The 143,294-nt window shown below is 37.3% G+C and overlaps 2 protein-coding genes across 2 annotated transcripts; both read left to right on the top strand.

The window, feature by feature from the left end:
- Positions 1–21,658: 21,658 nt before the first annotated feature.
- cntnap5a (contactin associated protein family member 5a) lies at positions 21,659–103,125 on the top strand (the record flags this gene model as incomplete). The annotated part of the gene is made up of 24 exons (XM_081367752.1): positions 21,659–21,740; positions 42,320–42,430; positions 43,647–43,840; positions 53,357–53,504; positions 63,766–63,969; positions 64,333–64,517; positions 66,773–66,916; positions 74,033–74,306; positions 76,312–76,455; positions 77,156–77,327; positions 84,613–84,719; positions 85,150–85,269; positions 87,324–87,524; positions 90,793–90,949; positions 91,972–92,099; positions 92,284–92,454; positions 94,902–95,120; positions 95,230–95,469; positions 97,048–97,272; positions 99,055–99,188; positions 99,394–99,478; positions 99,939–100,142; positions 100,829–100,903; positions 102,929–103,125. The coding sequence occupies 24 exons, from the start codon at positions 21,659–21,661 to the stop codon at positions 103,123–103,125; spliced, it is 3,921 nt and encodes a 1,306-aa protein (XP_081223878.1).
- Positions 103,126–107,632: 4,507 nt separating this feature from the next.
- Positions 107,633–108,566, top strand: tas2r203 (taste receptor, type 2, member 203; the record flags this gene model as incomplete). Its single annotated transcript, XM_081367358.1, is given in 2 exon segments — positions 107,633–108,102; positions 108,104–108,566. Coding segments are annotated over 2 exon segments (933 nt in total).
- Positions 108,567–143,294: the final 34,728 nt, after the last annotated feature.

Here is a 143,294-nt window from a genome sequence, read left to right as displayed (position 1 = left end):
ACTCTCAGCCTGCAAAGACCACGGAAGTCATGACCCGCTTTGAAGAGCTTTAAAACGCTGTCAGTTATTCATCTCTTTCCAAGGCTCTGGAATACCATTTACAACTGATTCTACTTACAGTATCCTATTTGTCTGCTACAGAAGTGCAACATAGCAGAGCAGAAGACTGACGTGTGAAAATTTGTAACCCGCACGAAATTGACGGGAAAGTTGACTGTCAAAATTTTATAGGCATTATAAAGGAAGTTCTGCAAAAACAGTGGATAGGAAAACTAATATGTATTTTAATTACGTTATCACTTAAACTAATAAAAGCAAACATTATAATTCCAGATTAACCGAGATAATGGTGCTTTGCAAAAAAAGGCTTTTAAATTGGTATCTAGTTTTGAAACTATACTTCACCAAAATTCAAACATTAAAACTGTTTAAAAACAAAACCCTGATGACTCATTCTCTCTCCTCAGTTGTTGAGGTTTGTCCTTGTTCTCTCTGCACATGTGGTTGCTGTTGCTTTTAATCATGAGGGAACTTGTTGTCCAGATGCTGCGTGGTGCACAGTGGTGATACTGCTGGAACTGTTCACTTTCTCCTCTCTATAGACTAAACCATTGAACTGATTTAAAGAAAATCAGTCAAGATAAGAAAAGCAGAAGAGCACAAACATGAGGGAATGTTCGGAACCAGGATTAACTGTTTGTTTGGTGCAACCAGGAACATTGTCCTTGGGCTTGTGGTATATAGCCGAGTATATGTGTGAGGGGAGGCCAATTATTAAATGTTTGTTACAGATTCAAGTGAATTCAAGTGAACTGCTGCTCTTTGTTTTAGTATTTAAGTCCTGTGTATTACAGCGGTCATTCACATCTGTTTGTCACAATATTGAATACTGAATTGTATTTATGAGATTTCAGACCTGTTACTTTGTGAGAATGTTTTTCAGATGTGTTTGCTTTCAGTGTTAATGGCAGGGCTAGCAGTGTAGAAATTACACACTTCCCCTTTTAGGCATTATCTGAAAATATAATGCATATAAATAAATAAAGTGTGTTAATTCTACAGTACTTCTCGAATTTAAAGCCATTAAATTAGGCAATGTGGTGATGTCCGCAGGCCTGTTTATAGGTTAAAGCCGAGTTCATTTGTAAGTAATTTCTTTACTTTTTATGAGACTGCATCAGATGATTGTTGTAGCTCATAGAAAATAAATGATGATAAACAAAATTTGCCTAATGGAAAGAATTTTGCAGCAAAAAAAAAAGAAAAAAGAAGAATTTAAGTGACAAACAAAACCATTTCAGTCTGCTAATATCAAACACAAATGAGACATCCGGATGCAGCACCCCACTGACCTCTCTATGTGGTCTGCATTATGAAGAATTAATTACTTTATATTCCACTATTTTGGGTAAACACTACTTTCACCGTAGAAGACATCACAAATGCCCCTGCATTTCTATGTGGTTGTGCGTAACAACAGGTAAACAAATTGATCGATTCATCTCCTAAAGGTCATTTTCCTCCATTTCCTCTTACGCAGAACTAAATATGGTAATTAACCAAAACATTAGCGCTGTCTTTCTGATGGCACGCTTTCAAATGTTACATCTCATTTTCCTGTGAATCTGAACAGACATATGAGGTATTACTGTGCTGAGCAAATGAGCAGTAATAGCACTGGAGACCCTCTCATCTGCTAATGGACTATCTCATGTATCCTAATGCTGCTATTATCCGAGTGTTGTATGATGCTCATACTGTTGAATTAGTCTGTTCTGTATGATGGCTTCCTTTGAAGTGTCATGGTGTTCAAAGATGGTTTATTGCTAGAGGAGATCTTTACTGCTATTGAAGTACTGACGTTAGCAAGGATATCACTGAAACTTTTTCATGCGTGTGAACTTTATAAATTGAGTTAATGTTTAGTGTCTTGGCATGTTCTCCTGTTTGTGGTAATTTATAACATACTGTTTCCCACTGTCACAGATGTTTGGTGACCAACAACATCTGTACTTTACACCAGCATGAGAAAATAGCAAAAAAAAAAAAAAAAAAAAATGAAAACAAAACCACTGAACATGCTGTGAACTCACAAGAGACAGCTCAGCCTTTGTTTTGCCCAAACTTCTCCCTGTGTTCCCTGTCATCAAGGCAGCAGGCAGATGTGTGCTGCAGCTGGGAGATGGTCCGGGGAGCCCCAGTACGTTTAGTGTTTCCAAGGGCCAACCTTAATCACAGCTGTTTCCATCCATACAGAGCAGAGAACACAGCAGAACTCTCACCTCACAGCGCTTAAATGGACACAAGAGAACAACCATTAGCAGTCTGCTGCATACAAATATAGACAATTAGGGCCAGTTCCCACAGAACACATTTTTGCTATTCACTAATTTGCACTTACATATAATCAGATAGGGTATGAAATATGCGTATTTGGTGTGCTGTCCGGGGAGAGGGCTCTGAGCTCGGAATTTGGCCTGAACCCATAGGCTACTCCCCCCAACCCTGGCTGGGATAGGAATAATCGAGAGTGAGGAGTTTGGGTGGAGGAGGGAGTTGGCTGAGGTGAGGTGATGCTTCCTCTCACATTGACTGATTAGATTATCTGAACGTGCTCCTCCCGAACGTATAATAAAATATAATTTAAAAATGCGAGATGCAGGTCAGTAGAACAGAAAAAGCGCAAGGTCTAGAGATGGGTTTTTTAAAAGTTGAGCTTCATGTGGGGCTGTTCACACAGAATGCACTTTTACATTCCACTACACTACTTTTCCATAGTTTTTGTATGTAAACATGTGCTAAATGGATGTGTTTGACCGTTGCACTCGTGTCTTTATCAGCGTCTCACACGTGTGACGTGCTACGTCCGAAATCGAATACATCCCTATTATATAGTATGTGAAAAACAGTTGGCAAACAGAGTACTATGTCCAAATGCATAGTATTAGAAAAAAAGTAGGTGAAAAGACCCCGGATGACTTAATACTTCCGGCGAGATTCTGAAGTGCGCATTCAATGGACACTTTACTATCCCATGAGGCCACAGGAGAGGATTTATTAATGGCAGTGAAGCGACGCAACAGTTGGTCACGTGACAGTAAAACATGGCGGATGTAGTACTCATAGACAGTATATAAACTGGACACAGCGACCCCATAGGTTTCAATGGAGAAAAGTAAAGCAAATTAGAAGCACTCATTTCCTGATGGCTGAGCGAACGTGGATGTGACGTGAGTAGCCAGTCTGTCTTCTAGTAGCTGTGCCAAGAGAAATCTGAATCATTCCCTTCCGAAACTTGCAGAGACGGAGAGCGTGAGTAGGAGCTGTCCATGAGCTAGGAGCAGGAGCAACTTTATGATTCTCTATGGGCTTCCCCCTTGACTTTATGCCTCCCCGTCCCCCCGATTGACTGCGAGCTTCTCCTCCTGTCTCTACGGTAATTTCCAGAGAGTCGCGTGGTTATGACGCAATCGTTAGCCTGTTTTTACAAAAACTGCTTCTATGGGGCCATAACATAAGATACAAGGTAATGGAGCATTTTATACATTGTCGTGTTTCTTTAGAAATAAATAATGGACAAATGGAGTCTTTAAACGCCTCAGATGTAAAGTTATTCACTGTCAAAGTGACGCCAAAATGAATGGGAGTCAATGGGATGCCAACAGCAGGTGAAGGCTTGATAGCCAATGGCGGCTTCCGGGGGTGGTACGGAAATCGAGAGCTCGATTACCCCCCTGGTAGTACTCTCTCTTTTTTTTGTTCCAATGACCTGCGTAATGCAAGTTTAACTGCAAAAACGAGGTTCTGTGTGAACCGACCTTTTACTAAGCTATTTGATTTAAATTTTGCTTGAGATAAATTGAAAGTGATAAATCTTTTCTATTTCACTGTGCTTCGTCTATTTTTATTTTTTTTTTACATCTAACAGTTCTGTCTTGTGTCTGTCTTTAAGATTTTTAAACTTAGTTGCACTAATGGTGAATATAACTGGACACTGATCCAACAGAGTATTTTAGATTCCAAGTAAAAATGTAATTGTAAGCATATTTACGCCTTGATTTTGTATTTGCATTTCCGCAGATGGTTGTTTTTGATTATGGAATGGGCCAAAAGGGAAGGGACTAGGATTGTGGGAGCATTGTAAGAGTGTGCATGTGTATGAATGTGAATGTCAATGTATCTAAATGTTTGTTATAGTCCTGTGTTGTATTTACTTTAATTATGATTTTCTATTATGATGTTGGTTTCTTTGTACTGTAAGGACCCCCTCGAAAATGAGTTGGTTCATCTCAAGGGGCTATCCTTGAAAATAAAGAATAAAGAATAATAGTAAATGCATATCATAAACCTTACTGTTGAGTCCGGTTTATTTTTAAATAAATAAATAAAACAAGATAATGGCGGTGACAGAGAGACATCTGGCGATTTTACCCCCTCTTAAATAACCTTTGCTTATTCACAAATTTCTCCCAGGGTGACTTGAAGCCTCAGGGCAGGAAAAAAGCATTTATATTCCATGCACAAGGACAGAGCAGCTTAACGGGCTGTTGTTTTGCCCAGGGGGGTGCATATGCCAAGACAAGACACTTCGAGCCCTAACAGTATGTGTTGTTCACATATTGCTAAATTAATGGTGAAATTCGTGCACTGCATTGTACAGTCACTCTGAGTGGGGTGACCTCACAAAGCAAGACAAAGTTAATTACAGGAACTCAGAGTTCAACCACCTCTACATTGATGCAGGGGCACCTTTGAGTTTTACTGTTTTCGTTGCTTTTCTGAAGTACTCAAGGTCAAGTAATGCTCATCAAAATCTTTTTTTTAAATTAAACTTCTGGATCTGGTAAAAAAATAACAAAAGCTCAATCCTGTGTGAATTCTTTGAGAAACGCTATATTTTCGACAGTAAAAAGACAATAAATGCATGACTAAGGTTTAAATTACAGGTTTTATTTGTCATTATGTATTAAATTGAAAGTAAAAAATCATTATGAATGCATAGTCGTTTTCGTATAATAGTAGACACCTCTAGTGAGTATCTGCATGTTTGATGCGCCCTGGTTGTTGTCCAGTCTCAGCAGTTTTAGTGATGATTGCCAGGCTCTTTGCCCCCTCCGGTTACAAGACTCCCTTTACAGCAGGATCAAACACGCTCAATTTATACCACACTTACCCTCAGAAATATATAACATGGTATTTAATGTGAAATCACATTTTATAACAGAAGTTGTTTCCCCTTCTTTCTACAGCCAACACAAGACTAAATGAATCGAGTGTGCATCTCTTATGTGAACAACGTCAATCATCTACATGTGAAACCTTCACAAAGCATGTGGGAAGTTAATTAGGTTTAATGAATCTTATACATGAACAGATGGGCTCAGACTGAATACCACAATTATCCAGTTTCTCATCTAATCCATCTATGGATTCTGTTGACAAGATGTCCATCATATCCCGCTTTGAGCTGTGGTAGGTCTGGAGCAAAGCCTGCGGTCTCTGGGTTTATTAATGACTCACTGAGGTGGGCTTTAGACAGGAACAGGAACAATAGGAAAAACAGACACAGTGAAAATGCAGAGAATAGCGTCTAGTGAGTAACCGATTATACTTAAAAATAGTCTGTCATCATTTACTTATGCCGTTCCAAACCTGTAAGACTTTCTCTTTTGCAGCACATAGTTACAGTGGACATTTTTTCAGTGTGGTCCAGAACAGCATTGGACCCCATTGACTTTCATTGTGTGGTCTAAAAAAAAAAAAAAAAACTGAGGCATTTTTTTAATGTTCTTTTGAGTTCCAAAGAAGAAAGTGAGTTGTACACGTTTGAGAACAAATTGGAGATGAGTGAATTTTCTTTTTTTTTTGGACAAACTAACCATTTCAAATGGGCTTTTTAGACTGAATTTATTTTGAACATAATACAACAATTTGGTGTTTAAAATGATATCTATTTGAATTTGAGTGTGTTGGTTTACACTTTAGCTGTCAATGAACCACAAATATCTGAGAATATCCTCTAAATTGGAAGAGTTCTGTGTTGGACAGCCATATTCAGAAAAGGACAAATGTAATGTCACAGAATATATTCATTTTCTTTGAAATAATAGGCTCAAGCTTAATCACTCCACACGCTGGAACACGTTTTGTTGCTTTAAAAGTGTCTAGTAGGACTGACAGCTCTGTTGAGAAAGGTGTCTGTGACTTATTGATCCTTCTGTGGCCTCTCAAAGTCATTCAGAGTCACTCTGCTCCAGGCCTGACAAGCCAAGCGAAGGATCGTGAAATTCTCTGTTAATTGAACTCTGTGGTCGGAAACAGAAGAGTGAAAGTGTTGTGGGAAGGTGGTCAGGGCTTTTATTTAGGAGATGAAACTTACGGAAGAGAAGGGCACGGTGTCCTTAAGCCACAGTTGTTGGAGCTGTTGAAGATACTGGGTAGTGAACTGGTACTTTATTATGTGATACTTTAAAAATGGAACATTTTAAAACCTTATAGGTTTCTTTATTTCTTTCCCTTTTGGTACTCTTTTTTTCCCAATTAATTCTTTTTGCCCTGCATTTGTTTGTTATGACATGTCACCTTGTATTTTATTTGGACTGAACTGCTGGTTATATTCTCTAATAAATCTTCCTTTTTCGATGCTGTTTTTCAAATGATTGCACTTTTCATAACATTATGGAGGACATCTTCAATATTTCAACAGGGTCGTATTTTTACAAATTAACAAGTAGTAAAAAAAACCTATCAAACAAACAAACAACAAAAAAGCAGTGGTAATGCTGTTGTAAACTGTAAATAATTCAAATTGCAAATAATAATAATAGGTGTTATATCAGTTTAGCACAATGTTTTGCTTGCCAAAAAATATTTGTGTAAAGGTTTCTTGACTTCAAAAATTTATATTAAGCATTCTTGCTTTTCTTTGCCATTAACGCAGCTGGAAAATAATTGAGCCTATACAATAACAAGTGAAATCTAACTAGTGTTATGTACTGTAAGTTATTTCTGTGCACTTGTATTATCCAGTGAATACTCACACCCTTGAACATACTACCAATTAAGCTAAAACTCAGCTCTTTTTCAGGGCACTTCAAAGGAAGGGCTATTTTCTCTAATGAATGAGCATCATTTTAATGGCAGTTGGTTGAGGTATTGATCAGAAACGGTGGTGATTACTGGAATGCTCTGGAACATCGGACATTATTTAATTTAATAAACCATTGATGCATTGCTCTAGTGAATAATTAATCCCCCTGTTTGGCCATGACTCACTGTGTATTCAGTCTTCTTCTGCCAAGGTACTTCTGTCTCTCTGCACAGAATCGCTATCATTTTCATTAGCGTCCTTTATTCAGAAGTTTGCTGTGGTACTGTTGCCAGTGTAGTCTGAGACTATATTAGATATAGTCACAATATAATGATCATTAATCAAATGTATTAATTAGTATAATATATTTTGTCAACAAGATTAATGATAATCATCCATCTGTGCTGGTGTGTATAGTTAAATATGATTTTAAAATCATATTTAATTACACACCAGCAATGCATTTTTTATGCCATTGGTTCATGGCCATTTCTTTTGCATAATTCCAATTCGAAAGTGCCTTATTTGTGGTACTTTGTTATATTTGAGTAAAACCTACAGTATATGTCACATGCTGACATTTAGCAACTAGGTCAATGCAAACTTCTGTATGACTATATGCAAGGAAATTGAGTTACATGAACATTACTGCAAATATATGCTCTAAGCAAGTGTATTTTTATGAAAACTCCTTTCAGAAAATCTGCCTTTGCATCTTAATCATTGCAAAGGGCAACAGAGTTCAGCTTGCATGAAAATAGATAATAAATGGTTTGAGTATATTTCTTCGGCCAGTAAAGAAGAAGAGCGATTCACTGAAAAGAAATGGCCTTTACCAGATTTCCTTTTAGCATAATGACAGTGAAAAAACCTGTGATCTTTCTCCTCACTTTGCATGGAAAGAGAATGCTGAACCCCATGACAACAGCCAATTGAACATCTACATTGGATATCAAACCTCTTTTTTCAATCTTAAATGATAAAAATTCTATTTCCTCAAGTTTAAGCATAATGAACACAAACACAGAGCTATGTACAATCTGCCCATTAAACAGCTCTAAACTTATGATTCTGTTCTTCTGGGATGGAAGTGTCAGATTCTTCACTTGGCTAGTAAAGACCGAAACCTGCTTACATCTGCACATTGTGCTCTAGACCGCTGAGACATTAGCCGCTGCCTCTGATATGAGAGCAGTCTGTGGATATTTAGTGTCTTTGGCAGGCACTTACATGTTTATGAGCTGTCCTGGGCTCTCAGCATTTTTTTTTTTTTGCCACCATGCAATAATGTCGCAACTTATTAATAAAGAATACAGTTTATTGATGCAAAGACTTTCATAAACGCTTTATTTTTCAACCACCAGTTCAATAGTTTTTAGGTATCAGAATTAGGTTTATTACCTGAGTGAAAAATGTAACTGAAAATAACTTCTGTCTGTTTTTGTACTGCACACATTAGTTTCATGTAAAGACATAATTAGAAGAAAGTCAATATTTTGTGCATAATATTAAATCATTATCCATATTGCTTCTACCATTGTTTTAAACATAATATGATCTGATCGTCTATCAAGACATTTTGGATAGTCTCAGGCATTCTCCGAACTTGTCTTCTGGTTTAAACCGCTCGTGAGTAAGACATTCAGTCGTGTATGGAAAACGCCCCCTGTGAGGATCAGTTATGTTAATGAAGGGATGTTGTGTAGAATCAAGACAAAAGGCCACCGACAAAATGGAAATAAATCCGGCTCTGGCTGGGTATTATGACAAATCTCCTGGGGAATGGGAGCCAACTGTGCAATACATCAGAGAAGAAGATTAGTGGAATGTTTCAAATTGGAATTCAATTGAAGATACCAAAACTCAGAATCTATCTCTCTTTTTCTTTTTGCCGTCTTTGAAACAGATGAGATGCCAAACAGTTGCAATGGGACCATCAAAGAAGCACTCAGATGATCTCTCATTGTCCTTGTGGGAAGGAATTTGACCATCAGTGGCCTTTCATCAACAATGAGAAATTCACTTTTCAAATGTGCCTTGTTTTATATTCCCGCATACAGTGCACAGTTTAGGCAGATTTGCATATGTAATATATGTAATCCTGCCTACATTTACTATTCTCAGGCTCTACATGTAGGCAGACAGCAGCTGAGTGTCTCTGCTGCATGTGTAACAGCACTAAATCAATAAAGTTGGTTCTTGTATGTGTGACTAGTATGTTATAAGCACTCACATCTTCTGGTGATTGACACTTGCCTTTTTAAAATGATAGCATGGAATCCAATGGCATTTGGTCAAATGTAGAATTTGCTTTGTTGGATATACATTAAACATTTGTTCCTCTGTCAAGGGTCGGTCACACTATACTTTCCGTTCTATTGACTTTTATTTATACGCATGTGAATGAGGGAGACAGATGCGAATTTCGGACTGTTCCACCAAAATTCAAGTTTGGTGAACTCTGCCAAGTGAATTTGTGTCACATGAAGATGTGTGACCAATAGAATATTACGTCAAGGTGAGACCTCTTAGCTGAATTAAAATAAAGCAAACTTTAAATCTGCAGACTCACCTATGTTCCTCGACAGTTTTCAGCATCCCTCCGCCACCCTGACTCCTTACACTTGGCTGGTTCCTATCAGAGCCAAGGGATAAAGGGGGGAGTATGTTCGGGCCAAAATATTGAACTCTGAGATCTCCCCCGGACAGCCCGCCAAATACATATACTCTTTACTCTATCTGATTATTTGTAAGTGTGAACACGTGAAACACGTTTTTTTTTTTTTTTTTTTTTTACTGGGGAGGAAGATTTGAGTTCTGAAAGTTACAGCATGTTTTCATAATACGCTGAACTCTTTTATCTCAATAGATCAAGGCAGATTTGATCCCTTATGATACGAGCCCTTTAGGAAACAAAATCCGCCAGTGTCATATTCACTGCTCTTGTCATGTAGCATGATAGGTCGTATTAGAGCTTTATTGACCATCTGTCAGTGCCGGCCTCAGATGTCACAGACTGTGTTTGCGTTTGACTGACAGCTCTTCTGTTGTGGTGCTTGTGTGACAGCGTCCTGTCCTAACACTCATCTGTGATCTGAGAATTAAAAAAGATCATGAACCCTCAAAATACTCCCCGAGATAAATGATAAAGGACAACATTGCTTTACGTAACAGTGCTGCAATTCAGACACTGGTCATCTGTCATTTTGATTCAAACACACATATACTGAGAAATGATTTGAGATTCTGTACTGCACATATTATAAGGTAAATATTGTTTGCATTAGGCATGGTGGTGGAGTTAGGTGGACATACTGACTTTAAGGACATTCCCTTATCAAGGTTATTTCATTATGCTGGAGATCACTCGAATTTGCATTGACAAATCAATCATGCAAAGTAAGTATGCGTCTCTGTTTTCATTGATGAAATGTAAGTATTGAATTTCCCTTTATAGACTAATACTTAAGTGCGATTTAAAGCCTTGTTTATTCCTAATGGATTCACTCTTGATTCATTGAAGGTGGTGATATTCTCCAAAACTACAGGGGGCAGTACAGAGAAAGTATGAGATCAACCTGTACTGTAAGTCGCAGTCGTTTGCAAAAGAGGCTCAAGTTTACATTTTAGCATCAAGATGTTCCCTTTAACATATTATATCGTATTAAGAAATGAGCTAGGATTTAAACACAAAATGCTATTAAAGTGCCTTTATTTTTACTTTGAATAAGAGCCGTACAAGAACCTGGATGATTCATTATAGAAAATGTAGTGGACATATACATGATTATATACATTTTCTTTCTATACAAGAAAAACCATAGAAGGCAACTACACAGTGTAGAGAAAACATGGTGCATCTATATACATTTGATTTATTTTAAATTGTTCAAATTAAACTTACGCCCTTGGCATTATGATGTCTTGAAACAATCTGCGCATTTCAGTAAAGATGAATCAACCTTGTCTAAAGCTAAAACTAGGCACTTCCTAATTAAAAAAATGCCCCTGCGAGCCCCAGAATTAAGTTACTGTTTATAAACATATGTGCAGAGTCATGCGGAAATATATGATAACATTGCTAATTGTTTGAGGGCATTTGTTTGCTTTAGCATAACGGCCTCACAGTTACAGCAATTAAAGATTACACATTTGTGTATGTCAGTAACAGCTTTTTCCCACTTGACTCATTTGAATACTATATTTGCACAACAATCCAATTATAACATTCGCTTTAAAACCATTTTTATTACCAGTTCTTATTTTACCTAATAATATAATATAAAGTTTGAAAAATTAAAGCTTTCTCAGGCAAAGATCTGACCTGAAAAAAAAAAAAAAACATTCCACATAAACATGACATCAATTTCAAGGATGAGATTCAAAGACTTTCAGAACTACAAATCGATAAAAGAATGAAACATAAAATAGACCTTGGACTTTATACTAATTCAGAAAATACCCAGATCTGATATGCTGTAAACACACAGAGGAAGCCAGAGAGAGTGTGTTTTTATTTAATTTTATTTTATCGAGGTTATAATGGAGCGATTCTGTTGTGCAAGTTCAGGCTTTGGTGGTGCTATTTTGAATCCCAGCTCTGTCATTGTGGACAGAAGCAATGAATATTAATTATATTTCCTCATCCAATGATCTGAGGAGGTTTGAAGCCTCCTTTAGACAGGACCATGCCTCGTGAGACATCGGTCAATGCGATCTACTGACCTACAGACTGTTTGTTCAATAGAAATTTACTTAGTGAAGTAATACAAGTAAATTTGATGAGTGCAGTGCTGAGCTAAACAAAAAGTGGCTGATAAGTTAGCCATAAACCCACTTCGCCATTCTTGGAGAGATGATTTGGTTTACAAATGCTAATGCGGTTATTAAAGGCAGAATGCAGTCATTCCCTTCCACAATTCCACATCTGGATGCACTTAAAAATCCACTCAACAGACTTAGAAAATATCAAGATGCTTAATGAAGTGGGTACTCATCAGAGTTTTTTAACAGGCAAATCTGTTGTAGTATTTATAGTGTGTACTGTAGCATATAGATTGAGCTCGGTGTTACCTCAACTTCAACTTTTAGAAATGAAACACGCTTAAAAACTCATTTTCATACATAACAATGTCCAACAGTGAAAACAGTATGCACCACTGGAGAATTCAGTGTCAAGATCACAAATCATCAGGATTTATTTATTTCTGGAATAAACCAAAGATGCAATAAAGACGTTTTATTTTTAAGATTAAAGAAGACATTTATTAATCTATATAAATTAATTGAATAAAAGCTCTAGACATTTGTAAAATGTGGGATTTATTAGAATTATTTATATTCTTCCAGGGATAAATAGCATAAATTATTGACTTTGTGATTAAAATATAGCTTTTGTTTTGTTTATTTATTGTTGTTATTTTATGTAACAAATGCAGACAGAAGTAATAATGGAATGTTTGGTATGCAACGAGCTTAGCTTTATTCACAGCAGCCATTTAGTGACATGCAGTTATAGTTAACAAAGCTCAATAATAGAGCAGCAACACCTACCGCTCTGATGTACGACACTTATACCCAAAGCACAATCACTATACAGTCAAATGGCTGTCAGCAACATGATTTATGTCTGCCATCATGTTGAGATAAGAGTTGTTTCACATTGCGCTTGCCACACTGACATTGTTCAGGTCTATAAAGTCTGAGTTTTCCCTCCAGCCTTCACTTATGTGGTTTCATTCCCAAAATGTCTCCAGGTACTTTATCCATTAGAGTCGCCCACAACATACACCTGATTCAGCAAATGTCTCCTGACGAACCCAGCTTGCGGCATTTTACGCTTCACATCCAGATCAGCTAATAGTGTCCAGAGAGGTGCTGTCAGGATATCTAAGCTGTTGCTCTCTTGGGGTTAAAATGAACTTTCAACTGGTATTTCTAACCAGCCTTTACAGCATCCTCTTGTTAACTCACTGTCCAGAAGAATAACACGAGTGCTACAGCGAGAGGTAAAATCAACATTATTCTGAGGGTCAGACCGAAATGCCATATTGTCACAGTTAAAACAAGGTATGTTAATGGTGCACTATGCTGGAGGATGGGAAATGCCCCACATGCCCTGTCAGTTATCCTGCCCTTTTCCCAAGTGGAAATGAAACCCAAGAACGAATTGTGATATTAATGGTGTTTGTGAATATGGATGTTGGTGGGCCCTCAAGCAAAAGACAAATTATGAAGTGCAGAGGGCATCTTGATTCATTTCTGGGCAAAATTGTGGCTAATGAGCAATGATCCTGATAAATGTATAATGATTGTTGTTAATGTAATTGTGAACTGTAATTACCCTGGCATTTTCCATGACATAGATCCATTTCACCAAATGAATGTAAAATTGTTCTGAAAAGGCAAACCCAAATTAGTTCATCTGAGTAGGGATTCAGAGAATTACCACTTTTTTGGCTCATTTGTGCTAAATTCTGAATAATTTTTGCACATTTTGAAGAATTAATATGTTTTTTTATTATTATGTACAGTATTTCTCTCTCTCAATATAATTGTGGTAATTAGATAAGAAATCATTCGCACAAGGCCTGTGAGACCCTGAGGGGGAAGTTCAATCATATTTATCATATTGCATATCCTGATTAAGAGGCGCTTGTGAACTGTGGGTTGTGGGAAGCAAGATAATTTTATAATACATCCTCCGGTCACACACAACAACAATACATTCTGCTGCTGCTGCTTCTGCTGTTTTGGATAACGGCAAATTTGTTTTTCAGTTAGGGCTTAATGGTTTAATAATCTCAAAAGAAACATGCACACTTTTGCAATTACGCAAGAAAGTGGCTGTCATTCATGATTTCATGTAGTCACATCTGACTGTAGTTAATACACCAGCAGCACCTTGCTAATCTTTCTCAGAGGAGAATGAAGTGTGAAAACACTAACACTGTGCTGGATGATGTCGCGGTTGCCTTTAGCGATGGTCTCATCCTCAGCATGGTAAAACTGATCCAATATATTTCTTTTCAGTTTTGCATATAAATAAAGCCATTTGTCACATTGCAGACACGGAGAGCCCTTCACGTTCAAAGGGGAGCCCTCTCTCTGAGGTGTTTAGATTTCCCATCTGGCTCTTCTGGGTGATGGCTGTGTACTGCAGGAACAGCTGGCGGCCCACCTGTCCCCCCGCACCCAGCTCAACTTCTGTGAGAGATGAAAATAGAGAAGTGAACAATGCTTTGACTTATAAAATGTTTTCCTATTTCATAATGTTTTTAAAACACTTGGAAGCCTTTCACAGATGTATGTGAGCAGGTGGCTGAAGAGATGGATGCTGCATTTAAGAATAGCATTTTGGTTTCGTTGAGTCATGCAAACAAAACAAGCATGCGTATTCAGATAATTCCACGTTTAGAAGTGTTCAAATTATTCCAGGGAGTTTGAAAAGAGCAAACCATTTTTACGTTTTGGCGGGTCTTGTGAGCAATCCTCCTCTCTTTAATGTAACAGTTCCATTAGATTAAATGAACTTAAATGAACGCCACTATTGTGTGCTGTTCGGAGATACGCAAAGCGTTCAATCGTGTTATTATTTACTATTAACTAGTAGTAACCCAGCAAACACAGAAACGATCCCCTATCGTTAGTATTTGGTTTCCGTTTGGTTATATTTTGAGAACCAAATAATAACGTTCTAGGAACATTCTCTAATGACATAATGACAGAATTACTCTAGTTCCATAATCACTGTGGGAATCATCATTTGGGAAACAAGTTCATGGAGTGCATAGGAGGACCAAAAGGGCCAAATTCACATGTGAGTATAATGTAAAACATTGTTAGTTAGTTGTGCTGTTGACCGATTACTGGCCTCACTGTGGTTGAATCAAAGCCGTAGTGATATTTGGAACAACAGCAATCTTTATTATGTGATGTTTTTGATATTGCTCAGTTATCGTATCATTTACTTTTCCTGCTGTGCAAGCAATGAAGAGCTTTAATTTCATCTAGAAACGTTATGGTACATTTGTCATTTAATGGCAGCATTAGTCAGTGCATATTAGCATGGGTCATTCTTTTCTAGAAATAATTACATCAGAAAATAAGCAATAAGACACAGTGATGATTGTGGTTTGTCAGGTTTCCATGGAGTTTTTCTTTTGTTGGTGAAGACAAAGATTGGATATTTTCTTTAATTTGAGGACAGCAGGAGGGAGAGAAAGACAACTCAAAGACATATCTTTTATTAGTTATTTTTGCAATGAGATAAGTGCAGGCAACTTTTTAAAGCTGCAGTCCATAGCTTTTTTGGGTTAAAGATTATCCAAAATATATATTTTTTTATTTTTGTTCATCTATCTGCTTGCCTTAGCTCGATTCAAAATGGTAAGCTTGTAATAATGTTTTTAATTCCAGTGGTACTGGTGGATTTCTGCGGGAAATTCGAGCATGTCTTTGCGTCATTATGTCACATCTGCACACATAAAGAAGGAGTCTCGGCTAGTAGGCTATGAGTGTGTGGATGTTGGAGGTGGAGATTTATAGCCTTTTCTCACAGCACTTGATATAATTAAACTTATCAATTTGATGGCGGATCCAGAAAGGTTCAAACGACAATCACCAGTGACAACTGGAGATTCACCCGTTGTAAAACGTGAAAGACTTCTGACTTCAGAGAAAAAAAGAGACTGCAACCGGGCCCATGCCAAAACAAGGACAAATATCGGAAGGGCATTAAATGTAGTCACGCAATGCTGATGTTGTTAACATTAACAATTTGAGAACAAAGTATAATTTGCACGGTTTGACGTGATATAAGTGATCGTTAGATTTAATCAGCACGATTTACTGTAATGCTTTTTTGCAACAAAAGTGGATGTTACTTAGTTGTTCAGATGACATTTTCCGGTGAAAATTCTTATGTTGGTCCATACTTCAAAAAAGTAAAATCTGTGATTGCGAATGACAGTATCCACACCATCAGAGCGGTGATTGACAGCCGCACATTCTCCTCAAAACATTGGATTCATCCGCGCTGTGCCATGCCGAGGCACAACGCACGTAAAGTTGATAATTCCGAGAATAACTGCAATTGCAGATTTCGAACAGAGATGGCGACAATGAGGAAAAACTGCGGACTGCAGCTTTAAATACTGATTTATGATTTTTGATGACAGAAAAGACAGAAAATGGGCTTGTAGACAAAAATATTAAAAGGGCCAATCTGGAGTTTTTCTTGCTTTCTTTTATTAATTACCATAGCATATGTTGCATGATTCAGTATATTCAGCGTATTCACCTTTAAATTAGTTCACCTTTAAATGTTACCACAGACATATAATTCACATATCCAAGTGAACTCTGCACCAGAAGTATCTCTGAAACCCCTGAGAATGCCACAATCTCCTGCCTGACCATTCATAATATTTAGTGTCAGCCTGTAACAAATGTGTCTCCGCTCTGAAATAGCAAATGCATTGTTTGAGCATTACTTCTTTCTCACCCTGACATCGGCCGTCTCGTGTGATGCTATCTGTCAGTAACTGCTATTACAGAAATGATGGGTGTCACTTGCGTTTCTATAAATCAAACTGATGAGTCCTTGCCTGAAATTTGCCAGTGAGAGTTTGATTTCTCTCCTATTTTTTTAACCTAGAGTCACAAGTGAAGAATGACTGGATTACGTTAGTCAACAAACTCATCCTCTCATAATGGATTCAGTTTGTTTATTATGAAGTGGGAATATATGTCCTTACACAGCGCCATATGGACTCCGATCTAGAGCACAAGAGCCTGAGGTGACTTGTAATGAAAGTAATTATAGGCAAAAGGTCTGTTTTTTTCCCATCATTACCACATGGAAATACAATTGCAGCACATCAAACACGATTATAAATCCAATACTACTACTACTACTACTACTACTACTACTAATAATAATAATAATAATAATAAATATGTAGTTAATAAATAACTATTTGATAAATGTATTGGCTTTGCCATAAATGCTTCATTGTTATTTTAGTAGTGAACATTTTATTTTATATTGTTCATGTTACATGTTACATGTACTTGCCATAGTAAATTATGCATAACTACATGCAACTAACCCTTAACCAAACCTTAACCCTATAGTAAGTACATGTAGTTAATTTAAAATGAATCAGTACTTAAATATATAATCACACTGTAAATGACACCTTACAATAAAGTGTAACCTTTTAGTATAATTTAGATAGTATTTATTACTAATTTGAATGAGCTTTTTTTATATTTTCAGATTTCATCTCAATTTTAGTTTTAGTAATTATGTTTATGAAATTATGAGTAATTATGATGTCTTTTTGACATTTGTATTACTTTTTTAAATATTTGTTTGTAGCTTTATTTTTTTTTTTAATAAAAATTTTAGTTATTATATATTTACTACTTAAATGTATTTATTTCAGTTAACTGCCAAGGGAAAATTTCAAATTTTTATTTAAGATTTTAAGTCTAAGTTTGTCATCTAATATGTATTTCTTATTTTATTTTTTCAGCTTTAATATTGATTTATTTATTTATTTTTTTTTAAATATAGTTTTAGTTAACAATATCAGCACTGGTCTGAATATGCTAAAATGTTTTATTCAGAATCCACACTGTGACTCATTTAAGCGGGAGAGAAAACTGAGTTGTGTGGGACTTTTCAGATCGTCGTGCCCAGAATAAATGTATCTAAATTTAGGTCCTCTATTGGAGGATATCTCAAGGATTGTTTTTCATAAAATCCACTATAGATTTATATAAAGATACCAAGTTTGATTAAAGACTTTGCAGTTTTTATTTTCACATTTCCTGTTAAATTTAAATTGAACAAAACAAATTCTAAGACCTGAAGCACTCTGTAACAAATGTTCACTCTTTAAAGGTAGATAGACACAGACAGCTGTCTCATGAAGGAAATCTACCCTTTGGAGTACTGTCGTTCCGAGCCTCACACATATCTGACTCAGTGCTGATAGGGCCAGTGAAGGTGAAGACTCTTCTGGAGAGGTGTGAGTAATGAAGCAGCTCGAATGAAGGAGACCAGAACAGACAAAATCCATCCCTCCCAACAGTTACAGGAGAATCTTCCCATTTGACTCCAGGTCTGCTTACAATAAGAACATTGTGGTCAGAGTTAAAAAAAAAAAAAAGTTTATGAATCAAATGTTAGATTTGGATATCAGTGAATGCTCAGGATGATCTAAGCGTAAAATGTATTCATTATATATTTTAGAGTTTGGTGCAGAGCAAAAACGTAAGCATTTAAATGCAATGATGCTGAGCCATAGTACACCAAACAAATCTATCAAACCAGAATCTCAACCTCTGAATTCTGTATTCCCAGGATGAAAGACCATATGGAAATTACCTAAGAGCTGAATTCGCACAGCATCATTGGACATTGGATAGGATTGGTATACAGCCTTAACCAGACATATTCTTCATTGGTGTGAGGTTGTATCTGTTTCTGAGTAGCGATGTAAGAGATCTTGAAATATTTAACATCCAGCAACCTTTGAGAATTTAGAATAAATAATACATTTTTCATGATTCTCAATCTTTAGGAAGGCGATGTTCAACCAGAATCGGATTTGTATGGGTGGAAGAAAGTGTCAAAAGCGGCCTTGTAATTTAAAGGCGATTCGGTACAGACTCATAACTTGACATCCAACAAGAAAAAGCTCAGGGTAAGACCTTAAGGGGGAGTCTATTGAGCTACTAGATAAATGAGAACTGAATGCATTTATGCAGATGGTGGAAATAGTGCCGTCAGTAGAAGGCAGGCACATGAATCATTTTTTTCCCCCATTATGCGCATTAATAAATAGTCCAGTGCAACTTCTACTACTAAAGCATTAAAGTGGTTTACACAGACTATTTTAAATATCAATTAAATAATGTATAATGATTCTATAATTGGACAGTCTATCAAACAATAACTTCAGCAATATATTCTCTAGAGACTCTTGTCACACTGAAAATCTAATTCCATCACAACCACTGGAGAAGAAAACAGGAACTAGCATGCACGGTTGAAAAGTCCTCACATGGAGATTAGAAATAGAGTGCGTAATTCTAGCATCTTTGTGGCATTGAGATCATGAATCTTTTTGCACTAATCAGACCACAAGCATATTTATTGCACACAATTGATGATCTACAAAGCATTCAGTATTGATCCATGTAATATGAAGTAGTGCAAATATAGAAAAAACTGTTACAGCTCATGAATAAGATCAATTCATTGCAAACTGCAAGCGTGGCCATGCATTTGTTTAAGCAAACCGTTTCATGAGCAATACGATCTATACGCATTATCTGACATATCACCATCCATGGTTTTCAGTTAATAAATAATTGATAAAGAGATATTGAAGTGCTGGCTTTGACTTCACTTCTTCCTTAATATTTAAATCTTTCGTATTTTGACCCACGGGAAACAGACATCTGAACTGAGAGGGTAAAACTTTAAATATTAATGTTATTGCTTCTTCATTCTGTCCCATGTGAAGCCTGTTTATACTCTCTTATGTAATAACATGCTTATCACTCTTCCCAGTGGGAGTCTTGACCGCAAGATTAAGCCACTGTTGCACAAACACACTTATCATCCAACTGTCCACACCAGTTTGAACCTCCATTGCAATGTCTGTCTCTATCTGTCTGTCTGTCTGTCTGTCTGTCTGTCTGTCTGTCTGTCTGTCTGTCTGTCTGTCTGTCTGTCTGTCTGTCTGTCTGTCTGTCTGTCTGTCTATCTATCTATCTATCTATCTATCTATCTATCTATCTATCTATCTATCTATCTATCTATCTATCTATCTATCTATCTATCTATCTATCTATCTATCTATCTATCTATCTATCTATCTATCTATCTATCTATCTATTGGTATTAGTTTGAATGCTTAAATATGCTGTAGAACAACAGCATCTGTTTACTGCACCGCTATATTTAGGGCAAGACTCTTTCACATCACCTGTGATGATTTAGTTTCCGTCACTGGGTTAGATTAAGGTTGTTTAACTCACCTGCTGTTGATCTGGCCAGTGATGCAGTCAGGATAATGTGAGCAGATGAGAATAACCCCCAAATGAAGATGAAAAGGCGACCAAAAATGAGATAATGAAGCCGGTTTTATTGAGTTTGGTTCTTGACTTTAAAAGCATCAGGTGCCAAACGAAAGCTTTTTATGTATTTTTTCATGGCGTTTGAACATAATTAATTGCTTTTCACTCCACTTCCTGTTTATTCTTTCCATGTGAATCATTTAGTCCTCACAAAGGGAAATGGAGGAGCAGTTGTCTGAGTCAGTAGGCAGGTGTTGTCATCCCATTTAAAGCCTATGGGTGTCACCAGCTGTCTAGTAAAGTAAGATGGATGAGATCCAAAAGTGTTTACAACCACCAGCCCAAGAATAAATAAATAAATAAATAAATAAATAAATAAATAAATAAATAAATAAATAAATAGTGCACATGACTAAATGGATAGGCTCACAGGATGGCAAACACTTTCGAAAATATGTTGAGCATCCATCTTTATTCACAATTTTGAGTGGTCAGTGGCACTGATGGCCATCTTCTTTACTGTATATTGTTAAGTTACATAGACTCTCCTTTCATGAATCTTCAGGTTTGACATTCATAATCTAATGATGAGTAATTTGGCCACTACTAATACTAATAGTCATTAGCATTAATAAATTATATTTTCACAAAAATGTCTTGATTTTTTTGAAAGGGTGGGAAATATTCAGAACTGTATTTAAATTGTTAAAATATCGAGCGCATAGCCTCCGGAAGTTTTTCTCGTGCTTTTATAGACCACCTGGAAAAAAGTCAACTGTAAAGCAATGGAACACTAACGAGGCTTAATGAACTCACTGGTTGTTGATGTCAATCGGAATTCAACCTGCTGGACAATCTAGCTTAAGCTGGTAGTTTGTGTTGAAACATCTGGTTTCTTGCTAAAATATTCTAAGTTAGTCATTAACTGGTGCTGGTCAACCGACTAATGACCCACTTGCACCAACTAAGTGGATTGGTTATCTTAGACCAGCTAGAAACCAGCTAGCATCTTCCTGAACATCTCCAGCAGGGAAAGCAGATGCGGAGCTGTCCATGGTGCTGAAAGCGTTCCGGCTCACAAATTCACTGATGAAATCACTATGCCCTGATGAATATGCCACATACACTTTTCCACATCGTTCGCCTCTATTTCTCCAAAACAAATTTATACGTCATATGGGACTGACTTATGATGCATTTGGAGCTCAACCAGTGTTTGTTTTGGAAAATGAGGGACGCGTGGTAGAAGAGGGAGCGCGATGTGTGTGTGCGCGTTAGAGGGATGACGATGACGGTGTTTGGGGAGCTGTGGGTGTCTTTAAGAGCTTCTTTCAGCTGCTCACTGGTGTCAGGATAGAGAGGCACGAGCCACTGAAATACTCACGAGAACAGAGAGACACGCATCGTATTGGAAATACGTTTATTTTCATACACATTTAGGATATACTGCCACCGGGAAACCTGGACAAGATGCAGTCGCCAAAGTCACAGGCTTTTGCTGTCAGTTTGACGCTGTTCTCCGTTCTCAGCTCGGCAATGTGCGCCAGTCACTGTAAGTACATGCAGTGCCGTTGAGCACTGTATCCCATTAAAAGTTGCTTTGGTTTGTGATTTTTTAAAAAAAATGCGTCTTTATTAGACCCAATGGTTACATACTGCTACTATACAATCGGAGATCCTTAAATTAATTAAATTATTGAAAGAATGCAGGGGATTTAAAGACTATTCCTGCAAATGTGAACTTTTACTGGATCTGGTGAACCTGTAACAATGTTAAATGACTGCATTCGCGTTTCACAATGCGACTTCTCATAAGCATCTGCCAAAAGATAGTGGAGCAGGTGTGAGACATTGTGCGTTTCAAATGTTATCACGGAAAATGAGGCGTATGCAGGTACCAAATAAAGTAGTTTAAAAAACCTACTACTAAACTGTCTAAATTAATATAAAGTACAGAGACCGCTTAAATGCTGTATATGCAATACCGGATGGGTTGTAACACTAATAAAGCACATTTGACATTTTGTGCATTCATTGATTGTGGCAAGTTCCCCATGCATTACCAGTAAACATTGTATATGAAGCATTTTCATTCACAGCAGCTAGGAACAAAATAACAAATCTAAAAATGAGAAAAAAAGCTCTAAAAACAACAGTTTTGTGTGCTTCCAGTTGAAGTACATTGAAAAGTGTTACAACCTCTCCCATTATTCTAGTTATAACATGTATATCAGATTAAACAAGATAACCTTCTGATCCAAATGATTCCAGTCCTGTCATGTAACATCCATTATGCAATGACATCCCAAAATTAAATTATATACCTAGCGTGAAATTATTCTTATGATGTGATTTCACTCCGTAGCTCATCTCTAATCAGTTAAATTTATGGTTTTACCTGTTCTTTGCTCTCCTCTATACTATTTCAGTGTTGTAGCTGAGTTATGTGCGCCAACCGGGATGATTTCCAGTGTCATCCCAACACACTTTATTTTATTTTCATTACTGTGAATGATCGCCATGTGTGTGAAGCTCGATGTGTTTAAAGCGTTCTCACAGTGCCTTCTCAGCTATAAATGCATGAATCAGGAGAGCACATTGTTCCCCTCATAGATCCACCTTTTCCTGTATTATTAAGATGAGAAACACTATGCTATCTGTAGATTTCACTAGGCAATGCTATCTGTCATTTCTATGTATTCAGAGTCCGCTTGCATCGTTACATGATATGAAACAAAAACTTCCTTAGTCATTCATGGCTCTGCTCAGCATGAGATGTGCTCTGTGGATCTGGATCAGATGAAGTGAATCCTTACTGAGGACATGCAAAAGGATATTCTCATATTTACCACAAGGGTACCAGAATAAAGCTGGAGATCCATCATGCCCTTGTCATCTGTGTCAGGTAACAGAGATAATGGTTGGTTCTGTCTCTCCCAGGAGCCCCTGGCTCGGTTCTCAAAGAGGGATAACAAGGGGATGTCCTTTCAGATCTGGTGTCCCTGGAAGAACAACTACATCCCTTTTACTGTGACCACTGGGACAGTGGATGGTCTCAACATGACACAAGATAAAAGCCTTGTTTCACCTGGCTAGGGCAAACTGAGGCAAGACCTTGAGGCTCAGTGTTTTTTTACATTGTCTGTGGACGTGATTGTAGTAAAAATATCCAGCATTTTTTTTTTACTTCAAAAAATGAATAGAAGTAGAGATAATGCAGAATAGTTGATCTAAGTAATTGAGAATTGTCTTCTGAGTGTGAGACTTGCAAACATGTTTTAATAGCATCTCTAGAACATACTGTATTCACTATTACTCCATTAATAAATAATGGTGCCTTTTTTTGCACTATAATAACCATTCTTGGTTCCACAAAGAAAAGTCCATATTTTTTATTATTTGTATGGCAAACATTTTCTAATTTATGGAACATTTTTCTGTTACAAAGAACATTTGTGCAGTGTGAAGGTTCTATACACTCTTAAAATAACAGGTCCATTTTGGGTTCCCCAAAGAACCTTCCAGTAAACACTGCTTTTCTTTGTGTGAAGAACTTTTTAATAATCTAAGGAACTGTTTTCCACTATAAAGAAGCTTTTGTGCAATGCAAAGATTCCATGATTGCTGAAGGTCCCTTATGGACACATTTAAATGCCAAACTTTTATTTAGTAAAAGGTTTTTCATGGAACTCTCACAAATAATTTATTTATTTTTAATGGAGAATTCTGGGTTAAATAGTATTAGACCCATACTATTTCTTTAAAGTTGCGATGAAATGGACGGAGTGACAGATGTTTTTTTTTTTTTTGCATATTGTGATGCACATCAGAACGTCAATGAAACGCATTATCAAAATTAAAGAAAAACAACAACAAAAAACAACTGGCGACCTGGTTGTATTCAAGTCTAATCAATGGAGGCAGATCTGAGAGCTTGTAGTCGATTTTAAGCAGGGTTGGCAGGTCTCTGCAACAAAAGTAGCCCAAAAATTGCTCAATGCGATTTTCTCCATCGGGCGACCAAATACTCCACTGAATTTGGCGTTGGAGCGCCGAAATAGTACTTAAATAGTACTGAAAGAGTACAGGTGGAAATCAACCTGCACATTTTTTATTTTATTTTTTGCGGCAACAACTTAAAAGTAGCCCAATTCCGCGGGAAAACCGCAGCCTTGGCAACACTGATTATAAAAAAAAAGGTTGGGATTCAAAAAGACTCAATGATTGGAGAAGTTCGACAAATGTCACCAGAGAGAAGTCTGTCGTTTGACCAGAAGAACAAGTTATGACATTTTGATCAAAAATCATGCATTAATAAATAGTTCACAATAAGATTAATGGCATACAGTACATTTAGAAAACAGTTGAATTTTCATGTAATTTCGACTTTAAGAGTGCTTGCTGTTGTTGTTAGAACAAGACTGTGAATAAATCATGCAGTGTTGTCAATCAACCCATCTATAACTGACAGAAGCTAAAAGTTGTCTAAATTCTCTCTTTGAAGTTTGACTCCAAGTTTGAAGAGCAAAATGTGTGCATTGACCCAAACAGGACACAGATATTTATTCAGCTTGAACGCATGTCAGAGTGCTGTTGTGGTGCAGGCGGATTGATTTAACATTCTAAATACAACTCCCCTCTCAGTGGGGGAGAGCCGAGTCTTGTCGGGCATTAGCATGATAGAGTCGTTTATTTCAACTTTCTTATGAGGTCAAACGCGGGAGGCTTTTTAAAGGGAGCTCTCCTGTGGAGCTGACCAGATTCCCTGTGGGCTTTGTAGGGGAGGGAAACTTTAGAGGATTTTCCTCCCCGTTTCCTGTATAATAGTTTGGCACTAGGGTTGTAAATGAGAAAGGACCTGTTCAGATTTTCTCTGAAATTTTGATGCACAACTAACTTGCTTCTGTTTTAACCTATGTAAAAAGATAATAAATTGCACTGACTCATCTTGGAAAGTCATACAAGAGACAATGGACAGAATGTCATTAAGATTATAGCACATAAATCACCTTGAAAGGGTAGAGGCGGCAAACAGCATTGACAGTGTTGTCCATATTGTAAACTTGACTTCATTCTCCATGCTGATTTATGCTGTGTGGGCGTCAGAGCATGAAAATATTGATTAATCAAGGCTTTATTCAGCCTAAATCACTGCATCCCCTGCTTCACATCTGTAAAAGGAGATACACCTATCAGAATGAGACAGATTTTGCTGAATTTCTGATGCTGACAAACTAGTTATGACATTTTTTTTTTTTTTTTTTTTTTTTGGTACTGCAGGTTAGTGGATGGTCAGCAGATATATTCTGCTCGCAATCTTATAAAGATACATTTTCAATTAACCCGTGCTTGTCCTGAAACGCTGACATTGACACACATGTGCTCTGTCTGCAATTATTGTAGCTTAGTATTTTTTCTGTGCCTACATCATAGAGTGGATAGTTGTAGACGGCCTTACTGTGGATCATGCATCTATAATCTATCTATGATCTGAGATATAGCTATACCCAGTGGGGCTGTGATTGTGGTCAACATATTAATCATTCAGCCAGTTAAATAAGAGTCGTTGTAAAGGCTGTCTGAATCACTCATGTGTTATGAATAGATGAACAACATTTTTTGGATCATGAATCTTTTCAGTCATTGTGGCTTTTTGGTACAAGAATGAATTGCTCTTGCAGATATTACAGATCATTTACAGTTACTAGCACACATATGGCTCTCCTTTTGTTCTCTGTGTGATAATCCATCACGCTGTTCCTATAACTTTCTTCCCTCAGTGTAAATGCACAAATAATATATAACGGATAGTTTCCCTGGAGTTCGACCAGAGCCTGTTCTCTTGTTCTTTTTAGAGTATGGCGAAATATTTCTCTTGAAATGTTTACAGGATTGGCATGTGTAAAATTTCTTCTAGGAAAGTTAATCAATATATTTAAAGAAATGTAAATCCAAGCTATAATAGAAAAAGAGGTTCAAATTGTTATTTTGTATTTTTATTCTTCTGTTTGGTTCTCTAAATTTAATTAAACTGAATTAACTGGCGCAATGCAGTGCAAAATATTACTTAAATGTAAAGCTTGAAATAGCTACTTTAATACGAAAGAAACTCTTTTAGAGCGATGCTTTGAAAACTGTCTGAATTGTCCGTTTGAGATGAGCACAAACAAGGAACTAGAACATGAATGTGGCCTCTCATTATATCTCGTTTGCCTTCATCTGATATCTTTTGATGATAGAATCTGGAAAATAATCAGTCCTAAATGAATGAGGCTTTTGCACTCAGGCTTTACGAGAGCTATTGGCAGGATGGCACTGTTGCTGGTCTAGTTTCATTTATTTGAAGATCATTGATGAGAAATGCACATTAAATGGTGGTTTGCAATGCTTTACATCTTGCGTTCTCTATTCTTTCATCCATTATTTGTCTCTAGTGAGCTCCGGGTATTAATCTATCTCAAATCTTCATACAGTCAGCACTCCGGTAAATGTTGTCGAATTATATCAGCCATGATAACGCATGCAATCAACCTTCCTTCAAGTGCATTCAGTATTCCTCTCCAATTAAAACATGAACATGCAGATAAGACATGTAGACATGAATATGTAACTTGTCAGAGTAACGTTAGATACTGTTTCATTTGCCTTTTCATTACAGTGCCTCGGTGTGTTTGCAGTACTAAGATGTTCACAGGAATAATAGAACAGAAATGTAACATTACAACAATGGCTCCATCTGAATGTTAATCCTGAAGTTTTCCTCTGAACATTTTAAAATCCCCCCAACATTTGGCTATTTTTTTTTTCCCTCAATCACATACCTTGAGATACCAGCTTTAAAAAGTAAAATTGGGTTTAATTGTGATACAGCTACATTTATGTTTTTATCCAAATCGGCTTACATTCAAGGACTATATATATTTTTTTTCTCAGTTCATGCATTCTTTGGGAATCAAATCCATGCTTTCTGTTTTTTTTCTCTTTATTTTAAAATGCAATTTATTCCTGTGATGACAGCTGAATTTTCAGCATCATTTCTCCAGTCTTCAGTGTCACATGATCCTTCAGAAATCATTCTAACATGCTAATTTGATGCTTAAGAAACATTTCTTATTATCAATGCTGAAAACAGCGATAATACAATATTTTTGGCATGATACATTGACATTACAATATTTTTTTTGTAACATTATTAGTGTATTTACTGTAACTTTTAATCAATTTAATGCATCCTTGCGGAATAGAAGCATTTTTTCTTTAAAACAATCTTACTGACCCCAAATGTTTAAACAGTATTGTATATAACTCTATTCACTTTTAAGTGATTGTATTGAAGTGTGGTATAAATAAGCGTGTTGCAACTCATTGTGGGCGTTTGAAGAGAGTAAGATACTGTTGTTTTAAACAGTATGCTTACGCAATGTCAAAAGTATTTAGCATATGCCACTTCAGTGTCTCTCTCTCTCTCTCTCTCTCTCTCTCTCTCTCTCTCTCTCTCTCTCTCTCTCTCTCTCTCTCTCTCTCTCTCTCTCTCTCTCTCTCTCTCTCTCTCTCTCTCTCTCTCTCTCTCTCTCTCTCTCTCTCTCTCTCTCTCTCTCTCTCTCTCTCTCTCTCTCTCTCTCTCTCTCTCTCTCTCTCTCTCTCTCCAAACGCCCAGTGGAATGATTTTCAAAAGACTTGTTTCACTCCATTTGTAAAGCTGAAGAACCTGATGAGAGTTATAAAAAAAACATTTTCACGAAGGGAAACACCACATCAAAGAACATTCTTCCCAGTGTTAAGATTACCAAAACATGTATCGTGTCCCATTCCAAATGATCTAACCTCTCCCTGTTAAAACTTTATTTCGTTCTAGAATCCAAAGTATGTCACACTGAAGAACTGTGATGTGGTAACATTGTCATGTTCTATAAAGGTATATAACAGAGATTGAAAGAAAGAACATCAGCAAAAGTAAAACTTACACCTTTGCTCCTTTATTTCCCCCGCCCCCCATAATGAACTAAATGCTAGCCAATCTTGTGACATTTCCATGAGCCAGCTGGGGGCAAAGCATGTGCCCCACCATCTGGGCTGATGGGATGGAAGCGGACACATGTGATATTCACCAGAAGCTCACAGGACAGTAACCTCAGGCATTCCCGCATACAGGTTAACGATGATCTAGCAATGCATGACGTCAAGACTCCCAATTTCAGACTAGGAATCAATAGCAGAAGAGGATTTAAGTCACTTAGCCAATGTGTGGCACCGTCTAAATAACCTTTGACTGAATTTGATATGTCTTTTAACTACTTTTTCCACATGTGTTCAATCTGGTATTGTGTGCCAAGGGGACATTTTTACTACCCATCATTCTTACAAAATATCATAGATATACAATCATGATCTCTGGTCTGGCGGTTCATGTCTTTTCCTCATGCTCCTTTGTATCTTTATTTTCTTCCTTGTGCTATGATGCTTGATGTTGCCTTCTAGCTGTTATTTTCATTCCTATAGGTTTTCATGCTCAGTGTTTATTGGAGAAAAGGCTGATCTTGCCATAAAAAAGGTCTGTGCTTCATAATAGAAGACCGGATTGCATTCTGCCATGTACCCTTGAGCTACTTGATCTTCCTGTGTTGCAAGCCTCCTCAATTCATTCATTTATCTTCAGAGCTTCTATAGAAGCATGTCAGTATACTCATTTAATCTCATATACCAAAACCATCAGCTCTGTAAAAAAAAAAAACATCTTTTAACTTCCAGTTCATCATGTTCTGCATTATAGCAAAGTTATAATTTCTAATCATCTTTTCTCTTTTAGATTTCAAACACAACACACCTACCTGAGGCATTTGATTTTATTCTGGCACAGACAGAGACGTGAGGCAGAAATGTTTTTGCTGGGAGACAGAAAGCAATTTGTTGGCATTATTAAGTCGGATCTCTTTGTAGAGCAATGTTTGTTTTGGTGAAGTGCAGGCTGCCTAATTAGGGACCGAGTGATGCCAATCTCCCGTACAGCTCCGTGCATGCAGAGGCCACCAAATAACAGCTGTTCAAAAGCTATTAGGAGGAAATGCTGACCAATAATGCTGAAAAATGATAGCTGGCAGAGTAGCCAAAACGAAACTCATCTCACAGGCGTGGAAAGTGGAAAAATGACAATAGACATTCATCATAATCAATTCACGTTACAAAAATATCATGCTTTAATTCGTTTAGCAATGTACTGCAGTATGTTCAGCGATGACAAAAAAATATGGGCAGGTGAGAGTCTAATTGAAGACATTTCATTTAGTAATGAATTGTTCTGAGATTATCACATTAAGGCCAGGCATATTCAGTCGTCATGCCCATTCAAATCAAGGGAATCAAGGTTTCGAATGCAACTTCCAAAAGAACAAAAATAAATATATATTTTTTTACATTTGATAATTATACGTTATGTTAATTATTTATGCCAAACATTTAACCTATGTGTATCTTGCAGGATGAGTTTTGCATGCAGGTGGTTGGGAGAATCCATCCAAAAATTTTACAAAATATTAATTTGTCAACACAACCAAAGAGTTTTAGCATTTAATGAGATGTATTTTATATCCATTTAATTTGTGCTATATATCCATATCCAGGTGCAGCGCGTTAAGGACTAGAGAAAGACCTTTGATTCACAATATGCATTTCCAAACACAGACATAAGGTGCAGTTTAGCCTTGCGGTGTCCAGTGCTAAGCTACACGTTGTTATATATATACACGCTATGTGTTGGAGACTGAATCGATGCAGGACTTATAATATTTGTAACATTATGTAATAGCATAATAATAGTAATAACTGAGTCTGAAAACATTGCAGAAATGATTACAGTGAAAACTTAGTGTATATAAAATAACAAGTTATTTTTATTTGGTTTTTTTTTTTCTGTTTTTTTTTTTTTTTTTTTTTTTTTTTTTATGCAACACAGAGTTATCAAAAAGCCAAATCTGCTGTTTTCCATAGATGAAAAGTTTAGTTTGTTATCAAAATTGGTCACACTTTAGTTTGAGGAAAACAGATTCACTATTAACTATGGCTTTTGCCTCAATGAACACCTAATTTACTGCTTATTAATAGTTTGTAAGGTAATTGTTGTAGTGGTTAAGTTTAGGCATCGGGTAGGATTAAGGGATGTAGAATAAGGTCATGCAGAATAAGGCATTAATATGTGCTTTATAAGTACTAATATACAGCCAATATGCTAGTATAATGCTAGCTAATAAGCAACTAGTTAATAGTGAGAATTGGTCCCCAAACTAATGTGTTACCTAAAAATGTACTATATTATATCAGGATTTGTACCCAACCCCCATGCACACTATAATATTACACTACTAGACTCTGATGTCTTTTAGGAAGATGTGTCAGAACTGTCACTGAAAAAGTGCATGAAGCTCCTGGGCATATTCCAGAAACCATTAGATGAAAAATTGCACTAAAGATGTTAAAAAAGCTTTTTGCAATATATTGTATTGCACTTAGGGGTTCTTCTTGTGTAAAATACTGGGTCTTGTCTGGCTGCCTTTAATTATGAGCAATGGTGCACTCAGGGTGTAACATGCTGTTTTACATCCTTAGCTTGAGTCTCATCAACAGCTTGGGTGATGTTAAAAATTAACTTGGCTAGGTTTCCTGCTGGGTGACCTTCTCTCGATCAGTTTAGCAGTTGTCTTGGCAATAAGGTCCCTATAGTGTTCTGGCAAATATGCACAGAATTAGCATGAACCTCTTTTATTTTAAGTGAAGGCAGCAGTATTGTCACTATCAAGGTTTTTCACATAATAAGCAATGCATTTTTTTTGCAGCTGTGTATTAAAGGGATGATTAAAGGAGATATAGAAAAAATCTCCAGAGCATAAATGGATAGTAGTTATCATTGACTTGTGAAAGAAGGGTTAATGTTTCATAGGCCTGGCTACAATTTCTACTTAAAGTCATTGGAGAGAATAACGTATGAAGGCATTGAGTAATGTTCCTATTAGGCTTCATGATGCATGTCTGTCACAAAAAAGTATTCCTGCCCAATCTGCATGGGAAGGTCAAGTTCTCATATGGTTTGTCTATGGAACAGTATTCTCATGCTTACTGCTGGGCCAGCAAATCCCTGGGTCGGTGTGCATGCAGAGCTACTGCTTTAGGACATAACTCACGTTTTCAAAAAGAGACCACACACACTCTAAACGGCAGTCCCCACACTACTTCTGAAAAGAAAAAGGGAAGAAAAAACAGTTTGGACCTTTTTTTTTAGATGGGCAATGCTGTTCTGTTTCTGGCACAAGCTTGCACAAGCTGTTACTGGAATAAGACAATGTATGTTGCTGGCACAGGCTGGTTACGCTGGCTATTGTTGCAGGTAGACTAACCTGTGTAGCCATGCCAAAACCAGCATGAATGTTGCCAAAACATAAGGCCATCTCAAGGCCTTCTCACTCCCAGACAGACAGAACCGAAAGACTGTTTTCATCCAATTAAAAAAATAATAATAACCTGACTGACCAATTGTCAGGGTTAGTTGCAGCAGAGATGAAACAGGATCTAAGTGCAGCAGTCTTTATTTAGAAATAAACTCAACTTCACAAAACAGAATCTCAGGACGAGGAGCAGAACAACCAACATAAACCAACGTAGAACTGACAACTGAACTGAACCAAACACAGGTGACAGGAATACAGACACACACAGGGAAACTGAACACATGCAGTGAAAACTAATCTAGAAACAGACACGGACAGAACAGATCAAAAACAAACTGTAAATTTGAACAAACGAACACAAACTGTGACACCAATGAGATATAAGTTTTGGCCAAATTTCCCAAGCCACTGTGGCTGCACAATTCACCTCACTGGTGACACTAAAGCTATTTTGCCGACACCAGCAATGCAGTCCCTTCCCTGGTCACTGCTAATAATAAATGCGCATATAAAATGTGCATAAAGATGTTCCTGCAATGATGCTCTTTTACTTGTATGATGCAATATATATATATATATATATATACACACACACACACACACACACACACACACACACACACACACACACACACACACTGATCTTTTGTTTAACCTGCGTTTCAGTGCTGAGACTGTGGGAAAAAAACACTGAGCTCAGAAAGTCTGTCAGTATGGCTTTTCCTTTCTCTAATCAGCTCACCTGCCAGCAGTGTAAGTCTCAGTTGTACGCTAGAGCTAAACAAGAATTTTGTCCTTTTTTTTTTTTACTGAATACTGTCTCACTTTATTTTTTTAAGCCTTACCATTGAGTGTTGACCTTTTGGCTACACTGAATGCTTACAAAGGTCAAAAGATTGTTACAGTTTGACGGAGACACTTTATGACATGCTGGCGAACACAAGTGTCCTCGTTAATCTGCTGACAATTGTGAATTATAATTAATGCAGCCAGCATCTGTTTGGGCTGCAGTCTGTGACAGTGGGAGTCAATGATGTTAAAGATGGATGGCTCGCTCTAGACGGATGCGGATAGAATCAGATTTAGTGGGCTTTCATTTCCCAGCAAGTGTAGGAGTGAGAAAGCATCTTATGCTTATCATTGAGAACATGATAATGCAATTACATTGATACTAAATACATATTATCACAAAGGGACTGTTTTTGACAATTCATCCTTTGCTAACACAAACACACTGATTGCAGAACAAAAACAAATGCCACTTGAGTTTAATGAAAATGGTCATCCTGTGGTGATTAGAAGAGAAATGATGAGAAATGAGAGCAGAGTTCAAGAGAGACCCTCTTGACCAGCTAACATGTAAATGAAGACCAGATCTAAGCACAAGTACTAGCTGAAAGGGACTGATTTGAATTACAGAGAGTGTAATTCACACATGAATTTACAATGTTTACATAAAAATTGGAAGTCGGTTTTAATTTAATTTTAGTTTCTCTGGTTTTCTCTAAAAACTTAACTGCATTTAGAAGTCAAAACCTTAGAGAAATCTGCCTATTTCCAGCAAAAAAAAAAAAAAAAAGCTTCCACCAAGCTGTGGCGTAGTGCTCCCCTCTCAGTCTTTCTATTGAACCAGTTTGTTTGTGAGTTTTTTTCAAATGAACAGATACACAAAAATGATTCAACTGATTTGACTCACTGTACTATCTTTAAAGTTTGACGGTGTAAATTGGGGTATTTTGTTTTATTTAGAAATGTGTCCCTTTATGATTAAAAAAAACAGCAAAAATACAGCTTTGATTAATTTATAAATTACACTACTGTTCAAAACCAAAATGCATGCTTTTATTCAGCAAATGCACATTAAACTGAACAAAAGTGACAGTTAAGACATTTACTGAAGAATTTTACAAAATATTTATTTTCAAATAAACAGTACTGGGTAGATTACTTACAAATTGTAGTCAGTTACTGATTCCAAATTACATGACAAAAATTTCAGTTTGTAATGTAATTTAGATTACAAATTTTAGGTAATGTATTCTGACTACTTTTAGATTCAACGTCTTTGAAGTCGACGGCTCTTCGGGGGACATCTTTTCAATGTGTGACAAAGACGTTGAAAAGACGTCTTTTGTACGTACATTTGCTCAGTGGGTTACTTTTTAGATGACTTTTGACAACTCGTTTGTCACATAGATTTGAATAGGATTTTCTTGTAACATATTGATAAAAAAAATAAAAAAAAGAGAAAGAAAATATATCCCACTCTTTGTTTTCAACAACATGAAGTGCATTAAATAATATTAGGCCGCGTCAGTGTTACCTAGACTGGCGTTCGTGATGGAACTGCAGGGGTTCGTGAGTTTAATGAGAAGTTAACAAGTAATTAAATCATAAAATAAAATAATAATTTTAAAATAAAACATATAAAAACAATAAAATAAAACAATAACAATAAAATAAAAAATATAGTTTCTGATTCTGATTTACAATGCTTAAAGTGTAGTGGTATAATATGAATTACATTTCTCACAGCTAATGAGACATGGTGTTGATAGAAATTAGAGGAATTGAGATCCGTTGTCAGAAAGAATGAAAAGGTTAAATCATAAAGGGCTTGAATTGTGCCATTAGAGCTTGTGACAGTGTCATCGGCATAATCCCTAAGGAGTTCTGATGTATTACGGCTGATATGTAATGGCCGAATGTATGAAAACAGCTTGATCCTCTTCATTTGGCTGTTAAATCAGTATTACAGACATCTGTTTCACATACATGATATGAGTGCAGTCAAGCCAGGTCACACAGAGGGGTTTTACCGCAATGAAATGATATTTTACCTCATCTGCACTCAATCCCTTTTTTTCTCCATCGAGCTGAAAACATTGTTCAGCTCCCTCTAGCCCGTCGTGGACACTATTTGAAACCGAATGGATTCGCTAAATGAACACAACTCTCGTCCCACAGATGGCTGGAATGCAGTGATTATTGTAATCGCTTGGCGGACAGTTTTCACTGTGTCCTCGCTTGCTCTACGGCAGATTAGAGTGTCTTGCTGTGCACTGGCGTGGAGACGTGGAACAATGGGGAGAGAGTTGGAGTCCAGGCAGATCTGTTCCCCTGCCTTATCCCGGATCAGCGGCCTGTGAGTGCTGACACACTCAGATCGCTGTACTCATAATCTGCCACCCCACGCTGGAGGCACAGTAATCCTAAACGCCGCTCAACGAGCACACAGGGAGAGACGGGGCCGCCATAGACTTTCTCGAAAAGGTTCTTGTCATCGCACTTAGTAGCCTAGCCTACTATACGTGATGTCTTGTAACTTGTACGTTTTTATTCCTTTCATCAAAAGGTGCATATTTGTTCAATAATTTGCACTACATGCCATCTATCAATGAGGATCAACATGATGACTGTTTCTGACTTTTATGGACACTACTTTACATTTCATTCCCTTACTTGGGAATTAATTAATGCTATTATTATTTACACAAATCCTCACAACTTTATACATGCTTGGGAAAAAAAATAAATAAATAGAACAGCCTTATTAATACAAATGCAGAAGTATATTATTCATATAATAAATACACAATTAATGAATATAACTTTATTAATTAAATACAATAATAATAACTTGTATCCTATTAATTTGCATAGCAGCAGTTGCAGTAAATTTGCATTGATGAATAGACAAAATCTAAATATGCCAAGGCTAATTAGCCTCATGCATATGATTGTATAATATCATATATCTGTACTTTCTGTTAGAGGTAGCTACTTTTTCAAAAGGGTACCTTTAGTTTAACTATATGCAAATTATATGAATCTTATAAAAACAGTTTAGAATAGCTTAATTGGTCCAGTGTTATTTTAGTATTATTTATTTATATATAGACTATTATACATTTTAGTAATATTTTATTTACGTTGCTATTTATATTTATTTATATTATTTATATTTTATTTCTGGATGTCATGACGTTTTGTCACTAACTTCTTTGAAGTCTATCTTCATAGAAAACATACACATTATACACTAATTTTAATTTGAGACTCATATTGTTCACTTTGCTCAACACTTTATTTGACACCATCTATTTTATGTTTCAGACAGCAAGAAAACTCAACATCAAACATCTTCATATCTTCACATATCTTCATCGAGAAATTATCCATAAGAGACAGTTACATACCATGTCTGGGTTGCAAATTGAGCATACACCAAAATTCTTTTTATGAATATGGTCCATTTTGAAGTGTTTAAATCCAAACAAACAATATTCGTAGATTCTCCTCTACTCCTGTATTGTCCTCTACTCTACTGCAGAATTGGGTCTGGCTGCAGACTTGCGCTTGCACTCTCAGACTACATGCATGAACTTACCATAGCAATAACAGTATATTATGCATAATTACATCCTACCCTAAACCAAATCCTAATCCTACCATAACCCTATAGTTAGTGAAGTCACTTGCAGAGGAAGCGCAGGTGACTGAAGTCTGCCGCCAGACACTATTGGGGCACCGGAAACAAACGCGCTCGGACTCGGACCGCAACAAACGTGCCCAGTGATCACTACTACCATTGGTTTGTTTCTCACTGCTTATTGTTTTGCGAGCAAGTAAAGCATAAAGTTCGGCCTAATCTCTGTCTTTTTCCACAACAACTTCGCTAAAGCTAGCTACCGTTAGCTGAGGCTGAGCTTAGCCGGTAGAGGGCAGCTATTATTCCAAGCTAATGGTGGTTATCCTCCTTGACATCCTCCTCTTCATCATTCTTAGCTCTTTTAAAAAAGCTATTTATTCGCGGGACATTTTTAATAGCAGCCGCTATTCTTTCTCTTCCTTTTCCTTCTTTTTTTTTTTTTTTCTCTTGGCAGCCCCGCTGGGCTTTTGGTTGCTGTCCACACATTTCCCCACACTTTTACCCGATGATACCACCCAATCTAACCGTGAATCTGTTACAAATTAATTCCACTCTTTTAATCTTAATTCATTCTTAAAAAACTGATCTTGAATCAGTTCGATGTAAACACCCTGGTCTATGCCCGCCCACTAGTGATGCGCGGGTCGTCTCATAACCCGCGGGCCCCGCGGGTAGCCCGCGGGTCGGGTTGGGGCGGGTAAAGAAATTGTCACTTTATTTGCGGGGCGGGTTGGGGCGGGTCATTAAAAACAAAATAAAATAAAAATCCATATATGTTGCATGCAATGTCCAGCCCATATTAAATATTTGGGAATATCAATCTAATCATATTTTTTAGTAGGTTCTTTGATAACGCCGTAGCAATGCAACTTTCGTGATTTCCCCAAACCTTTGGCGTCACGTGACACAGCTCGCGCCAAGCAGCTCCCGCCGCCAGCCACAACAACAAAGACGGAGAAATAAATACAAGTGAAGATGGAAGATGAGGTGCGGGAGAAATTGAGGTCGGGATTTTACATAATTAAAAGAAAAAAAGGTGAATGATGAATTAGATGAATACAAACGCTGCTTTGTAAATATTGAAAATGTTTAAATCATTATCTTATTAATATGACCTGATTTATGGTTCATATTCAGAATCGTCTGTTATTGCCAGTTGGCGATGTTTCCAAGCACTTTCAGGCTGAAATAAAGGCTGTTTTCATTTACATTACAATGCCTAATATTTCTATTTAATGGTCGCGGGTGCGGGGCGGGGCGGGTTGTAAAAATAGATACAGTGGTGCGGGGCGGGCTGGGGCGGGCCAAATAATTTCATAAAAGCGGGACCCGCGGGTTGGAAAAAAAGCCGACCCGCACATCACTACCGCCCACCTTTATCATTAGCCAATCTACACAGTGTATGCGGCCTGCTTCCAATCATCACCTCTCCAGCCATCCCACTGACATATAAAACAGACCATCACGATACTTTATTTTTTGTAAACAACTTTTTTTTATTCTGATTGGATAATTGTCAAGATCGAGGCCAAGTCTTGTGTGTACTATTTTTATATAGCACAAAAAACAAACAAAAAAACTCCCATCACAGAGGGCCCCTCTCTGCGCAAGGGCCCCTGGGCATGTGCCCAGATTGCCCGGATTGTAGATCGGGGCCAGCTGAAGCTGTAACTACTTATAATCAGGATAACGGGAGAGACGAGCAAGGGGGCAGTCAGGATCAGAAATTGATGGAATGGAAGAAGCAACAACGTCAAAGGTGAGAGAGATTATCACTGATCAACTGAATAGTATTTGGTCTCAACGTAGTGTAAGGGTCAGACAGGTCAGTTAAGCTCAAAAGGAATTATTAATGAATTTATAGGAAATCTTGAAATAATCACTTATACGGCCGAGCAAATGTCCAGCATTCATTTGAACAGGCCGTAAATCAGCTCTGCAGTGGATATAAATATCCAAACTAGTGAAAGCACTCTTTATTAGCAATGTAACTTAGATCAGCAGTTTAAGACATTAAATTCGTAAGCATAAAACACAAGAACACTTATTTTTAAAATACAAACAAGACTTTATTGATTATTCAAACACATAAAAACTATCTAACGTTGACAACGTTCTTCCTTTAGCTGGGCTCATCTCTTTGAAGCTTGCATGGCTGTGAAGTTCTTAGCTGGGGGTTTTCGTTGGTTGGCGTAGACTGGCTGAAGCCTGGATTTTATGGTTCTGGATTGGTGATTTGGGGTCTGAGGGGTTGACTTTTGTGTGAAATTATGCTTGAACGAATCATCTGGAAGATTAATTTGTGTTTGGTTTGTCCACAAATCCTACAGTATATATAGGTAGGGCTGTGCAGATACCTATGAGTGATGCTCTTATAGTTGTGCCATCACCATTTAGTGACGTCAATGTATGTTCTGGGAAAACTGAAGTTGTATAGTCAGTGTCAGCACTTTTAATTTTTATTTTTTTATCTTATTATAGTATCAATTTATATGAATTACAAATTGCTGATCTTAAGAGTGCTTTATGATGCCTTTCTACTGTATGGTACGGTTTGGTACGGCTCACTATTTGGCGCTTTTTTGTACGGTACTGCATGGTATTCGCTTAAATAGTACCACCTCAAGTGTGCTGTACCAATACTAAAATGTGATGTGTAAACACTGCAGATCACTGATTGGTCAGAGAGAATCGTCACTACCAGCGTCATTGGATACAGCCACGCAGTATCATTTGTTCACACAACTTTTTTAAACGACTTGCTTTCAACGACCATCACACACAACTTGAACAAATAAATGGCCGAAGCCAAAGCGAGCCGAGCCGTACCATGCAGTGGAAAAGCACCATTAAGTATTAAAGGGGACCTATTATGCCCCTTTTTACAAGATGTAATGTAAGTCTCTGATGTCCCCAGAATGTGTCTGTGAAGTGTCAGCTCAAAATGCCCCACAGATATTTATTATAGCATGTCCAATTTGCCACTATTAGCAAAAACACGCCGTTTTTGTGTGTACCTTTAAATGAAAATGAGCTGCTGCTCCCTGCCGCCTTTCCAGGAATAGTCTGAGCCTTTACAGCTCGTGCTTTGGGTACTCTGAAAACTGGAGAATCTCACACAGCCAAAATGCCAGAAATTGTCAGTAGAGATGTTCAAACTGGAGTTGGACACTAGAGACTCAAGAATAAGTAACTTTTAGAATGCAACAGGGCGTTTCTGAGTGGTTAGTTGATGAATTTATGTAGTTGTTGGGGAGTTAACTTGTACAGGTGCTCATGTGGGAACTGATTGGACAGATATCATTTTGTTTAAATACGGTTATAATTTATATAATCATCTTTAGCCACATTAGCCTTACGGCATGCTAACAAGCACATTCAGAAACATGATTTGGAAACATTCACACAAAAAATTAAGTGCACTACTTACTTGTTCTGGAGATGAAGTTGGTATCAAACAGTTGGTACTGAACAGTTGGTATCGACCCATCTTTTATTAGAATCAACTTTTGTGCAAATTCAGCATTGAACTGACAGTCCGGCATAAAATGATGTGTACAAACATATAAGACTTTACCTAACTTCTTCGGCACATTTCCTTCAGAAATGCAATTCATCCACTATGTCTTCAGTGGCTCAGATGCCAGGGAGTTTATGGAGACTCTTATGTTCATTGGTACATCCAAACTAGAACATTTTGTAATGTTTATGCGGTATCGAAACAGGGGAGTCAATTGGATATGGCAGGGTATGGCAACTGCCATGCCTTGTCTGCCTGGTCTCGTCAATGCAAGTAAGATGTTTTTATTGCAGGATTAACAGAGTTATATTACTATGTGTACAATTTAATTTGTATTGTTTAATAAAACAGAAAAGTAAGTAAATTAGAGCGATCTGGTTGTTATATTTGTGTCATGTGAGTTTGTCAATGTGTCTATTTATAATGAGATTTTTCAGCATTGAACATTGTAGCCAATCACAGGGATTTCTGTTGAAATAAATTAACAAGTTGTTTAAGTTACTGGTAGTGAGAATCCACTAAGTATAGCTCAAAATGCTGAATTTATGTTTAGCGCAAGTTTACTAAGATCTGCAAGTGGCCAAATCCTCTTGTTATAACAAACAATGCGGGGACGCGATGTAAATAAAATATTCGTTGTGCAGTTTTGACAGATTCATTGATTAAAAGTTTTCGCACTCAGTGAGTTTGTGCTGAACTGACAGACAACTTCACTGATTATAAAGGAAGTGCTCTTTACTCGCTGTCTAAATTCATTTCCAATTTTAAGAAATGTTTTTGTTTTTCATTAGACTTTGTGACTTTTCCTACGTAATTCTGTACAAAAAATTACAAAAATAGATTTTTAGTTTTTATAATAGTGATTGATGGTGGTCACTGTGCTGCTGGCCATAGTGGTAATTTAACATCTTCTTAGAATAAATAAAATACTTTTAGAATTTTAAAATAAAAAAATATTTAATCGTGACACTTTATAGTTTTTACAAATGAGGATAATCCTTGAAGGATGAACTACAAATGTTTTTGGTCATCACATTAAAAATTTAATTTTGATTGAATCATATTCAGACTTTTGAGCTTTGAAATGCTGGAAAAAGTTGTGTGAAGTACTTGAAAGTGGGACTGTCACGTCGAGGGAGTGAGATTGGATGACGTCATCAGAGTCTGCCATACCTTGGATTTTGGTGAATTGACGCCATCACTGGTTAGGAATACATGCAGAACGAGAGATTGTAAGGTCTTCTGAAATAAGAGCTTCTCATTTCCAAACGATTAACGTTTCATGACAGCTTTCAGGAAAGAGATTTTGTTTTCTGCTGTTGTTGGTCTCACTAGGAATCTGCAAAGGTCAAGAGAGCTTGAACATAAGAATATGATACAGAGAAGAGATTCAGACACTGCGGTGACTTCACATATGTATGAAGGTCAAAAGTGGTTAGCGCTTAGCAGGAGGTTAATAGCTAAACATATGTCGTCTAAATTTAAAAGGAGGGGTTATCTGGAGCGTGCAGCATTTGTCTGTGATGCTTTTTGTGATTAAAGTACTTATTCATACTGTATAGTATCTGACCCTGAGAACTTACAACTAGTGATTTCATTATGTTTATAGCTATCAATTTATTTAAGTGCCCTTCAAAGCCTTTGACTCTCACTTATATTCAAATATCACATATTACTCTTTCATATCTTTCTTCCTGCCTCAAGGCCTTTGCTTGCAACGCGAAGTAATTCACATCATTTGGGAGCTGTAATGAAAACCACAGTGAAAGAAGCTGAGCGTCTTTAGCAGACACCTAGGAGAAGGTTCGAGATGGGTTTGTCAATATGCTAATTAAATTCATTTTGATTTTCAGTCATTTATTAAAAATATGCAGTTGTCTTTACAGTTCAAAATGTGTGGTGTTTAACTGTAGGTTTTAACGTATTTGTGTCTTGAAGCCATTGGAGGTCTCAGTGAGGACAGACACTCTAGTGGCAACTTTCATTGTCCTTGCAAAAGCATGTTTATAAGCAAGATTTGTACTATATCTTTTTTTTTTTTTTTTTGTAAGCTAGAATTTTTTTTTTCGTAGTATAGTATAAATAGGTGATTTATTGTCTTGTCTGTGAACTTTACGCGATACATATAGCACTTACCCTTTTCTATCAAACAGTAAAGTCAAGACCCCTACTGAGTTTTAACCCTAATTATGACACTTTCACTAAAGTACGGAGGTATATTTTGCTGTTACCATAGAGATAACCTTCAGCAGTTGCTTTCTTGACCCAGAAACCTGTTTTCTCTCCATCTCATTTTTAAGCTTCTGACCACTTATCCATTTTTATACAACATTTAAAACATGCAAGACCATGTCAATGCCAAACCTTGGTTTGTTTAATTTTATTCAAATAATTGCTAAACTTAATTTCATCTGAGATCTGTACATTGATTTTTTCAGGTTGTGCCTCAAATCTACAGGTCTGAACTTATTAATAAAAAGGTTCACTCAGTTACTCTGACTCTCAATGTGTAGACTAGCGTACAACTAGGTGTGATATGATCAATATAAAACCATGAATTTGCCATGAAGTTCCACACTATCAGGATTGTTTTACTGATTTATTAGTGAAGAGATCCATCTCACCAGTCTGACGGAAGATTATTATCTCAACAGTAAAGGATTCGCCTGAAGAAAATGTGAGTAGAAGGGTTTATTTTCACATTAGCTAATATTTGTCTGTTTTATATTTGTTGTGTTATCCAGACAGCTGTGATGGAACTCTAGCATCTCTTCTGCCTGCAACCTCCTTTCAGAGCTCTTCTCATTTCTCAGACAGTCGGGCTGCGTATTTTGCCAAGCTAAACAAAAGAGATGGTAAGTTTAAGTTCTTGTTTGTTTGTTAATTCATTCATATCTGCGTCAGTTAAGGAGACAACATAAATGACACCTAGAAAATGTAATCCTTCTTAGAGTCATGCTTTTTTTTTTTTTTTTTTGACCCCTTTAAAACTCTTCATTATACAAAAGTCCCATTCAAAATGTGTCCCTGAAGACTGGATTAATAATCACAATAATTAATAACATTTTTTAATTATATTAAGTTATTTTACGTTGTAATACTATTTCACAAAATGGTTGTTTTTACTTTATTTCTAATCAAATAAATGTAATAAATCCTTGGCAATCTTAAGATGTTTCTTTCAAAAACATTTTTGTTTACATGTGTGCATGTTAATGTATTTATGTATATTGTGTGAGAATATTCTTCATATTTATACAATTATTATTATGCAATTAAAATATTTTATATTATATTTTTAAGATCATCATCATCATCATCTTTGTTTAAAACGTATGAATAAATTATAAGGCAAAGAAAATCCTTACAAGATGCAATGATGCAAAGCACTTATTAAATATTTACTGCATCCATGTGCAATTAATTCATGCCCAAAAAATGAAAGACTTCCGAAAGTTGCAGGTTTGATACATTATTGAGCTTTTGCTTTCGCCCTATCTCTGCATGTCCTGAGTTATTTATAGATGTGACCAAACTCTACCTGCATGCATCTGTAACAAACTAAATGATTCCTCTCTCTAGGGGGTCTGTGTAAACGCTGCTTCTTTCAAGTCAGAGGTCCCCGGTTTAAAATTCTGCTCTGATCTGCTCCTGTGGTGTCCGCTGCATGTGCTTGAGTAATGAACCTCTCTGCCCAAGTCAGACCAATTTCTCCACACAGTTCTGAGCTGTAAGATTGTAGAGGCAGAAATGCATCTTTAAATGGAACACATGTGCCGACAGCCTTCTCTGATTCAAAGTGAATGCTGTACATGTTAAGTGAGGTCAAGAGGTTGAGGCTCTTGGCTTGTTTTGGAGTGGAAGACGTCTACTGATTGACACCAGCTCACCCCATGAATACAAAACCAACTGAAAAGCAGTTTTTTTTATAATTTTATGTAGTTTCTTAAATGAAAACCTTTACCAGTTTCCTTTCCTGTATGTCTTGCTTTTGTGCAAGGACACCATATGACACTCAAAGTTGAATAAGATTTTAATAGACATTGACAGAGGTCTTATGGGGTTCTCTAGGAGGAGGTGGTTGGAGCCCAGAGTCGACGGACAGGTCGCCCTGGCTGCAGGTTGACCTTCAGGACCGAATGGAGGTTACCGCAGTGGCCACACAAGGTCGTCACGGCAGCACGGACTGGGTCAGTGCCTACATGCTCCTGTACAGTGACACTGGACGTGTCTGGAAACAGTACATGTTGGAGGACAGTGTTGGGGTAAGTGTGTGTTTTGGTACCAATTTACCGTATCACCCTGAAGGGCCTTATTTTGTGAAATTGACTGGCTGTCTGTGCATTAGGCTATCCCACTTATCACTTGGCCGCTTACATAATAAATGAAGAAATGCAAATGAGATATTGATTTTGGTCTAAATTATCTATATTATGTGGGAAGAAATATTACCTCAGAGTAATATTGAACTAGCATAGCTATATGAAATCAGCTGTCTGGGGCAATGGAAGATTATACAGTTTAGTGGTCATTATACAAAATTATTACACCGCGCTCTGGAATACTAAATTGGGATTAGTCAGTCACAGCATTCTGCAGTTGAATTTTTTTTTGGTAATGATCGCTGAACTGTATATTTCACCATTGTCCTTGACAAGCAATTTCCTACAGTGTGGTAGTTCAGTGCTTTTCGTATCACTCCTCAGTCTCTTTCTTTGCACATAATCAAATAATTTCAACTCAACTCAATATTTCATGCCAGTTTATTTATTTATTTGGTTAGTAATAAGTGGCGTAATGTACATTCACCAAATCTTTAGTGCAAAATAAACCCCTTCAGGGTTATACAAGACTCTTTTGCTTTGTGTCATGATTTGGATTCATTTTTTAAAAAAGCTTATGAAGTCATTATACTTTTTGACAATCTCTTTTTGAGGCTGAATATTTACTGATTTAATTGATTATGCATCACCCGTGCTGCTCCAGAGGGAAATGATTGTCTTGTTTTGAACATCTTCAGTGCAGCTTATTTTCATGAGCTGAATAGTTCTGATCCCATTTACTGAACTCTGAATTCAGTTACAAACATATGAAATGCTGCCAGCAATTTCTGAGATTCCTGAAATACAATGTACTAATGATGTTGAACCTTCAGCCTCTTGAGCCTCTCAATCATCACAGGTGTTTAAAGAGAGCTTGATGCCACCAATGCATCTATTGTCTTTGTCCTCAGGCTTGGCCTCCACACTTACAATGGCTGTAGATGACGAAAAATATTCAATGTCTCATATTGCTGCTTTGTAATTATATTCAAACGATGAGATTGCCGCTTTATAAAAGATATAATGACATTTTCAAAGTGTGTTTAATGAAAAGAGAAGATTACAGTCGAGTAAGATGTAATTATCTTTTAATGTGGTGGAAATGTAGAATAAAGTGGATCAGAAGTCTAAGGGTAACATGCTCAGCAGTGTGAAGTGATGCAGTAATAAATTCTCTGCGTTTTCCAGGTTTGATTTGCTTGGTTTAGCAGTACTACCAAGTCAGAATCTCATGTGTGTTTTTCTTTTTCTTTTTCTAATCGGACATGAATAATGTCAGGACTCTCTCTCAGCTTTATTAATATTCCACCGGCACTTTTTATTTCATAAACAATTGGCTCATTATAAAGCTCTGAATGTTTGACATGATATACAGTCAGAAAGGGTCCATATTCTCAGTCAACGCGGTGCCTTCATGCATAGTGGATTGATTTAATAATCTTTTGATATAAATGTTTATACAACTGGTACAGTTGATTGATTTTAATTACATTCTTCAAAAAATTGTCATTCAGCAGGTTAAGAAGCTTGATTATTTTTCTTTCACACATAAATACATCCAAGCATTATAGAAAAGGCATTTCTATATAAATATATATTATATTATACTGTATAATATGAATATATATTCCTACAAGTGATGTATTGGGAATATACAGACATTTTCATCAATGGCAATCAATAGTAATCATGCAAGTTTAGACATCCATGTAGTAATAAAATGCAGCACTTGCATTTATAGCAAGGCATTGATTAGGTTTAAATATTATGTATACAGTAAAATCTACACATTTTCACACAAGCATGCATTAAATTGATCAAAAGTGACAAAAATGTCACAAAAGGTTTCTATTTTAAATAAATGTTGTTCTTTTGAACTTTCTATTCATCAAAGAATATTGCAATAAAAAAAAGTGTTTTCAACATTAATAATAAGAAAAAGTGTTTCTTTAGCAGCAAATCAGCATATCTGAAGGATTTCTGAAGGATCACGTGACACTGAAGACTGGAGTAATGATGCTGAAAATTCAGCTTTGCATTACTGGAATAAATGATATTAAATAAAATATATAAAAATAGAAAGTAGCTATTTATTAATGATATTTCACAATGTTATGTTTTTTTACTGTATTTTAATTGATCAAAGACATGCAGTCTTGATGAGCATTAGACATTCTTTCAAAAAAAAAAAGAAGAAAAAAAAATCATACAGACCCCAAACTTTTGAAAAATAGTGTATGTTTAATACTCTAGCGGCCTTGACTTTTTTTTTTTCTATCACGACGACATAATATTCTCATACTTGAGGCATTATTGTGAAAACCCATTATGCAAAGATGGTACATTAGGTTGATATTTTTCCCAGCAGCAAAATTTAAAGACAGAGTGAACAAATATTTCCTGTCATCAGATCCTCAGCGCTCCTGTATTAGCATTCCTAAATGCATAGATAAAAGCATCTTTGAAATGCAATGTAAGCCTCTTTTGATAAGATGTTGTAATGTAAAACTGCATGTCTGAATCTTCTGCTTTTTCCTTTCTTTCTTTCTCAGCCGACTAAACTTTTCTTGTTTTAGCGAGCTGTGACAAGCCAACAGTAAAGAATAAGAGTTTTAGACAGCAACTTTCACAAGGGTTTCACGTTCACAATGTTCATGTGAAAAGGTTTTGAAAAGAAAGTGTCTGATAAATGAAAAGAAAGACTTGTCTATAAAAAGAATAGGAAGAAAAACACTCTTAATTTGCTGTCAAACTAGCTCTTTGTCTTAATGAGTGCTATAACTGTATCAGAAGTGGTGAGGAAAGCTGCCAAAGGTTTTGGGCTGAGAGGGCGGCACAATCGCAGAGTTTGCCTCCGCTGTATGTCAGAAAAGGTCTTCCTGTAGGAAGGTGCGAATGGGCTCCCCAAAGTGACGGATAATTGCTCTCTCCAGTCAGCACTGCTGCTGTTGAGTTTGGTGATGCGTAATGCGTAGTGTTTGCTGTGTGAGACCAAAAGAAGTACGTCTTGTAAAAGCATGAATTTCTCGTATCTTTAATCAATAACCGTGCAGTCAATAACGGAGAATGTTCTAGCCGATCTCACAAGAAAACATCACTATTTTACGAGGTGCCGAATCGCACGAAAACAAAAGATTTTTTGAAAAAAGTGAAGGGCCACCCGTAAACATAACGTCACTGGGCCGTAAGCAGATGGCTCCAGAACGTACGAAGAAAATCATATGAATTCATACGAATTAGCCACCAGTTTGCCATTGCCAAGAAGTCAAATATTATGAATTGCCATTAGAGTGTGTTGAGAATTTTTATCCGGTGCTGATATTTGGTTAAACATCTGAGATTCAAACAAGAGCTTGTGTCACATGACCTGGTGAGCTGAAGACAGACTAGCACTAGCCTTCAAAGCAGTAATAGCTGTCGACATGTATCTTTTTGGAGTTTCCCTGACACATTTCATTCTTTGTCTTCGTCTTCTCTCATCTTGTATTGCCATCATTTCCTTGCGGGGAAACAGGATTCGCCTACGTTGACGGAAAATTGCTGACTGCATAAGCTTTGTGGAGGCCTCACCACGGTCATTTCTTTCGTCTTATAGCCTGTGGGGCTTCGAACTACTGAGCTGTGTTCATGCTGTCCTTTGTCATTTTCTTTCTGCAGACAGTGTGTGTGAGAGAAGTGTATCTGTAATGTGAGAAGGTTACCCGGAGAATTTCTAGGACTGAATCTTACAGGAAGGACCTGCTCTTTAGAATGACAGGAATCAAACTGGAAAACGTTAACAATATGACAGATGTTAAAACTGGCTGATATAGACATCCAGGCGATCTGATGGATCATTTTGCTTTCAAGCAGCACTGCAATGACATAAAGACCTTTTTCTTTTTTTCCTTTCTTTTTATCCTTCCCCTTTCTTCCCCTTTCTCCCCCATAGCATGTAAGCAGATGCATAAAATAACGCGATCATCAACATTAAACCGCATATAAATCAAAACTGCCTAATGTTACTGAATGTCCTGTGTGCCGAAACTCGTTGGCAAAATAAAAAATATTCCTTTTTCAGCCGCATCTTTTGTTTGTTCTGACCCCTTGACGTCACAAGTGTCGCTGGTATTGTCCAAAATTTATTTTGTTTTTATTCCACGCACCTTGCTGTCATAGTGTGATGTTGCACCAGAACAATTACACAACATTTAATGTTACTGTATGAAATGTTGACCCAGGACGGGCTACAGTGCAAGCTTTGGGGGTGTTGATGGACTCGATCTACTCCATTCAAGTTTTGATCATCGTTCTGAATCCGATCCAGATTTAGATGTTTGTCTTTGACAAAAACGCAACTTCCCCAGCTTTTTGCTCAAAATGTTGCTTTTTTTAAATGAAACTTACCTACATTCAAGTGTTGATAATAAAGAATGCATTAAGCTAGAATAAAACAGGCTTTTTTTTTTGTTTGTTTGTTTGTTTAAAAGCAGAGGCTTTGTTCATTTTTGATATATTGCATGTTCAGATATTCATACAACAAAATATTTGGGGGGCCATGAAAATTTGGTGAAAATTGATCAAAAATGATGGTGGTGGCTGGCAACTAAAAAAAGAAAAAAATGGTGGGGAAAGAGTTTTTTTCTCCTCTGTCCTTTTTATTCTTTCAGAAGAGATTACAAGCTTGCATTCTCACCATAAATGTACGCCATAAGCCAAGGCCTGCTTCACACCACACACAAACGCTTTTTTTTTTTTTTCCTCCTCGGCCATATTAACAGGTTACAGTATTCACACTGCGAACATGACTGGAGCAGTACCACTTAGCAGGAATGTAGGTGTGAGCTGAGTGTTAATGCTGTGCCTATTTTTGCCACATATAAAGTAGCTTTCTGAACTCTGTGAAATATGGTAAAAAAAAATACAATATGGGTCTCCTCATGTAAATTCAATTTTATGACAATGAAGTTTGTAATAATCATAATAGACAACTTCTAGTTACAATATTTTAGTTTATGTCCATTAATGACCTATATGTAATGAAACAGGCCTAACAGTCCTTAATCAGAAAGGACACAAAACCTTGGGGGTATAGCCTGCTCAGATTTTGTGAAATCCTGGCAGTTCTTTCAATCAGATCATTGGATCAATAACAAAAGGGTTTTGCCTTACATCCGCAAAACTGTTGTTGTGCTTGAATAACTAAGGTTCAAAACTTGTCAATAAAGTGCTATGAAGTCTTTGAACTCATTAAGTAAATGTTCTATGATTTTATCATTGATACAAATACTGTACAATTATATTTTTGAACTAGGTATGATCCATTGCACTAAACATAAAACACAGCCCATTCTTTCTTTCAGTCGCTTATTTGCAAAGAAATACGTGCTATTTTTTATCTTGAAAATATTAGTTCTGTAAATATAGTGCATTTAAGTTATTATTTTTTTAATACACATTTAATCATGCCCATGTGTAAAAGGGGAAATTAAACAAACACATTTGACTTTGTCACTTTTTGTAATGTGTTCATAGCATTTATATGCATAAGAAAATAATGTCTTGTAATTGTCTTAATTTAAGCCTTTTATCCGCAAAATATTAATATATGCTAATACTGTAATAGTGATTATTTGTTTAATTACTCTGCATATTATGTAATCATTTTTAATTGATTGACAGCCCTAAAAAACATCATAGTTTCTGCTTGTCAGTTCATCTTCATTTGGTTCCCATGCGCTAACTAACTCATTTCTTTCTATATCGCTCTTTCTCTCCCTCCATTTCACATCCATACCTCCCAGGTCTCACATTACACGGTGGCTTGAGCAGCCCCATAAGCAATCGATAGGAGGGCCCATGTTTTCGTCAGATTAGCTTGCTTAAAGCATGAGCCTGCTGGCCCATTTGGGTCCCATAAAGTATAATTGAAGTAACGAATGGGCCAGAATCAGAATCGCAGTAGAAGTGTTCTAAAAATCACCTCAGGTGTGAGTTTCTCACTTGGCTAGCAACACACCTCAACTCTCAGACAATGATGAAATTGTCACTTGCCAGGCCTTCGGATCCCTTTAGATATTTTGTCTGTTTTCTGCTCCGCTGAACGACTGTAAATAAAACATTTATGATGTTTCCAGGCGCAGGCAATGCACATTGGTGACAGTGAGAGAGGAAAGCAGGAAAAGAAGAGACTCTTTGTCTGTTGTCTGGGGACAGTTTTGCTGTCTTAGCTCTCGTTTAAACAGTCACTGAGGCACTGAGGTGCTGTCTATTTCTGACACTCTCGGGCCCTTGCTTCTCCAGGGACGGAGTGTAATTCTTGTTTAGAAGGGGTCAGTGGAAGCCCGATCAACACTTTGGGCAGCTCAGAAAAGTGACATTAAATCGTTTAGCATTCATTTGTGTTATTTTAGGATTATTTTATACTATTATAGTTTTTTATTTATATTTTAAAGTAGCTTTTTTCTGTGTTCATTTTAATTTTACCTTCATTTTTAGTTATGTTCGTGCTTTTTCTATTCTAGTTATTTACATTGAGTCATATTATTGATTCAACTTAAACTGATTTTAGTTTTCATCTAATATTTATATTTAATTTCAGCTTTATGTTTTAGTTAATGATAATAACCCTGGTTTGCTATTGAAATCTGTCCTTCATTAGAGACATACACTGTACAGTAGCGTTTTCCTGCCAGATAGCAAATATAAAACCCACCCCAATTGAACTCATCTTGTGCTGGCTTTTCTTTCTGTTGTGGATTCACTCTGGGTTTAAGGAAACGATGACTGGTGAATCACATGAGAATGTAACCGTTGCAGACGTAACAGGGCTGATGAAACGGTCCGTGGAGAGTCCGTGATAACGCCAGCAGTGCACGGGGGCTTAATGAATGAGGAGGAGGTCTAGCAGGAGTCGATACAGGAATAGAGTTAATGAAGTGTAGAGAGGAGCTGTTGACGTGGGCAGCCTGTAACCTGGGCATCTCCCCGGATCCGATGGGAGCTTCGCTGTGCCCTTGGGCTGAGGTGAGCTGATAGGTAATTGGATGGATGTATTGTTTTCTTTTTTTTTCTCTCAGAGGGGGAAAGAGAGAGAGAAAGCAGCTGTCAGGGACAGGATGTTGTCGTCATTGAGTGCTCAAATGAGTGTCGATGATGTAATGACACACATGCTCAGGTTGATGTTGATGCGTTTAATAATGGAAAACAATATCTAAACTGCTTTACAAAAGAGTCTTGAACGGTTTGATTTGAATCAGATTATCTTTGTATAGTCAATGAAAAAACAACAACAAAAAAAACAGCAAAAGATTTGCAGAAAATGTGCCCTCTTTAATAAAAATAACTTCCCCTGCCTCTTGGCGTGAAGGCGGGACAACCTGTCACTCAAATGAGATCACAGCTATAGCAAACCACAACCATCCAACCATCCAGTCAATTCCCAATGAACAAAATAAAGTGTTTCTTCTTCCGAGTCTGTCTGCAAGGAAAACAAAACGGGACCTTTAAAGTAACTAACGTAAGATTGATGTTTTTGCTGGCATCATAACAGCATTTGTGGGTTGCGAGTGTCTCACCAAGGGAGGTGATGATATTGTTGATGTTATTTATCTCAAAGGGACATGGAAAAGTCTATCTTTGAAAAAAGCTTGGTGATTCATCCGTAAATGTGATGTTTTGGTCATCGGTTCTTATGTTCCATACAAGTCTCAACTGTGAAGTGAGTCAGACACAAATTACTGTCAAATTATGTGTGCTAGCAGATGAAAACGAGGTGACATTTACATAAACTGTTGAGACCTTTGAAAGAAATACTGCTTTTTGGATTCAATTGGATTTGTGTATTCATAAATGGCATTCTGCAGAAAACATCCGATCAACCTGCATGTTATAAATTATTATAAGGCACTTTCCATAAATATGGTATAAAATAAGACATGGAAATGTGATGTTTCTTTTGTTTGTTAGCTGTAACAAACTCAGGCTTGGCGTCTGTTGAGAATCCATATGCAGAATTTTATTGAAGCAGAAAATCCAAATCGACAGGCAAAGCAATGGTCAAAGATACAGGCTGGGTTCAGTGGACACAAATATATGGTCCAAATAGGCAACCAAGGCATAACCAGTAATCCAAAAACGTGATATCCAAAAAGCAGGCAAAAGGTCATAACAAGAAGCAGAAACAATGCCAATGGATAGAACGTTCAGTAAGGCAGGTAAAACTGGCAATACTTCGCAAAGTGTTAGGGGAAAGCTTGGCTCTTTATATCTATCAAACAGGAAGTGACTGTAGAAGAAATGGAGGGATGTAAGTATTCAGGTGAGGGCTCCCTCTGCTGGTTGGAGGGAGCAGATGTTACAATGGCTTAAACCCTTGATTTGTGTGATTTTATTTTAAAATAAATGGACAATTTAACAATGGGTTGCATAGCATTATTAACTGTAATGATTTAATTATGCATCACTGTTTGGTGCATACAGTCAGACGACGAATTCAGTCAGCCACAGGCTATCCACACTCCAATCCAGAATGGGGCGCGCGCAGTAATGCAACGCTGTTTGTTAATCGCTACATCAGAAAAAAGCGGAGAAGAAGAACAGACGATTTATGCATATATATGTTTACGTCTAATCTCTCAATCAGTGCCTTAAACGTGGAAAGAAATCAATAAAACATCTTGAGAATAATATCTCACGTAGCATTACATTTACCTCAGGCAAGTCAATTAGTGTCGACAGCTTGAACTCTGGAGGGGATCCTTTCACTATTAACTTATATATTAATTATATTTACTTTAATGTCTTAATTGTTATTATATGTTTAAGTACATTTGTCATGAAAACAAGGTGTGACAGTAACTGTAAATGATTATATTTCAAAAATGAATTGGAGAAGTTAATGCAAAACCTGCCTTAATTCTAATTTTATGTGCAAGTTTTTTTTTATATTTTTTTTGTGTTGATTGTTAAATCTATCTAAAAATAAATAAATTATAAATGAATTATAATTAAATTTATTTAAAGAGAGAGACACAATTTGTTCAATAAACCACTGTTTAATAAAATCCCCCTGCTGTACCTATACCAAACCGTCACTTCAATACTGAGGTTCGAACTGAACTTTCATGTTTGTGTATCGTTACACCCCATATATGTATATATATATATATATATATATATATATATATATATATATATATATATATATGTATGCATATGTATGTATATATATATATATATATATGTATGTGTGTGTGTGTATATATATATATATATATATATATATATATATATATATATATATATATATATATATATATATATATATATGTATACATGTGTGTGTGTGTGTGTGTGTGTAATACTTCTCACAACAAAAAGCATGAGATTTATGTCTCTAATGCTTCAAAAAAAAAAACTACTGGAACTCCAAAGTGTACCATATTCATAGTAAGTGAAAACCTTTTTTTCTATTTCCAGAGGATTGTGGGAAACGTGAATCCAGACAGTGTGGTCCACCATAAACTCAGCCAGTCTATCAGAACCCGGTTCCTCCGCTTCGTTCCTCTGGACTGGAGCCCCAGTGGTCGGGTGGGCCTCAGAGTGGCTGTGTACGGCTGTGCTTACCGTGAGTGAGAATATTTAATGTTGAAAATATATATTACAAATGACCAGCAGGAGTTTTACTTTCTGAGACACAGCAGTTACATCTATTGCGTTCAATTTTAAAGGGGTGGTATAATGCCCTTTTCACAAGATGTAAAATAAGTCTTTGATGTCCCCAGACTGTGTATGTGAAGTTTTAGCTCAGGTGCCATGCAATGAGCTGCGCATTGAATTAATCATACCTCACAGAATACCGAACTGATTTTCACGCGTGTTTTTTTTTTTTTTTTTGCTGCAAAGGTCACTCATGTAGCTATGATACAAGACACATGGTTCTGCATATTTTAATATTCATAGTATGCTTATAACAGTAATATAATATTCTTATATAAGATATAAAGTGACCAGACGTCCAAAATCAAAATATGTGATGTAGGATATAAGGTATTTTATAAATCACACACTATAAATATGATAAAGAAGCAGAAACAGATAGTTGCAGTAAAGTAAGATATTTTAATAAGTTGAAGAAACGTGTGTGTATTACATTGCTTCCTGATATCACGTGCGCACACAAATAACCTCTATTTATATATATATATATATATATATATATATATATATATATATAAAACAGTTCCTTTTCAAGGCGGTCACTTCGACATTACGTCATACTGACGTATATGGGAACTCCTTCCTTCTCCATTTTCACTGAAATCTTACAGGCTAACGCCAGCTGGAGACAGCTGGCCAATTGACGCGAAACATGCAAATGCTGACCGGTCCGCGGGCAGTATTTTAGCATGGGCGCGACAATTACGTCAGAATCTCTTTCTTCCCTTTCTGCATTTATTTTAAACAGACAAATAATCATCAATTAACTTGTACTTTTGACAATAAAACAAAAATATATTAATCAGAGTGTGGCTTATTTTGTTTACATTTTAGGTGTTTTTATGATAAAAATGCAATACCCCACCCATTGGTATCACTATGGTATTTGGTACGGGGGCCCAGCAAAATGGTTTGTACCCAGGGCCCAAAATTTGGTGCTACGCCCCAGCGTCAGAGAGGCTCTGACGCTGTGTTTTTGTACTAATGTAACTATGCTATCACGTTGCCCTATATCCTTCAGTGCACCTAGCTATCCTATCTAACTGTGCATAGTCACAGTTTGTCGCTACGGCGACTTGCGCTGCATCTGTGTACACACTGAAGCGTTATGCTTTTATGTTGCCCTTCAACGTAACTGACCATTGTGTTTGAACTGCACATATTCATTTCACTTGCGCTGCATTATACACACAGATGTTTAAAAATGTGCACACTGATGTGTTATGCTGTTATGTTGCCCTCTATCCTTCAGTGCAACAACCAGCTATCCATATCTAACTGTGCATATTCACAGATCTGTCGCTACGGCGACTACACTGCACTTATGTGCATACAAGGACATGTTTTTGCTATTTTGTTGCCCTGTTTCCTTCAGTGCAAAACTAGCTATCCTAATCTAACCGTGCATATTCACAGTTTCTGGATGTATGTACGTACACGGATGTGTTATGCTGTAATGCTGCCCCGTTTCCTTCAGTGCAGCTAGCCATCCTAATCTAACTGTGCATCTCAGTTTCTGTCTCTACACAGTTTCTGTCGCTACGGCGACTTGCGCTGCGTTTATGTACATACATGGATGTGCTATTCTTTACGCACTTGTGCTATGGTGTCATGTTGCCCTGTGTCTTTCAGTGCAACTAGCTATCCCAGTCAAACTGTGCATATTCACAGTCTCTGTCGATACGGCGATCGATTATTTACACATGGATGTGTTCTTGCTGCGGGGTTGCCCCATATCCTTCAGTGCCTAATACTGAGCTGACTGCGTATATTAAGTTGGCGCTACAGCGACTGATGCTGTTATGTGCATGTGCTACGCTGTTATGTTGCCCCGTTTCCTTCAACTGGCTATTCTGTGCTAACTTGTATATTCACAGTTGTAGCTACGGCTACGACTGTGTTTGTGTACTTACTGAGGTGCTATGCTATTATGGAAGGCTATTATCTAACTGTGTATATTCACAGTTGTTGTCGCTACGGCCACTGGCACTGTGTTTATGTACATTCGGTTATGTGTTGATTTGCACTTCTGTACATTGGCTATGTTCTACAAGGGAGTGTCAGTTTCCTCGTCACCCCCTTACTGGCTTATCATCCCCGGTTCACGGACCTGAGAGAGTTATGGGGCTCCCCCATGACAATCCCCCTCAGGAAGGTCCTGCTTCTACAGGCGATCGGCACGATTGGCACCCCAGCCCCAAGCTGTGGAACCTTCTTGTGTGTCCGCTGCTGGGTCCATAGTTGAGCAAGACACTTCACACTAACAAGTGCTAAGAAGGAGCTCTCACTGAGATGGCCTTACCACCTGCTCTCGCCCCAGCGAAGCACTTTGGAGACCTACGCTCATTCTAAGTGAACGATATTGCATTGTCTCGGACCTGGTGACTGCAGCGTCACTCTCCGTCCGATACCAAGCTACGTTCCGAAGTCGCTTACACCGTTCAGAGCACAGGTTGATCCCTGCCCGCCTTATCTGCTGAGCCGTCAGCCTTGCATGATGCCGATGCTGAGAGTGCTGTTGGCCCTGTAAGGGCTTTGCGGATGTATGTGGATCACTAGGCAGCAGTCTGACCAGCTGTTTGTGTGCTTGGTGGATGGTACTAGGGACGTGCTGTTTTATACAGAGACTTTCTCACTGAATTTGACGCTTGTCAATGTTGGCTTAATGCCTACAGGGATTTAGGTATGCTGGCTGTCTTCTCAGAACACGTTCGCCAGGGTTTCAAGTTTGATGCACCGCCTATAGCGTTGTGGGTTCGGTGAGTTTTATTAATGTACTCATGAAACTGTTACCACTAGCTGTGCAGTAGTCTGCATTATGCAGAGTTACCATTGCTGCTAACTCTGTGTTATGACTATAATGTTACATAGCTGTTTCCGCATTACGCAGTAGTTTCCAATGTACTGTTAACTCTGTGTATGGCTATAAGGTTATGCAGCTGTCACCGCTAATGCCATCGACACTGTGTTAACTCGTGCTCAAGTGCTTATGGTGTTGTGCTGCCCTGTCCAGTGCAGCATTCGCTTCATTGCATTGGATATGCAACTTTGGTAAGGTCGGAGCAGACGTTTCTTGGTCTAGTTTCGCCTTGATCAGTTTCGAGTGCTCCTAGCGGCGCTGCTGGCTTAGAACTGTTGTCTCTTGTGGGAGTGTAGCTTGACCCCGTTCAGGGCTTATCTTCATTGCGCTCACGGCGGGATTCTATACAGTTCCCATATACGTCAGTATGACGTAATGTCGAAGTGACCGCCTTGAAAGGGAACGTCTCCGGTTACTATCGTAACCTCGGTTCCCTGAGAGGCGGGAACGAGACATTACGTCAGCCGCCGTGCTCGCCGTTTGATCAGTTATCCTAGCGTTCAGTCTTGATTCTGACGTAATTGTCGTGTCCATGCTATTTATACTGCCCGTGGACCGGTCAGCATTTGCATGTTTCGCGTCAATTGGCCAGCTGTCTCCAGCTGGCGTTAGCCTATAAGATTTCAGTGAAAATAGAGAAGGAAGGAGTTCCCATTTATGTCAGTATGACGAAATGTCTCGTTCCCGCCTCTCAGGGAACCGAGGTTACGATAGTAACCGGAGACGTTATGTCCGGTCGAACAATGTATGAATTAACTTCAGATTGGATTGTGTTGGTAATAGGCACTTACCTAACGCTAAAAGTAAGTTTTGTGCCTCTAACAAGTGCTTTCGAACTTCTTTCTGATCTGAATGGTATGTGGAAAACACTTGAGTTGAGGAAGGGAGAAAACTAGAGTTGTTCCGATTCCGATACCAGTATCGGAAATGCCGCCGATACCAATCAAAATGCTGGCATCGGTATCGGCGAGTACTTGTACCCATGTACCGATCCGATACCATTTTCTTAAACAATAACATTACCTAGTTAAGCACGCTAGCTTTGCTTAACGCGGCAAATCGGAGATCAATTCTTCTTCGCTGCTCTAAACAGTGTTTGCGCGTGGCAACGCAGGAAGTTGTGCTGTTGCCACAAGCAACCACTGTTTAGAGCAGCGAAGAAGAAATGAAAACGCGCACTGGCAGTATGTCCGCTGTTTGGCAGTATTTCAGACTGGACCAACCAGCCATTAAAACGGCGACATGTCTCATATACCATACTGTAATAATTGCGAGGGGTGGCACAAGAAGAAGCAACTTCAACACAAGTAACTTAATAATGCATTTGAAGACGCGTCACCCCGCAGAACACGACGGTTACATAAACGCAAGGACAGAGAAGGATGAGCCGCGCCAGAATCAACAATCTCTGGAAGCTTCATTCAAACCAAGAGAAAAGTTTTCAAAAGACAGCCAACGAGCGATACATCCAACAAAATTATCGAGTTTAATATTCTGGATGACCAGCCGCTGTTCAGTCATCGAAAACAATGGATTTCGCCGCTTAATTGAACATTTGGAGCCCCGGTACAGTCTGACTGGACGCAAATACATATCTGAAACAGCGTTCCCTATTCCAGATAGTGCGTAAACACATTTCATGCAAACTAAAAGATGTGAAAACAAACAGCTTTACTACTGACATCTTTAGTTGAGGTTTATTTATACTCAAGTCTCTTATTTCACTACATTGTGGCTGCACTTATTTAAAAGACTAACGTTAGATTGAGTACAAGTTACTGTTGTACTTTTTTTTTCTTTTCTCTTTTTTAACCTATGTATTTGAAAAATGAAATGCCGTTCATTTAACACAATTGTTTCTGGACTTCAAGTTATAAAGAGATTATTTTTCTTATATTATTCATAGAGTTATATAACTAAATAAAACTAAAATACCTTTTTCAGTTTATAGGATTAGATGTGTGGCTGCATTTGAAGTTCTTTTTCAAATAAATAATATATTGCTGTGAAATGTATGTCAGATAATAAAAATACTCTAGTTCACTGTATGTATTTGTTCATGTTTTATTAAGGGATTAGTCTGAAGCACACCATAAAATAATTATATCAATTCATACAGGATTAGTAATTGCAGCTGTATAGATACACACCCAGGTATCGGATCAGTACTCGGTATCGGCCGATACCCTGAGTCCAGGTATCGGAATCGGTATCGGGGAGGGAAAAAGGGTATCGGAACATCTCTAGAGAAAACACTTGGGGGAGACTTCTCCCAGTGTCTAGAACGCAACTGAATGCCTTTTCAAGTGTCTCAATACTTGAAAAACCACAGGAAACTACTTTTAAACACGGAATTACTTGATTTACAGAGGGTCTATTCGCACATCTATTAATAAACGTTACCTGAGGTAATTTTCCCGGACCTTTTTACAGAAGGTAGAAGTCGCAGTAATCTTTACTGACATTGTCCGTAATGATTACTGAGATGGCACATTCGGACGGGACTAAAATAACAGAGAAGCTCTTGTAATTATTACTTTACCCCACCTCTCCATGCCGGATGAACACCGGCTGGTGCAGTAAACATAGCCTAGCTAACGTTAGCTGGCTATGATTTCAGTACAGTAATATCAAAGATCCTTGCTCCTTCTCAATTATCTGGAAATATTCTATTCACAAAATACAACCAATAGTACGGTAATGTTAAAAGTAATCCCTCAGGCCCTATTTGCGATGGTCCACCGATTAGAACAGGGAATTAGCTAAAGTCCCAAAAAGTCGGCGTGTTCCTTTAAAGTTGGAGTTTAGATGTAGTTTTCCATATTAAGCAGTTAATCTTTCACATTATTTCGTAAGAAGTTGAAAAGGAAAGAGTAGAAACGTGTTGCAGAATTAGATTACAGCAGCATCCTAGATCCAATAGCAGTTCACACAGCACATTCCCGCAGTCTTGGTAGCAGGGGTAATAAAATAGTTGTGGCACAGTATATAAGGTGATAACATTACCCATAATTCTTGCTGCAGATCTTCACATGCCTACTGTCCTTTGTCCTTTTCCAGTCACACAGTATTTTTTACAGGTGTTGAGTTAAGGTGACACAGATAATTCACTGCATGACGGCAGCAGTTTCACTTCTCTCCTTTAAATGAAGGTCGTTTGATGACTTTCTTTGATAATACTTTTCCAAAATCTAACAAAGATGTCTACATATCAGACACTTATCCAGTCAGGCTGTGTTAGGCAGATAAATAAAAAGAAATGTGCCTTTTAATTATACCGAGATCCACAAAATGGTTCAATTGTTGAATTACATAGACAAAAGGTATCTCATTATTCTGTGGCATGATCCGTGTATTAAACTCGGATGAATGTGTGCTTTGCAGATAAACGTTCAGCTGTCTCGGCTAATCAACCACAGACACTTAAAGAATTCACATGTGAATCCCATGACAAATCTGAACATAGAGTTTCGATATAATGAATCTATGAGCACTAGTCTGACTACACTGTATCTTGAGTGTTGAATATAACCTTGAAAGAAGAGCATAAATGTTCTTTTAATTATACATGATTTGACGGCTAGTGCTCACTGGAAGTGCAGTGATTGCACCTAACAGCTCAGATTAACTTGATCCACATATCACATAATGCTAATCAGCCGACTGCTGTGACAGTTGTGAACTCAAGCTGAACCTGAGAATGGTGCAATACTAGATGTGTCATTATCACGACTGCAAGATTGCTATGACCAGACCACGTACCTCATAGCTCACAGTATCCTTATTTCACCAAATGGAGCGGTTGCTTATTATCAAAAATAGGTCATTATATTCAGTGCTGGAAAATATACAGGCTTTCTGCTTTGCTGCACTAATCCGAAAAAGGAGGCATTCATTTTCAATCAATTTTTTAAACTCACCCCTTCGTTAGTTTTTTTCCGTAGGCTGCGGCGTTTTGCTTCATGATTGGCATTATACAGTAATGAACTGGAACACAGATAGAGATTTCTGCAAAACAACTTTGCAAACAAGCATGAGAAAAAGAACATTTTGAGTTTTGATCCTGAGAATATTTAGACTGTTTTGGTGTATCAAAAAAAAAAAAAAAACAATAAAAAAAACCCTTCAAAAGTCATGTTTATAAAAGACAACAAAGAAATAAATGTTTAAACTTCTGTCTTGGAACAATGGGTCACACTGGATGCATTGCTCAAAGGCGTAATAGAGAATTGAGTCATAACAGATGCTTTCCATCAGGTCATATGCCTTTTTGACTATCTCAAGACAAACTTCATTAACTTTCTAAGTAAAGTATGTCATCTGAAAATTGAGAAACATTTCTGTTTACCAGTATGTAATATAGAATATGCAGCATTTGATCTCTTGACATGTTATGGCATTCAGACACTAGATTTAAACATTAGTGAAACGCTTGATTCGCTGAGTTGATCGTTTGTGCTGTGAGCTGTTGAGCCCCATTAACTTGCTCGATTAAAACTTCAATGGGGAACAGTGCTCCTGTAAGAACTCTACTAATATCTGCAGAAATGTTAGTCATTTTCTTATAGCCTCCCATTTTCTAAGTAGCTCAATTAGAACTACAGTTCTTGGCTGGAGTACACTACATGACTTTTGCCCAGATTTTTGCCCCGTTTCAAAGTGAGAGCCATCAGTCTGCAGAATTTAGGCAGTCGGAGTGGACAGATTTCACAGAAAATTTTGTTGTGTATGATGGACACAGATTTATTTTTTTAGCTTCAGACTGATTTTATCCAGTCTGAGGATACGTCAAAAATGTTTGATATTATGATCTAATTTTAGAAATAAGGATGCCTGATATATCAGCCACCATATCGGTATCGGCCAATATATGTTCATTTTTAATGTTATTGCTATCGGCCCGATACAAAAATTTGGCTGATATGTTAAGGCTGATATATTAAAGCCGATACATAATGGATTATTTCCTTCAGCTGATACACTTCAGATGCGCACTGTTCGCCATGATGGTTTTGAATTGCTTGAAATATGATCAGAATCACTTCAGAAAAGGAAAATACAGTTAAGTGCAACATGATGCCCAGTTCCCTCAAGGGAACTCGAGCTGCGTCGAAACGCTGTGGGAACGCCTCTGCGTGATTGCGTCATGAAACACGTATGAAACCAGTCCAATGGCATGACGGAACATCATGTGGTATCATCGACCAGGAAACTATAAAGCACACCTGAACCAAACAGCGTCAGCTTCTATGTCTTCAGCAAGAGCTCTGTGAATCTATATCCCTGGTGTTTTGTCTGTCTTAGAATTTGGTAGGCAGGAGTTTTCACCCATAAATATATATAAAAAAATATATATATATAAAAAAAAAAACGTTATAATGGCGAGTGACCAAATTTTCAATAGTGTGTTCATCCCTACCCAGTCTACATCGTGGGTGGGGATACACATGTATTATGTGTTGTTCGTTTGGGAGTGCAGCACGCTCAGTCAGGCCTCGAGGGGGCTGAATATGAGCATTGTTGTGAGACAGTTGAGAATGCTGTGCTCCCGCCAATCGCTCTCGAGTTGCGGGGTTCGCAAATGGATCTGGCAGAGGGGTTAGAGACGGGCTTCGCCCTTTCTCTGCCTTCACCTGCCAGGTCCAGTGTCTCTGGGGTTGGATTCTATGTTGCAGATGTGGCCGTGGTCATGTCTATACGCATTTCCCCCGATTGCTCTGCTCCCAGGAGTTCTGGAAATGGTTCACCAGGATGGGGTCAGTCTACTGCCAGTAGCCCCGTTCTGGCCAGCCCGAGTATGGTTTGCGGACCTAGTGTCTCTCCTCGACGGCTCTCCCCTGTAGATTCTGATCAGGAGGGACCTACTCTCTCAGGCGAGTGGGTTGATCCTTCACCCCCGCGCAGAACTGTGGAAACTGTGGACTTGGCCTCTGAGGGGGCCCAGCTCATAAGTTCTGGTCTCTCAACTGTGGTAGTTGAGACCATTCTCCACTCCAGAGCTCCATCCACAAGGAAACTGGATACCTTGAAGTGGAGACTTTTCACTTCCTGGTGTGGAGAGCACCAGCTGGACCCGGTTAACTGCCCAGTGGGTGCAGTGTTGGAGTTCCTGCTGGAGTTCCTGCAGGAGCGCTTCTTCGCAGGGTTATCCCCCTTCACACTGAAGGTGTACGTGGCAGCACTAGCTGCTTACCACGTCCATTTGAGTGTAGTATCTTTGGGGAGACACCCACTAATAACTCGTTTCCTTTATGGCACTTTGAGGCTGAGGCCAGCAGTCCGCACGAGGGTGCCGACATGGGACTTGAACTTCTTGTACTAGAAGGCCTCTCCCTAACTCCATTCGAGCCCATTGAGGAAGTTTCTGAGAATATCTCTAAAGACTGTCTTTTTCCTTGCTATTTCGTCTCTCAAGAGAATTGGAGACATTCAAGCACTTTATCTCCTTCGTGCATGGAATTTGCTCCTGGTATGGTAAAGGGTTTTCTTCACCCTAAGACCAGGTTATGTTCCTAAGGTTTCTACTAATACTGTAAGACCTAGAATTCTGCAGGCTTTCTGTCCTCCTCCGGACATCAGACCTAGAGAAACTTTGCTTATCTCACTTGCTTATTAGTCAGTCAATCAGCCTTCACCTTTGGCTGTACGGGCCCACTCCACTAGGTGTATGGCTGCTTCCAAAGCATTACTGACAGGAGTTTCCCACCAAGATGTTTGTAATGCGGCAGGCTAGTCCTCACCGCTTACATTCGTGAGGCTTCACTAGCTGGACCTTGGCTCTAATCGCTTTTGCCTAGATGTGCGCATTGATTTCACACAGTCACACAGATGGACACTTGCTCTTATGGCGGCGTGGGCATTAGCATTCCCACAGCATTTCGACGCAGCTCAAGTTCCCTTGAAAGGGAACGTCTCGATTACGTATGTAACCCTAGTTCCCTGAAGAGGGAATGAGACCTGGGTTAATTTGGGATTGTAAATTTGGATTTTAAGTTTGCAAAAATTGTTTCCTGACACGTTTCTAGCAGCAAATTCAAGGCACCTGCAAATCTCTCTTGAATACCAGAAACCTAAAAATAGAGTCCTCGTCTTTTGTTGTTTTAGGTGGTCTCATCCCTTAGGTTATTAGTTTAGCCAATATCATCATCTAGTTTAATCATGATTTTTTTAAATGTCTATTTAATATTTAATGTGAAATTAAATGTTAATTTGTTTTTCTGTGTACTGTCATTTTATTTGTTATTTACATTTTAAGTGCAATGAGATTGTGTCCAGTAAGTGTTTCATACAAAATCTCATGTGTCTATAGGATCGTATGTGGCTGATTTTGATGGCAGAAGCTCTTTGCTCTACCGATTCAACCAGAAGTCTATGAGCACAGTGAAAGATGTTATATCGCTGCGATTTAAGAGTCGACAGGCAGAAGGTGTTTTACTGCATGGAGAAGGCCAGCGAGGGGATTATATCACTCTGGAGCTTCATCGTGGCAGGCTGGCCTTGCATCTAAACCTGGGTGAGTTACAGTACTGGGGGAAGCTAGCGACTTCAAAGGGTTGAAGTATTATTCATATATTTAACCATATTTATTTTGGAGTGGAGACTATTGTAGTGTTTGTTTGTACAGAATATAAGAGTTGGTTTAAGAGAATATAAGATTTCTGAAGGATCATGTAAGACTAGAGTAATGATGCTGAAAATTATTTTGCCATCATAGGAATAAATTACTTTAATAAATTATTTTAAATTCTAATAACGTTTCACAATATTGCAGTTTTTTTTTTTTTTACCAACCCCAGATTTTTGAGCGGTAGTGCATGCTAATGATTGGAAGTTATTCATGGCTATTAACATATATGGAAAAACTTATCATTGGCAGATGACAGCCGGGTGAGATCCAGCAGTGCTCGTATGGTGGTCACCTTAGGAAGTCTCCTGGACGATCTGCACTGGCACTCTGTTCTGATCGAACGCTTTAACAAGCAGGTCAACTTCACTTTGGATAGACACACTCAGCACTTTAGGACCAAGGGTGATGGAGTCTCCTTAGAGGTCGACTATGAGGTAGGTCTTTGGGACCCCCTGTTTTCCTCTTTTTGAAAATGACAAGCCTTTTGAGGTGGTCAATTCTACTCGTGCAACTTGTCTGGTGTGGTCAAAGTTGTACGCAAGTCTAAAAAGGGGTGCAAGAAATGTTGTCAGCTCTTTTAAATGGCCTGTTATACTAAATTCATTTGACCTAGATGTATGTTGATTTTTATATAGCTATAATGAGAGATAAAAGGGTCTCATTTGAATAAAAAAAAAAGAAATAAAATGATATATTTATAAAATACAATATAGTAAAATACAATATTTTCAGTCGCATATGATCCTTCAGAAATTATTCTGATGTGCTGATTTAGTGCTCACACTAACAATAATATTTCTTATTATCATCTAATTCTTATTGTTGAAAACCATTGTACTGCTTAATATTTTTATGGAAACTGATTCTATATAATATATAAATATAAATATATAATTCTTACTGACCCCAAACATTTGACCAGTAGTGTATATAACACACACATTGATATAATTTTGAAATGAAATAATACCCATTGTCTAAGATAATTAAATAATTTACTGAACACATAATTGAATATGTTATTGAATTACTGTAAGCATTTTAAAGAGGGCAATACAAATAAGTTCCAACCAAGAGATGCATATCAGGTGTTTGAGGTAAATATAACTACAGTACCACAGAAAAAAAAAAGAGTTTTTGTATTTGTATTGTCTTCATCACACAAGTATGGCTTTCGGGAGGCCTAGGACAATGATTTTTTTAATAGCCATGTGGTGCTAGGTTACCACAAGAAAATGCATTATTGATCATCGAAAGAAAAATGTAGTTCATAAATCCACTGTGATGGAATATCTGCCTCCCCTCGTATCACTGTTTCCCCAGGCGTCCATCGGTTGTCCTAGAGCCAGACTTACCACAGTCAAAGGCTAACTGGAGTGCAGCTGATGAGGTGCACTGAAGTTAATATCACTATAAATGCAGCATTTCACCTGAGAGATGGCACTGTCCTGTGTATGAGCAGAAAAGGTGTCCTCAAGATCCAGGAATGACATGACATACTGTAGCTTGACTGCCACTGAGACCGCCTGGCCACAGACTGACCTTTATTCCCCTCAGCAGCAAAAGGACACTGCTGTTGTTGTTTTATGCTTTCTAATTACTTGATCATTGAGTTCATTTATATATTTAATTTTAAATGTAAGCCCCTACAATCCTACTGTTTTAAATGGAATCTAGTGCTCTCTGCAAAGGAACACCACAGGACGGGGGAATGTAGGAAAAGTGTTCAAAAAAAAAAAAAACCTGATCTAAAGCATTCAAGATGCAGCAGTGCTGGACAGCGGAGTAACTGATGAAAAAATTAATTCTGGACTGTATTCATCAATTGTATATAGAACCATGTCAGATTGTCCATATGTGAGATGGAGTCTAACAGAATGAGGCTCAAGCAGAATAACAATGAAGCTTCACAGATTGAATGTACTGGCTAAGCCTGAAGAAATGGCTATTTTGGAATAACCAAGTCAAGTCCTGACCTTAAACCCACTGAAATGTTGTGGCATGACCTGAAACAAATCATGTAAGACAGTCCAAAATACCAAAGACTTCAGGCATTTTGTTTACCACAACAATGTGCCAGTCTCATGACAATGGTCAGAAGCAGTGTTTAATTTTATGGGCTGAGAGGGATACATTTTGTGTGTGTAGAATATATATATATATATATATATATATAGAGAGAGAGAGAGAGAGAGAGAGAGAGAGAGAGAGAGAGAGAGAGAGAGAGAGAGAGAGAGAGAGAGAGAGAGAGAGAGAGAGAGAGAGAGAGAGAGAGAGAGAGAGAGAGAGAGAGAGAGAGAGAGAGAGAGAGAGAGAGAGAGAGAGAGAGAGAGAGAGAGAGAGAGAGAGAGAGAGAGAGAGAGAGAGAGAGAGAGAGAGAGAGAGAGTGTTCTCCTGGCAGCGCAGTATGTGTCTTCCTGCCATCATATGAGGGACAAGGGCTGAACCCTCTTCCCTTAAACTGCTCTCTGTACTTATTTTTTTTTTCATTGTGATATATTTATGCATAATATGAAAATGTAAAAAAAAAAAAAAAAAAAAAAAAACTTTTTTTTTTTGTTCACTTTTATTTATCTACCTGTACGTATATGTTGTATATGTCTATTGCTTTGGCAATATTGTGCTAAAGAAACATATTTAATGTTGTTCATGTTTTGAAATTAGATGTTTTATTCATTCTCTATAACAGTTAAGCTTTGGTGGGATCCCACTGCCAGGGAAACCTGGAACCTTTATTCGTCGTAACTTTCATGGCTGCATGGAGAACCTCTACTACAATGGAGTGAATGTCATTGACCTGGCTAAACGACGAAAGCCTCAGATATACAGTGTGGTAAGCAGCTGTTTTATTATGAGAAATGGGTTTTGACCTAGTGATGTTTAATCATGTCCAGATATATTACTTCTGCCTCTTCAACATCAGCAAGAATCATTAAATGTGTGCACAAACTGTGCCAAGTTTCACACTTTATCAGGGCCCACGTGTCATGGAAAACCTGGAAATCCTGGAAAATTATTGACCAATTATCAGTCCTGGAAAACACATGGAAGATGAGAGAAAACATAAAATGTCCTGGAAAATCTGGAAAATTATTTCTTTTTTAAGTGTTTTATTTCATTTAAAAACAAACAATTTACAACTGGCCCGAGGCAACATTAGTAGCAGAAAGTGCTATGTTCAGGAGTTTTGACACATGAGAGAAGTGCTTGTAATTACTCGCTGTTTTAAACACGCTGTGACGTAGTGGCTTTCGACACTTGCCTATGCTCGCATGTCCGGGGGGCCCAATTACAGGAATAATGGTAACACTTTATTTTACAGTGTCCTTGTTACATATGTTACATGTACTAGTAATAACAGTAAATTATGCATAATTACATGCAACTATCCCTCGACCAAATCCTAATCCTACCCTAACCCTATAGTATGTAGTTAATTAATATTACTCAGTACTTAAAGGAGAACTCCAGTCAATTTTAACATTGAGCTAATTTTTTTGTACATTTGGAGTGCTGTCAATACAGAGAACAACGACAAAAATCGGTGTTGCCTACACCGAGTTATTCTATTTTTAAAATTTGCACCCTATTGACTTCAATGGGGCAAGTAGTAAGCCTGCTTTTTAGCCTCTTAACATCCTTTAAGTGTCATTACAAGTGCACAGAAAATGTGAGTGATTCCTTCCGAGTGAACACGGGTGAATCTGACTGCAGTAGATGTTAGAGATATTAATAAAAATGAAGTTAATTCAGCCAGCGCTCATACCTCTGTTTACATCCTGTTTTCGGTGGAAGGCCGTAGTAATCGATTGTCGAGTTCACGCGCATAGGTTTAGTGCCTATGATCACGCGCGTGAACTCGACAATCGATTACTATGGCGCAAATTTTAAAAATAGAATAACTCGGTGTAGGCAACACCGATTTTTGTCGTTGTTCTCTGTATTGACAGCACTCCAAATGTACAAAAAAATGAGCTCAATGTTAAAATTGACCGGAGTTCTCCTTTAAATGTATAATTACACTGTAACATTGACACCTTAAAATAAAATGTGACTGAAATAATATATATTTTAAATTATTATCATTATTGTTATATCACCCTAATGTTAAAACCTATAATACATTTACTTTATAAATTAACAAAATTTACAATTTAAAATATCGTCCCTGTCAGGCAGAAACCTTGTATCTCCATATTTCGTCAGAATAATCTGTCTGTGGGTTTTGCAAATATTTAACCAACAAAAAGTATTAAACAGAGCTTGTGTTGTGACTAAACTTCATTTACCGTCAGTAAAACCTTGTGCAGTTTGGACTGTCTTTGCTTATTTGCAATGCAAGAGTAAAGGTATTTTGTTTAACTTTGTTAATATTAATTCTTGCAAACTAATAATTTTTATACGGTATATGCAAGGGGTCGGCAAACTACGGCATGCATGACAGCATTGTCTATGAACTTTCATTTTTGCGGTAGCTCTGTATATTTCTATGCCAGCGCTGTCAAAGAGTAATTAGCTTGTGAATTGGATTTACAGTACTTATTCTAGAGCATTGTAATGTTGGAGGCAGATCTCATAACAAATGCCACTAGACCAAGATTTAAAATGAGCGGTTCATTCATAAATCTGTAAGATCTTACCTTCATGCTCATTACCTTTCAGTGCTGTGGTCATTGTGTTCTGTCTGCTGGTTTGTATTTCCACAGCATGAAGGTAAGATCTTAAGGATTTATGAACGAACCGCTCGTTTTAAAATGTTCCCGGTCTACTGACATTTGTCATCTGCTTCAAACATTACAATGCTTATGATAACTTAACAGTAAATCCACTTCACCAGCTAATTACTCTTCGACAACGATGCCATAGAAATATACAGAGCTACCGCAAAAACGGAAGTTCAAAGACAAAATTCTAAAGAGGGCTGTGCGCTTGTTTCTCTGGCGCAGAAGGTCTATAGAGTGCGCGACAGTATAAGAAATCTTTGAAGTTCACTTAAATGCTCCATTTAAAATGACAAATAAATGCATACACTGTAAGCACTCCACAAGATATGTTTGATTTATACCATCTGGATGCTCAAAATTGATCGAATGAATGCACGTTTTAAACAGCTTATAAGTTAATCACTGTTCTGAACTAATGCGCTGCTTCATTGTAACGCACACACATACTGATAGTAGCTCCACATCACGTGTAGATCGTGCGCACACAGAAACATTCAGTAGAGCAGAAATGTATTGTCAACACTGTTCTGTGATTTTTGTCAATAAAATAGCTTATGAAAAGTTCTAGCATATATTTCTTAAAGGGATAGTTCACTTTGAAATTAAATTTTGGTATGTTTTAGCTTACCTCAAGGGCATCCAAGATGTAGGTGTCTTTTTTTCCGCAGTAGTTTCTATTTTGATATTTTTAGGTCAAACCGTTCTTGTCTGTCAGTCATATAATGCAGGTCGATGGTCACTGTCTCAAAGAGCATGCACAGAGTCCAAATTAAAACAATTCCCCATCGTGCAAATTAAACAATTCCCCATCGTAAGTACACATTGATGGCCTAAGACACGAAACGAGCAGTTTGTGTGAGAAAACAAATAGTATTAATATCGTTTTTAACTCTTATACACAGCCGCGTCCAAGTGATCTGAGGGCGCGCGCGCATCCTGGTGTGTGACGTGTACGCACACAGTCTGCGTACACGTCACACACCAGGATGCGTGCGCGCCCCCAGATCACTTGGACGTGGCTGTGTATAAGAGTTAAAAACGATATAAATAATGTTCGTTTTCTCACACAAACCGCTTTAAGACTTCGACAGAGAGAGGAATTTATTCTTTAGGCCGTGAATCTGTATTCTTTGCATGTCTTTTATTCCCTTTTTAAAGAAATGTGAAATGTCCTGGAAAATGGTCTCTGTAAAAGAATGGGAACCATTCAATACAAATCATATTTGTTCTGTCTTCATGCTGAAAAGCTTCTTGTTAGAAAGACAGAAATATCTTTTAAATGATCACATCACACTCCTGTCTATTTCCCTAAATCAAAATGACAAGACAACCATGATTCAATCACTTCAGAGGAGAGATGAATGATATTGCATCTAGCTCTGTAAGAAACAAATATGTGTTCCCGTTACACAGTGCTTAATAAATAATTGCCATTCAAAAATAGCAATTAAAAGGTGCTGTGACTGACACTGTATGTTCTAGAAAAACTGAAGTTGTACAGTCAATTACGTCAGTAAACGGTGATGGCACAACTAAAAGAGCATCATTCAGGTTTCTGCGCGGCTCTAACTACAAGTACATAGCTTTACTGCGCGCAAAACACTTAGCTGTAAGCACCAACCAATGAGAGTGATTTTGAACTTAAGAAAGCTGATTGGTCAAAAATATTTGTTGAGGGCCTATAGCAAAACATAGCCTCCAAATTCATTTACACGAACCTATGCTTACACTTTCTTTCTTCAAAATGTAATGCACTTGTGTCACGATACCACACACGGGAAACAGGGGATCCAATAGCAGTATGTTATTTTAATGGGCAATCCAAATCGTAGTCATCAGGTAGGGGTCACAATCCATATAATCAATCCAATAAACAAGAAACAAGAACAGGCTCGGAACAAAGTGAAAACAGACCTCAGAAGTGGTGGACATTAAACAAGGACTCCGTGACAAACACTGAAACAACCAGGGTATATATACACACAGAGAACTAACAATGAAACAGGGAACAGCTGGGAACAATGATGACATGGAACAGCTGAACACAATGAACACTCAGTGACAGACAGGAATTGTGGGGAATGCAGTTCATGAATGTGGATGACACCGTGGGGAAGAGGACCTCTAGTGGACACCAGGAATACACAAACCAGACACTGTGACATAACCCCCCCTCTACGGAGCGGATACCAGACGCTCCAAGAACACACTACAAAACAAAAAGTCCAGGAGGGAGGTGGACTGGTGGAGGATCAGGGGGAGGGATGGGGGGCCAGGTCCATGAAGGGGAACAGAAACAGGAGGTGATGACTTAGCCGGGGGCCAGGGCAAAGCAGACGGCCCCTCGGGCGGCCATGGCGAAGACGACCCATCGGGCGGCCAGGGCGGAGACAACAGTCCATCGGGCGGCAAGGGCGGAGACTTTCCCTCGGGCGGCCAGGGCGGAGAAAACCCCTCGGGCGGCCACGGCGGAGACTTTCCCTCGGGCGGCCAGGGCGGTGAAGACCCCTCGGGCGGCCAGGGCGAAGACGACCCATCGGGCGGCCACGGCGCAGGAACTGGAACAGACACCAATGGCTCTGGAACTGGAACTGGCACCAACGGCTCAGGCACTGGAACTGGTACCACCCGCTCAGGCACTGGAACTACTGGAACTGGCACCACCGGCTCAGGCACTGGAACTACTGGAACTGGCACCACCGGCTCAGGCACTGGAACTACTGGAACTGGCACCACCGGCTCAGGCACTGGAACTACTGGAACTGGCACCACCGGCTCAGGCACTGGAACTGGCACCACCGGCTCAGGCACTGGAACTGGCACCACCGGCTCAGGCACTGGAACTGGCACCACCGGCTCAGGCACTGGAACTGGCACCACAGGCTCAGGCACTGGAACTGGCACCACAGGCTCAGGTTCAGGAACAGACACAAACACAGACACAGACACAGACACAAACACAGACACAGACACAGACACAGACACAGACACAGGCTCAGGAACAGACACAGGCTCAGGAACAGGAACAGGCACAGGCTCAGGAACAGACACAGGCTCAGGAACAGACACTGGCTCAGGAACAGACACTGGCTCAGGAACAGACACTGGCTCCGGCTCAGGAACAGACACTGGCTCCGGCTCAGGAACAGACACTGGCTCCGGCTCAGGAACAGACACTGGCTCCGGCTCAGGAACAGACACTGGCTCCGGCTCAGGAACAGACACTGGCTCCGGCTCAGGAACAGACACTGGCTCCGGCTCAGGAACAGACACTGGCTCCGGCTCAGGAACAGACACTGGCTCCGGCTCAGGAACAGACACTGGCTCCGGCTCAGGAACAGACACTGGCTCCGGCTCAGGAACAGACACTGGCTCCGGCTCAGGAACAGACACTGGCTCCGGCTCAGGAACAGACACTGGCTCCGGCTCGGCAGCGGCCATCTTGTCCAAAGACCCAGGCTCGGCAAATGTGACGTGAACAGGCTCGGCGGCGGCCATCTTGTCCGAAGACACAGGCTCGGCGGCGGCCATCTTGTCCGAAGACACAGGCTCGGCGGCGGCCATCTTGTCCGAAGACACAGGCTCGGCGGCGGCCATCTTGTCCCCTCTCCGTCCGCGACGGCGAGACGGTGGCACCACTTGATCCTCCACCATCCCAGAGTCGAAGGGGGGCCATGGTGGAGAGCGGTGCTGGACTCCCCCTCGACCCACCAGTCCTCCGCGACCTCCACGGGTCCCACGGAAAACTACCAGGCGGGTTCCCCTAAACAAATCTCTCCTCTCCCGCTCGGCGGCCGGGGAAGAGAAGCCCGAAAACATACCGCTGGATCCTTCTGTGACGGAGTCCTTCTGTCACGATACCACACACGGGAAACAGGGGATCCAATAGCAGTATGTTATTTTAATGGGCAATCCAAATCGTAGTCATCAGGTAGGGGTCACAATCCATATAATCAATCCAATAAACAAGAAACAAGAACAGGCTCGGAACAAAGTGAAAACAGACCTCAGAAGTGGTGGACATTAAACAAGGACTCCGTGACAAACACTGAAACAACCAGGGTATATATACACACAGAGAACTAACAATGAAACAGGGAACAGCTGGGAACAATGATGACATGGAACAGCTGAACACAATGAACACTCAGTGACAGACAGGAATTGTGGGGAATGCAGTTCATGAATGTGGATGACACCGTGGGGAAGAGGACCTCTAGTGGACACCAGGAATACACAAACCAGACACTGTGACAACTTGTTAATGCCGGATTGTTTCAAAACAAATGCCGGAAAGCAAACATCCAAAATCTGATATTTTCGGAACAAGATCCGGTGGGATCTGGCTCAAATTAAGCACTGACGTTACACAGCTTAAGGCTGTCAGGTTGGGAGAAGGTCTGCCGAGGCCTCAGTTCAGTGATCTGGTGTCTGTACAGCCCTGTGGCACAGGGATCAATGAGGTGTTCACCTCACACTGCAGTAACCTTTTCACGCCTACGTGAGCTTCTGTCCTGCGGATGTGCTCTCTGTGTTTCTGTTGCTCTCTGTGGATCTGCGCTGGTGACATTTAGCCAGACCGCCTGCTGCCTTTGTGAGTTTAGCCTGTCTGGCTCTCAGCCTCCCCAATTCTCATGTAACCCTTCAGCTTGTTTCCTCTTTCTTTTTTGTTCTTCTTTTATTCGCTACCAGGTTTCTTAATTGCATCTCATTTTTTACACTCTTTTTGTATTTTCCATTAAGTTTTTCAACTGAGGTTTATACACACAATGTTTTGAATACACCATCTCTATGATGAGCATGTTTTAATCTCTGTATTAAACTTCTTTGCAATGTGTTTTTAGTGCAAAAATTCAAAAGTAAATATTTTAACCAAACATTTTATTACTTTTTGCTTGATGATTACAGAACAAGACATTTTTAGAGTCAATTAAACTTTTCTTGAAACTTGAATAGATTTTTTTTTAAAACCGTCCTGAATGCAAATTGTACATTTCTATGAGAAGTAGATTTTTAAAGGAGCTATCCTTTTCTTTTTTTTAAGGATAGTCTTGTACGGTATCTCTTACACTATCTTGTGATTGCGTGATTTTGGCCTCAGCAGTGTCATCTGAGTAGATGCAATCAGCTACAGTAGATATGCAATTGGGCCAGGCTGCATTGCCATTTGGTCATTCCCTGCTTGCATGTAAACCGATGCTTTGGCGTTCTCCCTTCTCTCACAGGGCAACGTGACCTTTTCCTGTTCGGAACCACAGCTGGTGGCCGCCACATTTCGGAGCTCCAGCAGCAGCTTCCTGTCGCTGCCAGCACCTGCACCATTCCTGGAGGGCCTTTCGGTGCGCCTGCAATTTCGCACCTGGAACCCTGATGGCCTGCTGCTGTCCAGTCCACTGATCTCTGGACAGGAGCCACGTTACCTGATTTTGCAGATCAGCAGTGGGCGCCTCCACCTCACACATCAGACGTCAACTCTGAAGATGTCAGAAGTGTCAGCTGGTGAGTAGACCCATCTCGGCTCTTCATAGCTTGTCTTTAAATCCCAGTTCTCTCAAAAATACAGTTTAGATACTTGCATTGAGAGAACTTTTGGGGCAAACCCTGCTGGAAAATCATCTTAAACCAGCCCAAGTTTGTTTGCTAGACTTAGTTGGTGTCCCAGCCTGGGGGGAATGTCCCAAAAGCGTCATTCGTTAACTATTGTCCGTCACTGGCAGCACAGTTCAACGAATCGGTGTTTCCCGAAACCATAATTCAAATTAACTTTCTCAAACAGCATCGCAAAACTTGTGTGATTGGAACTACAGCTCTCAACATGTGGTTAGAAGCATAGTTTCTTGTTAGTATGACCTGCTAGGACTAAAATAGATTAAAACAGAAAGCTAAAATGCAGTACATTCCTGTAAATAAAACAACAGGGAACAAAAATAGCAGAGTAATCCACAGATGCCATGTTCATTATTTTCAACAATAATAATCAGACATTATTTTGATCGCGAACCAAACCTAAGTAGAAGTTATTATTCCACCACCTGCGTGACGTCATAAACGACAATTCTATATTGTTGAACAAATGTGGTTAAAGCGACAGATGTGCGACAAAGTTAATTCCGTTTTGCGAAACAGTTGTGACTAGCTAGTTAATTTAAACTGATAAACCAGCTAAAAAACAGCTTGGCCAGGCTGGGAGACCAGTTTCAATCAGCTAAGACCAGCAAGGTGTTTCCCCCCCCCCCACCCCCCACGGATTAAGTATAATTTTACAACCAGACTTTGTTCTTTAAATGCTGGTAGCCTATATAAAAAACGATTAAAAACAGAAGTGTAGCATAAAAAACACTTATGATGCTAAATCATGTAATTGATATAGCATTTATTCTTTTTAACATTCATTCTTCAGCTCAGCAATTTAACATGCACCAGGCAAATTGTAAAAGGTATAAAGCTTCAGCAAGTGACACAGAAATGCAGCTGTGATCAAATGGTAGAGCTGTCACTTTTATCTAGGCATGACACACTCTAGCCACTGAAATTACTGCTTTGAAGGAGTCTAATTGGAAATGCTGCTCAGTTTCAGCAATTATGTGCACATAACGATCAAGAGTATAAATGTCTCTGTTTTTCATTTCAGCCAGCCTGGCAATGCAGAGGCATCCTATTACTTTCACAGCACAGAATGACACGCTTTTTCTATGGTCCTCTTCTCACCAATGAGATGCTTGAGCAAAACAAAACCATTTGTATGAAAGGCAACACTTACAGCTTATCTTGTCACCCAAAAAGGCAATAACGTCATTTTTGTTCACCGTTCTGGACAAAAGATCAAAGGACACACACATGCTGGTCTAAACAAGATTAGTGGCTGAGACCAACAGTTGTGTGTTTCAGTCTAGTGAGAAATCCTGATGTTCAACAACAATCGACACGCAGCATGGGGGAAGGAGGTCACTCTCCATCTGTTGTGCAGGGCCTGTCTGTTTTAAAGCTGCTGTTTTATCCTACCTGAAACCTTTTTTTTTTTTTTAGTCTAACTCTCGTCATAGGAGCATTGGCAGAAATAGAGAGTGTTGTAATTACCGGAATAGAAGAAGTGAAGCGCTTGAGCTCAAACGACAAACAGATGGCTGGCACAGGGGAGACTGTAGACACACAGTGGCCGCGCACAGCTTGGGCGCCCTTCACATATAATGGCCAGAATTAATTAAATCAAACCTCAAAGAGAATTTATCTTTTGGGAATGGGGGTCGAGGGGGCAGGTTTTTTATTTTGCCAGCAGATTAGCTTTCTTGGCACTTTGTATTGTGATATTGAGTTCTCTGTTTCATCATAGTTTTGTTTTGTGTGAGAGTTGACGGTTCATACTGATTGTTCCCTTGGATGACTTTATAGTATGTGTGTGGTTCGTTTAACATCATTGTAATGTGGTATCTTGTTTCACTTAAAGGTGTTTCATGGTCGTACACCCTTGGTGTGTTCCTTAAAACATGGCGATTTTGATTGACAGGTCAGAGGGTGAATGATGGTTTGTGGCATTCAGTGAGTCTCAATGCTAGAGGTCAGCAGATCATCATGACCCTGGACAGTGAGCCCGCATCCACCATCCAGCTGACCAACTACCTGGAACCAAAAGACAAACACTATTTTGGAGGTAAAAGAATATGCAAATATTTCCAGAAAGGACCAAAAAAGATCATTTCTGTTACAGATTCGACATTTGTATTCATAAAAACTCACAAAGTTAAAACATTTAAAATCAAACTGAATCAGATGATAAGCCAGTGTCATTTTAATATTATTTATATAATATTGTATTTATTAATAATTTGAATTATCTTTTATTTTTGTATTTTCATTTTAATTTTAGCTATTGTGCTGTTTTGTCTTTTTTATTAGATGTTGTTTTTATATTTCTATTCAGCTTAATTCATTTTTATTTCTTTTTAGTAGCTGTTGTAGTTCAAGTTAAACTTATTTTTTAAGAGTTATTTGCCAAGGCAGCATTTCTTATAATCTAATATTTGTATTTTATTTCAGCTTTATATCAATTACCAGAAACAATTATTTTTAAATAATTTTAGTTGTAGTTAACAATAACACTATCAAGAGCTAAAGATGAATTATGATAGATAAATGAAATTATGTATTAAATATTTTTTTTATGTATTCATTAATATAGATATAGATAGATATAGATATAATGATATATGGCAATCATAATGGTCCTAATTTTGCCTTTTGTGCATTTTGTTGGCATACATGAAACCATAGAATATAATGTGCAAAATTGGGAAGATATAAATGACATATTTCACACCTACAGTCAGATATATTTTCATCTATTCTTTCAGGATGTCCTGTATCCCAAAACAAATCCAGCTGCTTGAATCCCACGATGGCCTTTCAAGGCTGTGTCCGGCTCATCCTTGTCAACAACCAACCTGTCGATCTTCTGTCAGTCCAGCAAGGCCATCTAGGAAGCTACAGTCAGCTACAGTTTGACTTATGTGGCATTCGTGACAGGTGCAGTTGAACATATGCCTCATCCATATTTCTTTTGCTGTTTTACATTTGTCCACCAAAAAAATATCTATTGGATTTTATTTTATTCATGGCAACTTGGAAACTTGAACATATCAGAGCTGTTCTTTGTTATTAAGGCCTCAGGTTGTGCTGTCTGAGCTATTGGCAGAGCCCTAATTAGAAATGGAGGAAGTTCATTTGTAATCAAGGTTGTGGCCCACTAACAAGCTCAGTGCTGCGTTCTGCACTTCTTCTCATTACTGCATACTGGAATCAAAGCCCTCATCGACCATGAGCCGCATGACCCCTGCTGTCCCCAGGTCTACAGGCCTCCTGTTTGGAGAATGGGGGATTTCTCTTGTCTCCTTGTTAAGTTTCTTTTGAGTAAACAAGATAAATGCCAACAATGGATGGTGGGATCTTTAGTTATAGATCTGTAGAAGATGAAGGGGATATACACTTATGTACAAATGTTTGGGGTCGGTAAGATTTTGTTATTTTTTTTTTTTTGATAAATGTCTCTTATGCTCACCAAGGCTACATTTATTTGAAATACAAAAATAGAGTAAAACATTAGTATTGTGAAATATTATTGCAATTTAAAATAACTGTTTTCTATTTTAATATCAATCAACTTTATTCAAGACACAAGGTCCATAGAGACAACACAGTACAGATACATATATAAATATAAAACAATGCAAAACATTTAAGAATGATGCAGATGAGGCATCATTAAAACATATACAGGCTTCGGGTCCAATGTTTCCAAAAGCAAGATGTGTACCTTGTGTCACTCTTAGAAACATCAGCTATGGACACAATGATCATATTCTTAGACCCTGTCAGTCTGCACATGAATCTATACATAAAATATATGTAAAAGGGTATTAATAATAAATGATCAGTGTTGAAAACAGTTGTTCTGCAATATATTTACTGTCACATTTGATCAATTTAATCTGAAAACCTAAAGTTATAAATAAAATCAGTTCTTCCACTGGACACAAAATTAATTTATTAAGTATGATGAAATATATAAACTACATAAATGTATATTGATGCCAATAACTCACACGCTGATGACGTGTAATGTCTGCGCAAACGGTGTGTGAGGGTATGTAAAAACATACGTTGGCAGGTAGGACATCTCATCGTAGCCCTCGGAACAAGGTCTGTGATTGGAAGAACATTTTATGGTCCTACGCCTTCCACAGACAATGTAAATACATATAATATACCTCGTTCCAAATTATAATGAAAATTGGAATTAAGTGTCATAAACATTTAAATATTTAGTTTTTTAATCAAACTCATGGATGGTATTGTGTCTCCGGGCTCTTTGGATCACTGAAATAAATCTCAGACACCTGTGATAATTAGTTTGCCAGGTGAGCCCAATTAAAGGAAAACTACTTAAAAGGATTAGTTCACCTCAAAATGAAAATTTCCTGATAATTTACTCACCCCAATGCCATCTAAGATGTCCATGTCTTTCTTTCTTCTGTGGAAAATACATTTTTTTTTGAGGAAAACATTTCAGGATTTTTCAACACACAATGGACTTCAATGGCAACCAGAATGTTGAAGTTCAAATCAATGCAGTTTCAAAGGGCTCTGAAGTGCTTCAAAGGGCTCTGCACAATCCCAGTTGAGGAATGGGGTCTTATCTAGCGAAACGATCTGTCATTTAAACAAAACAAAAAATGCTGCAACGCGCCACGCATTGCTTCATCACGTTGGAAAGGTCATGAGTCACGTCATCTTATTATTTGTCTATTTGTCTGTGTACTCCGGTTCAAAAAGTTAGAGAAGGGTGAAAAATTCCATCTCATTTTCTCTTCCAACTTCAAAATCGTCCGACATCTTTGTTTTAATTTATTATTATTATTTTCTTCTTTTTTTTCCGTGACCTTTCCAACGTGATGACGTAATACGTGGCGCGTCGCAGACCAGCACAAGACGAACAATTGTGGTTAAAAAGTATATAATCTTTTATTTTTTTTAGAAAATGACCGATCGTTTCGCCAGACAAGACCCTTATTTCTCGACTTGGATTGTGCAGAGCCCTTTGACGCACTTCAAAGCCCTTTGAAACGGCATTGATTTGAACTTCAACATTCTGGTTGCCATTGAAGTCCATTGTGTGGAGAAAAATCCTGAAATGTTTTCCTCAAAATACTTAATTATTTTCTACTGAAGAAAGAAAGAAAGAAAGACATGAACATTGCATTGGGGTGAGTAAATTATCAGGAAATTTATATTTTGAGGTGAACTAAAACCTTAAAGGAGGATGTTCCACATTATTAAGCAGGCCACAGGTTTCAAGCAATATAAGAAAGAAAAAATGATCTCTCTGCTGCGGAAAAGCGTCAAATAGTGCAATGCCTTAGACAAGGTATGAAAACATTAGATATTTCATGAAAACTTAAGTTTGATCATCGTACTGTAAAGAGATTTGTGGCTGATTCAGAGCACAGACGGGTTTGTGCAGATAAAGGCATAATGAGGAAGGTTACTGCCAGACAAATTCAGTGGATTAAGAGAGCAGCTGCTAAAATGCCATTACAAAGCAGCAAACAGGTATTTGCTGGTGCCTCTGGAGTCCTGTGAACCTCAAGGTGTAGGATCCTCCAGAGGCTTGCAGTTGTGCATAAACCAACTATCGACCACCTCTAACCAGTGCTCACAAGCAGAAACGGTTGCAGTGGGCCCAGAAATACATGAAGACTTGTTTACTGATGAGTACCGTGCAACCCTGGATGGTCCAGATGGATGGAGTAGTGGATGGTTGGCGGATGGCCACCATGTCCCAAAAAGGCTGCGATGTCAGCAAGGAGGTAGTGGAGACCGGAATCATGAGGAGAGAGCTGGTAGGCCCCTTTAGGGTACCTATAGAGAACCGTGCCTTCCATAGCAAAATAATCTTCAATAATCTTCAATCTTCATCTTCATGTTCATCTTCACACAAATAAAGCCCGACCCTACCCGAGCCCGAGCACGTTGTGTCCGAGCTCAGCCCGGCGCGACACGTTCACTGTAATTATGAGCCCGAGCCCGATTTAAACCCGACCATTTTTAATATGTGGGCCATTATAACCAGGGGCGGCGCCAGAATTTTTTTTAACGCAGGTGCTGCTGTGCTAGATCATTTAGGCTACAGGGGAGAGCTGCGCAGTTATATATATTATATAAATACTATTAATAAATGAGCAAAAATTGGCCACTCAATATTAAATATTCAATTATTTTAATTATCACAATTAAAGTTTTAATTTTATTAAACTGAACAAGCACAACATTCAGCATTCAATCAAATATTCTTAAAGATTAATTATTATTAATGATTAATTGTTATTTCAACTGTTATTTCACCATAATGTGTATGAGCAACAAGCAAGATGTGCATTTGTAAATTCGGTGACAGCGTGTTAAGAGTTTCAAATGGCGTGGCGCGCCAGCGCCTCCATGTCATGATTATATTGTCTGCTATATTGCTTTTTATGTATTAAATCCAGCCAATTGGTTGATGAAAAATGTATTAAAATTCAGATACAATTTATACTAAACGAAATTAACTTTAAAGAAAAGCTTTCTTCGAAACAAAACTTAACAAACTTGAAACTAAATGTGTTTATTTAATGGCTAAAACATGTAGGCTACTACAGACTCTCTTTTTGTACAAATTGCAGCACATTCATTTAATTCTGAATTTTGCACATGTAAGTTGAAAGGCATTTGTTTGTGCATAGTAAAACATATCTGTAATATTTATCAAGTTCATAATTGTGCGTGCATTTATTAATTATTATCTTAATGAATAATGCGACAAGGAAGAAGCATGTAAACTGCGTTGTTTGTTTATTCAGAAATAATTGAATGGATCGGAAAAGTAACAAAAGAGGACATTGAGGGCTGAGGCTGACTACTAAGATGTAGTTTTAGTTAAGATGTGTTTGATTGAAATAGCTTTTGATTTCAGTGAATATGACCTCCCAATACTGCAAATTCAACAAATGACCATTTTCAGTTCTTTACAACCTATAAAATGTTTTCAAACTCCGTTGTGCATAATAATCTGAAACAGTGCATTTTGAGTTTTTTTTTTTTTTTTTTAAATACTGTTTTTGTTGGGTGGTTTGTTCAATGAAATTCGACTTAAACCCTAATGGTAATTTTTGAAATTATACTGACTGTTATTTGCATCGACTATTTAGGAAAATCAGTGTAAAATATAATTTGCATAATAATTTGGAACGTGGTGTACATTTAGACCACTTAACTTAGTGATTGCTATCAGGATGTGAAGAGACTGTCAACCAGCATATCACCTACCCTGCCTTCAACCAGATCACCGTACTAGCTTTAATTCAGTCTCTCAGTATGTTTTCATTTGGCGGCAGGGACGTGTCCCTCTGGCTTGTCTGTACAGTGGGATTTTATTAATAGTGAACTTGTGTGAACATGACAAGACCCCTCCATCAGTGGCAAGTCTAAATCATTCATGAGCAGCTGTCATAGTCTGAGAGGCTCCGCTGTGAGCTATGTGACAGTTTTTGTGAGCCTGCCAGAGGGCGAATGCTCCCGGCTGCTAGACTGAACCTTTCCTCCGTCTCTGCCCCCTCTGTATGCAGCCTCAGACTGTCTCTGATAATCGTGTGCCAAAATAGCTGACCCCTGCAATGCTTTGCCCTCTTTGGGGTTTTGGATATTGTCAAAGAGAGCTTCTCCATGGAGACAAATTTGTTTAGTTTTTTTCCCTTTTGTGAAGCACTTACATTTTTTGAACTTAATGAAGCCTCAGTGGAAGACATCCATTTCTTTATTTTAATGATGTAGTCGTATTTTGTCTGAAGGTGGTGACACATGGGAAGCCGATTCAGGGTGAGAGATCTGCAAATGAGCAAACTAACTAAAAGTGGCAATGTTGTAACTTTAATTCTGTTTTGATTTATACAGTAAATAATATTCAAGTATAGTTAATATATATATATATAATGCATATTTATAAAGTAATTTCCCCCTCCCCCTACCTAATACCTTGGGGTATTGTTTTTGCTAGTAACGTAAAGTTTAGTTCAGGGGTTTTCAAACTGAACTCACAAGTAATTTTAATGCCTTTATTCTATTGACAGCATTTTTTAAAGTTAATCTTGAATATGCTGTTAATTTAATATATTTAATAACTAAATGTGTTAAATACTATAGAAATGTCCATCCATTGTCCAAACTGCTTGTAAGGTCCTGGGGATTTTGTTTTTAATAAGAAGTATCACTAAATATAATTTTTTTCACATAGTTTAAATAGTAATCTATACTAGTACTGATTTTAGTAAGTAATCATTTTATGCATGAAAGTACACTACCATTCAAAGTTTGGGGTCGGGAAGATTTTTAAAGGTTTTTGAAATGTTCAGGGTACATTTATTTGATCAAAAATACAGTAAACACATTAATATTGTGAAATATTGCTACAATTTAAAATAAATGTTGTTTATTCCTGTTATGGCAAAGCTGAATTTTCAGCAGCCATTTCTCCAGTTTTCATTTATCATCAGAGTTCAAAACGGTTGTGCTGCTTTCAAAAGAACACAGTACATTTTCATTAGATTTTTTTGTAACAATGTCAAAGTTTTTACTGTCACTTTTGATCAACTTAATGAATCCTTGATGAATAAAAGTATTAATTAAAAAAATGTAATTCTTGGCATCAGTTTGGAAACCCTCAAAATTCCTAAACATTGCTGTTCATGTCCCATTGATAATAAGGTCATTAATTCTCTTGTCACAATTATCTTTTAATTCCCATTTTGATGTATGTGTTAGTTCTTTGATTTATGTATCTATATTACAGTTATTGCATTAAATTGCTAATAATATTAATGATATTCTAAATTTTTAATGTTACTGAAGTATTAAAGTGACCGTTATGTGACTTAATGGGACTTATATGACCAGTTAAAGACCAGTTAAAGAGAATGACTGTCCATCATTCATTGAAAACGCACATAGTGTCCTGTTTTTTCCACATCACAAACCTAACAACAAATTTTCAGGTCATCGACTTTTACTTTAGACAATGTCCCCTTACTAGCAACCTCTCGCTAAAATTTCACTGGGCGGTTTATTGCTCCAGAGCAGTTCTGCACGTTGGTTGGCATAATTTTATGGTCCAGCAAAGCCCTTTTCCAAGCATGACTAGAAATAGCACCGAGGTAATGAAATCATCACCTGAAACAGTATCCAGCCTGCAGTTGACTCTCCCTGTAGTGGTTAATGGCTGTTTGAATGGCTGTATTGCACGTGGAGGCCTCGTAAAGTGGGCTCTTCAGGGACCAGACGTGCAAACTGAGCTCTGTGAAATAATATATGCAGGCTAAAAGGCTGGTAATTGTGAAAGTTAAGCAGACAAATTAATGCGCTATTAATCAACACATCTCCTGAAAGCATATCAGTTTTTTGCATGTCTCTGTGTTAGTTTATCGAAAGCCATTGCAATAAAACAACAGTCAGGAAGAATTCTAGGGCTCGTTTAGCACTGCTACTGGGGAAAACAGAAAGGATGAAATGAGCTGAAATTGGCTTAATCAAATCCTAAACATTTTTATTTTGTAAATTAATGTTCATCTACAGTATTTTTTAAATAGTATATGCTGGGTTAAAATGACATTTATTGTTATCCAATATTACACTGAATGCTTCTACTGAGTAAGCTTTGAGCTTTTGTTTAGTTTTTTGCTCTCTCATTTGTAAAATGTTTCCTTTGTTACAGATTATAAACCTCAGTGCTTTTCATAGAAAAGCAAATACATTCTTGAAAATGAAATTCATTTTCTCCAGTCAAGCGACAATCACATCAGCCCTGTCTCTGATACTCTCCTCACAAAAATCAAAATATTAATTTTACCCTCTCTAAATTAGATCCAGCTGCACTTAAATATTCCGTCAAACGCCCAACTATTCTCTTGATTTAACAGACTGGTCGATGCCGTCTGAGTGGCGAGGCCACATTAAGGTCTTTTTCAATGCCGGCGACAACTTAATTGTATACTGACATAAAATAGATTTTGACTTGAAATGGACATGTAGCAGGTTCTCTGTCGACTGACAACTTTTATTCGATATGAGCCTGTTAAAAATAAATGCTGACTGCTGTTTAAATTAAGTCTGCATTGTAACTTTTGGTCACACTGAGTTTGTTCTCATTCTTTTCACAGTATATTTGTATTGTACTAAATGTTTGTGTGTCTCTTTATACAGTTTGTTTCTTCCATTTCCCTGACAGGTGTCTGTATAATTTCTGTGAGCATGGCAGCCAGTGTTCCCAGACGTGGTCTTCTTTCACCTGTGACTGCACTGGTACAGGATACAGTGGAGCTACGTGCCATAACTGTAGGTCTGCACAATGGATTCCTACATTTCAAACACACTGTCTATTTATTATGTGAGATTTAATGTTCACACAACATTTCTGGGCATTTTTTTTTTTTTACAACACCTATCTTTTTTAAACTAAATAGTAACAATTAGTGGGTCACATATCAAAGTTTCCTTTGGGTATTTGAATTAGAGCTTATGCTTTGAAAACATGCACACGATCCAGAAATTAACATGACATATATGGACATTATCAAATACATTGTATTTGAAGATCCCTGTTTTTCCTCAAAGTCTGTTTTTAGCAGGAATCATCTTTAGATAATGTCTGTTAAAAGTGCATACATCTAGACAGCACAGAAGATTCAAACGATAGTCTTGATCTTGTTTATTAAATGTTTCAGGTGCTTTAATGAAATCTTTTGTTCTCTGTTTGCGTTCCTAGCCGTCTACGAAGCTTCATGTGAACACTACAGGCTTGCAGGAAGCACTTCTGGATATTTCTCTGTAGATCCTGACGGAAGTGGCCCTCTTAATCCCATTCAGGTCTACTGCAATATTACAGGTCAGTTATTCCTGTCCTCACCCCATCTCAAATGTTTTATTTGACAAAACTGTTATATATTTCCCACGTGTTTTACAAGCACTACATTTTAAAGAGGGTTTGAAATTAACACCCGCCAACCCACCAAATGCAGGTGAAAATCAGGTGATACCCAGTTAATTAATCAGATTAATACACTCGGGTGACAGGCGGGTAATACACTCGCTAGCCAATTTGGTGGCTTATGATTCAAAGATTATGCCCTCGAACCAGGAGTTTCCAACATTAGCAAAACAAACTGTAAAGAGGGTCACACTCTGGACAAGAAGCATCATGTCTTTAAAACATTAAATTACATTATCAATAGCTTTGGGACAAATATTTGTGACTAGGCCTGAAGATTGTGCATTTTTTCAGTATTCTGGCTTGAAAAATGCTTCATATGAAATATGATAATATACATTTTCTGTTTACACAGTTGTTTTTTCAAACACTTAAATTCAAACTCATTGTTGAAGTGAGCTTTCTGTATATTCACTGCTGCCTTGAACTTAAGAAGACAAATAGCCTACTGAATGACTCGTCCTGTGTGCGTATTGAATGGATGTCAAGGGAAGAGAGGCTTTAATACACAGTGAATTCAGTTCACTGACTTTTGTGAGGAAACTGCTGCTGATCACTTTATGAATTGACAGCCTGTCAAGGCTAATCTTTTGCTATTAAAGATTAAATCTGGAGTGAGCTGTATTTGGAAATTACAATGAAAAATGCGGTTTTATAAGAGAAGTCACTGAGAATTTTGTTTTTATTTCTATTTTATATTATTTGTATGGGTTCTGCAAACAGTGATTGGATGTTGTAAAACTGCAAGCCATTCAAGGATTCAGAATTCCTATAATTAAATCTAAGCAGTAGCCTAATTTTGATAGTCTGGTTTATTTCTGAAATTTTTGTTTTGTTTAGCAGAAGTTTTGAATGGCCGGTAACTTAATAATTTATTAGCCAAATTCCCTGATTATGAAATAAAATAAATTACATTTTAATCACATACAACATAAAATACACCCCAAACTTGATATAATATACAGTTTTACTAAATGCTAAAGGTACCACAACAATATGCTTAAAACGGCACCATTTTCAAAACGATCCCCATTCTCACAGATCCGCAAAAATGACTAAAGCACTGCATTCTGCTGCCAGGCTATTAGATGGCGATGAATCGCTATAGATTAATCACATAATGTGCATGACATCATTGTTTTCAGAGATTTCCGTTTTTTTTTTTTGTTTTTTTTACACTGAGACCGTTTTCAAAAAAACTTGCACTTTGAAACCCGTTTTCAAAAGTTTGCGTTTTCAGGCACCCAAAACGCCCGTTGTCGTGTAAATGAACGGCCAAAACACATAAAAAGTTTGACGTTTTTAATTGAAAACTGTGTTTTGTAAACAGCCCCTCAATGCTTCTTCAAGATTTGAACTTGAGACTACTAAGACATTACCAATAATCTTTTGAATAATTTCTCTGCATCTTTGAGTATTTTATTATATATATTTTATATATATTTTTATTATAATAATAGTTTATTCATATATACTTAAATACATGATACACACGCACAAAATATAATCAGTTAAAATAAAACATTTTAACTGATTATATTTTGTGCGTGTGTATCATGTATTTAAGTATATATGAATAAACTATTATTATTTATAAACCGAATCATTATTCTGTGATACTTGTACATTTATATCACTGCATTTGTTGGAAAGACACTAGGGGCCAGATTTACTAAACGGCAACTTAGCGGGAGACAGATGGGAGTGGAAAGGTCTGTGGGTGATCTACTGACAATGCACTAATTAAAGAGCACAGACACAGCAGCTCATTTCCATTAATCGCCGCCATGTACACACATTTTCATTGCTAAGTTTTCACTACATTAAAATCCTAACAGTAGTTTTTTAGAGAGGGTTTGTGCTGGCACAACGTATTAGTAAATTTGGCCCTATCTCCTATTTTTTTAAATTGTATATAAAAAAACACAAATTTGTTTTGTCAAATTTTGCAGGGAACAAAGTGTGGACGGTGGTTCGTCACAACAGCTCGAATGCAGTCAGAGTACGAGGCTCTACACAGCAGAAGCCACATGTCGAATGGTTCAATTATAGCGCCTCATCTGAACAGCTGAAGGCCCTGGTGTCTCTGTCAGAACACTGTGAGCAGAGAGTCACCTACCACTGTAGAAGGTCACGGCTCTTTAACCCCTGGGGTAAGTGCTGGTTTTAGTCTCTCAGGTCCTGTTTATACCTGGCATTAAGATGCGTTTTGGTCGAGTAGATGAGGGAAACACATTCCCGGTTACACCTGGTGTTTTAATCCGTCTCTTTTGTCCACTTTCAACCACTTCTGTCCTGATTTCTTCAAGGTGAGGGTCTATGGGCCGGTAAATGATTTTTTCCCCCAGATCTTTCAATGTAATCGACAAAATAAGCTCATGCGATTTACATATGAACGCGCCCGGAGATGACGGAAAACATACAGAGAGCATCAGCTTTTGTTTCTGCTCTGACAGCCGCAAGACCACAACGAACGCAGTGAGTGTGTGTTAGAAATCAGTAATAGTGAGAGAATGTTATGCTTGGTACGTTTTCATCTTCAAACCAAACTTTGGTCTTCAACCAACAAAGTTTAAATCCTGCCTGACTAGCACGCTTCCCATAATGTTCATGCGTTAAGTCAGTAGGCGGAGAGTAGGCGGTCTTTTGTGGCTGTTCAAACACATTCGACCACATGAGAGTCGAAACCATGAAAGTAATCCGGTCGAATGTGGTTTCGACTACCTCTGGAAGTGGTCGAAAGTGGACAAGCTCAAAAAGTTTTAGACCCTGTTTACTTTTGTATTTAGCGTCGTCCACTTGTGATCCGATCGACCAAAACACATCTTAATACGAGGTGTAAACAGGGCCTCAGTGTTTCCGTATGCATCAATGTTGTTGAAAGAACAATCAGTGCTAGATATAATAGATTGATTTTGTCAGTTACTTTAGCTTAAGCTAATAGCAATAATGTTTCTTTCCTCTCTTTATTCTTTCTGAATTATGATGTAACATGAATCAAAATTAGACATGCCACTCTTGAAGAGAATTTTGCATGAATACATTTTGGTCTGCCAAAGCATCATGAGAAAGTAAAAGTGCATGACTTGATAATATTGGCATGCAAAAATGCTTCATTAGCATCTCACCAAACGTATGTGAGAGAGGTCATAATGGTCATCCAGTGTCTGCAGGGAGGAAGAGAGAGATTTTGGAAAGCTGTTATTTCAGTTTGGGCAGCTCTTAGAGGGAGTCATGTGCAGTTTTCCTCAGTTAATGAAAAATTGATGCATCTCAGTTCCCATGAGACAGATATCATATCACTCCAGACTATAAACAAGAATATTATTCCCTACCTATTGTATCATAAAATAGATGTTTTTTTTTTCTTTCTTCTGGTCCAGCTGTCTTGAATGAAAAGCATAATTTGTTTTATTGCTTTTGAAATAGTAGTTTTCTCTCTGTCCCTCTCTTGCTATTAAAAGTGTGATATCTTAGTTACAAGTCAGCTAAGTAGGCAAATGCCTAAGTAACACAAGTTGCTTTCTTTTCCCATTTATTGACTGACAGCTCTCCAGTCCCCATGTTGAGAGAAATCGGGAGTAGAGGCATTTGGTTCGCTGTGTAAACATTATGGCTATTGTAGTTCTAGACTAAATATAGACTAAAAGCGAACATTACTTCACATTTGTGTTGTTTTATTTTTAATTGCTAAAGTAAGAGTGTTGAACTTTCTTCTCTTGCGTCATATTCTTCTGCAATCCAGAATGGTAGCACAGCAGAAAGGTTTGTTTGAGCTGCGGCCTCTACTGTACAGGCGTGAATTTTCACTTCTGGTGTGAAAGGGCCTTTACATTTGCCAAAAATATAACTTTTGTTCTGTTTGATATTAAAAACAAACAAACAAGCAAGCCCAGCCCAGGTGAAAAAAAGTAAAGCATCACTTTCCATAAAGAGTAAGTAATGCAATTAGCAATTTAGATAGCAACACAATATTGTAACACATTACTTTTAAAATTAACTTTCCCCAGCACTTATTTACATATGTGAAGAATAAAAAAACACTTTAAATTAAACTGAAATGGATAATTATATGAGTTGAACATTCCGTTTAAATATTTCTTAACAGATACAAAAAAAGATTGAATTTTTAAGATGTAATAGAGTTATGTTGGAAGTTTTATTATTAGTAGTACAGTAGTAGTGTATTTCATGATGAAAATGCTCTGTTTGATATCTAAATTACATATAGCAGTAAAATATTAATGTTAAAGGCTTAAAAATACAATTTCTTGCTTGTTTTCTGTCATATTTGTTTAACACATTTAAAATATTTATTTTGAGGATTGTTGTCTTGACAAAGGTTTTCATTTCATTTTAATGGAGTGGGTGAATTATTATGGTGTAACGTAATTATCGTGGCATAATATCGTGGGAGTGTTTCTCACTCACATTCAGGAGGCAGGTCTCAATAGATTTGATCAAATGCTGAAATGTACATGAGATAGCCCAGAAGTAGTTTTATTTAAGTAACAGATGTCTTGTAGTTCATAAGCTAGCAGAGAATGAAAGAATATCCATATATTTATTTTCAGCCTGGCAGTCATCCCAGTCTGAAACTATAATTATTGCCCAGATTAAATTCCACTTGGCGTTAATATGCAGTGCAGACCAAAGATTTATTGGAAGTCATTATTACAGTACCACACCTTATCACAAGTGTTCTGATTTAGTGTGCTAAATTAAACTGTCAGTTTAAAGATCTGTCAGTTCTTCCAAGTCTATACTTGAGACTGCAAACTCTTTTTTTTTTTTTACACAAATGGGGTATCATATTCCCCAGTCACTGTTATCAAGTAATTATTGTCACTTTTACTGCCACCTTTCCTCTCAGTTTTAACAAATGTGTTTCCATTTTAATTTCTGAATGTGTGGACCACAGTAGGGAAGATCATACATAATTGTTTTAGTTTTTTTGGCATAGTTTTGATTTGCTTATTGAAATTTTACCTTAACATCTTTGATATATCACTACCTATGTCAATAAAATGTATAACATAATTAAGTCATGTGATGTTACATTTATAATGCCTAGGCTGCATAGGCTAGTTGTAAGTGGGGTAACAGTAAGCAAAAAACACTATAATGTCAATGTGTGAATTGGTCAATTGCATATGAAATTATGTCTCTATAGCCCACATTATTATTTAACACGCTAAAAAAAAGTTTTGTTTTGTCCTTGTGTTTTAATATTTGTGCCTATTACCGAAAATATGCATGAAACTGTCTATTATTTTGGGAGGAGGTAGAGGACTGAATTATACAGGTCTTAAATGGAAACAATGAGTTTGTTGTGCATTAATTAAATATTGATGTTAAATTTTTTGAGCCTTACATTTATACAGGTTCTCTATTACTTGAATAAATCTGGTGTTGTTGCAGATGGCACCCCTCTGTCCTGGTGGGTGGACCGCAGAGGAGAGAAGAGGACCTACTGGGATGGATTCCAGCCAGGGGTGCAGCAGTGCTCCTGCGGTCTGGAAGAGAACTGTGTCGACATGAACTACTTTTGCAACTGTGATGCAGACAGAATGTCATGGTAACAAGGCAAATGCAACTCATTATGTCTGTTAGATTAGAGATGATGGACCTTACTTTTACTAACACTAGGTCTCATTCACTGATAATTGCGCACAAGATGCGTAATTATGTGCACAGACAAAGCTCAAAACCTGATGAAAAACAGTAAACACCTTTTATATAAGCCTAGACTACTTTTATTTAGAATTGATGCCAGATCCGTTTTTTTTTTTTTTTTTTTTTTTACTCTGAAATAAGACTTATTTTTGGGTCACTAATTTATTACATTTATTAATTATTATATAAATATTATATTTTAAATATTTATTTTTTAAGTTTTACTTATTTGTTTAAACTATAGTAAAAGAGTAATATTGGGAATTGTTGTTTTCAATTTTAATATATTTTAAAATTTTATTTATGTGATGCAAAGCTGAATTTTCAGCATCATTACTCCAGTCTTCAGTGTCACATGATCCTTCAGAAATCATTCTAATATGCTGATTTGATGCTCAAGAAACATTTTTATTTTTATTATCTCATTTGAAAAGTTAGCAGTTGTACTGCTAAATATTTTTGTAGACACTGTGATACATTTTTTCAGGATTCTTTGATGACTAGAAGATTCAAAAGAACAGCATTTATTTAAAATTTGTATACATTCTTTACTGACACGTTTGATCAATTTAATGCATCCTTGCTAAATAAAAGTATTAATTTCTCTCAAAAAATAAAATCTTACCTACCCAAAATTTTGAACTGTAGTGTATATCTAATATATCCATGATTCATATGTTTATTCTAAAACGCATCATAAATATAGAGTAGATTGATGATTTTTGCATGCTTTCTGCATTAAACATTTTACCCACATGTATATGCATAGGCTACCGTATGAAGGATAAGTGAATGCGAACCATTGACTATTTGTGTGCAGTCTTTTTATTTTTATTTTATTTTTTTCAAAATCCTGTCTCTTTGGACTTGTTGCCTTATGCATCTATTGATAGGACTGTTTTGAATTTGTGCTTTTGTTTACAGGGAGAATGACACTGGTGTCCTCTCATATAAGGAGCACTTGCCAGTGCAGGAGATTGTGATTGGAGATACTTACAGACTAGGCTCTGAAGCCATGTATGTCGTAGGACCCCTGCAGTGCTCTGGTGACAGTACGTGAACTGAACTGATCTGTTCTGCTGTTGTCAAACATGACAGGGTTTGATGTTTGAAAGAGAATAAGAGGAAAAGAAAAAGAAAGAAAAAACAGATAGCAGATAATGCTATGTATAAAAGGAATAGGTAAAGGACCAGACTATCAAATATATGACACATATCTATCTTCCTCCCTGTTAGAGTCCCTGTGGAATGCTGTATCTTTTTATCAAGCGGCTTCAAGTCTGCAGTTCCCAGCTCTTCAGGCAGAGCTTTCCCTCGATGTCTCCTTCTACTTCAAGACTGCTTCCTCCTCCGGGGTCTTCCTGGAAAACATGGGCATTCAAGAATTTATCAGGGTTGAGCTGAGCTGTGAGTCCCATTATCATACATCTTTAAGACTTTAGAAATATCATACTAAGGTTTCTGTTTTAGAAATCTAATTGCACAAATAATTTAAAGGGGTCATGAACTGCATTATTTAATTATTTTATAATGTTTCCTTGGGTGCACTCATAATGTTAGTATGATTTTTAAATAAAAAATTGTCATAATTTAGAAAAATCAAAATTTACAAATAAAAGGCATTTTTCCTACTCTGATTTTAGCCTTTGATTTAAACACTCTGTTTGAAGGGACATGTCTGTCACTGAGACTTCTGTGTAAACGCCCACTGCTGTGATTGGCTAACATCTGTGTTAGTACATGTGGAACTCTCGAAAACTTTAGGCACATTTTTACTATTACAGCTCTCAAAGTTAACTAATCAAGAAAAGTGTTGATTATAGCATTACATTTAGATCTATAGCATTATATTTAGTTCATGGCATGAAATGTTGCAGTGATGAGCATGTAGGCGATCACAGAAATGTTGAGCGCGTGAATGCAGTGATCTCGTCTTTGCAAGTCGATTTTTGCACACTAACTGATGCTTTCATCATAACTAAGTGCAAATACGATGTAAATAAAAGATTTATTGAATGTAACGGGAGTTTTGGCAAGAGTCCAGAACTCAGTCACTGATAAACTCTTTGATTGTTTGATTGACAGCTCCAGCGATTGTAACAGGAGCGTTTCTTTGATCATTTTCTATATATTATTTAATCACAGTTTAAATAACAGATTATTTTCATCCTACTAATAGAAACAATGTGAAGTTGACCATTTAGTCACTGGTTTTACAAACGATTTTGAGACAAAGAACATCTGACTGTACATGTATCAGAAATCACTGGTCACTGATCAGGCATTAGAATTAACTCGGTTACTTACATATTGGCATTACGGTCGAGTCCATATCGTAAAAGTCTGTTTGAAAAGCCTGTGCCACAATTGCGACTGATTTACCAAAGAATACACAGTGAAATGTACAAATAAAAATAAATAATGCTCAACTGAGACATTCACATTGTTGAAAGTAAATAACCACATTCCTAGCATTAGGATCCTTTAGGTCCTAATTGGATTTTTAGTCCAGTGATCCCCTGATCGCTCTTCCCTCCTCGTCATCTCACTAACACGAAAGTTGAGATGATGAAGTAGGTGTTGATCTTCTGCAAAGGCGGTCTTTCTATTGGTTTCAATAAAAGCTGTTTTTGAACTAACAAGGAAGTTTGCAGTTCTGAAACTTACAGGATTTTTTTTTACAGTATGATGACCTCGTATATGTCAAGAGAAAATTGGATTTCTCAATTCATGAGAAATTCATCCCCTTTAATATAACACATAAATCTAAAATAGAAGAAATTTAGATTAAAGGGTTAGTTCACCACAAAAATAAAATTCTGTCATCATTTACTCACCCTTATGTTATTCCACATCAGTTAGACTTGCGTTCATCTTTGGAACACAAATTAAAATATTTTGAAAAAGATCTGAGCCGTTCTGTACTCTCCATTGACCGCATACAACTGACACTTTTACGCTTCAAAAAGTGCATAAAGAGATCGTAAAAGTAATCCATATGAATTGAGTGGTTTAGTCCAAATTTTCTGAAGAGACACAATCACTTTATATGATGAACAGATTAAATGTAGGCTTTTATTTACATATAAGCATTGATTAGCGAACATAAACAGAAGCTCATCTGAACCTGCTTGACATACAACCTCATTGGTTCTTGCAGAAGCTCAAACGTGCTGCATAACACACGAGAATGAACCTCATTGGTTCTCGCACATCAAGTAAATATGCTTGAGCTTCCTTTCATCATTAATGATGTGTGTGTTGATGAATGTTTATCTGTAAATAAAAACCTAAATTAAATCTGTTCAACGTATAAAGTGTCTTTTCAGAAAATTTGGACTAAACCGCTCAAATGGATTAGTTTTCCGATCTCTTTATGAACTTGATGTCAAAGTGGTAGTTGCATAGCTGTCAATGGAGGGACAGAAATTTGAGCGGAAGCAGGGCCTTGAACTATTATTGGCTGATTTTATCCATAATGCATAAAATACTGTTAATTTATTCAAATTAAAATGTTAAAAATGTATTAATGTACTGTTATGCAAAGGTTTGAGGTTGGTTCAATTTTTCAATAAATATTTATACTTATTATTTCAAAAGAACAGAATTTAAAATAGACATTCTGTGTAATATTAAAAATCCTTTGATAAATTTAATGCATTTTTGCTTAATAAGTGTTAATTAAAATCAAGCTAACTTTAGGATTACTAAAGATACAGGAAGGTCAGTGTGATCAAGGTTGGTACTAAACTCTGCAGGAAAGCGGATTTTGCTTTATTGTTAGCGATTTTAGAAGTGTTATTTATTCTACTTGTTCAGACTGCTTTCAAATCCTCATGTTCCTGTGCACCCAGCTCCCTCAGCTGTGACTTTCTCCTTTAATACGGGCGACGGGCCAGTAGTCCTGACCGTCAAATCTCCTGTCCCGCTGAACGACAGGCAGTGGCATTGGGTTCGAGCCGAACGCAATGTGAAAGAGTCCTGCCTGCAGGTCGACCAGCTGCCCCTGCGGATCACAGAAACACCACCTGACGGACACCTTCGCCTTCAGCTTGGAAACCAGCTGTTTGTTGGTAAAACTGACCTTTTGAAAGTGCATTACAGAAAGAAAGGAGCTGTATTCGTTTGTTACTCTTCATTCATTTTTTTTTTTTTTTCATAATTTCCTCTCTCATCCCTCAGGGGGCACAACCACAAGACAAAGGGGCTTTCTCGGATGTATTCGAGCATTAAACATGAATGGAGTGAATTTTGACATGGAGGAACGGGCCAAAGTGACACCAGGAGTGAGTTCAGGGTGTGCGGGACACTGCAGCAGCTCAGCACGGCTCTGCCACAATCGGGGGAAATGCATTGAGAAGAGCAGCGGTTACATGTGCGACTGCACTCACTCCGCTTACGGCGGACCCTCTTGCACAGAAGGTAATATTCCAAATTGAACTAGCGATGTCAATAAATGAAACCTTTCATAACCATTAAATCAAAACACAGAAAATGACAATTAGCTAGAAGAAAAAAGGAAAGCACTTAAAAAGACTTTTCAAAATAACTAATAACATGCTTAATTTGATAGAATCTACTTTTTGCTATGACTTGGTGAGTACCAAATAAACGTAATCAAATAAATAAATGAATGAAATATGAAATGCATTTCCTTTTTAATAATCAGATGCAAGCTAACAATTAAAACCCTGGAATTGTTTTTGCAGACAGTCATTATGCAATAATGAATACTTCCAACAGCATAATCTTTATCTCAGACATGATGAAACTGCCATGTAATATGAAACATGAATTCATGGATGACTTGGTGACGTCTATGTATTTGCATAAAATACTGTAAAAATAATTGCTCCATATGTCAGTGGGCAAAAGCGCTGCCAGTCGCTGAATAACTGGGCTCTATCGAAGGCTGTGTGATGCTGGATTGAAGAGCTTTGATGTTGCCTGTATGAGCAGTGAAGCACAGAAGTCTTGGAGGCGTACGTGTTGAGTGGGATTTTTGAACATCTTGATGTACAGAATTTGAAACAAAGCTATTTTTTACATAAGTATCCAACAGTTCACAGAAAAGCTGCCCTTCCATTAGTACAGAACAACAAAGCAATATTGGCTTATCTTAACCTTGCTAGGTTTGAATTGGCTATTGTTCTAGTGTGGGTGGAATGTTCTAGCTTCTTGTTAATGAAAGTTATGATATACTGGCAGACGTACTTGAAAACATACCTTTTCAGAAATGTAGTTATACAAGGTTTTATAATGTAATCTTGGTTGTATAATCTCCATAGTCAGTAAATAAGAGGGGAAAATCCACACATTTGTATTCATGAAGACATCAGAAAGTCGGATGTGCGTTCTTTAGTTGGATCTGATCAAAGGCGCCGAGGACGAGATGAGAAAGTCTGACTGTTCTGTTCTCTTGTCTGATAGTCTGTGTCTAATAGTGCTCGTCACTGTGATGATGCACATTGTTCAAATACAGACAGAGAAGAAAACATGGTTATTAATGCCAAAGTATTTCTTCTGATTCTTGCTGCCATAGTCATTTTATGATATGTGGAATATTTAATATCTGGAATGTTTAATTTTTTTGTGTTAAATATACTTTGAGTCCTACTTTCTTTCTTTATGTTCTTTCTTTCTTTCTTTCTTAGTTACTTTCGTTCTTTCTTTCTTTCTTTTTGCTTTCTTTTTTCTTACTTTCTTTTCTTTCTGTCTTTCTTTTCTTTCTTTCTTTCTTTCTCTTTTTCTTTCTGTCTCTGTCTGTCATCATATTATGGGAAAAAAGTGAGTTGTAAATGGCCTTTCATGTTGAGTTTGAAGCTGAACAGACTTTTTTTTTTTTTTTTTACTTTTCAGACAAGGAATTATCAAGCCAGCATTCAGAGTTTGTCTTGACATACCCCTTGTTTAATGTGTTTAAACAAAACTTGAAGGAAATCAGGTGCAGTCTGATTTATAGCCAGTGACAATATCCATCTGGTGTTTTTGTGTCCACAGAGGTGTCCATGTCCTTTGAAAGAGGAGCGTCGGTCACCTACATATTTCAGGAGCCATTCTCTGTCATTCAGAACAGGTCGGCCACAGTGTTGCCTGTCCCTTCTCAGTACAGCAAGACCAGAGACAACATGGCACTGAGTTTCCAGACCACTCAGAGTCCTGCCCTGCTGCTCACAGTCAACACTCTCAGTCAGCAGTATGTAGCCATCATCTTAGCACACAACGGTGAGACGGCTGTGCAAACCTTTATCATACATCATATTAGTTTATGAAAGGTTTATATGTCTATAATAGGGATATTGCAGTATTAAATGAATTACTCGCGTCCCCTATTATCTGGGTACTGTACTACGAGATTAAATTTAAAGAAACATAAAAATTTATAGTTCTATGATTGTGTTCTTCTCTAATTAGATTTAGGCCACACGGCTGTTGATTAATCCTGCTGAATTGGTTCTTTAACTGTCAGTTTTACAGCCTTGTAGATCACTGGAAGGTGTACGAATCGTATTAACAGTAAATCACAATTAACTAGCAAAACATTAACAGCCTAACTAGATCAGGCTTTTTCACATAACCAAAGCTTCTAATTTCATGCTGTTCTTCAAGGTCACATTAAAACTCCTAACGAGATAGTTCACTCATCTATCACAATGAAAAGTCTGCCATCATTTATTCGTTCTCATGTCGTTTCAAACCCATATGACATTCTTTCGTCAAGCTCCAGCAATGACAAAAGCACCATAACTATATGTTTTTATTGTTAACTATATATAAAACTATACAAAATATTAGATGAAAATAAAGCTGAAGTACTGAAATTACTAAAACTGAAATAAAAGTAAATTAAAGCTAATCATAAAATAAAATGACAAACTAAACTAAAACTTTTGAAACCATAATTTGAATAAATGAAAACTGAAAATATTAATTTAAAAGCTTGTTCAAAACATTAATAAACTCTATAAGATAAAACTCAAATATATCATAACAATAGTCCAAATTACTTATTTTATATTTCAAGTCTTCCTAAGTCATATTATAGTTTTATAGATCAATTATGAGAACATTTGTCATCAATGACACCTTGATGCTCCACATTTGAATATATAAAAACATGAAACGTAACTAACATGAAACTAAATATTAAAATTTCCAAAAATGTTATGATATGAGACGATTTATGATTTACAATGCTTTTATGAGACTTTTTTGTCACCATTCATTTTCATTGTGTGGAAAAGAGCAGAATCCCACTAAACTAAGTTGTGTGATCCATGGAAGAGGCAGTAAAATGCCGAAAGAGCTATTATTTTAAGATCAGTCATGCCTTCACCCAGCTTACCAAAATATGGATTTTTATTGTGCAACACTCATTCCTACATAATAGTACCACCCACATTCTTTTTGTGCTAAATCCAATCACAATGCTTTTTAGAAATATTGACATAAAAGTGTTAAGTGCAGTAATCTTTGGCACATAAAGAAAGTCATGTCTACAGAGATATAACTGTACCAACTTTGTGAGGGAATCTCAGCACCGACCTGCACCCTGACCCTTTATGTGCACTATATGTGTGTAGGAGGGACAAATAAATGTGTATTGACAAATTCAATACAGAGTAAAAAGGGCTAGAGGCTGCCAGGGAATTAATATTTATAAAGCTTAAAGAGCAGCTGCTAAGGTAGCTGCCTGCGTAGTCTATATATAAATACATTGTCTTATAGACTTATGCAAGACTCTTCTTGGGAGCTGGAGCTGTAAAGTCCATATGCTGATCTCTGTAAGAACGCTACAGGATGACTCACTATTATATTGGAACATACATAATTCACCATGACTGGAGTTACATGGTTTAAATTTTTGCTTGACTAATCCAAGTACCAACTGGATAATAAAATGGATTTTTACAATGATTTACAACATGCTCACAACAAAATCATTCATCTCTGACTAGAGCTATAAGTAACTTTTGCCAAATATGCTAATGCATCTGTTCCTCTTAGGGAGTTTACAAATCTGGTACCAACTGCATAAGGAGAAGAGACCGGATGTGTTCAGCCCCATCCTGAGCAGCCTGGCAGACGGACGACTGCATAGAGTTCACATCCAGCGGGAGGGAAAGGACGTGTTTGTTCAGGTGTTATATTTCACTGCATACCTATGGTTAGCAAATGTAGGAACACAAAAGACTTTGCATAACAGTCAATACACAAAGCTGTACAGGTGAAATGCAGTCAATATACAATAGTTCTGTTGGACATTGCTTTTTGATTAATCTATACTGTAGCTCTTAGAAAATGATTTTCATGTATTCACTCAACTGCCCTTGTTTTTCTTTATAGGTTGACCATGAAAATAAGAAGTACACACTTTCATATGATGCAGCGTTTAACACTATGAAGTCACTGACTTTGGGAAAAGTCACAGGTAATGAGTCTAATTGATCCTAAAGACACTTATTAAATCCTTTACATTATCTGTAATATGGATAAAAAAGTATTTTGATACAAACCGAAGTCCTCCCGCTACATAGTGCCATGAGTATTCAGAACCTGTCATGATGCTTGATGGGTTTGAATTTTCCCCTTTCATGACATTTAAACAAGGGTGATTCAACAATGAAAAAAGATAAAAGGTTTCAAACTGAAGTCAGCCTTCAGTCTCTCAAGGTTTCTAACAATCGTGAAACACATGAGCAGAAGTGTGATTGTGTCTGGAATGTTCAGGGATTTGAAAACAGTGAAACTTCATATGTTCATGGTTGTTTGTAATTGTAACTTTTAAAATAAATGCTCACAAAAGCTGTAAGCTTAGTAATTACTGTAAACGTGTGAGACAGAAACAATCTCTGATGTTTATACATTTATTATTTTCTTTTTCCAAACAGGAAGTGATGTAATGGATGATGAGGTAGCTCATGCTGGGTCCAAAGGATTCATCGGCTGCTTCTCATCTGTCCAGTATAACCACGTTGCTCCACTGAAGGCAGCGTTATTGAACCGAGGTAGCTCTCTGGTCAGCATACGAGGACATTTACTGGAATCAAATTGCGGAGCATTAGCTGACCTTTCAACTTCTGTATCTCGTTTAGGTAAGTTCGTAGACATCAATATGAAATGATCAAGCTGTTTGAGAATGGATCGTTTTTGCATTTGATTGCATCATATGTGTAGCATTTCGTTGCAGTGCAATTGAAGGAATTTTTTTGGTATTGAATGTCGTCTGACATCATAACCATCACTTAAATAACAAATAAAAAGGATGTGTTTGGTGGGAAACATCTCCTAATTCACCATGGTAATTGTGATGACAGTGGGCCACCTGGCTTTATAGTTACAATTGGCATGATAAAGACTTCTTGTTGCTGGTTAGTTTGGAGAAAATAGATGCGATTTAAAAAGCTAACACTTAAAAACCGTTGCAAGAAGCAATGAGCATTGTCCCATTTCATATAAAAACTAATGTGATGTTAGATGAGAACTGTGCAGAATTTTTAAAACATTTTTATATGGAGTTGCCAAGCAACAAAATCACTAATCTGTCGTAACTGAGATGAATTTAGACACAAAAATAACTTTTCACCATTGAATGTTAGATATTTTTAGAAGAAGAAATAATATAATGAAAAGGAGGTCTAATTGGGCACTATGAAAAACAAAAGGGTTGAACCCTTAAAATGTAAAGCAACTGCATCTTGCACACATGTTGCACTATCAGAGAAAACGGATCTCTTTAGAGTTCAGTCTGTGCTGTTTTTCTGTGTGATGCTTCCTGTAGATCATGGAGAGGAGGTGGGAAAAGATAACGAGCTTCGTGAAGACAACAGCCAGCCTGATTCAGCTGTAATCGGAGGTTTGTTTTACCACCTCAGTCTGCTTCATTGTTTCATTTGTAACAGTCAGTGAAGTATGAAATGAGCTTTCACTATCACACGTATTGTTTATGTTCATCTTTTCTTTTTGCTGTCTTTATTTCAGAAACGGGTAATGACTTTGTATTGGTAATTTGTTGTGAGCAGTAACTTATGGTGATAAAATCTCCATTAAAATTGTCACAAGGGATTGTTGACTGTTAGATATTTCTCGGCAACATAAATGTTCCATTAAAGGAGAAAGAGAATTTGTAGGATGTGTGAGTATTCATTCACTTGCACATTTATTGTCATTGTAATTTATTTTATTATTTTATTTTATTTTATTTTATATTATTTTAGAAATCCTACATAATTTCTGCTGTAATGGACATTATGCTGCCTATTAAGATTAACTTAAACATGGAATGTTCTTTTAACGGGTAAAGGCCCCGATATACTCACGGCGAAGTTCTTTTTCATTCTTCGTTTAGGGGTAAAACGAATTTCAAAATATGTGAGCAGCGATATACTGTTTGTGAACATCTGAAGTACAACTTCTTTTCTCTTGTAAAGTGGCTCTCCAGTGTGTTCAAGTTTTTACTCTCGGGCGTCTGATGTTGAAGAACTCGTGAGGAGAAATGAACTTGAAAAGATTTCCATGTGAAAGAAGGCTGAGCCTCTGCGCACACTTACCTTTTATGTAATCACCACAGACCAATTGTAGTACAAAGGTGTTCACTTTCCGGAAAGTTCACTTTGGAAAGCTGTTTCGAACTCCCAAAACGAACTTCATTTTGGCCTGATTTTGTTCGAAATGACGTCACATCAGTTCGCTCAAGTATTTCGGGGCCTCTCACAAAGGATGCAACCCTTTTAATATATATTTTTTTTATTGAAAATAGACATGTGCTGGTATTCGGTAATGCGATAAATCGCGGTAATGAAAATGCACGATATTGTTATCGCGGGCACTTCAAAATACCGTGAAAAATAATAGATCAGAATTTATATTTATAGAACGCGAATTAGCTTATTTTCCATCAACCGCTTAAACAAACACTGCGTATATGCTGCGCGAAACACGTGCGCACTCTGATGTAAACAATCCTCACAAGGAGAAGAAGCATGGCGGAAGGAGGAACGCTGCCGACGATTTATCCCCCTTCTAAAAGCAGGGCTGTCAACTCTACGCATTCAGTGTGAGACTCACGCAATCGACACTTTTCACGCTCTCGCGCCACACATTCATTTTCTCACTCAGAGAAAAATCGCGGAGCAAAGAGTACACTGACATCGACAGACTAGACAGAGCAGGTTACTTTTGAAAATTCTCAGCTCTCATGTTCTGTCCATTTTATTACGAAATTCAGACAATAAATACCGTTTTGGTGCTTGTAAATGTGACGTGACAGATCGCTGTAGTAGCGCATCAGTTCAAGTAAACCGATCATCTGTTACTTTTTATTTAAAGATACAGTAGGCTACAACTTACCAAAAGGTATTTATGCCTCATTCATAACATGGATCAATCAGTGTTTTTCAACCACGGAAAGAGGTCAATAAAACTGCAGGTGAACAATTATGTCACAGAACCTTACATTTACCTCAGGAAAGCCATTTAATGACCAACAGGTAGTTGACTGATAGCTATAGAGAGGAGTATTTTGCTAAATATGTGCACTATAAATTTGTATTATATTTTTAATTGTGTCATAATTTATTATAATGAAAACCTAATTATATTTAATTTCATTTGTTCATTTTTAACCTTTAATAATTATAGCAATTAAAATACCGTGATAATACTGTATACCGTGATAAAAGCTCAATCAATTAATCGCAGCATGAAAATTTGATACCGGCACATGCCTAATTGAAAATTGCGCCATGAAAAACCTGCCTTTTCTTCTGTTCCATTGGTCTCCATTTATCCTTTTATGAAATTCAAGAACGAGTCCTATATGTGAACAGCCCCTTTTCCAATTCAAAACACAAATAAGCTGAGTGTCCGATCTGATTCGCAGGTGTGGTGACAGCTGCAGTTTTTAGTACACTCTGTGTGCTGGCAGTGATGACCCGTTTCCTTTACCAACATCGACAAGCTCAAAGAACTGCAAGTCTCCAAGAAAAGGAGCACCAACGTAGCCTTGAAGCTGCTTACAGGGCAGAGTTTCACCTTCACAACTCCATGAGAGACAGCATGCAAGAGTACTACATCTGATGGACAATCCGACCCTGTAGTTTTCAGTTCAGCTATCAGTTCCTCCAGTGTCTCCTTCAGCAAACGTGTCGTGAGGCGCTTTCTATCCAGTAAGGATCGTTAGTTGGAGATTCCTTGCTTTGGGAACAGCGGAATCTTCTGATCTGTGTAAGTAGTAGCTTGTAGTTTTCACAGTGCTTGCCCCAAGTGTTGGATCAATCAACATTAGGTCATTTATGGGATGTGAGTGGTGTGTTAGGAGGTGTTTGTATTAATTTAATAATATGCCCTCTGGATAGAAACTGGAATGGAGAATGACACTGTCATCTTTAGTGCATGAATGCAGATTCTGAAGTGTTAATTATACTCTAAACGAAATGACAAACTAAACACATATAAGTCTGTGAATTTTTTTAGGTTGCCAAAAAAATATCTTTGAAGTGGCAACATTGTGAGAGGAAGTCCTGGTTCACTGTTTGAATAGTACAGTGCTTCAGGTCGAGGACAGTAGCTTATCCAAACCTGGGGTGCGTTTCCCGTACAACTATATAGCTCGCTGCTTCACTACCGTTCACTATCGTTGGAGAAATCAACTAGCTAGTCACGACTGTTTCCCGAAAACGTATGTCGCAAAGTATCGTTCAACTACGTTATGACGTCTCGCACGTGGTGGACTAATAACTTATTTTAATTAATCTGTTTGAGATCGAATTAACGCTAGATTTTGTCATATAAGTTACAGACATGGCATCTGAAGACCATTTCTAATTTTTCTCAGTTTTTTTGCTTTATTACCAGACTCAATATTTGGCCTGTTCTTACATAGTAGAGCACGTTCGCACATGCGCAGTCTTCAAAAACGTTGCTTTAAATCTCTTGACAAACTAAAAGACGTAAATTACATTTGTATGTATTCTAAATAAATAATACGGGTTGTACTGAATGTCAGCTTGCTTATTTTGCTAAAGATAAGGATTTATTCAGTCTACATCTCATGTAAACTAGAAACTATGCTTCTAATGACAGCTCGAGAGCTGTCGTTCCAACCACACAAGTTTGCGATGCTGTTTGCGAATGTTCGTTGGAACGATGGTTTCGGGAAACACCAAATCGTTGAACTATGCTGATAACGACGGAACTTGCGACCATAGTTGGCTAACGAATGCTTTCGGGAAACGCACCCCAGGCTAACAATTTTACATTATTTTGCCTTAGCATTGTTAAGGAGGAAATGAGTTTGTGTAAACATGCTGGGTAATTAAAAATGGTCCTTAGGAAATTATTTTTGTTTCACAAAGAACCTGCTAACAGAGACCAGACTCATTCAGTAAAGTGACTTAATTTATAAATTGAAAAGATGCGCAGAAATATTGTAGGTTTAAACATGATGCTGTCTAATGTAACATTACCCATCTGTGTTATGATGTGAAACATCTGCCATATTGATAATGGATAAATCCTAATGGGTCAGTAAGATTTTTTAATTAATGTTTTTCTTCAGCAAGAATGCATTAAATTATCCAAAAGCTACAGTAAAGACAGTAAATATTTTTTTTTATTTCAAATAAAGGCTCTTCTTTTGAATTTTCTATTCATCAAAAAATCCTTGCTGCTGAAAATCCAGCTTTGCCATCACAGAAATAAATATATTAAAATAGAAAACAGTTATTTTAGTTTCTAATAATATCTCACAATTTTACTGTCTTTTTTTGATCAAATAAATGCAGCCTTGTGAGCATATGAGACTTCTTTCAAAAACATTTTAAAGAAAAAAATCGTACCAACCCCAAGCTTTTGAACAGTAGTGTGATTCTGGATTGGCTGAGTTGTTCTAGGTTACCTTGACATGTTTCTCTCTTGACATTATGAATATGTGAACTGATGATGGAAATTCCCCAGCATTTAACACAGTAACGTTACAGGACGTGTGAATTTCTGTGTTACATTAACGATGTTAATCAAGATCACAGATGTGAATTGGGGCAAACTGGTTTCACAGGCCATCCACCCCTCCCTGAGACAATCTGACCCCATTTACATCTGTTTCTGAAGGTCCAACATTAGCATGCAGTGACACAGAAGTACATCTGAAGTTTGACTAAAATAACTTTGAGCTCTACTCTAAAAACTTTAAAATTTCATTCCTTTGAAATTGAATCATTATGTTGTGACATCAGATCACCTGAGACGGAGAATAATATCAGGTGTCTATGTCGTATCACTGAATTTCATGATCAGTTCACAGTGTCTAAATGACAAGAATAACTCTAGACATCCTTCAATGATCTGGATAACTAAGAATCTTCACAGACAATTCTTAGTAGGTCATAACTGTAGCAGTTAGTCCTTTAATATTTGCCTGTGATACAAAATCAGTATTGACACTGAAGAAAAGATTTTGTCAAGCTTATACATTTTTACCCGAAAGTCTATTAAATGAACACAACAGATATTATATGTTCTTTACTCCAATACACATGATAAGCATTGTAAAGTAAGTGGCTTTTTATTTTATTTTATTTATTTACACAAAAAGTGGTTGTATTATGTTGGACTGGTCTGACAGATCTTTATCTTTATCTTTGGAAACTGAAGTGTCCTTTGAAATATTTATCTTAAACTCTTTTGTACTTCTATTGATATTAATTATTTTAGAGGCTGTTTTGTATGAATGTAAATGTACAGCTATATTGTAAATACATGTTTAATAAAAAAAAAGACTTTTTTTCATAATTGAGCCACATTTTTGTCCAAGTACTCATTACTAAAATTTTATTTATTAAGTCAGATGTTTAGAATTTTTATTTTTTTATTCAACAGATATAAGTACTTTACAATTACAGTATTGCTTGTGGAATTTAAGAAGAGGATAAGTCCAAGAGCATTAAGTGAAACACTGAAAATAATGGTTTGAAAACCTCTTGTCGGTAATGTAGTTTAGTCTCGTTTCACATTACAGTGGCTGTCACTGTATTATTTTAATTATAATTATTTCGATTGCTTTATTTATTCACTATTAATTTCCTTCATTCACACGAGGAGAGATAATGTTTTCCCCCCTTTTTAATATCACAGAATAAACTAAATAGTTTATCAAAAGAATTGCCAGATTAGACAGTGGTTTAGCATTTTTTCCATGTGTAACATCAATGGGCCTTTGTGCTAATGTAGACCTTTTATTAAAGTCATTATTGTCTTTCACATAGCATGCAACATCCTAACTAATGTAAATATCACATAAAGGTTTGCATAATCTTGTCATGGTTAATTAAACACTTTAATGCAGGAGCCCGGCTGCATCATGCATATGCAAAAGTGAACAATGAGTTACAATAATGAACATTTACTTAAGGTTTTACAGTGGTGGACATTGTTGTGCTTACCTGAGCAAAACTTACCACTACTATAAGCTGCTTGCTATGTGGTTACTAATTGGCCAGAGCCAACCCACAAGATGCTGTAATCCATCTAAGGTACAGTATGGCTTAGGTCCCTTTTTCAATGTAAAATCGATTTTTTTTTTTTTTTTTTTTTTTGCCAACAGGCAGAAATCATATGTATCTTGACCTAGTATTTTATTTTAGAGACTTGTTCAAATCCCTATACCTGTTGTAACTACAGTTATTAATATGAATATAAACACCACTAATTAAATAATGCAATCTCAACATCTGGTTATCAGAATATCACAGAATGTGATTTTCTTATACACATCAGATGACATTTTGGAGATAAAATCGGTCATTCTTCTGTAACTATGGGACAAGATTCAATCTGCAGTATACAATATTTATAAACTGTTTTAGGTAACATTTTATATACAGTATATATATATATATATATATATATATATATATATATATATATATATATATTGTTAGTTTAACTTTAAGTAACCTGGTTGCCTTAAAATGTTACAAATTTTGTTAATACAATGGAGATCAAGAGAAACTCAAAATATTGTTATCTGAACCACATAAATTATCTAGGTTGGTTTGACAAAAGAATAAAAATGACAGTGTAACTTTGCAACTACATGTCAACTAACTTAGAGTATCTGCTTAATATCTGCTAACTCTTTATTGTGATGCTCCTCCAACAGACATTCCACTGACTATAAGTAACTTTGCAACTACATCAACTTATTCTAACCCTAACCCTACCAGTCTACTAATACTCTACTAACACTCTGAGTGTTAGTAGACATGTCGGAACAACATCACTTATAGTCAACAGAATGTGTTAAAGGGACCATCAAAATAAAGTGAAAGCCAGTTTTATATATAAAGTATTGAGAGTGAGTTCAAACAATAATTACGTAACACTTCAAGAAGAGCTTGTGGGCAGTTCTGTTTTAATCCATGTAAGAATGAGTGTGATTTGCTTATGGCTGGCCGTTGAGCCACATTAAATTTACCAACATATTTTACTTTCACCTTATTTGTTGGCAATGTCGTAATAAAAGCCTTGGTGTATCAGGAAGAGCAGGACATTTGCTGCACACAACTGATTGGAGGCAACACTGAAGATGGAGCCATGGCTATTTGTTTTGATCTCCAGTCCCCTTTGCCTCACAGCCACCGTTTTCAACATCATCTTCTTTTTTTGCCTAATGCGACCAGTCTCTGGAGTGACGCTTCGCAATCCACTGCGCTTTCTGTTACTTGTTGTGTTAATCAATTCAACATTTCAGCAACTGGTCACTGCAATTACCATTATTATGCTTTTTTTTGAATCACCTTTCTGGCTTCAAACGCTATGCAGAGCTTTGATTTATCAATTTTTCTGCGGCAACTTCTCATGCAATGCCTGGATCAGCATTTTCTACCACATGTCAATTGTTCCTCAACATCGTGCCATCTTTATCTGGATTAAGAGGAATATTAGAGCCATATTATATGTCGGCTTCGTTCTGAATCAGATAGTGCTTCTATTTTCTTTGTCTTTGGGAACAGTAGCATATTTTTTGCTTGAGCCCTTCCCAGATAATTTTACCGCACATGAACACAACATCACAAGCAGAAAGCTTCAAGGCAGACCTGTATTTATTTCATTTGGCAAACTTTTTGTATTTGCTATATTGCACCTGTCCGATGATCACGCTATTAATCTCTTGGGGCAAAACCTTTGTTTATCTGCGTGAACATATGAAGAAGATGGGACAGAGCAGTGAATCTTATTCCCAGCCCCAGCAGAAGAGCCAGATGCGGGTCACAGTAACAGGCATGGTACAGGCCGCCCTGTTCCTGCCCAGCAGCCTGTGGACTGTAGCAGTTTCTGTCTTATACTTAACAGACCTCTTCGAAATAGTGGATCCTCACAGATTTATCACAATGTCATTTTGCTCAGCATCCAGCTTGGGAAATATACTTTGTTTTGGATTCTCTCAGTCTGTGTTTCGCCATGGAATTGTAAGTGTGATTAGCAAACTCAAGGGAATAAAGATGAATGCCTTGTGTTAGGATTCTTGCTGTTTATAATCATTATATATTGATATCATTATATTATATCTGATGTAAACAAATATATGCTTCAAGCATGCAGACTCTACCCTATATCCATATGCTAGTAGGTAAAAATAAGAAATGTGTGAAAATATCATTGTAACAGATTTCATTTAAATGTCTGTAGCTGTGTTTTTTGTGCTATATCTCAAGATTTTATATAATATTCCCATATCTGTCTGCTTCAAATCAGTTTAAAAATCTACAGTTTATCCGTTAATGTCAAGATTAAGAGCTGTTGTTGTAACCTACAGTGGTAACCATTAGCATTAGTGTTTTTGTTTTGTAACACTAGAAAATGTGGATGTTTTAAATGTTGTGCATAAATATATTGTGATAAGTAACCTTCTATTTAATTTTGATTAAATGGAATAACATTTTCATTGAACAACCACTGAAAGCAAGCAACAAAAAACAGACAATGTATGTGGCATGTCGCACAATTGCAGCATATGTTTCCTGTGCTTCTCTCTGATTGGTCAGGATTGCCGGGAAAGCGCTGACGCCCCTTTATTTGCATCTGCAAAATGCCCTTTATGGAACATTTACTGTGTATCAGATCCTGCACATGGTAACCTCTGAATTCAATCTAACCATTCAATTTGATTGAAATGTATAGTGTAATCCATGACTGCCCCTTCAAAGAGAGAAGAATTTGCATTCACTACACCTGCTTTATGCCTCATTAACTGTGATGGGGGTGTGTGTAGCACATGTTTTGCTGATCAACCTGTGATATAGCCTGTATAGCTTTATTTAAGTCGAGGGAGAGAGTTTAGGGTTAAATTAACCATTAAAGCTCCATAATAATGTATGTGTCTAAAGATGTTCAGTGTACTATAGCATGACGAAATGTGGAAATGCATGTTTGATTTGAGCTATTCCAGACAACTCATCACTCATGAAGATTCTTCACATTGTTATTTTACAATGGAATATTGTATGTTTTGTAAACCACTACTGTACACATGACTCGTTATTAAAGATAATCTAAGATCAAAAGTTTTACCAATTTCCTCAGGAGTTTGTTATAATAGTGTGCAGCCATTATTGAATTTATAGTGAACTATAAAATTCATTGCACTTGGCTGAGCATATTGTTTTCTGGCTGTCGGCTTTAGATTCTCAAATCCTTTAATCGTTTAATTTAACAATTAAATTGGCAAAGGCATTTATTGCAAATATTGATAAATCTCATTGTTTTTATTTTTGTTTTATATGTCTGTATATCTAACTGGTCCCAATTTTGCAAATTCCGAAAATATACCTTGTCTAAAATATATATATATAAATATAAAATATAATAAAATATATATATAAAAAAAACTTATTTAAACTTATCTGTTAAATAAGTGCAGGGGTGACCAACATTTCTCTTGAAGCTAATTATGCAGGGATGGCTGATGAAGACATCTTCATCTTATAAACCCCTGGTTAAATACTGTAGCTTGAAGGATAATTTTGGCATTTTATCTAATTATCTGCCTTATCTCTTCCCAGTGACGATCCAATAAAACCAATTATTCCCTCTGGGTCCTAACACTCAGTAAACCATTTAAACTCCAAATATTACTTGGGGAAACAGGAAATACTGCAGTCTCTCATTCAGTCTGCTTTAGAATGCTTGAAGAATTAAATAAGTATGATAGGCTCTAGCTGTTTTTCATGATTGGTAAATAAAAATAATAATAATAATAATAAAAAAAAAAATGGTTTTATGAAGAAAAAATATTTCCACACCTGATATGAAACAGCTGAAGAGCACATTTGGCTTTATCGTGATCTGTCCTTTGAGACCAATAATGCAGTGCAGCCAAGCACTTGACAATAAAACTGTCAGTGACAATGATTACTGTTCTCTCTCCAGAAGAATATCTTTATCTAATTTCACATGAGTCAGTGGCCACTAAGGAGTGCACAAACACAGCAGGTAATTACTGTAACTCTGAATGTAGATCAAGGGGAGATGCGGAAAGTTGTTTTTAGTAATCTGCTTTTAATGAATTGGGCTCAACGAATGTTAGATCAGCAGTGTTTGGATTCGTTAGGTGAAAGTGGAAAGCATGAGGGTATTCACTTTATTTTTCATGCAATAATGTGTTAGATTTCCGGTAAGTCACTTCCGCTAATCGTAATTGTATTGTGAACAGTGTTGCCAGATTGGCCGGGTTTCCTCCCAATTGGGCAGTTTTGAATTGTTTTGAAGGGTTTGGGCGGGTGGACAAAATTTGGGCTGGTTTGGGGTCAGTTCGGCGGTTTTCAAACATCTACATTTTAAAGTCTAATTGGTTACAAAAACTAAACTAAAGTGTGCATGTAGTCCATAAAATCAGTCATCATGACATTACTGTACACACATGCCCATGCAGAGTCAGCTGGCATTGGTGTTGACATCACCGACGAGCACGCACTTTTAGCCAATCAGCAATCCGCAGGCAGATGCGATTGAGCGTGATAAGTTGTAGCTGTATATTCAAAGTGATCTCTAATGCCAAAGTGATATAGCCTACTATACAGTAAGTTGTATATACAGTAAAGAGTGAGATAGTGAGCAACTCTAAAAACGTACTCGTGGTGGGAGATATCGATGGTGACTATAACTCTGAGAGGAGAGCACAGTTGAATGACTTGAAATCAAATATGGGACGACTCCTGACCATGGTCATGTGCACACTAGCCTAACCAGACATCTGCAACTTTTACACCATCCAGACTGCATGCACTCTACTCGACCCTGACAGCTGCTGAAAAAGGTTTGAATCAATGATGAATCCGTTTTGACTGCTAAATTAATGTTCTGCAATGTGTACTTCCGAGGGTTAAAGTCATCGGTTCGTTTCTTGATTGCTGTTTTGACAGTGTCCACCTGGACATTTTAGTCATATTGGCTAATTCTACTTAATTACTGCCCTGTTTTGATCTGTTTTCCTGGAAAATGTATTTATTTTTTATTTTATTTTATCATCGTTATTTTGTTTTACGGAGATACAAATTGTGCTTATCAATCATCGTTATTTTGTTTTAAGGAGATACAAATTGTGCTTATCAACCTTGAATGACATGGTAATGAAATGATATCACATTATTTTGGCAGTAAAATTTTGGGCGTTTTTTTCTTGTAGTGGGCGGGTTTTGGTGAGCTTTTGGGCTGGACATCATCGTCCCAATCTGGCAACATTGATTGTGAACCCGTAGTTTTGCGTCGACTCTGTAGTTTTGACTGGCTAGCTACTTTTTAATATGGACTATAGACAGACTGGCGTCCTTTGGTCAGTTAGGGTGTGCCATACTGGTTCAAGCGTAAAAAATACATGCAAGATATTTGTTTTGACCATAATCCACGCACCAGAACTGAATGTGGATGTGGGGCACCTATGATCTGCATTCTGCAAAAAGCTTGTTGGCTTTGGTTAAAAGCATTATTGTAATGTGTGAACGCACGCTGGCAATGCGAGTTGCTTGTTATTTTTATGTTTTGGTCAAATAGTTAACAGTGTATCTGTTGCATTAAGCACTCAATCACCATTTTGAGTTCTTTGCATGCACACACTTAATGTGTGACACGATGCAGTACATGTGAAACGGTGCATGTTAAAGGTGGTATCAGTGATTTCAGGCCCAAAAATATTTTTATCACATTCATCTAATCTTTCCTAACGATCCGCTAGCTGCCTCCTAAAAAAACGCGTCTCTGTAGGCAGCCTAGGCTCTGAGATCTGCACACAAAAACAAATGGTTTAGCCAAACACATTTAAAACCAAAACAAATAGTGTTCCAACCAATCACCGACAGGGGGAGGGTGTTGTGAGGTTTTGAGCCAGCTTTTTCTTCAGCTCTGACTTCGCGTGCAGCCGTGCATGAGCACAAAACCTCACAACACCCTCCCCCTGTCGGTGATTGGTTGGAACACTATTTGTTTTGGTTTTGAGTGTTTGGCTAAACCATTTGTTTTTGTGTGCAGATCTCAGAGCCTAGGCTGCCTACAGAGACGCGTTTTTTTGACGGCATGCTTATGGGGCGGGCAGCTAGCGGATCGTTAGGAAAAATTAGATGAATGTGATAAAAATATTTTTGGGCCTGAAATCACTGATACCACCTTTAAATGATGGTAAGGTTCTAATGTCTAACGTACCGCCAAAATGTCGGTACGTTTGCTCTTTCCACTTCGTTAATGGCAGACCCATGGAAGATCATCCCTTTAATATTTGGCCACTTCTTTACGATAGAAATGTTACAGCCACTGTAATTTCTTGAACAATAACATGTGGACATCAAAACATGCACACTCATGAGGGTTTAAACTTTTATTTTGAAGTCGCAATGAATTAACAGTTTGCATATATAGAAACATATTGATGTATTCTCCTGTGTTGGCGTCAGTTTATAGATTATTTACGTTACAAATCTGGTGAAATGCATGGCGCACATTGCGTTCCCATATGAACGTCATAAGCAACCCAAACTCACAGCATATGCAGAGATGGCATTTGTTAAACGAGCTGCTGAGACGCGCATCCAAGACCCGTTTACTCCGAGTCACAACACAAAATAATTGAAAAAATTCTCATAAGATGTCAGGCCACTTCTTCATTTCATCCCCCCACCGCAGGTGTGATAAATATTAATCATCATGGTGTTTAACAGTGTTTTGTGCGTGCCCCATAACATGGCTTCTTACCAAGCGATAAGGAAGTCGACCGGAAGTTGAAGCCGGCCGCGTGCCACCATCTTGTAGCAGAACTTCACCTGCTGTTAGCATCCCATTGACTCCCATTCATTTTGGCGTCACTTTGACAGCGAATAACTTTACATCTGAGGCGTTTGAAGACTCCATTTGTCCATTATTTATTTCTAAAGAAACATGACAATGTATAAAATGCTCCATTACCTTGTAGCTTATGTTATGGCCCCGTAGAAGCAGTTTTTGTAAAAGTAGGCTAACGATTGCGTCATAACCACGCGACTCTCTGTCGCACAGTAGAGAGATTACCGTATGGACGGGAGGAGAAGCTCGCGGGCAATCGGGGAGACGTGGAGGCAAAATGACAAAATAATTAATCAGAATTCCTTGCAAAAGTTTCTCCTGCTCCTAGCTCATGGACAGCTCCTACTCACACTCTCCGTTTCTGCAAGATTCGGAAGGGAATGATTCAGATTTCTCATGCCACAGCCACTAGAAGACAGACGGGTTGCTCACGTCACATCTACGTCGTCAAGCTCAGTTTGAGTCGGTTTGAGTCTGCGCGTCAGGAACGGAAGTCCTAAAAAATCGCTAAAAATGGGCTTCACTTGTCTCAACTGAGTTCCAATGAGATGGCTCTGTCCACTTCTTATACTGTCTATGCTTCTTACCTACCGGCTAGCGAAACGGAAGTCTAACACATTAAAAGGAAGTACGTCATCGTATTTACTTCCGCGTTGCAAAATAAGGTGGATAAAGTCAAAATGAAAGAAAGTAGAAATAGACCTTTTCGTCCATATTGTGACGTACATCCGAGTGTAGGACGGGAACTTGGTTCAAAGCATCAGTTGTTGATTGGATTTTGAGATTGAAGATGAGAGAGTTGCACTCAAATGTGGTGGCAGATGAACATGAGCTTACAGGGGTGGAGTTTAATTCACAATGATTGGAAAAGTCTTGCATATGTCTTTTTCATCAGAAGGTCCAGTTGACAATTTCATTAAACATTATGAGGTAAGAATATATATTTATAGAAAAAATGAAACATATGCACGGATAAAATGTTCACAATAAATCTATAATATGCACTTAGAAAATAGATAGGGTGCATTTGAATTTTGTGCCAGATTTAAAAGGTCAGAAAGCACAAAAGTGTCTGAGTCAGAAGTCACAGAGACAAAATGCCATTGCCAACTAATGTGATGGAAAGAAAACAAATGATTCCACAGGAAAATTGGTCAGTTGTGAAATATTTTTATATGACAACCACTAAACTGCATATTTGTGTCCCAGGTAAACAATCTCCTGAATAGCAATACTAGTTTCATGTTTCTCATTTCACTCAGATTTCCATTAATATGTCGAATGGTGAAAGCTCAATAGATGTGAGACTTCAGCTTGTTAAAAATCACTGAAAATAAATATACACTCAAAACAAGCACCACACATTAGGGATTGTTCAGATTGAAACCACCCATACATTTAGGTGTGCAATGATCAGAACATCCACAGGGCTTAATAAATGGATTATTCAACAGAGAGACTGGCAGAAAATGGCTCAGTGGTATGATGCATATGCTATCATTTTTTCCGCTACCTGGAGAGAAAAATGGTGTGGATAAATTGATTTCCCCCCACATTAGAAAATTGTTATTGCCAAAGCTGGTGAATGAAGAAGTGGCAGGCATTTTTCATCTATAGCAGAAGCAAAATGACAGTTTAATATGAAGCAGATACCCAGTTATTTTATACATTCTCCATATGGAATTTAAAGTACAAGACTCTAAAGACTAGATCTGAAAATTGATGGCAGAATTGTAAGAATAATTATAAAAAGGAACTTGTGTCATTAAACTTTGATTTGCCTCATGTGGTGCAATTTCCAGCTGGCTTACTCCAAAGTGATTCTGCAGTAGACAAATTACAAGAGTTTAAAGTGAAAGAAGACTTTGCAGAAATCCCTTGAAAACTTATCTGCATGCAACAAATCTTTCTTTGATTTTTCTATATAATGCCATTGCCTCATAAAAGTCTGCAGCTGTGTGGTCTCTTATGCTCACCAAGACTGTATTTATATGATAAACAATGCAGTAAAACAGTAATATTAGCATAATTATTACAATTTAAAATAACCATTACTGCAGTCTTCAGTCTCACATGATCCCCTTTAGAAAACATGTTGATTTGGTGCTCAAGAAACCTTTCTTGTTATTATCACAATTGAAAATGTTTGTTCTGCTTAAAATTGTGAAAGTGTTTTTGGTAATAATAACATCACATTATATTTCAGCTATTAGAAATAATCCTCATCATCAGTGGATTATTATCTGCAGACTGTGTGTCAGTCAAATGGAGGTAAGCTTCACAAAGAAACGTATTATTTTCTCGAGTTGATGTATCTGCATCTTTCTGTTGCATCAGCTTTTCTCAAAATGAGGCACATAATCACTCAATCAAAAGAGTTTTCATTGTTACTGTGCATTAAGCGTTGACATTATTGCATTAAATAAAACCGTTCTGTCAAGTGAGAGGGATTTTGGAATTTTAATACCTCTCTCAGGAATTCACATGAGGTCTCTGTGCAAGCATGTGATGAGCCTGTGAGTGACAGTCAATCACTCTTTAATCAGTGATGGCCGACCGAGTGTCAGGGATTTAAAATGACCACCTCTTACCAGGGTTTATCAAGCGTGACTCTCGCACCGTAGCCCTAATGCCACTCAAGTCTCATGTAGAGAGATGTCCTCATTTGTCACTAAAGCAGAGAGTGGCAGCAGCTCCACACGTAGAATACAAATGATGTGGCACAGTTTTAACACACAGAGCATGCTGGATGTAAAAGATTGACATGGAGCATACTATACTTTAAACCTCCGGGGAATCACCCGTTTTAAACAAACACCAAACAGAGGAGAGTCTGCTGGCAAAAGAGAATGTGACAGAGCTCATATTAATAAAACGAGAATCAACATTGGCTTGGCTTTTCGGAGATGGCGAGAACTGAGGGATTTGAAATGTTGTAAAAGTGACGCGGAGATGCCGTTTGTATTACTCAACAGGTGAGTAAGGTATTATATTGAACAGTGAATGTTATAGGATTACCATTAATCCACACAGTCACTCAGAGCCGAAGCACAACCAAAACAATGTTCTGTGTTTTCACCACTGGAGGGCCAAAAGTTACCAAGTGTACCTTTAAAATAACAAAATAAAACAGATTTTTCTCAATTTTCAAAGTTTTCCAACACTCATCCTTCACCAACACCATGCCTTTTCCTCCATGTATGGTTATGGAGATGTGTATTCCCTTTCCACTATAAACCATTTCAGACAGGCCACCTGGGAATCTCTAATTGGTAGTTTTCCTATTATCAAGTGGGATGTTTGTATGGAAATTTGCTGACCCATTTAATCAGACAACACACTCCAAGCAAAGTACATGCCATTGGTCAGCACTTATAGATTTAAAGACCTTTCTGTCAGCAAAAACAAATGAAGCAAAATAAAGGTGAATAGATAAAGGTCAGCTTCCACCTGGAAGCCCATATAGAATACAAGAAAAGCCCCTTTGTCAAGTCAAGTCATCTTTATTTATATTTATATTTGTCAATTATTATATATATTATTATTAATATATTATTTTATAAAAATATTATATATTGTATAATATATATTATATATATATATATATATATATTAGATATTATGTTATTTTATATATATTTATTGTGCTTTTTACAATAAAGATTGTTTCAAAGCAGATTTACAGAAATAACAGGAAAATGCAACAAAGTTTGTTTCTATAAAAAATAGCGTCATAGTCCAGCTTAAGTAAGTTCAGTGATGGTTCATTTTTGTTGTAAAAAAGTTATTTATTTAGTTAATTTATATATATATAGCCGCTCTGGAGAAAACCGTGATGTCATCGTCCAGCTCAGTTCAGTTCTCATAATGGTGTCTAGCGAATCGATCGGTCATTTTCTAAAAAATATATTATTATTATTATTATTATTTCTATATTATATACTTTTTGACCACAAATGCCCGTCTTGTACTATCTCTGAGATGCCCCACACATTTCGTCATCATGTTGGAAAGGTCACACAGTCGGAAGTACCGACCCGGTGTTTACAAGTTTGGAGTAGGAGGACCGTTCAAAGTTATTGTATGTTGAATGATACATATTTATGTATTTGTGTCAGTTTATTGTTTAAAATGGTCCTTATGTGTGCATATCCTGGATGTTTAACGATGTCACGCTTGACCTTTCCAACGTGATGACGTAATGCGTGGCGCATCTCAGAGATGGTACAAGACGGGCATTTGTGGTTAAAAAGTATATAATTGTTATATATTTTTAGATAATGAATCGTTTCGCTAGATAAGAACCTTATTTCTCGACTGGGATATTGACAAGCCTTTGAAGATGCATTGAGACGGACATTTGGACCTTCACACCGTTGGTTGCCATTGAAGTCCATAATATGGAGAAAAATCCTGGAATGTTTTCCTCAAAAAACTTAATTTCTTTTCGACTGAAGAAAGAAAGACATGGACATCTGGGATGACATGGGGGTGAGTAAATTATCAGGAAATTTGTATTTGAAAGTGAACTAATCCTTTAAGTGTTATGATGAGGAGCACCTTAATGGCCATTATTGAGAATAAAAAGAAGGATATTGTACCTTTTGTTATGGCCATCAGCCTCACATTGTGTTTTATGAGGAATTGTCAAAGTTTCAGGTATGTTTAAGACATTTCAATGTAGTCAGATATTAACTGTTTAGAATGACATAAAAAATCTAAGCAAACAACAATTTAGAAATAAACCAAACATTTCAGAATCAGCAGTATGTTCGTCTGGGTCGACAGGCACAATTATGCAATGAAACAGCAGCTCGACTGAAATTACAAGTGTCTCAAATCTCAAGGCATCAAACTGAAAGACAATTTGGAGAGTATTTGGAGGTAGTTCTGAAGTAAAGACCTACCCAGTCCCTTTTTAGACTCAAGAGCTTAAGTGTAAACACTGTCTGATTGAGGCAGTGATCTGCAGACGTCCCTGCAGTACCAGTGAAAGGTAAATATGGTTGAGAAGTTGAAACAACATGGGAGTTGGAGTTCCAAAAGTTACCAAAGTGAAAGATGTTCTAAAACACATAGTTCTGTCATGGTGTAAGTTATGAGCGATAATAACATGAGGACATTTGCACGGGGATTTTATAAGCCTCATTGATGTTCGCCTGAGTCTCACATCAGTGCAGCCAGAGAGACTGAGAGAATTCATCCCTATGATGTGCTGCAGTTACAGATTTCAGAGAAGAGCAAGGGAAAGTCTTTTTCAAAGGATTTAGATGAGGACAGATTTGTTGCTTGAATTGGGGCTTGGAACAACATTTTTATGTATGTGGCTTGGCCTAGGTCCATTACACTGACCACCCTAAACCCACTCCCATATGGGTCAAGGCACCAAGTCGAAACGGTCTTGATCGACCCGCTCCGACGTAGGCCAGTAAGAGCTCTGCGTGTAAATATTTATCACCCTACCAGACTTGAAATGAACCGAACATTTCAGGCAAACACACTAAAGCCTTGTTAGCATGCCCGCCTCCCATGCAGGTTTGAAACCCGCTCTGAGTGGGTCGAGTAGGACCAATTACATATGGGCCCTCAAACACACTCAAATAAAGACATTTAGTGGTTATCACCACTTCATCACAGAGCATAGGACAATGTTACATGTGTAAACATCGCATCAGCAGGCTTTGATATTGTTGGGATAAAATGACAGCTGTTTAGTGGAGTTTCCATCTGTTGTTCCACTGCAAACAAGTGAGTTGTGTATTTATGGTTGGGTAAATCTGCTGCCAATAGCAGAAAAAGTTTGGGGTTTTTTATCCATCTTTTTATCTGCAATCTATCGTATTGCAGTATTAATGCAATAAATATACTGTCCCTACTTTCCACACACTACTGTCTAAGGGTTTGGTCACATTTATCTTTGTAGAACCAGATTCCGCGGGCAAAATGCATTCATCTCAGAAGGAATCCACTCAATCTGGAATTTTGCGTTAGGAAAACATTTTCCCATCCGGATTTCTCATTGCATTCAATTTGGTTAAAACCCTTTCGCACATACGATCACACCGGTGTGATCAGTCTAGGCTGGTCCCTGGAGCGTACGATCACACCGGTGTGATTAGAACGGTCAGCGCATCACGTGATCAACTGCTAAATTTAAATATGCTTTCGCGCGTTGGCTGGGCTGAGCCAGAGACAGGCGCGCTCAGAGCTGTCATATATCACAACTTTTCAGTGTTTTCAACCACATAATGTTTATTTAGGTTTCACACATATAAGCACTAAAAAAACAATACATTTAGAGTTTGTAAAATACACACTAATGTCAAAGGAAGAGGCAATAATAATCCTTTCGATTATAATTAGACACGTTTTATTCATATCAGATATTGTGTAAGTAACTTTTAAGGTTACTTTATTCTTCTCCCAGTTCACCAGCCACTTACTTTAATGTATTTCGGGAGAAGTGGATGAATTCACGTGTTGTAAAATCCAACAGATCCGATTCTCTGACCTGCGTCTGCGGCACAAACTAACATGGCGGCGCCCATCGCGCATACAGCTGAACTAACGCGATCGTTATAAAGGTGTTTAAACAACAAAACACTTCCACTTGCATATATTTGACAATCGGAATATCAGATATTTCATGCCATATCTAACAAATTTGTGAATATTTTGAATAAAAAAGAAAAAATGGCATAAAAGCAGATCATCATTCATTCAGCTCTGTTGTTGCTGCGGTGTGTCACGTGACAAGCAATGACGCGCATCACCATGGAAACCAGGGCCGGAGTGGGGCCACTTTTCAGCCCGGGAGTTTCAGGCCCAAGACCGGCCCACTTTTTCCATGGTGGAATTCCAAATTAGCACTTTTTCTAAATTGGATAAATGAAGCAACAGTTCAGCTCTTACTGTTGTGTAGTTTGTATTAATACCATGGGTTAACATATAATGTAAACGTTAAATAATAATTCACTTAGACTTTATAAGAAGCAATTGCGACTTTTTCACACAATTCTGACTTTATATTTCACAATTCTGACTTTATAACGCGACTTTATATCACAATTCTGACTCTATATCTTGCAGTTCTGACTTTATAAGCAATTGCGACTTTATTTCACGCAGTTCTGAATTTATATCTCGCAATTCTGACTTTATAACACACAATTGCGACTTTATATCACGCAATTCTGACTTTATTTCTCGCAATTCTGACTTTATAACACGCAATTGCGACTTTATTTCACGCAATTTTGACTTCATATGTCGCAATTCTGAGAAATAAAGAGATAAAAAGTTGCAATTATCTTTTAAAATGTTTTATTCTGTGGCGGAAACAAAGCTTCCAAACCTCCTGGCCTCTTCCTCCCATCCATCCTCCCTGACGCGTTACTGCAGGGCCGGCCCAGCTGAGAAAACGTTTCGGAAAAGACGGACTACGGACCCAACCAACTCTATAGGAGGGGAGGGGAGAACTCCCTCACATGGTACAACCCATGCAGAGGCTGCGCGCTGCGGTGTCAGAATGCGAAAGTAGCCTATGTAACTAACGTGACATTGAAATGTGAAAAAAAGAAAAGAAAAAAAAATTCCTCGACCGGCCCAAAAGTGAGGCGGCCCACCGGGAATTCGCCCGATTCTCCCGATTACCCACTCCGGGCCTGATGGAAACCATAAAGTGACACATTCTAAATAACGGTCGCCTTGAAAAACTCACGCTGGGGGATCAGCCAGAATATTTTAAACTTACGTGTGAAAGGGTTAACGTGAATTCGCAGCACTTTTAATTTAAAGCAAATTGTTTGGAGTTAGAAATCACCAGTAATCGGTGCATCATTCATCATTGTTACACTAGGCCTATTGATAATGGACAATGGACATTTTTCGGCTGCAAAATTTTCCTGTACAGTTGAACAGAATGATGCCAGAGAGAAATACACAAAAATATGGTCCCACTACAACCCTCAAGGTTTTACTGAAGAGATCCCTGACAGTTCTCAAATTACAACCCATCTTCATCTCCCTTGGAGAAATATTACATTGTGATTATTAGAGTCCACATGTGGTCAATAACAGGCCAGTGACCATTCAGGCTCCATTAAAGGGGTTGGCAATGGGGGAAATGGCCCACAGAGAGAGAGAGAAACTGTAAGGAGAGACTATAGGAAGCTTACTCGAAAGGATAGCTGCCTATATTGGAGCCTAAACAAGCACAACGGGTTTTACAGTTTTTCTCAGTCGCTTTAGTGCATTTCTCACATCACTATTTACATTTGCACAACAGTTAATGCAGTTCTCAAAACAATTAGTACAAACTGCAAAACCTAGTTGATAACCTGCAAAAGCGTGTCACTTGCTCAAAATTGATAGCTCATTCCTCAAAATCAAGTATTCATGTCAATGAAAGTGTCAGTGTCATCAAGATGAAAAGTCCTGACACCATTGTTTATGAACAAGATAGTCAAATGGCTTTGTCATGTTTTCATTATGACAGTTTACTCTGTAAATGTTTTCCAATGCAAAAAAGTCAGATCTTGGTGACACTACCTGAAAATGCTCAAGACAGCACTATATACGATTTGCACAGCCATTTGAGAAACACAGTAAAGTTACACATTACTGTATTTAGTGAGGTAACTGAGTACAAGACACTGAATATGTATGTTTCACATTTTTACTGCATATGCTCTTTGCAATTCTAATTTGTTCACAGCATTGTGCAAAAGAAAAAAATACACCCTTATTTACAACAAACATAAACTCCCTTTGGGTAGAGCTGTGCACAACTGTAAACAATATTGCAGTACATATTGGAAACTGAACATACAACATACATAGTACTGTAATCATTCATGCACACCCAGACGTTCCTCATAAGTGAAAGCTGAGATTCACCTGAGAGAAATTGTTCAGTTTAGGAGACATTTTCAGAAAAAAAAAAAAAAGATTAAAAAAAATGTGTAAAATTAGTTTGATAGATTTTGACAACTAGTTTTGTTTTAGTTTTGTATGTAATGACTCAAGCAATGAAATGAGGACTATTAGTTTTATATGGAATGACTATTCACCATTCACAAGTATAGTTAATTTTGACTGACATGACATAAGCAAATGATAATGTTATAAAACAGCAGAGAGTTGTAAGAAAGCAATTGATGCATGTCCAAAAGCATTAGCAATTTGTTGGAAGGAATGAGAAACTGCTACTATGATGTGCACAAATGACTAAATGTTGTGGAGGTTGAACTAACTGTTGTGCAAATGTAAATAGTGATGTGAGAAATGCACCAAAGCGACTGAGAAAAACTGTAAAGCTACAACTTTTATATAAGCAAAACAGAAAGTTTGGCTTTTATTGCTAAAATAATTCAGATTAAAGGCACAATATATAACTTTTTTGCTTTAAAAATAGCAAAAATCACTATATCTATGTTATATATTTTTTTAGTTGTGTACTTACATTATCCCGACTGTCTCCAACAACTTTCAAACCAGGAGAAATTTGTAATTTAATTCGAGAAACGTCCCGTTTCTTCATTTCCGTTTTGTCGCCGCCAATGGCGTCATATCCGCGTTGTCCCTGGTTTCCTCTCGTGCTGCCATGGCAACCAGAGCTATGAACCAGAGCCGTCTGATAGTAACCAAAGCGACTGATGCGGACAACTTTGTAGTTCGCAATGTCTATTTGCACGCTGTTGTTGTTTCGTTCAAACATTATGGACCATGGCAAGCAGACTTTGGATAAAAAAAAAGGATAACTAAAACGAGAATCAATATCAGCGCGGTGTTTTCGAGATGCCGAGAGCTCCCATAGACATTATATAAATGAGAGCTCCACGTCCGAGACTTCGACCGCTCCTACATGTACTTTATTAAACAGGTGAGCACATTTACATAAAACTAATCAATGTTTTGTATAGGGATGTTAACCGATGACCGTTTGACCGATCCCACTAAACATTGGACGTCGGATAGACGTGCAGATCATGTCTATATTGGGTCCGTCGGTCCATGACCAATTCTGGACATCTATTCGACGTCCAAACTAGGTCCACTATTTGGACGTCCAACCATGACCCAACTTGGACGTCATATTGACGTTCAACATTGGACCTTTGAACTGGGTATTTTTTTTGGACGTCATTTGGACGTCTATGACAGGTGCAGGAAATTTACATGATTATTATTTTTAACGCAATAAACGCCATTTAAAAAAAAAAGAGTTTGTCATGTCATTTTGCTGTGTACTGAACCTATTCGCTCCATCCACGTTTCATGCCAAATCTCTATTTCCTTGTTTAAAATGCGCCGAACCTATTTTTAGCCTAAACGCGATATATCCTCTGGACTAATCAGAATTATCTCACTCTCTCTCGCTCTCTCACCCTCAAACAGGGCCGGAGTGGGGCCACATTTCAGCCCGGGAGTTTCAGGCCCAAGACCGGCCCACTTTTTCCATGGTGGAATTCCAAATGAGCACTTTCTTAAAATTGGATAAATGAAGCAACAGTTCAGCTCGTACTATTGTGTAGTTAGTATTAATACCATGGGTTAACAAATAATGTAAAGGTTAAATAATAATTCACTTAGACTTTATAAGAAGCATAAGAAGCAATTGCAACTTTTTCACACAATTCTGACGTTATATTTCGCAATTCTGACTTTATATTTCGCAATTCTGACTTTATAACACGCAATTGCTACTTTATATCACACAATTCTGACTTTATATCTTGCAGTTCTGACTTTATAAGCAATTGCGACTTTATTTCACACAATTCTGACTTTATAATTTGCAATTCTGACTTTATAACACGTTTTATGATTTTATATCACACAATTCTGACTCTATATCTGGCAGTTCTGACTTTATAAGCAATTGCGACTTTATATCACACAATTCTGACTTTATATTTCGCAATTGTGACTTTATAACACGTTTTTGACTTTATATCACACAATTATGACTCTATATCTTGCAGTTCTGACTTTATAAGCAATTGCGACTTTATTTCCTGCAGTTCTGATTTTATATCTTGCAATTCTGACTTTATAAGAAGCAATTGCGACTTTATATCACGCAATTTCTGACTCTATATCTCACAATTCTTTATAACACGCAATTGCAACTTTATTTCAGGCAATTCTGACTTTATATCTCACAATTCTGACTTTTTAACACGCAATTGCGACTTTATTTCAGGCAATTCTGACTTTATATCTCGCAATTCTGAGAAAAAAAGTCAGAATTGCGAGATGTAAACTCGAGATAAAAAGTCGCAATTATCTTTTAAAATGTTTTATTCTGTGGCGGAAACAAGGCTTCCATAGCCTACCTCCTGGCCTCTTCCTCCCATCCATCCTCCCTGACGCGTACCGTTACGGCCGGCCCAGCTATCAGTAGGCGCCGGCGGAGCCGCGGTAGCCTCCCTGAGAAGACGTTTTGAAAAGACGGGCTATGGACACAACCATTTCTATAGGAGGGGAGGGGAGAACTCCCTCACATGGTACAACCCATGCTGAGTTGCGCGCTGTGGTGGCAGAATGCGGAACGTGTGTATCCTAATGTAACTAATGTGACATTGAAATGTAAAAAAAAAAAAAAATTCCTCGACCGGCCCAAAAGTGAAGCGGCCCACCGGGAATACTCCCGATTCTCCCGATTACCCACTCCGGGCCTGAAGCCTACTATTTTTCTCCAACAAGTTAACGTTACCTGCACGTGTTATTGCAACTGTGCCCTTAATCTAAAATGTATCTAAATTCAAGGTGGTAAGCATGAAACTATGAAACTTATTTTATTTTTAAAATGAGAAGTTTCATGAAACTATGAAACTTATCATTTTATTATTAAAGATACTAATATATTTTTGTTTTTATATTAGATTAGAGTAAGTAATAATAGTTTTTGATTTAATGCAAATTTTCAAAGTACTTTACATAAAACTTAACAGCAACATATGCAACATGAAAAGAAATTATAAAAAAATATTTGTTCCTTTCCAATTAATAAAAGGTAGTGGCAAACAGTAAAGTCTGTAAACTTTATTTAAAAGAATTCAAATATGCAGCATACATTCAGTTTTCAGTGAATTTGTTTCAGATATATGGTGCATAAAAACTGAATGCTGCTTCTCCATGTTTTCTTTTGACTTTGGGGATATAAAAGTAGCTGGCTAGTGGCTACTGTCCCAGATGACCTGAGAGGTCTGCTCTGGATGGTTCATAATGCATCAGAAGATTAGAAATTTACTTTGGCCTTAAAATGTTAATTTAATAACTAACTGTAGTATTTTGATATGAATTCTTTGACAGACAGATAGCCAGTGTAAAAACATCAGAACTGGAGTGATGTAATCCACTTTAAAGACACTATCGCAAATTATCCAGCAATCAGTCAACAAAGTACAGCAATTGAATATACAGAACACTTGTCACTGACTACCATTAAATGTCTTGTTACCAACATTATTCATAATATATATTTTTTGTGTGTGTTCAACAGAAGAAAGCCATACAGGTTTGGAACCAAGTGAAAGTGAGTAAATGATTACATGATTTTTCTTTTTCTTTTTAAGTGAACTACCCCTATAAGTATCTTTTTATATTTATTAGAGTTATATGAGTAAGTGATAAAGAATGATTTATAGGGATAGTTTGCTTTGAAATTAAATTTTGGTATGTTTTAGCTTACCTTAAGGGCATCCAATATGTAGGTGTCTTTGTTTCCGCAGTAGTTTTAATTTTGATATTTTAGGGTCAAACCGTTCTTGTCAGTCAGTCATATAATGCAGGTCTAAATGGTCACTACCTGAAAGAGCATGATTGTTGTCACGATTTGTTATGATTTCTCTTACATTAAGAGCAGGCTTTTTGACGTGCCTACATTTGTAATTAAAAAATTTTTGTTAGAAGGAAAAATTGTCTAATGAACAGTTCTGTTTAAAAATCCATACTGAAATCGAACCAAAAGCCTCGTACAGAATCGTTCAATACGTGTATCGTTACACCCCTAATATATATATATATATATATATATATATATATATATATATATATATATATATATATATATATATATATATATATATATATATATATATAATTAGTGCATCACCATTATGCAGGCAAAAAATTTCAATTATTGATATTAATTTATTAATATTGATATAAATTATATAGTCTCAATCTATATTCCGTTAACTCTATATTGGCCAGCTCTAGTGTGCAACCTAGCAAAAGTGAATGACTGTAATTAGTTAAAAATGATTGTCAACAATGCTTTTCTTGAGCAATAATATTTTTCTTTTTCTTATTTGACAGACGCAGTGATGACCAACTTTCCTTCGGCGACTGAATGGGAAATAAAAAAATAAATTTCTGGTCTTTTTAAACAAGCACCAGGGAGAGCAGGGAGTGGTGGTTATGAATATAAAGCTAACAATTAATTTTTAAAAATTTTAGTATCTTAAGTCGTTTTACAAATTTTCCACTATTTTATGTTCATTTTTATGTTTGAATGTTGTCTAAGTTGTTAATATAATTGTTCTAAATAAATCCTTTATATTCAATTAGTTTGGATGGATTTTCCTTTATGAGAACCTGTTATATTTGAGTGAAAATCCTTATGCCTCATTTTGTTGTCTATTACATGTATATGTAGTGTAATTGATGTCTATTCTTGGGCTATGGTTAGACGTCTATTAGATTTTCACTGACAGCCCAAATTCAGCCTTGGTTTAGCCTAGACCCATATTGCCTGTCTATTAGACGTATATATGTAGTCGTTTAATAGCCGTATAATTAATGACTAGTTCTTGGGCTATGGTTAGATGTCTATTCTTGGGCTATGGTTAGGCGTCTATTCTTGGGCTATGGTTAGACGTCTATTAGATTTTCACTGACAGCCCAAATTCAGCCTTGTTTTAGCCTAGACCCATATTGACTGTCTATTACACGTATATATGTAGTCGTTTAATAGCCGTCTAATTAATGATTAGTTCTTGGGTTAGGGTTAGACGTCTATTCTTGGGCTATGGTTAGACGTCTATTAGATTTTCACTGACAGCCCAAAATTAGCCTGATTTTAGCCTAGACGTCTAGGCTATGTTTAGACGTCTATAAGACGTCTATTAGACGCAAAATTGCTTGCTGGGTAGACTCCACAGGGAGCAGAAGTGATGACCATAAATGTATGACACTGCACATTTTTACAAAGTATTGTTTCACTATTAAAAAATGACTTGTGTAGTCATAATCAAACATATCCCCACTGCCTGCCAATTTTTAAATAATTAAAGGCAGTTATATTGCAATATAATCTAGTTCTCCACTTACAGTTTATATTCCCACAGTATAGGCTATATATATATATATATATATATATATATATATATATATATATATATATATATATATATATATATATATATAACACTTTATTTTGATGGTCCCTTTTGAACATTCTGTTGACTATAAGTGACTCTGCAACTACATGTCAACCAACTCTCATTAGAGTATCAGTAGACTCTCTGCTTTATATCTGCAAACTCTTGATGCTCCTCCAACAGAAGCTCTACTGACTATAAGTAACTTACAACTACATGTCAACTTATTCTAACCCTAACCCTACCAGTCTACTAATACTCTACTAACACTCTAATGAGTGTTAGTAGACATGTAGGTGCAATGTTACTTATAGACAACCAAATGTGTTAAAGGGACCACCAAAATAAAGTGAAACCATATACTGTAGATAGATAGATAGATAGATAGATAGATAGATAGATAGATAGATAGATAGATAGATAGATAGATAGATAGATAGATAGATAGATAGATAGATAGATAGATAGATAGATAGATAGATAGATAGATAGATAGATAGATAGATAGATAGATAGATAGATAGATAGATAGATAGATAGATAGATAGATAGATAGATAGATAGATAGATAGATAGAACATGTTATTAGTTAAGATGGACAGCAGTTGTGACACTGAATACATTTTCTGGCAAATTAGCACAGCAATAACTTTCGATCATATTAACATAACACTAACACTGTCCAATTTTGTAATTACGCATGTTTTATCCAGTGCCGAGTGCATTTCACAGAGCATCAGAAATAGTCAAACAGAGACTTTCTGACAGGAATCAGGAATACATATCAGCCAATTTCATGCACATTAGCAAAAGGGATGAATTTCTACTTGCTCTATAGTGGGAATTTTAAGCACCAGTCTGGAAAATGCATTAGTAAGCTTCACAAAAAGCCACACAATATTCTGATATTCTGCACATTAGCTGTTGGTGGGGGCTCAGTTGTGTTAGTTCTATTGCTCCGTTCTAACACAGACACTCTGAAACCTTTTTAATACAAATCTGATTTACCTCCCTTTTCTAAAAGCATTGACTTCCTCCTTCCTTTGAACAAAGCTGACACAGAGACACTAACATGTTTAATTGAGGGTGTGACAGAATCAGTCGTACAATGTCAGCTGACATCTGCTGTGAGAAATCAAAAGAAATCAGAATGGATCAGCTCCCCAGATCAGCTCAATGGAGTCACTGAAAGGTCACTTTTTTTAGGGCGTAATCAATCAGATACATTCCTGGACAGTTTTCAATTTATCTTGGCTAATGTTCTTGCCAAAGGCAAAGACTGACATTGTCCATGCAAAACGCTTAAAATTGCAATAAGATATATACAGTATATGAGTGATTTTGCATTTCAAAAAGTTAAGGGAAAAAACTGTTTACTAACAGAAATTATTTCCATGATCTTACTGAAAACATATTACATTTTAATAATTCAGTGCTAGCCAAACACAAGTTATTTCCTTTTTTTACTTTTAACGAAAAAAACTGATTTCTTTATAGTATTGTTTGTCAACTCTGTTACTGTCAATTCTATTTCATACTGTCAACATTGTTACACTACCTTAGTAACATAGTTTTATAGTAACAGAATTTATGGGGGTATTATTGTTGCATTATTCCAAATAAATAGATTCATATTCACAAATAAATGTAAAGAGATTCACAAAAATGTATCGAATTCACAAATAAATAGATTAAGATCCATAAATAAATGTAAAGAGTTTCACAAAAAAATATAAAATGCACAAATAAAAAAAATGAGATTTGCAAATAAATAAAATATTTACAAATGTTTTATAATTTTACAAACACAACTCTGTCTGGCATTTATTTGTGAATCGGTTCCTGTGCATTTGTAAATCGCTGCACACATTTGTAAATCGCTGCACACATTTGTGAATCGGTTCCTGTGCATTTGTAAATCACTGCACACATTTGTGAATCGGTTCCTGTGCATTTGTAAATCCCCTCACGCATTTGTGGATTTTGAAACACTTCTAGCGTCGACGTGCAGACAAATCCACAAATACGTGGACTCCACCCACCGTGTACTCAAGCCAATCAGATAACGGCCACATCGAGCTGGCCAATCGTAGCACGTTCTCGCTTCAACCAATGACGTTTGGCTTTACACTGGGAGATCTTGCTCTGAAATAACTGCTCATTCATTTGCATTTGCTCAAATAGGAAGTGTACGTAAGGCCCATAAAATATGTTTAAAATTTGGATTTTGTTAGAATTACACCATTAAACTGCTTGTCAAGCCAATAAGCCACAATTTTTATGAGCCTTGAAAAAAGCCAGAGAAACAGCACTTTGCATCTCTGTTATGAGAACAACGCGTTATGGACGCGTCACGTTATTCAAGATAGAACAGAAAAGCATCAAGTAGCAGACTAATGAATAACTGGGTTTAACCCATAAATAGCTACACGAGTTTTTAATTTGCATTGCAAGATTTTTGCAGCATCGACCCCAGTATCTACTACACGCTGATGCTGAGGCTCGTTCTGTTATTGGGTGGTCATTTGCAGAGCCGGATTAACGCAAAGGCAAACTAGGCACGTGCCTAGGGCCCGATTGGCGGGATGGGGCCCAGACAGAGGGACAAAAAAAAAAAAAAAAAAAAATGTACAAATGTCCCATCTACAATTTATTTCAATATTTATTTATTAACTAAAAATAGTGACGATGTTTATCTTAACCATAGACTGTTACATTACTGCAGTTAAACCAATTAATGTGTCCGTTACAAAGCGGGTGCCGGCTTCTGAAAGTAGTGTGTAACGAACGCATCCATCAGGTGCGAGGCAAAAGCCTAATAAGCACACAAAGAAGCACAGCTCATAATGCAGGTGTGTGAGTTGTCGTCATCTAGTTTGGAGTGATTGCAATGTATTCTAAATATAAACTTGTACTGTAGATCAGCGTCATTTCTGGAAAAATCATTCACCGCTTTATTACGAGTTTAAAAGAGCGCGAGCGTCATTAACGTGCCCAGACGCGACGCTTTGAATTTGCGCGTACAATAACATCGCGTCGGGAGCTGACTAGTAAAAAAGCTACAAAATTAAAAGACAAGACGTCTGTATTCTAAGTTAAAAAGCCAACACACTACAACATTTTTAAATGTTTCAAATAAAGGATCTCATATCTATGGGTCTATCTTCTAAATTCTGCTGCTGATTAGATTCCTGACATTACGCCAATAATATCACTTTATATATTTTTTTTCTGCTCAGTAGCGATCGTGTCTTTTTCTTCCACTTGATTTGTGTATAGCATATTTAAGGTAGCAATGCAATATAAAAGCACTTATGCTCATCTACTGAAGTGGGATTCTGGAACTGTGAATAAATTGAATAAAACAGCAAAATAACAACAACAACAATAACATCTTCATTAAACAAAAAAGAGATTATCTTAGATAAAGTTTGATTACTATGTACATACAGTACCGGTAAAAGTCTGGACCCATTACTATTTTTAATGTTTTTGAAAGAAGTTTATTATTATGCTCTACAAGCCTGCATTTATTTGATCAAAAATACAGAAAAAAACAGGAATATTCAGCAAGGATGTGTTAAATATATAAAAAGTGATAGTGAAGACTTTTTTAAAACAACGTTTTAATAATCAAAAATCCTGAAAAAAAGTATCACAGGTTATAAAATAAATATTAAGCACCATTTCTAACATAATAAATCAGAATGATCACGTGGCACTACATTCAGCTTTGCATCACAGAAATATAAACTATAGTAAAATAGAAAACCATTATTTTAAATTTTAATAATATTTCACTATATTATTTTTCTGTATTTTTGATCAAATAAATCCAGGCTTGATGAGCATAAGAGACTTCTTTCAAAAACATTAAAAATAGTAATGTGTCCAAACTTATGTACTGTGTAAGTAAAAATATACTGCTTTTAAAATTAAATGTTATATAAATAAAAAGGTTAGGAATCATATTTGTTTCAAGTGTTTTTTTATTGGGGGTGGGGGGCCTCCAACATGAATTTTGCCTAGGGCCTCCTAATGTCTAGAACCGGCCCTGGTCATTTGGGCTTATATATGGTATTCTACATGACATTTATTTATGTCCCATTGCTGGTATTTGTCACCGCGACTGTGCTTTAAAAGGCAAAATCGTATATGTTCTGTAATTTCTTGCATCGTGTCTATCCCGTGCGAGGCTATCTACACTGGGCAAACCGAATGTGCAAGTAGCCGCTACATCAGAAGAAGTGCGGGCATCCGTTTACTATCAATGAATGCCCCGCGTCCAGGACACTATCACGAAATAGGCTATGATTTTTCAAGTTACCAGCACTAGTCAATAAGTAGGCTACGATCAGAGCCATTAAGAGTACGATTATGCAGACATGTCTGCAGCTAAGCAGACGTCTCATAGGGAACATGTGTTAACATTTCAAACATGCTAGTTTTACATTATTTGAAACTGTTACGGCAGCAGTGAATAGATAGTGCCTATTTGCTTTTGACGCGCTGTGTCGCGCCTCTTGCCGGTGTAGAGACTGTTCATGATGCTCGGGATCTCTGATTATCATAAGTCCCTGAATGTATCCTGATGGAAATATAAAGAGGCCTTAAACTCCAACAATCTTTTGAAAATAGTGTTTTTAACACACAGACACAGACAGTTCAGCGCTACTACTGCTCCTTTCAAGGATGCAAGAATCAGCTCCCGCCCCGAGTGTAAAGCCAAACGTGATTGGTTGAAGCGAGAACGTGCTACGATTGGCCAGCTCGATGTGGCCGTTATCTGATTGGCTTGAGTACACGGTGGGTGGAGTCCACGTATTTGTGGATTTGTCTGCACGTCGACGCTAGAAGTGTTTCAAAATCCACAAATGCGTGAGGGGATTTACAAATGCACAGGAACCGATTCACAAATGTGTGCAGTGATTTACAAATGCACAGGAACCGATTCACAAATGTGTGCAGCGATTTACAAATGTGTGCAGCGATTTACAAATGCACAGGGTCCGTGTAACGCTTCACAATTCAGTTTTCAGACCATACAATGCAAATGCAAAAATGAAAAATTGAAACCAAACATTCTTTTTTGTTGGTTTTCCAGTTACATTATCAATGGATATTCGCCTTTTTCTCCCCTTTTTTGAATTTTACTTTTGCTAAATTGTGACTTCAGAAACAAACATTTGAATAAATGAAATCTAACCGATTTTCTATTTTTCCATTTTTCGTCTTGTAATTTGCGCCGTGGGCGGTACCATTAGCACGGGGGTGTGGCCGTGGACTAACTTTACTATCATTTCATTGATGTAACTGCTTTATTTACACTGCATGCACGTTTGAGGAGTTTAAAAGTTTAAAAGATGGAACACAGGACAATATTTTTCACCCAAAGTGCCATAACTTTTATTATTAGGCTAATAGTCTACGTGTGCTAAATTATAAGGCAGTCTCGGACCGGCCATCGGGAGCAGCCGGCAAAAGTGAAATCCCGGTGGCCTGGATATGATTTGGCACATTGCCCTACCTGTTTTGTATTGACCTTATTAATAAAAATACTACCAAGCGAAAATATAGGAAAAAAGCTTCTTCTTTTTTTTTTTTTTTGTTAGGTTTTTAGCTCTCGTTTCTCGCCTAGCCTACAATACAATAAAGATGCAGATGTTTTCACTATAGCGGGCATTGTTCGTTACCACGGCATCCGCTTCGAGTTTCTGTGCTTCTCGTTCCCGTAAAATGCCCTTAAATCTAGCACAGTTGTAGAACTTTCATTACAATAGAAGCAGTTCGCTGGGATATGAGGCGATAGGCTATAGCTAACTATGCTGCAAATCAAGAGCAATAATATTTATTTATTTTCAATAAATAAACAGAAATATCTTGCTACGTTTGGCACATTGCCCAGCTTGTTTTTTATTTATTTATTCGAGCACATTAAATTCGCCATTCGATAATGAATCAGTACTATAGACATTAAATATTGTATTAGCCTACAAACGAGAGGGGGGGGGGGGGGTATGGTTATTTTTTTCTATATTTTTGCTTAGTAGGCTATAACTTTTATCGTTATTCTAGATTCCCGTGAAGGATCTCGCGAGCCACCCCCGTTCTGCTGCACTGAAAATGAACTGTCTGGATCTCATGGTTGTGGCTGCCTGCTACTGTAGGCCTACCATGTAAAATGAACAACAACAAGGATAGCTATATATTAATAAAATAAAGTAAAAATGGATAGGTAAATACAAACAAGGGCAATGTGCCAAATCATACCCAGGCCACTGGGATTTCACTTTTCCCGGCTGCTCACGATGGCCGGTCCGAGACTGCCTTATAATTTAGCACAGACTATTAATAATAAAAATGATGGCACTTTGGGTGAAAAATGTCGTCCTGTGTTCCGTCTTTTAAACTTCTCCTCAAACGTGCATGCAGTGTAAATAAAGCAGTTACATCAATGAAATGATAGTAAAGTTAGTCCACGGCCACACCCCCGTGCTAATGGTACCGCCCACGGCACAAATTACAAGACGAAAAATGGAAAAATAGAAAATCGGTTAGATTTCATTTATTCGAATGTTTGTTTCTGAAGTCACAATTTAGCAAAAGTAAAATTGAAAAAGGGGAGAAAAATGCAAATATCCATTGATAATGTAACTGGAAAAACAAGAAAAATTAATGTCTGGTTTCAATTTTTCATTTTTGCATTTGCATTGTATGGTCTGAAAACTGAATTGTGAAGCGTTACACGGACCGCACAGGAACCGATTCACAAATAAATGCCAGACAGAGTTGTGTTTATAAAATTATAAAACATTTGTAAATATTTTATTTATTTGCAAATCTCATTTTATTTATTTGTGTATTTTATATTTTTTTGTGAAACTCTTTACATTTATTTGTGGATCTTAATCTATTTATTTGTGAATTCGATACATTTTTGTGAATCTCTTTACATTTATTTGTGAATATGAATCTATTTATTTGGAATAATGCAACAATAATACCCCCATAAGAATTGATCATTTTAAACATTTTAGCCAAAAACTCCACTTGGACACTGATGCACTGGCACTGATGAAATCATGATTAAAAGACTTTAAAAGGACCCGCTGTGTGATCAGTGATAAATTGTGATCAGTGTTTCCCTTTTGATATTGTGGTAACAATTTTGACGTTTTACAAAATAACTCTTGGTGAAATAACTTTTTAGATTAAAATATTTTCTCAGAGAGAGCACACATTTCAGTGCTTCAGATCTTATCAGTGAGGAAAAGTGAAATAATTGTGGGAGATAATCCACCAATTTAAAGGCAAAGTATGGTACGGTAACAGAATTCATGCAAGATTTATGGACACACATTTATTATAATATAAAAATAAGTTATTTTTTTTAAATAAATAAGTTATTTTTAAACAATTTAATGTTGTAGAATTATGAAACTGACTATTTAGGGCTTTTATAAATAAAATAAATGAAATAGGCCTATTACCCAAAGAAAAGTAAAGTGAAATATTTTGATTACACAATGATACATTTGGAAAATAAATGTATTATACATTTTGAAAATAAATTTTGTGATCCATGACACCGAGTAACAAATTATTAAAATAATCAAAAATATACCCATTTGAAAAAAAAGCAGAAAAAGAATCACTTTGGACACCAAATGCACCTGCAATTATAGAATCAAACATTTATTGCCTGATACCTGAGGCAACTTTCATAGACGCTAAACATATGGCTCATTGTTGCAGCTGGGAAGATGTCTCTTAGGTGAGTTTTAATAATTGGTAAATGGATTTCAAAGAAACAGCAAAGTGCTGAAGAACACATCATATGAATGTGACCTAACTGGTAATCAATATAATGTAAAAGGTTGTTTCACACCTATACTTTTACACGCTATCCAATTAAGTCCAAAACCAAAGTTCAGCTAAATAGTGAATATATCATGCTGAATGTGGATTCAGTGATTTCGCACTGCTCCTCAAGAGGGAAATGACTTTGTCTGTGAAAGGAAGCTGAGGTCAGGATGTCACAGATGAGTTAAACAGCTCCAGAGACCCCGTGCAGCACTAATGAAAGGTTTCACCCTCCCTTCATTCTGCAGAACATCCTCAATATTATTTATCCTTCTGAGTGAGCACAGAAAGGATTTTTTTATCATATTGGGGGCAGACGAGTGTGAAAAACAATTTTAGAATCTTAGTCGTATGGGAACAAAATGACTTGAAATTAAGAAATAACAATGCTTTTTTTCTGCACTGATAACCCAAGCAGTTTACATTTATAAGACTCAGTGCCAGCCACTGGGTGGTCTTTGGTGTCAAGCAAAAAAACGGTTTGCCCCAGTTTTTTACACACTGTTGGGAGGAAATTTCCATTTAAATGATTACTGATCCCTAAAGATAGAGGCAAAGAACAGTGAGTATCTCTGCAAGGTCACAGCTATTCAGCCATGCCGTGTCAGAGAGAACAAACACATGCTGTAATTGATTTGACTGCCTCCCGTGTGGCTAAACTGAAGCTCACAGGTCTGAAGAATTACAACCTAGTGTGTTTGTCACTCACTGACTAATTGTGTTTGATAATAAATGAACAGAAGGAATTGGACATGATGGACAGGAAGACATGTTGTGAGGGAACATTCACAGAGACACAATACTCTGTGGCAACTAAGGGGACATAATTATTATTAGTCAGATAGTATTGAAGTTAATTAATACAGTAGGTCTTGATAAATGAACTGATGCAGAATACATGGCCAATGAAATGTTTTTACAAAGTAAACATTGTCTGACTAAAATGACAGTCATTAGGCTACTCCTTAAATACTCGCTAAATCAGTTGGTGGTGACAAATAGCCTAACTGTTTTATTCGTTAGTTCAAGAGATTCGTTCAAAAATTGCCTCCCGATTTAATTATCTACAGCAAAATAGAGAGAGCTTTGGTGTTAACTGAGCAAATATTTAATTACTACAATTTATCGCTAGAAATGATATCAGAAGGTGAAAACATTTTAAACGTAAAAACGTACATTTACACAAACTGACTACCAACCACAACTTTCAGACACCATCTTTATTTTTTAGCTCAGCTGTCAAAGAATAAAATCACAGGACTTCAAAGGTGAATAAAAACATATGCTGCCTTGAAAAATCAATCAGATGAAGGTATCTCAGGAGACAGGAAGTGAAGCTAGCTTTGGATTCGGACATGCCTTGATTCCTTCCTGCATTGGAATGCGTCCTCCAAAGGCAGCGTTTTTCAGTTAGCCAAAGAGAGTGGTTTATGATTTACGAATAATTCACTCAACCGATTCAATCAACCACTATTGTACTGTATGTTGTTCAGAGACGCGAGATGGTTGATTGTACTACTTGCTTCGCCTGGATCTATTTTCGTTGATGGATCAGAAACAGACAAAGTAAAGTGGCAATAGCCTACTGTCTCTAAAATGTCAATTCAAGATTCAAGAGTCAAGATTCATTTATTTGTCTCGGACATAGTCTACAGACATAAGTGCATTCAGCACCTACAACACAGCCCCTCATTTCACACCCACCTTATGTCCTGAGTTTAGGAGATTCAGTGATAAAGGGATAAAATAAAGTGTATACCTATATCTTTTCCTGTTTTTAATTGGAACCCTATAACGTCTACCTGATGGGAGCAGTTCGTACTCTGAATGCAGGACATGGGAGAGGTCTGCTATAATTTTCCTAGCCTGTTTAACTATGGTCTTCTCAAAAAGAATTTGGAGGGAGGGATGCTCCCTCACCCCCATCACTTTCATTGCTGTATGAACCAGTCTATTTATTTGTGATTTTAACTTAACTGATATGTTACCAAACCAGGCTACAATTCCGTAACGTAATACACTCTCTATCACAGCATGATAAAATAACATCCTTACAGTCTAACCCCAAACACCCTGAGTCTTCGCAAAAAGTAAAGTCGCTGTTGTATCCTAGTGCATACAGAACTCACATAGACATTCCAAGACAGATTACAGTCAATGTACACCCAAGAATTTGTAAGAATAAACCTGGGTAATACAAATGTTGAATGATCTCCCAGATGTCCTGTATCAAAAATAATTTCTTCTGTTTTCTTAGTATTTACAATAAGATGATGGTCCTCACATCATTGTACAAACTTTTTAACCTCCAAACAATAGCCAGAAATGTCAGTGTCTCCATTCAAATGGATGGATTCCATCCAAGATGGCAGTGTCATCCGAAAACTTAACAATAAAAGTGCTGGGATGATAATGTAAACAAAATGGGCGAACTTACACATCCTTGAGGAACACCTGTATTGATGACTTTCGACTCAGATAATGTCTGGTTCACTTGGACCTGCTGAGTCCTGTTGGACAAAAATGAGTGATATCACCTGGTGATGTATGGGTTAACAGACATCTGTCTGAGTTTACTGAGAAGGATGTGTGGCTGCAGAGTATTAAAAGCAGAGCTGAAATCTACAAATAGTAGTCTGGCGTATGCCTTGGGGTTTTCAAGATGTTGCAAAATAAAGTCCACTATAGTTAATATAGCATCATCAGTGCCACGATTATCTTTATATGCAAACTGATACGGATCTAGCCGTCCCTTTACGTTTGACTTCAGCTTCCCCACCATTAGCTTTTCCAGACACTTCATTATAATAGAAGTCAGGGCTACTGGTCTATAATCATTATTTTCTAGAGGAACAGATATTTTTGGAAGAGGAGTAATGATTGCCGTTTTCCAGAGAGATGGAACTGTATGTGAATCAACAGACCTTGGAAAAACAGGGACCTAGGCTGGTGTAAGGTCCTCTGCACAATCATGTCTTAAAAAGAAAAGCTGAGACTCCATCAGGGCCTGTTGCCTTATTAGTGTTTGTTCCTTTAAAAAGTCTTGTCACTTCCCAGGGACTAACGTCTATCCGTGGAACACCATCGTCAATTGTAATGATGTCAATAGCACTGTCCCATTCTAAAGAGAAATCATCTGAATCAAACCTAATATAAAAGTTATTCAAATCATTTGCCATAGTATTTTCGTCTATTGTGTGCAGTGGTTTCCAGGTGGAAGTCATATTTGTAATGGATTTCCCAGTTTTTTTTTTGTTGTATTATTTGCACAGAAGTCCTTTTCTATGGATTCCCTGTATTGGTTTTTAGCTTTGTTGAGCTTCTGTTTTTAGCTCCCTCTGTGCTGATCTTAGTTGCACTTGGTACTTATTCCTAAAGGCAAGCCTCTTGCACTTAATACAGTCCTTGACGTCCTTAGTAATGTAGGACTTGTTGTTGGGATACAGCTTTATTGTCTTTTGGGGTATCACAGCGTCCACACTGAAGATAATATAAGCTGTGATGCCTTCTGTGGATTTGTTCAAATCTGACTTCTGGAAGATATCCCAGTCTGTACTCAAGTAACATCCCTTCAAAGTTTCAATACTGTCGGTGGACCAGACTTTAACAGTTTTTACAAGAGATTTGCTTCTCTTGAGGGATGAGCTGAACAGTATTATGATCAGAATTGGACAGCCGGTGGTTTAGCTCTGGCTGTATATGCATTCTTGATGTTTCCATAGCATTTATCAAGAGTTTTACTGTTTGTAGTTTCACATTTAATGTACTGTTCAAACCCAGGTAAAGACATTTCAAGTTTGCAATGATTGAAATCCCCCAAAATAAGCATGGGAGCATCTGGTGTACGTTGTAACTGTCTATGTACACAATCCACCACTTGGGCCACAGCTCTCCCTGCGTTTCCACTTCGGGGCACATAAACAACACACATCACAATGTTCCCAAACTCTCTCGGAAGGAAGAACGGCCTGAGACTCAAGCATAATAGCTCAACATCCGGGTTACAGATAGTCTCTTGTGTGGTATATTGCCTAAACCACTTATCATTACCAAAAACACATAGTCCGCACTTTTTGTTTGTTGTTTATGTAAGCTATGTGACACATAATTGGAGTTTAATACGGTACGGTTGTCAATCCAGTTTTATAAACCACACCCACAAAGTCACATACAGCTCAGCTTCATTTTCATTCCAGCAGCCAGTGTGGAGTGTGTGCTGGCACTCATGTGTTGGCTACTGTTGTCCATCACTGCGCCAAAACAAACATCACAGATTTCCAGTCTTCTGCCTTTAGTCCTTTGGCCCTTCGCCATGTGTGTGTGCGTGCGTGTGTGTGCGTGCGTGTGCGTGTGTGTGTGTGTGCGTACAAGCGTGTTTGAGAGAGAGAGACAATGAAAATAAATGAAATGAGGGATTTAAGTGAACTGGGGGGGGGGAATGGACAGGGAATATGAAAAAGGAAAAGGAAGACAAAAGGACAGTGACAGGGATAATTAGATTGTTGAAGGGGGAGTCGGCTGGTTATGTAATGATTCCTTCACAGGTCACAAAGGATAATAACCTGCAAACAGCCTAGTAAAACTAAAGTCAAGTTGAAATTGTTGGCATTTATTTAATGCACATTCCTGCTATTATTGTGAAAGATTCATCAGTGTATGTAACTACGAATGTTAATCTTTTAAGTCTTCATATTCCTTAATCCAATAATTATTTCTTCATAATGAATCTGTCCTTTGAAACTACTTTTCTTTTGCATTGACATTGATAATGATAACCAATAGCCTGCTATTTAGGCATTGTTTTAGAAAACTGGATTCAATCTGGTACATAATGTCCACTTTTCATAATTCAGTCAACTGATAAAATCAAGCTCCTGCCAACATTTTTTTTATTATTAAATATCCTGTTCTACTCAAAAAATTGTTGGCAATTATATGGAAGGAAAATGGGTTGCAAAAAACAATTCATACTGACTTTAAAAAAATGAACACTGTCTTCAATTACTTTATTTACAAAAGATATTTTGAAGAATATTAGCAAACAAGCAGTTTGGGTAACCACTGATTTCCATTGTATAAACAAAAAAAGACATCTGTATTAAGACATATCTCAAAATATCTAATTTTATAGAAGAAAGACATAAAGGTTTGGAATGGCATGAGAAAGAAAAAAATTATTTCATTTTCATTTTTGACTGAACTATCCCTTCAAGACATTAATGCAGTCAGTTTTCTATTTTACTTTTTTTTTATATATACATCTAATTTTAGAGTTAAGCAAAAAAAAGTTAGAAGTTATGTTGGTAGTAACCGTCCGAATAGAGTTGAAGTGAAATTATGATAACAGCCCAAGAACCTCCTGGTTCTGTGATGAGGAACCAGTGCACCCCCTATTGGGTGCAAAATAACAGTTAGCTGCATGTTGCATTGTTGCTGTTGCTGATGCTTTCAGTGAATTTGGTGGTGTAGATTGATTTTCCAGATCCTATCAATGTTAGGAAACAGAGAAGCGGACAAGTGTAGGTGAAATCCTACTGGGGTCTTAAGTTAGTACCTCATTAAAGTCCTGGGTTGTTAAAGCTGATGAACCGACTCGCTCTGGTTGACTGCGCACATCTCCTGGTTCTCTATAGCCTACTCATGTCTGTCAGTAATTTGACGACTTGAGTCTCTCCTTGAGCAACCTGAAAAGTCTTTATGTTGTCATCAATGTATGTATATGATATTTCGTCTTTGTTGCTATTTATGATCAGCTTTTGATCATGCACTCAAGCGCTCCCTCGGATGCAGTTTAAACAGCAGGAGATTGACTGTCCTTGATTGAAAACCATCAAACCAATGTCAAGAGAGGAAGTTTGTCAACACAGCCAATTAAAATTGATTTTTTTTTTTTTCTCAAGGTTGTTTGTTGCAGGGTGTTGTAGTTATTATGAACAAGTTGGGTTTTCTAAAGAGAAATTCTATTTTCTCTGAGAGCAAAGTTTAACAGATTAAAAATGCTACATTTACTGAAATACTATTTTGGTTGCACTTTATTTTGATGGTCCCTTTAACACATTCTGTTGACTGTAAGTAATTTTGCACCTACTGTACATGTCTACTCTCATTAGAGTGTTATTAGAGTATTAGTAGATGGGTTAGGGTTAGAATAAGTTGACATGTACTTGCAAAGTTAGTCAGTAGAATGGCTGTTGGGGGACCAACACAATAAAGAGTTAGACTAGAGTTAAGAGTTAGGCTAGATCTTACACTATCTTGCTCCCAGCGCAATTGACTTTGTACAACGACGCATGTATCATTCCTATTTTGCACCCGCGCACAGCGCGCTTTTCCCTCCACAGACGCACGTCGGTTAACTAAGAAATACACTTGCGCTCACGGGGGCGGTTCAGCGCAAAGAGGAGGCGTGTTCCGGCACAAACGTTCCCTCATGCTATTTTGCAGGTTTAGAAAACAGTTCCGCCACTTACTGAAAAAAACTAGTTTAAAGTCAGTGGCGCGTTGCGCATGTTATTCATATGCTATTTTAAGGGCGCATGCTTGGCATAATCAATGTAGCGTGTGCACAACGCGCATACACTTTGATTATCTCATCTACACAGAAGCAGCGGTTTTCATTTTTGCAAAACATACATTATTACGATAGATAGATAGATAGATAGATAGATAGATAGATAGATAGATAGATAGATAGATAGATAGATAGATAGATAGATAGATAGATAGATAGATAGATAGATAGATAGATAGATAGATAGATAGATAGATAGATAGATAGATAGATAGATAGATAGATAGATAGATAGATAGATAGATAGATAGATAGATAGATAGATAGATAGATAGATAGATACATAGATACATAGATACATAGATAGATAGATAGATAGATAGATAGATAGATAAATAGATAGTTTATTATAAAAGCATACATCTAGCTTACACATCTACCCAAATTATCATACGCCTGTTTAACCAAAGTTAATTTGGGTGTGTTTCTCCATCCTCAACGTCCCTGACGAGAACGTCGCTCTCCTCGGCTGTGAACCGCTCCTGGAGTGCGCCTGGCAAATCCGCCGTTATAATAGGAATCCGCTATAGAACAAGCGCGCCTGCTCTTAAAAGGAATGTGAGATGACGCTCTGATTGGTTTATTTCACGTTACGCCCAAACCACACCTATGAATAATGAAGCTACTTCAGACTAACCCATTTTACCCAGATCCACCCACAAAGTTACTTGCGTTTCGCGCTTGATACTTGCGTTTCAGATCGTTAAAATAGGGCCCATTAAGTCGGTTTAATTTTTATGTAATATTATTTTCTCATCCAAATTCTGCTGAAGACATCAGACCATTTACTCCTATACCAAACAGAAATTCAGGTCATTACCAACAAGTAATGTTACTTCATATACTTTTTAAAATAACACCTTGTTGCACATAGAAGTGCCAGCATTATTTCTTCGCACAATTTCCCAACCATTGATTTCTGTCTGTGTGTGAGGAGACTGTAATGTTCTCACTGGCAGCCAATCAGAGGTCTGTCTAAACGCTCTTGGCTTAGAGAATGAGAGATCTTGTTCTCTGTAATTACTGTGAACACCCATAATGGAAGAGAATGACTGTCACAAAAGCTAAGAGACACCTGAGGATTTCTGCGGAGTTTT

The sequence above is a fragment of the Scardinius erythrophthalmus genome (genome assembly GCF_964197995.2).
Source record: "Scardinius erythrophthalmus genome assembly, chromosome: 6".
NCBI lineage: Eukaryota > Metazoa > Chordata > Actinopteri > Cypriniformes > Leuciscidae > Scardinius > Scardinius erythrophthalmus.
This window is presented reverse-complemented; position numbering and strand designations above follow the sequence as displayed.